This window comes from Pongo pygmaeus, chromosome 4 (genome assembly GCF_028885625.2).
Source record: "Pongo pygmaeus isolate AG05252 chromosome 4, NHGRI_mPonPyg2-v2.0_pri, whole genome shotgun sequence".
NCBI classification, from domain to species: Eukaryota; Metazoa; Chordata; class Mammalia; order Primates; family Hominidae; genus Pongo; species Pongo pygmaeus.
In genome coordinates this window covers 164910216-165032111 of record NC_072377.2, presented here as the reverse complement: position 1 = coordinate 165032111, position 121896 = coordinate 164910216, and the positions used below count along the sequence as shown (strand labels likewise).

The 121896-nt window shown below is 41.7% G+C and overlaps 2 protein-coding genes across 10 annotated transcripts; one reads left to right on the top strand and one right to left on the bottom strand.

Annotated features, from left to right (window-relative positions):
* The first annotated feature begins 387 nt into the window (after window positions 1–387).
* On the top strand, window positions 388–57557 carry PWWP2A (PWWP domain containing 2A). Of its 8 annotated transcripts, none has more exons than XM_054487856.2 (4): window positions 388–1056; window positions 25659–26623; window positions 38637–38756; window positions 41211–43492. In XM_054487856.2, the coding sequence occupies exons 1-4, from the start codon at window positions 473–475 to the stop codon at window positions 41222–41224; spliced, it is 1683 nt and encodes a 560-aa protein (XP_054343831.1). In that variant the 5' UTR covers window positions 388–472; the 3' UTR covers window positions 41225–43492. The 8 variants fall into 8 exon arrangements, 6 of the variants coding, with proteins under 6 accessions (XP_054343831.1, XP_054343830.1, XP_054343826.1 ...); XR_008502589.2 differs by lacking the exons at window positions 38637–38756; window positions 41211–43492 and adding exons at window positions 30063–30167; window positions 55660–57557 and having other exon boundaries at window positions 406–1056; XR_008502590.2 differs by lacking the exon at window positions 41211–43492 and adding an exon at window positions 30063–30167 and having other exon boundaries at window positions 406–1056; window positions 38637–38742.
* Window positions 53790–110119, bottom strand: TTC1 (tetratricopeptide repeat domain 1). 2 transcript variants are annotated; one of them, XM_054487857.2, is made up of 8 exons: window positions 110010–110119; window positions 108367–108725; window positions 84149–84209; window positions 82565–82677; window positions 76187–76223; window positions 69741–69889; window positions 68206–68260; window positions 53790–54402 (listed from the first exon to the last, which is right to left on the bottom strand). In XM_054487857.2, exons 2-8 carry the CDS (start codon window positions 108694–108696, stop codon window positions 54269–54271), a joined length of 879 nt encoding a protein of 292 aa, XP_054343832.1. In that variant the 5' UTR covers window positions 108697–108725; window positions 110010–110119; the 3' UTR covers window positions 53790–54268. The 2 variants fall into 2 exon arrangements, with proteins under 2 accessions (XP_054343832.1, XP_054343833.1); XM_054487858.2 differs by having other exon boundaries at window positions 110013–110107.
* Window positions 110120–121896: the final 11777 nt, after the last annotated feature.

Sequence of the window (121896 nt, the reverse complement as noted above, 5' to 3'; positions counted from 1 at the left end):
TGAAAGAAGTGGCACGCCACATGATTCCCTCCTTTCTCCCACCTCCGAAGACCTGACTGATAATGGGCAGGAGCGTAGGCCAATCATAAAACTTTATTTCCTCTTCCAGCCAATAGCAAGAGGCGATGAGTATATGGCTCCTCTTTTGTGACTTCCCCCGCCCCCTTTGATCCGCCCCCTATTCCTCCACTCAGATTCCACACTTGACAACACATCTGGCCAATGAGAAGTTCCTACTCTGCGTGGGAAGGATGGACTGACTAGATGATAGACGTCCATCCCTGGCCAATGGAATATCACAAGTGCGGGAGGGGTGTAGAATGGAACCAATGGCGAGGTGCCAAAAACGAGCATCAGGGAAAGGGCGGGACGAAAGTGTTCGCGGGAGGGAGGGGAAGGCCCAGGGAATCAAGCAGCGCTGCTGCCGCCGCCGCTGCAGCCGGAGTTGGAGGAGGGAGAAGCTAGGAAGAAAATGGCGGCCGTGGCTGCAGAGGCGGCAGCGACTGCAGCGTCCCCCGGGGAGGGGGGCGCCGGCGAGGCCGAGCCGGAGATGGAGCCCATCCCCGGCAGTGAGGCCGGCACTGACCCCCTCCCGGTCACGGCCACTGAAGCGTCTGTGCCGGATGGCGAGACCGACGGGCAGCAGTCCGTTCCTCAGGCCGACGAGCCGCCGCTCCCGCCGCCACCGCCGCCGCCGGGGGAGCTCGCCCGCAGCCCAGAGGCGGTGGGGCCGGAACTGGAGGCTGAGGAGAAACTGTCCGTTCGGGTGGCAGAGTCGGCGGCAGCCGCGCCTCAGGGAGGGCCCGAACTTCCACCTTCTCCTGCATCGCCGCCGGAGCAGCCCCCGGCTCCCGAGGAGCGCGAGGAGCCGCCGCTGCCTCAGCCCGTAGCCCCGGCGCTCGTGCCGCCGGCGGGCGGGGACTCCACGGTGTCGCAACTGATCCCGGGCTCGGAGGTGCGGGTCACGCTGGACCACATCATTGAGGACGCGCTCGTCGTGTCGTTCCGCCTCGGCGAGAAGCTTTTCTCCGGGGTCCTTATGGATCTGTCCAAAAGGTACCGCGCCTGCCCCCAGCACGCTCCGGTCCGCTGGGTCCCCAGGGAGGGAGTGAACTCGGGCGGCCCCCTCTCCCCGAGTCCTCGCTTCCCCGCTGCCCGGGGCCCCGCCCTCTGGTCCTGCGCGGCGCGTGGCGCGCGCTCCGAGTGGGGCAGGCGCGCGAGACCAGGAGAGGGCGGTCCCGGCCCCAGGTGGGCGCCTGCGGGGCAGGTGTGCCACCAGGTGGGAGGGCGCGGGTGCAGATGGGCTCACAGGTCTCACCCCTCATGCCTGGTCTTCTGCGACTTGGCCTGGACTCACCGTCACTGGGCGGGTGGGTTAATGCAAGATGCAGATGGATTTTTGCAGAGAACGGCGTTTTGGACGGGGGGACAGGGGGGCATTGCTTGCGAGGAGGCACTTGTCTGTCCTCAAATTAACGTTTAACTTTAGCAGGATTGGAGAAAGGGGTGTGTACATTGGGGTTCCCAAAAGGTTACCTGTCACTCCTTACAGGGGGAAGAGCATTTGTTAAAATGGACCTTTTAACTGTAATTCTTACGGCTAGAAGTCATTCCCTTTAGGTTAACCATTCAACAGAGAAGCGTATTTTGCTAATTTTAATGATAGTTTAAGAACAGTTTAAAGAAGAGATTGGAGATTTTTAAAAAATCTTTTAATGTCAAGGTGGTGTAGCATAAAAATGTTCAAGTAACTTCTAACACCTGGGATACAGTTTATGTATTAAGGACAAGAAGGTTGAGGTTCATCTACAAATTTGGCTTAACTACATTTTCGTTTTTTGATTTAAAATGTTTTTGGGCTCTGCTTTCAACAGGGGAAGAGAACCTGTTCTAAGTCTGGAGTTAACGTTTTTATTCTCTTCTTTTGCAGATATGAAGTGCAGAGACTCCCATTCACGGCTTTCCATTCTGTTTCCTGCAACAGCGCACACTCTGATGGTATCTCACCTGTTTGCAATGGCTTGTTAGTATGTTTTACTCTTAAACTTGCTTGCTGTCCCATCAAGACCCAGGAATCCTTCTTTCCCATTTGGGGAAAAAAGCCATTTAAAATTTCATATTGAAGTATGGTGTTTGGGGGGAAAGATGAGAGCAGTTATTCTGTATTATTTAATCTCAAATATCTTTTTTTTTTTTTTTGAGACGGAGTCTCACTCTCACCCAGGCTGGAGTGCAGTGGCGCCATATCGTCTCACTGCAACCTCCGCCTCCTGGGTTCAAGCGATTCTCCCACTTCAGCCTCCCAAGTAGCTGGGACTACAGGCGTGCACCAGCATGCTGGTCTAATTTTTGTATTTTTTAAGTAGAGCCGGGGTTTCACCATGTTGGCCAGGATGGTCTTGAAATCCTGACCTCAGGTTATCCACCCTTCTCAGCCTCCCAAAGGGCTGGGATTACAGGCATGAGCCATCGTGCCCGGCCTCAAGTATCTTTTTTAAAAATAATTTTGGATTAGGGCATTTGTACTTCTGTTTATGTTTGTTTGTTTACTTATTTAATAGAGACAGGGTCTTGCTGTGCTGCCTAGGCTGGTCTCAGACTCCTGGGCTCAAGCGATCCTGCTGCCTTGGCCTCCCAAAGTGCTGAAATTACAGGCGTGAGCCACTGCGCCTGGCCTGCACTTCTGTTTTCATAATTAGAAAGCAGAATAAGGTGAGTGTGCTTTCTATTGCTGTATTTTATTTATTTATTTATTTATTTTTGAGACGGAGTTTCGCTCTTGTTGCCCAGGCTGCAATGGTATGATCTCTGCTCACTGCAACCTCCACCTCACTGGTTCAAGCGATTCTCCTACCTCAGCCTCCTAAGTAGCTGGGATTACAGGCGTGTGCCACCACGCCTGGCTAATTTTGTATTTTTAGTAGAGATGGAGTTTCACCATGTTGGTCAGGTTGGTCTCAAATTCCTGACCTCAGGTGATCCATCCACCTTGGCCTCCCAAAGTGCTGGGATTACAGGCATGAGCCACCTCTCCCGGCCTCTGCTGATGTATATAATAGTGAGAGACACTCTGGTGTGTATGCTGTTGAATGAAACAGAAGAGATGGCCAGTGATTGTGTGAGAATCTGGATTTCAAATCTGCAAAAGGAAGGTGCGGAAGGTAAGTTGTTTTTGGAAATGGAATGGATAAGTGCTCATTGTGTTAGTGCTTTATTTGTAAAAAATTGTCTTTGGTAGAGAATTGCTATTGAGTTTTGGTCTCATGCTATCAGTGCTTAGAAACAGCAATTTCTTTTGTTGGAGGAGCTATTCCTAATATGAACCTTTTCCATTTGAATATTCTGAAGTGAAAGGATCCTATTACTATTATTTATTTATTTATTTATTTTTTCCAAGACGGAGTCTTGCTCTGTCACACAGGCTGGAGTGCAGTGGTGCGATCTCACTGCAACCTCCACCTCCCGGGCTGAAGCAATTCTCCTGCCTCAGCCTCCGGAGTAGCTGGGATTACAGGCGCCCAGCACTTTGGGAGGCCAAGGCAGGCAGCTCACTTGAGCGCAGGAGTTCCAGAGGAGCCTGGGCAACATGGTGAAACCCTGTCTCTACGAAAAAAATATAAAACTTAGCCGGGCGTGGAGGCTTGTGCCTGTGGTCCCAGCTACTTGGGAGGCTGAGGTGGGAGGATCTCTTGAGCCCTGGAGGTGGAGGTTACAGTAGCTAAGATCACACAGTCCAGCCTGGGTGACAGAATGAGACCCTGTCTTAAAAAAAAATTGTGGAAATGTTGAGGAAATAAAACACTAAAATTTAGCAATTCAAGGAATTATTATTGGACTAATGATTGACTAGTTGGATTTCCTTTTTTTTACAGTTTAATCTGGAAAAACGGACCTGCCAATGTATTTTGTAATTTGCACTTATGTTGATTGCACACTTTCATGTGCAGTTTTGGGGTTTACTGATGGATCCAGGAGACAGTGTTTGTGTTTGTTTTTGTTTTTGTTTTTAAGAGGCAGGGTCTCGCTATGTTGCTCAGGCTGGAGTGCAGTGCTGGGATCGTAGCTCACTGCGTTCTTCCACCTCAGCTTCCCAAATAGCTGGGACTACAAGTGCATACCACCACGCCTGGCTAATTTTTTTCCTTTTTTTGAGACGGAGTCTCACTCTGTCACCCAGGCTGGAGTGCAGTGGCATGACCTCAGCTTAGTGCAACCTCCACCTCCTGGGTTCAAGTGAATCTCCTGCCTCAGCCTCCTGAGTATCTGGGATTATAGGCGCCCACCACCACGCCCGGCTAATTTTTGTATTTTTAGTGGAGACGGGGGTTTCACCATGTTGGTCAGGCTGGTCTCTAACTCCTGACCTCAGGTGATCTACCTACTTCGGCGTCTCAAAGTGCTGGGATTACAGGCATGAGCCACCGCGCCCAGCCTGTTTTTTTATCTTTTGTAGAGATGAGGGTCTCACTATGTTGCTCAGGCTGGTCTCGTGCTCCTGGGCTCAAGCGATCCTCTGATTTTGGCCTCCCAAAATGCTGGGATTACAGGCATAAGCCATTGCAGCCAGCCAGCTATATTTTCATCCAAATGAAACCTTGAGATTGAGCATAGAGACGTGACTGCCAGACCGTTTCAGAGACTAGGCTGGAACCCAGGGCTACTGAGTTTGTGCTTTTTTTTTTTTTTTTTTTTTGGACAGAGTCTCCCCCTGTCACCCAGGCTGGAGTACAGTGACATGATCTCAGCTCACTGCATCCTCTGTCACCCTGGGTTCAAGTGATTCTCCTGCTTCAGCCTCCTGAGTAGCTGGGACTACAGGCGCATGCCAGCACGCCTGGATAATTTTTTGTATTTTTTAGTAGAGACAGGGTTTCATCATATTGGCCAGGCTGGTCGAACTCCTGACCTCGTGATCCGCCTCGGCCTCCCAAAGTGCTGGGATTATAGGCATGAGCCACTGCACTTGGCCACACCTGGCTAATTTTAAAATTTTTTGTAGAGATGGGGGTCTTACCATGTTGCTCAGGCTGGTTGAACTCTTTTTTTTTTTTTTTTTTCTTCCTTGAGACAGAGTCTTGCTCTGTTGCCCAGGCTGGAGTGCAATGGCACAATCTTGGCTCACTGCAACGTCGGCCTCCCGGGTTTAAGTGATTCTTCCGCCTCAGCCTCCCAAGTAGCTGGGATTACAGGCATGCTCCACCACGCTGGGCAAATTTTTGTATTTTTGTGGAGACGGGGTTTTACCGTGTTGGCCAGGCTGGTCTTTGAATTCCTGACCTCAGGTGATCTGCCTGTCTCAGCCTCTGAAAAGTGCTGGGATTACAGGCGTGAGCCACTGTGCCTGGCCTGAACTCTTTTTTTTTTTTTTTTTTTTTTTTGAGACAGAGTCTCGCTCTGTCACCCAGGCTGGAGTGCAGTAGTGCAGTCTTGGCTCACTGTAACCTCAGTCTCCAGGGTTCAAGGGATTGTAGTAGAGACGGAGTTTCGCCATGTTGGCCAGGCGCATCTCGAACACCTGACCTCAAGTGATCCTCCCGCTTCGGCCTCCCAAAGTGCTGGGGATTAGAGGCATGAGCCACTGCGCCAGGTCTGAACTCTTGGCCTCAAGCCATCCTCCCATTTCTACACTCCCAAAGTGTTGGGATTATAGGCGTGAGCCCCTGATACTTTAGACTCTACTAAGCAACTCTATTCATCAGTTGCTTTAAAGTAATTTGTATCTTACTTGGCCATTGAATTCAGCCTCTAGGTAAAAATTAGGAGCTTTCTGTGAGTGCCCATTATATGCTAGACATTGTACCTCATGCTTTAGTTTTTTTATAACCTTGGTAGTGTTTTTAATTTACACGGGAGGAAATGGAGGCTCATTTAATTTGGCCAGTTAACTTGTAAGTGGCAAAGCAAGGATCCAGATGTAGGTTGATCCCATTCTAAAACCTCTGCTTTTTCTGCTTGCATATTAGAAAGCTAGTTGGGCTAAGTTTTAGTTTAAGCAGAAAGTAAAGAATGGCATGTTTCTGAAAGTTGCATATTTCTGAAAGTGAGTGCTTCTCTTGATTTCATTGCCTGTGTGGAGATAATATAAAGGATATGGGTGTTGGAGCCAAGCATATTCTTTAGTTGGGTAACAGCTGTGAAACCTGGCTCTGGAGACTCCACTAGTTCCTTAGCTGAATACCGGGGAATACATAGTAAGCTCTGAAGTTTTGGTTCTTGCCTCTCCAATGAGATTAACATTTGGGAGACTAAATGTGTAATGTATTTGTGCTTTTCTTCAGTCTTCAAAAGGGCTAGTTATTGCTTTTATAAATTTCTTCCATATTTTATGCTTACATTATGCATGGTACAGAAATATCTTTGTAAAATTGGAAGAGCTATCTACTGTGTGGAAAAGGTGTTTGAGTCTAGAACACAGGATTTAATATATGTGTGGATGACTAAGAGTCTGCTTTTGTAATCATTTGAAATGCTTCCCCTCCCTGTTGTATTATTATTTTTTGCATTATTTTCAGATTTATTTGGTTGGAGAACACATTTTTGAGGAGAATCATTCTGTGAAAAAAAAGGAGCTGGACATACATAACTCAAGACAGAAAAGAAAGTGGTACTAAATAGTAAATTATTGACTGGACAGAGTGTTAGGTGCTTGGGCTTTTTTTCTTTTTTTTTGAGACAGAGTCTTGCTCCTGTCACCCAGGCTGGAGTGCAGTGGCGGGACTTCGGCTCACTGCAACCTCCATCTCCCTGGTTCAAGCAATTAATTCCCTGCCTCAGCCTCCTGAGTAGCTGGGATTACAGGCGCACGCCACCACGCCCGGCTAATTTTTTTGTGTTTTTAGTAGAGACAGCATTTCATCATGTTGGCCAGACTGGTCTCAAACTCCTGACTTCAGGCAGTCCTCTGCCTCGGCCTCCCAAAGTGTTGGGATTACAGGCGTGAGCCACCACTCCTGGCCTGGGCTTTAATTGCTAATATTGGTACTAGCCTCTCCTGTTAGCACTGTACCTTTGGGCGAATCATTGTGCCTTACTAAGCTCCATTTCCTAGTTCTTAGGCTAATTGATTTAGCTTTGGGCAGTTCACTTAGACACAAGCAAACAAACTATACCTCAGTTTATATGTAAAATGAACAGAATGACCAGGTGGCCTGGTTTTCCCTGTACTACCCTGGTTTGTTATATTCTCCTTTCTATCTTCTAGGTAGCTTTCTTTGGCCCATAAATGACACAGTAATTTTGAGGATATTTTTAGTATCTGGTTAAAATCAGATTTTGTTTAGCATTGTATTTACTTAACACTGGATGCCTGGCCGGGTGTGGTGGCTCATGTCTGTAATTGCAGCAAGTTGGGAGGCTGAGGTGGGTGGATCATGTAAGGTCAGGAGTTCAAGACCATCCGGGCCAACATGTCGAAACCCTGTCTCTACTAAAAATACAAAAAATTACCTGGGCGTGGTGGCATGCACCTATAATCCCAGCTACTCTGGAGGCTGAGGCAGGAGGATTGCTTGAACCTGGGAGGTGGAGGCTGTGGTGAGCCGAGATCGCACACTGCACTCTAGCTCGGGTGACAGAGCGAGACTCTTTCTAAAAAGAACTGGATGCCTTTAAGTGAAGCATGCATTCTCTAGCTTGCTTTGTGCTCTTTCTTTCTTTCTTTTTCTTTTTTTTTTTTTCGAGAAAGGGTCTTGCTCTGTCACCCAGGCCAGAATGCAGTGGCACACTCACAGTTCACTGCAGCCTCAACCTCCTGGGCTCAAGCAATCCTCCCACATCAGTTTCCCAAATAGCTGCAGCTACAGTTGCATGCCACCATGCCTGGCTAATTTGCATCATTTTGGTGGAGACAGGGTTTCGCTTTGTTGCCCAGGCTCATCCGCCTCGGCCTTTCAAAGTGTTGGGATTACAGGCGTAAGCCACAGCACCCGGCCACTGTTGTTTTATACCCAGCTCTCTTAGTTTAAATTACCTGCCTGCTTCTGAGCTCATTAGCAATGTCTAATTACAATAGTCTAAATGCTGGCAGATGAGAATAATCAGTTAACCCTACAAATTCAGTTTGGATTTTCCTGTTCTCAGTTTGTCCTTAATCTTAGCTTTTTAAATTTTGACATATAGTAAGCATTCCTTCAGGATTCTAAACTGTGTTAATGATTATTTTATTTATTTGTTTAGAGACAGGGTCTCACTTTATCACAGAGACTGGAGTGCAGTCGTGTGATCATAGCTTACTGCAGCCTTGAACTCCTGGGTCCAAGCGATCCTCCCACCCCAGCCTCCCGTGTACCTGGGACTAGAGGCTCATGCTGCTGTGCCTGGCGAGTTAAGAAAAAAAAAAGTGCCAGGCGCGGTGGCTCATGCCTGTAATACCAGCACTTTGGGAGGCTGAGGTGGGCGGATCACCTGATGTCAGGAGTTCAAGACCAGCCTGACCAATATGATGAAACCGTGTCACTACTAAAAAGACAAAAATTAGCCGGGCGTAGTGGCATGTGCCTGTAATCCCAGCTACTTGGGAGGCTGAGACAGGAGAATCGCTTGAACCTGGGAGGTAGAGGTTGCAGTGAGCCAAGATCACGCTATTGCACTCCATCCTGGGCAACAAGAGCAAAACTCTGTCTCAAAAAAATATATATATTTTTTGTAGAAACTGGGTCTCGCTATGTTGCCCAGGCTGATTGCAACCTTCTGGCCTCAAGTGACTAGTAATCCTCCCTCCTTGCCCTCCCACAGTGCTAGGATTACAGGCATGAGCCACTGCACCCAGCTTAAATGATTATTATAGACAAAATAATAAATCATTGGTGTGTCATATTTTTTTTTTTTTTTTTTTTTTTTTTTTGAGACAGAGTCTTGCTCAGGTTCAAGTGATTTTCTTGTCTCAGCCTCCTGAGTAGCTGGGAGTACAGGCTTGTACCACCAAGCCCGGGTAATTTTTGTATTTTTAGTAGAGACGAATTTCATCATGTTGGCCAGGCTGGTTTCAAACTCCTGACCTCAGGTGATCTGCTTGCCTTGGCCTCCCAAAATGATGGGATTACAGGCGTGAGCCACCGCACCCAGCCTTTTTTTGAACTTTATTTTTAAATTTTATTTTATTTCATTTTGAGACGGAGTTTCGCTCTTGTTGCCCAGGCTGGAGTGCAATGGCAGGATCTCAGCTCACCGCAACCTCTGCCTCCTGGGTTCAAGTGATTCTCCTGCCTCAGCCTCCTGAGTAGCTGTGATTACAGGCATGCACCACCACACCTGGATAATTTTGTATTTTTAGAAGAGACGGGGTTTCTCCATGTAGGTCAGGCTGGTCTTGAACTCCCGACCTTAGGTGATCCACCTGCGTCGGCCTCCCAAAGTGCTGGGATTACAGGCTTGAGCCAACACATCCGGCCAGTGCAGATATCTAAAAAGATAAGGACTTTAAAGACAACAATCTTACTACCATTATTACACCTGAAATAATAGCAGTAATCCTTTTATAACATCAAATATTCAGTCACTGTTAAAATGTCAGACTGTTGGCCGGGCACCTTAGGAGGCTGAGGCAGGTAGATCCCTTGAAGGCAGGAGTTCGAGACCAGCCTGGCCAACATGGTGATACCCTATCTCTATTATAAAAATAAAAAAAATTAGCTGGGTGTGGTGGCATGTGCCTGTAATCCCAGCCACTCGGGAGGCTGAGGCAAGAGAATAACTGGAATCCGGGAGGCGGAGGCTGCAGTGAGCTGAGATTGTGCCATTGCACTCCAGCCTGGGTGACAGCAAGACTCCGTCTCAAAGAAAAAAAAGAGGACTGTCAAAATTAATAGCTCAAGACTGTTCAGTTTTCAAATTAGGATCCAAATAAAGCTCATACATTGCAATTGGTTGATTTTCTTGTCCTTTTCATTTGTAGTTCTGCTGTTACTTTTATTCACTTGCAATTTACTGTTAATCCATGGACTTCGTAGAATTTTTTACATTCTGGATATAGATACATATATATATATATTTTTTTTTCTTTCCCCAGTTGCATCCTCTTGCATTTCCTTGTTTTAAAATAGTTATTGTCCCTCAGGAACAAACTGAAAGGGCAAGAACCACAGCCTTATCAAGGCCTCTCTTCAAAGCCTCTCCTTGTTTTGGGTCAGTAGAAATGATTATGGATATCTTACCTGCTGGCAAACTTTTAGGTCTATCCCTTAAACATAGTCCTAAGTTTAGTATTGCAGACATAAGAAAATTGAACCACTCAAGACTATTTGCAAAGAGCAAAAGCCTTCAGCCCAGGCTTCTGAAGAGGTAGTTCTTCACTCCTCATAGTTATAAAGCCACCTGGAAATCCTTAAAAAAATCTTCTTGCAGAAGCTTTTAAATGGGGGGAAAAAAGGGAAAAATCCTGAAAGCTCTTTCTGAATCATTTTTTTTTTCGGAGCAGGGGATGTGACAGGAAATAAGGAGTCATGAAGTAAAGGTTTATGCTTGAAAATGCTTGTGTAGCCGGGTGCAGTGGATCATGACTGTAATCCTAGCATTTTGGGAGGCTGAGGTGGGTGGATCACTTGAGGCCAGGAGTTTGAGACCAGCCTGGCCAACATGGCGAAACCCCATCTCTACTAAAAATACAAAAATTAGCCGGGTGTGGTGGTGTGCACCTGTAATCCCAACTGTTCAGGAGGCTGAGGCATGAGAATTGCTTGAACCTGGGAGGCAGAGGTCGCCAGTGAGCTGAGATTGTGCCACTGCACTCCAGCCTGGGTGACAGAGTGAGACTCTATCTGAAGAAAAAAAAAATAAAAACTTGTGTGGCTGGGCATGGTGTCTCTTGCCTGTAATCCCAGCACTTTGGGAGATTGAGGCAGGAAGATCACATGAACCCTGAGGTTTGAACCAGCCTTGGCAACATACTGAGACCCCATCTCTTAAAAAAAATGCTTGTGCATTTTAGTTTTGTGGTATATGCATATTAAAGGGTATAGCTAGCTGTATTTCAGAATTGGTGTTTTTACAAATACTGACTGTGTGTGTGTGTACATGGGGGTACTGTTGCATTAAAAATAATTGATGATTTCCTTAGGAAACTTCAGTTTTCACTAAGTTCTTAAAAGCAATTTGTAGAAAATTTACTTGTTTTTTGAGGAAATATAAACCAAGACAATGATTTCTTTTCTTTACAGAGACCATGAAACGTATGGTGCAATAGCCCTACTTTTGGTGGGAAAAATATACAGCCATTCTGGTGAAGCAGTGAGTAGTGGTATCAGTAGCTTATACTACAGTGTCCAGGTTGAGAACTTAGGCCCTCAAGTAGTATGCTTGAATGATTGTGTTGTGGTACATTATAAGTAATATTTTTTTGGTGATTATTCTGCTTATATGCCAAGATGTCAATAAAGGCTTTACACAGTGAAACAGAGAAGAGGCAAGTGCCAGTCACTCCCTGACCCACACAGCTTTAGGACGCCCACTACTGTGCAGTATGTGTTGAGAGTGAGCTCTTCAATTGCATGTTGCATTAATATGATCTTTTTCAGAAGTGATTATTAGTTGGGCATTAAACCTGGTTTCATTCTGGGTCTAAAGAATCCTCCGGGCCACTCTGCCTATGGGGTAGCCCTGCTCTGTCTATGGAGAAGCTACTCTAGAAAAAAAAAAATGAAAAAAAAATAACAATCCTGTAACAAATTATCAATTAAAAATAAAACTTAAAAATAGATTTTATACACTAACTAGATGTGTTATACACAAACTATGCTAGGCATGTTTTATTGGACTTGGGGTTTCCTTTTTTTTTTTATTTTTGAGGTGGGTCTCGCTTTTGTCGCCCAGGCCAGAGTGCAATGGTGCGATCTTGGCTCACTGGAACCTCCGCCTTCCGGGTTCAAGCAATTCTTGTGCCTCAGCCTTCCTAGTAGCTGGGATTTCAGGTGCCTGCCACCATATCCGGCTAATTTTTGTATTTTTAATAGAGACAGAGTTTCACCATATTGGCCACGCTGCTCTTGGACTCCTGGCCTTAGCCTCCCAAAATGCTGGGATTACAGGCATGAGCCACCGCACCCAGCCTGGACTTGGGGTTTCTGATGAAGTTTTCAACCTCTTACTGTAAATAAGACTGTACTTTACTGTGTACTGTTTTAAAGTAAAGCTCTTGTTGAAACAAGGTCTGATCTTCCTAAGATCAGGTTTTCTGTGGGACTACTAAAGAATTTATATATTATGTGCTTATCTTCACTGTAATGGCTGAGTTAATTTCATATTGATAAAAAATGAAAGATGTGTTAGTAGTTATTTTTGTCTATAAAGTGCATCATTATTTCCTGGTATTTATTTACCCTGTTTTCCCTAAATTCTTGAGTAAATTCAGACACACAGTACCAGAACAGAAGCTTGTTGTAGTGGCAGGTATTGCAAGAAAGTAATTGGAGATTAAGTTATATTCTAGGTAGATTTAATATAGAATGCCTTTACTAAACACTTTTGGGCAGTGGTTGTCAAAACGAATGTGCATAGATTTCTGAGCTTCATTCCATCATTTCGCATTTTAAACAAAGTGATTCTGATACAGAAGATTCTTGGACCATATTTGGAGATAACTGATTTTTAGGGGGTAGTTTGCCAAAGTATTTAATAGAACAATCAATTTGTTAAGCCTGTTTTAAAAGTTACCGGTTAAGGCTGGTCACGGTGGCTCATGCCTATAATCCCAGCACTTTGGGAGGCCAAGGTGGACAGCTGATTTGAGGCCAGGAGTTCGAGACCAGCCTGGCCAACATGGTGAAGTCCCGTATCTACTAAAAATACAAAAAAATTAGTTGGGCATGGTGGTGTGTGCCTGTAATCCCAGCTACTTGGGAGGCTGAGACATGAGAATCACTTGAGCCTGGGAGGTGAAGGTTGCAGTGAGCTGAGATCTTTCCAGTGCACTACAGCCTGGGTGAAAGAGTGAGACTCTGTCTCAAAAAAAAAAAAAACAAACAAAAACGGTTAATGGTTAGTTAACAATGAGACATAATTACAAACTAAGCAATGTATCATATGTGGGGATGGGCAACTTGGGTGGCTGATCTAAATCCTTATTGTAGAGCTGGTAATTAGTCTTGCAAATGATTTCCTGAATCTATAAGTTTAAGCAGTCCGTAATTTTCATTTCTTTACCCTTGAACCAATTTTATGTAGTTGGCTTACTATAGAATAGTGGATTTTAGCCTTTTAAAACTCATAATCCCTATAATACTTAATTTCACTTTTTTGCATATTTCTTGTTTTTTTTAAATGTGTGAGGTTTTAAGTTTTCATTTATTTTTTCCTGCATATTTCTACAATCTAAGAAGGTTGCCAAGTTTTACTTTCTGTGTTTTATAGTAGCTACTATGTATTTTCAATTTCTGTGCTAAGTCCTGTGCCAAATACTTTGTTTACATTGTTTCATTTAACTCTGGCAAATCTGCTGAAGTAAATTCTATTAATCCCCATTTCATAGATAGACACCAAGGCTCAGAGGTTACTTAAGCAAAATTGCCTAAAATTGTAAATGATAGATAATAGTAGATATATTCAAGATGCCTTTTTGAATGATACACAGTTCTCCGGGGTTTGAAAACCTTGTTCTAATTAAAATGTACTTAACTATATTTTGCCATACCACTTAGTTTATGGTTTTGCTGGGGAGTTAACCTGGCAGTTAGAAATAAGAGTTCTCTCTTCCTCACTCACCCAGGCAACAGCTATTTGCTGTAAACATAAATTGCTCTTCAGTTCAATATAGTGAACTTTGGACATTTTTGGAAATCATATTTCTTCTATATGGTCCTGGGTCTTCAATTAGATAACATGCTGTTTTGCCTTGATTGGCTTGGATTTGGCAGTAGTGAAACCTACTTGTTCATAAGAGGAAGTACAAATTGTCAGCTTTGAAGCCTGTTAAGCCCAGGTCAGCGTTTAGTAAGTGCTGGATGACTGAATTTGAAAAGGATTTCAGACTAAAATAAAATAAGTTGTTAGGTAACCTTTCTTTGAGGAATTTTTTTTTTTTTTTTTGAGATGGCGTCTTATTCTGTCACCCAGTCTGGAGTGCAGTGGTGCGATCTTGGCTCACTGTAACCTCTTTCTTAATCTTTTTCTGTTTCTCTCATTAGCACCTGGGGCTGATGGCTTATGAGGAAATAGTTATAGTCTTTTAGTAGGTAAGTTTTGTCCCTATAGTCCCCTTCTGGCATGCTTGCTTTCTTTTTTCCATTTTTGTTCTTTTTTTTTTTTTTGAGATGGAGTCTCGCTCTGTCACCAGGCTGGAGTGCAGTGGCGCAATCTCGGCTCACTACAACCTCTGCCTCCCGGGTTCAGGCGATTCTCCTGCCTCAGCCTCCCGAGTAGCTGGGACTACAGGCGCATGCCACCATGCCCGGCTAATATTTTATATTTTTAGTAGAGACAGGGTTTCACCATGTTAGCCAGGATGGTCTACATCTCCTGACCTTGTGATCTGCTCGCCTCAGCCTCCCAAAATGTTGGGATTACAGCTGTGAGCCACCGTGCCCAGCAATTTTTTTTTTTTTTTTTTTTTTTTTTTTTTTTGCCTTAGAGACAGGGTCTCTGTTGCCCAGGCTGGAGTGCAATGGCATGATCATAGCTTACTGCAGCCTTGAACTCCTGGTCTCAAGTGATCCTTCTGCCTCAGCCTTCTGAATAGCAGAGACTACAGGCCTATGCCTCCACACCTGGCTAATTGTTTTATTTTTAGTAAATTGTTTAATTTTTAGTAACAACAATGTCTTGAACACCTAGGCTCAAGCGATACTCCTGCTTTGGCCTCCAGAAGTGCTTGGATTACAGGCGTGAGCCACAAGGCCTGGCCACCAGTATGCTTTCTAAACATTATTGAAAAGGGCTCATATTTGAGAATGTAAGGGAAAGGGAATTATTTTTGTGTTCTTCTTTGTAATTTTAAGATGATGGGATCAGACTAGAATAGCTGTGCTTTAAGTTTTTTTGTTTGTTTTTGTTTTTTTTCTTTTTTGAGAGGGAATCTCACTCTGTTGCCCAGGCTGGAATGCAGTGGCACGATCTTGGCTCACTGCAAACTCTGCCTCCCGGGTTCAGGCAATTCTCCTGCGCCAGTCTCATGAGTAGCTGGGATTACAGGCATCCACCATCACGCCAGACTAAATTTTTGTATTTTTAGTAGAAACGGGGTTTTGCCGTGTTGGCCAGGCTGGTCTTGAACTCCTGACCTCAGGTGATCGACCCGCCTCAGCCTCCCAAAGTGCTAGGATTACAGGTGTGAGCCACCGTGCCTGGCCACGTTTTTAACAAAGTAATTTAGATACATTTAATCACATCACTAGACAGAAGACTTCACTGGCCTCTCTCTCTGTCTTTTTTTTTTCTTTTTTTTGAGGCAAGGTCTTGCTCTGTCATCCAGCCTGGAGTACAGTGGTGCCATCATGGCTCACTTCAGGCTTAACCTTCTGGGCTCAAGCGATCCTTTCACCTCAGCCTCCCAAGTAACTGGGACCAGTGTCACTACACTCAGCTAATTTTTTGTAGAGGCAGGGTCTCCCTGTGTGGCCTAGGCTGATCTCAAAATTCCTGGCCTCAACCTCCTAAAGTGCTAGGATTATAGGCGTGAGCCATTGCTATCACTCTCAGCCAGTCTCCTCTTTTTCTTTTTTCATTTCTTTTTTTTTTTTTTTTTGAGACAGAGTCTCACTCTGTTGCCCAGGCTGGAGTGCAGTGGTGCATCCTGGGTCACTGCAACCTCTGCCTCCCAGGTTCACACGATTACCCTGGCTCAGCCTCCTGAGTAGATGGGATTATGGACGCACACCGCCAGGCCCGGCTAATTTTTGTATTTGTAGTAGAGGTGGGGTTTCACCACGTTGGCCAGGCTGGTCTTGAACTCCTGGTCTCAAGTGATCCACCCACCTCGGCCTCCCAGAGTATTGAGATTACAGGCGTGAGCTACTGCTCCCAGCCAGCCTTCTTATTAAGAGACTGGTTATTCTCCGTCTATCACACTCTTAAACTGGCAGCCCTCTCCACTCAGGCACACTCACCAACATGCCCTCCTCTTTTTCTGCCAGATGGATCACCTTTATTTAATTGCTTATGTAAGCCTCTGAATCCTTAATAATATTCAGAATGGATAACTAGTCTTCACCATTTACCACTCCCTGTTTTGCTCTTCACTTAATCTGCTTGAGCCTTTCTAGGTCCCATTCTCTGCAAAGCCCATTTCCTGATCACTAATCCACGGTGATTTCTTTCCTTCCGAAGACTGTAACCTCATTTGGCATTGACTGGTACATTCTGGTCTCACCTACTGAAGCTGTGTCCTAGGGCTGAGACGGTTTTATACTATCAGACCAGTTAGCATACTTGTTTTTTAAACATTTTATTTATTTTTAAGAGATGGTCTCACTGTGTTTCTGTAGATTTATGCTTAGCGATAATTGAGGTGAATTTGCTGGCATTTACCACTTAAGTTGGATAGATCTTTTTTGTGTGCTTTCTTTGCATAGAAGTATTGGTGGAACTAAGTAAACTGAATTCATGCTTTTAAAAAAACACTTTTTTAGCTTCTTATTTTTAGATAATTTGAAGCATAGCAGAGAATTCTTGTAAACTCTTTCTAGAGTCACTCATTTGTAACATTTTGCCACATTTAATTTGTCATTCTCTATGTAAATAAATTTGTTTCCTGAACTGTTTGAGACTGAGTTGAAGACATCATTCTCCTTTACTTATGCTGGAGCATTTCTTTTCTAAGATCAAAGGAAAACTATAGCCACAGTATAGTTTTCAAATTAAAGAAACATTGATAGAGTACTTTACTTTGTATCTCATGTTTCATTATTTCTTCAATTTTTCCAATAAAAATTTCCTTCAATGTGTTTTTATCCTCTAGTAAATGATTATGTATTACATTTACTTGCAATATAATTATGTAGCAATTATGTAATAAGGACTGTCCCTCAGTTTGGATTTGCCTGATATTTACTCCTGAGAGGTTTAGGTTACGCAGGCAATGTTGTGTTCTCGGAACACCACATCTGCAGGCTCATGATAGCCATGTGCCCTCATTGGCAATGTGTACTTTGATTCTCCCTCAAGTTAGGGTGTTGTCCTGTTTCTCCGCTATATAATTACTGTTTCCCTTGCACTAATAATTCTTTACCAATGTACTGCTTCTCATAAAATTTTCCCCTCTATATTTAGCTAGATATACATTTATTTTTTTCATTGTTTCATATTTTAATTTTTTACTTAATTATGAGATCAGGTCTCACTATGTTGCCCAGGCTGGACTTAATTAAACTCCTGGCCTCAAGTGATCAGCCTCTTGAGTAGCTAGTATTATAGGCTTGAGCCACCATGCCTGGTTGCATTTTTTTTTTTTTTTTGAGATGTAGTCTCACCTGGTTGCCCAGGCTGGAGTGCAGTGGCATGATCTGTAAACTCGCCTCCTAGGTTCAGGTGATTCTCCTGCCTGAGCCTCCCAAGTAGCTGGGATTACAGGTGTCTGTCACCACCCCTGGGTAATTTTTTGTATTTTTAGTAGAGATGGGATTTCACCATGTTGGCCAGGCTGGTCTTAAACTCCTGACCTCAGGTAATCCACCTGCCTTGGCCTCCCAAAGTGCTGGGATTACAAGCTTGAGCCATTACACCTGGCTGCATTTTTTTTTTTTTTTTTTGACCCCAAGTTTCACTCTTACTGCCCAGGCTGGAGGGCAATGTTGTGATCTTGGCCCACTGCAACCTCTGCCTCCTGGGTTCAAGTGATTCTCCTGCTTCAGTCTCCCAAGTAGCTGGGATTACAGGCACATGCCACCACGCCCGGCTACTTTTTGTATGTTTAGTAGAGACTGGGTTTTGCCATGTTGGCCAGGCTGGTCTCGAACTCCTGACCTCAGGTGATCACCTGCCTTGGCCTCCCAAAGTGCTGGGATTACAGGCATGAGCCCCAATGGCCGGCCACACATTTTTTTTTTTTTTTTTTAATAGTTGGTTCTTTGTATGTTGCCCAGGATGGCCTCGAACTCGGGCTCAAGCGATGCTTCTGTTTTAGCCTCCTAAATACTTTGGACTACGGGCATGCCTGTCTTAGATGCACGTTTTTAAAAGTTTTTTGAAATTGTAAAAAAAAAAAAAAAAAAAAAAAAATGTATTTTAACCATTAAGGATACAGTTCAATAGTGTTAAGTATATTCACATTGTTGTGAAACAGATCTCCGGAAGTTTTTCATCTTGCAAAACTAAAATTCAATAGTTTTTAAACAACAGCTTCCCATTTCTCCTTCTCCACCTGCTGTCAACCATTCTACTTTCTGCTTCTGTGAATTTGACTACTTTAGATACTTTTCATGTAAGTGGATTCATACAATATCTTTTTTATGATTGGCTTACTTAATGTCCTCAAGACTCATTCATGTTGTAGCATGTGCCATGATTTCCTTTTTTTTTTTTTTTTTTGAGACACAGTCTCACTCTATCACCCTGGCTGGAGTACAGTGGCATGATCTCTTCTCACTGCAACCTCTGCCTCCTGGGTTCACACAATTTTTGTGCCTCAGCTTCCCAAGTAGCTGGGATTACAGGCATGTACCACCATGCCCCGCTAATTTTTGTATTTTTAGTAGAGACAGGGATTCACCATGTTGGCCAGGCTGGTCTTGAACTCCGGGCCTCAAGCAATCTGCCTGCTTCAGGCTCCCAGAGTGCTGGGATTACAGGTGTGAGCCACCACACCTGGCCTATGATTTCATCCTTTTTAAGACTTAAACTATTATTTTGTATAATATATTTGTTTATCTATATATCTCTGTCTAGCTCACACTTTGTCCTTTCATATGTCAGTAGACACTTGGGTTGGTTCCACCTTCCACCTTTTTGGCTAATATCTCTTTGAGATCCTGCTTTCAATTCTTTTGGATATGTACCCAGAAGTGGAATTGCTGGATTGTATTGTAATTCCATTTTTAACTTTTTGTGGTAAAATTTTCTTTTGCATTTAGCTATTTCATTTTTTCTCAGGTTAAACTTTGACTTCGTAACCAGTCTCACAAAGAGATGAAATATGAACCACAATGAGCTTGCTTCAGTTTTACCTCTTCTGTGATTTAGTCTGCTGCTGTTTGTAAGGCAGGGTAGTTTCTAAAATCATTGGCTCAAAATAAAATGAATCTGGGTATTATTTTTTTCTTTTTCCTTTTTCTGTAGAGACACCATCTGGCTATGTTGACCAGGCTGGTCATGAACTCCTGGCCTGAAGCTATCCTCCTGTCTTGGCCTCCCAAAGTGCAGGGATTATAGGCATGAGCCACCATTCCTGCTCCTGGCCTTTTTTTGTTTTGTTTTTGAGACAGGGTCTCTGTCACCCAGGCTGGAGTGCAGTGGTCCAATCATGGCTCAAGCGATCCTCCCACCTCAGCCTTCTAAGTAGCTGTGACTACAGGCATGTGCCACCACGCCTAGCTAATTTTTATTTATTTTTATTATTATTATTTTTTTGAGAATGAAGTCTCTGTCTCCCAGGCTGGAGTGTATGCAGTGGTGCGATATTTTGACTCACTGCAGCCACCGTCTCCCAGGCTTAAACCGTTCTCCTGCCTGAGCCTCCCCAGTAGCTGGGACTATAGGTGTGTGCCACCATGCCTTGCTCATTTTCGTATTTTTAGTAGAGATGGGGTTTCACCATGTTAGCCAGGCTGGTCTCGAACTCCTGACCTCAGGTTATCTGCCTGCCTTGGCTTCCCAAAGTGCTGGGATTACAGGCGTGAGCCACTGCGCCCGGCAACACAAAGTAACTGTTAAACCCTAGTGTTCTTCCCCCTTAAAATTTTGGCACTGGCCAGGTGCGGTGGCTCACGCCTGTAATCGTAATGCTTTGGGAGGCCAAGGAGGGCAGATCAATTGAGGCCAAGAGTTTGAGACCAGCCTGGCCAACATGGCGAAACTCCATCTCTACTAAAAATACAAAAATTAGCGGGGTGTGGTGGCACACACCCACTTGGGAGGCCAAGGCATGAGAATTGCTTGAACCTGGGAGGTGGAGGTTGCAGTGAGCTGAAATCAGGCCACTCTGCTCTAGCTTGGGCAGCAGAGTGAGACTCTGTCTCCAAAAAAAAAAAAAAAAAATTTTTTTTTTGGCACCTACTCCTAAATTATTAAGAAGATATTTATTTTAAAAGAATTTTGAGGCTGACTGTGGTGGCTCACACTTCTAATCCCAGCACTATGGAAGGCAGGCCGATTGCTTGAGCCCAGGAGTTCAAGACTACTCTGGGCAACATAGGGAGACCACATCTCTATTAAAAAGAAATTTTGTTTTTGAATAGAATTATAGATTCACAGAAAGTTTTATTTTCAAGGAATTGCAGATTTGCAGACAGTTGCAGTATTTTTAATTAAGCCATAATACCTGAATCGTTTTAGTTTAGAATCTTTGGGTAGTGGTTAAAGACTGAAAGTGGATAAGGGTTAGGAGTCACTAATATGTTAACACATGCCTTTATGCTGCACAAAGCGGGTAGGGTATCTTATTACTCAACTCTTGGGAGTATTTGTAGAAAGTTATTTTGGAAAACTTAAAGCAAGGGATACCAGTCAGCCTTTCACCTAAACACTTGTTCAATAAAATCTTGGTGAGCATTCACGTGAGACATAAATGTCTTCCCTTAGAAAAAGCTAAAGCAAAAGTGCTTGCTAAAATATCAGATTCCAGTTCCACTATAGGAAAGTTTTATGATTTATGTTTTGGGCAGCGCTTAGGAATTTCCACTGCAAACACTCCGAGGAGTTGTGATGTATTTTTTCACAGACTGTACTTGAAGAATTAGGGTTGTTTTTTTTTTTTTCTTTTTCTTTTTCTTTTTGAGATAGAGTCTTGCCCTGTCACCCAGGCTGGAGTGCTGGAGTGCAGTGGCGTGATCTCAGCTCACTGCAACCTCAGCCTCCCGAGTAACTGGGATTACAGGCGTGTGCCACCACACCTGGCTGATTTTTGTATTTTTAGTAGAGACGGGGTTTCACCATGTTGGTCAGGCTAGGAGAAATTAGGGTGTTTAAGGGACCATAGTTTTGTTTCTACTTTTATTCTTATTAAGTTTATAGTTTCATAGGTTAGTGGATCTCAAACATTTTAGCCTACTTAGAAATCTGTTTTACATCTGGATCCATATATCCTTATATACATGTATGAAACAGATTCATTGCAGTTACAGATATTTACTTCTACTGTTAACTCTGATTTTATTTTAATCATAGTGTGACCCCTGAAATTGGTTTCAAAATTAATGTCTCCATCCTTAGTTTGGTAACACTGCCCTAGGTGTTATCTGTGTAAGGGTGACAGCATGGTTACTGAAATGAAGCGAAGACATAGACATGTGATCCCCATTTCTTCTTAAAGTGATTTATCTTTTTGGTCCTTTGAGGATGTTTTATTATTATTTTGAAATATTTTTCCGCTTTGCCAGGCATTTACTACCCACACACAATTACCAGTTTTATTTCCCCTTTTTCCCCCGTTTGTAGTTTTCACTACAGTTTTCACTCATCATTACACAATTAGGTGCTTCTTCCCTATGTTATTAAAAGCATTTAACGCTTGGGTATCTTGTATGCTTATGTGGGAACAGCAAAGAATAAAAACAATCCAGTTGCGAAATATTAACATTCTTACTGAACTTCATAAAGATAAACATACCAGATTCCATTACTTGATATAAACAGCTATAAAGTAATTGGCGGGGCCATACTTGCATTGAGAGTATAAATTAAAGACATGGGAAGGAGCCTAAATTCTAGCAAAATTGGCTGGTTGCAGTGGCTCATGCCTGTAATCCCAGCACTTTGGGAGGCTGAGGCTGGTGGATCACTTCAGGCCAGAAGTTCAAAACCAGCTTGGCCAACATAGTGAAACCCCATCTACTAAAAATACAAAAATTAGCCGGGCGTGATGGCACGCGCCTGTAATCCTAGCTACTCAGGTGGCTGAGGCATGAGAATAGCTTGAACCCAGGAGGCAGCGGTTGTAGTGAGCCGAGATTGTGCCACTGCGCTCCAGCCTGGGCGACAGTGAGAGTCTGTCTCAAAAAAACAAAACAACCGACCCCCCTCACAAAAAAAAAACCTCTAGTAAATTATTAGGTGTTTTTTGTTTTTGTATTTGTTTTGTTTAATTTTATTTTATTTTATTTGAGACAGAGTCTCTCTCTGTTGCTAGGCTGGAGTGCAGTGGTGCGATCTCGGCTCACTGCGACCTCCACCTCCCAGGTTCAAGCAATTCTCCTGCCTTAGCCTCCCAAGTAGTTGGGACTACAGGTGCATGCCACCACAACCAGCTAATTTTTGTATTTTTAGTAGAGACGGGGTTTCACCATGTTGGCCAGGCTGGTCTCGAACTCCTGACCTCAGGCCTCCAAAAGTGTTGGGATTACAGGCATGAGCCACTGTGCCTGGCCTTTTTTTTTTTTTTTTTTGAGACAAAGGCTTACTCACTGGCTCAGGCTGGAGTGCGATAGCGCGAACATGGCTCACTGAAGCCTTGACCTCCCAGGGTCAAGCAATCCTCCCACCTCAGCCTCCTAAGTAGCTGAGATCACAGGTACATACCCCCACACCAGGCTAATTTTTCCTATTTGTAGAGACATGGAGTCTTCCTATGTTGCCCAGGCTGGTCTCAAACTCCTGGGCTCAAGCAATTTGCCCACCTCACCCTCCCAAAGTGTTAGGATTACAGACATGAGCCACTGCATCAGGCTCTAAGTTACTAGTTTGAAAATAAGATTAAATCACTTACATGAAGCAAATTAAATAAAATAATATTAGCCAAGGAAAATGGCTGCAGTGTATTGACCTATTGATCTTTATTTGAATCCTTTAAGGTCGGAAATAGTGTTTCATTTTACACATGCAAAAATGAGTTTAGAGGATACAAACAGTTGATAAAAGACAGCTGTGAGACTTCACCTCAAACATTAAGATAAGTATGATTTAGTTAGTCCTAATAAAAGGAAGGGAGCCAGGCATGGTGGCAGGTGCCTGTAGTCCCAGCTACTTGGGAGGCTGAGATGAGAGGATTGCTTGAGGAGTTCAGGAGGTTGATGCTGCAGCGATCTATGATCGCACCACTGCGTTCCAGCTGGAGTGAGAGTGAGGCACTGTCTCTATAAAAAAATTTTATTCATTCAGCTATTGAAACGTGAACATGTGATGGGGGCAAAATTATGCCTTCTTACGAGTTAGAAAATGTTATTGTTCATGCAAGTAGTGGTATCACATCAAATAAGTCACATTGTTTATGTTGGTTCTGCATTAAAACACAAGAAGCGCCTCTTTTGTCCTGTCATCTTTTGAAAAAGTGGTCAGTGAGCACCCATGTACTGTGTAAGAAAGGGTTAAATGCTTAAAGTTACTTTGAGTTAAGTAGTCTGGAAGCAAACACTTGGTTACCAGAAGTTAGAATGGAGAAAGCAACTTTCTGTGCAGTCTGATACAATAGGAGGGTACCTTTCCTTTTTGGGCTATCTGAGACCTAATCTTGTCTTACCGTAGGTTAAAAAAAAAGCCTTTCCTTTTTATGTTTTGTAAGTATTTGCTGTAAGTTGTTGGTTTGTGGTAGCCAGACTAACAAAGAATTTTGGAAAAAAAGTATTCAGGTGCTAGAATAATACTTGGTGTATGCTGGCTCTTTGTAAATCCTGCCCACGTTTAGGTTTGTCCACAGCTGTTAGTACCTAATATCAAGATTTCTTCCTAGCAAAGGTATTCTGAACCTTTTTGGGAGCATAAGAACATTTCCAGCTGGACACGGTGGCTCACGTCTGTAATCCCAGCACTTTGGGAGGCTGAGGTGGGCAGACTGCTTGAGCTCAGGCATTCACCTGGACAACATGGTGAAACCCCGTCTCTACAAAAAATACTAAAATTAGCCAGGCATGGTGACGTGTGTCTGTGGTGCCAGCTACTTGGGAGGCTGAGATGGGAGGATTGCTTGAGCCTAGGAGGTCGAGGCTGCAGTGAGCTGTGATGGTACCACTTGCACTGCAGCCTGGATGACAGAGTGAGATCTTGTCTTTAAAAAACAAAACAAAACAAAACAAAACATTTCGGAGAATCTGAGCACTGAAGATTTGTAGTGTAGAAAAGACAGACATATGTAAAACATTGGCATCTAGCTTTGAAGGTTCCACGTGACTGACTACCTGAAGCCAATTTTTGGGTTTAGATCTAAGCCCGTTTGCCTTACAGGATTGGCATTACAGTTGTATTGTGTTAGATACTGTTGGAATCAAGTAGTGCATGTAGTCAACATGCTAACCTATATGCTGAAATTATTTGGTAGTGTGATTTGATTTTATGTGAAGAAAACTTAGTATAGCGAGTTTATTTTAAGGATCAGGTTCTTGATATTCAGCCCAGGCACGTTAAACCACTGTTATTTCTAACCCTATTTATGAAATAAGGTTATTAGAAACTGAGAATTTTAAAGATTTGTATTAGGTACCGTGGTTTGCAAACAGAGTCTGGACCCGTAATGGAGTTTTCAAATCAGTTTAATGGGTCTGACTAGCCTTAAAACAAGTGAAGTAGACCAGAGTAGAAAAGAAATTATGTATCACAAAATACAAGGTTACGTACTTGGTGAAACTTTTGCTTAAGTGCGTGTATTTATGTATATATGGATGCATGTATACATTCATAAGTGGTCTTTTTTTTTTTTTTTTTTTTTTGAGACAGAGTCTTGCTCTGTTGCCCAGGCTGGAGTGCAATGGTGCGATCTCGGCTCACTGCAAGCTCTGCCTCTTGGGTTCACGCCATTCTCCTGCCTTAGCCTCCCGAGTAGCTGGGACTACAGGCGCCTGCCACCACGCCCGGCAAATCTTTTTGTATTTTTAGTAGAGACGGGTTTTCACTTTGTTCGCCAGGATGGTCTCGATCTCTTGACCTCGTGATCTGTCCACCTCGGCCTCCCAAAGTACTGGGATTACAGACATGAGCCACTGCGCCCGGCCCATTCATAAGTGTTTTTATTGGATTGCAATGCAAATATATTTCTTAATGTGAGATGATTTAAAAAGAAAGCCACAGCTCTGTAACTGTTTGCTTTGGAAGTAGTTTGAGTATCTGAGTTATTGGTATTTTTGTGTTTTGGGAGACAGAATAGGTAACTAGTTAGGATGCAAGAGTGAAAGAGCAACTTTCTTTGAATCTTCAGTGATTAACCAATAAAGTTGAGATGGGATTTTACTTATTAAGTAGTTTTGGATAGTTTGAAAGCTGTTATAACCAGAGGAAGAAATATATGTGTGTTTCACAAAGTTGTAGTTGCATTTACTGAAAATGTTGTATATGGTTCAGTGAATGTAATATATGTGATGCTTAACATAAAGCTATCTGAGAAAACATTCTTTCTGATTCAAGACTGGAAATATCTACTTTAAGTATAGTCAACTATTCTGGCATTGCTTAGGGCAGCTGTTTGTTTTTACCAAAAATGTAGAACCTAAAGAAATGAAGGTCTTTGGACTTTTGGGGGAAGAGATAGTCAGTAGATTTTTGTGGTCTAGTTTTCGGGAAAGGTTATATAAATAAGCATCAGGTGTTGTTTACGTTTAAGAAATTGAATTATAGATGTTAACTTAATGTCTTCTTTTTTTCTTCCATTTCCTTCAAAGGTTTGGGCCCCATGGTATCCCTGTGACAGTATTTCCCAAAAGGGAATATAAGGATAAACCAGAAGCCATGCCGCTCCAAAGTAATACATTCCAAGAAGGGACAGAAGTCAAGTGTGAAGCAAATGGTGCTGTTCCTGATGACCCTTCTCCTGTCCCGCATCCTGAGCTGAGCTTGGCTGAAAGCCTGTGGACTTCCAAACCACCACCTCTCTTCCATGAAGGAGCACCTTATCCTCCCCCTTTGTTTATCAGGGACACATATAACCAATCAATACCTCAGCCACCTCCTCGGAAAATTAAGCGACCCAAACGAAAAATGTACAGGGAAGAACCCACTTCAATAATGAATGCTATTAAACTACGACCCAGGCAAGTTCTGTGTGATAAATGTAAAAACAGTGTTGTTGCTGAAAAAAAGGAAATTAGAAAAGGTAGTAGTGCAAGTGACTCTTCTAAATATGAAGATAAAAAACGGAGAAATGAAAGTGTAACTACTGTGAACAAAAAACTGAAAACTGACCATAAAGTGGATGGGAAAAACCAAAACGAAAGCCAGAGAAGAAACGCTGTGGTTAAGGTTTCAAATATTGCTCACAGCAGAGGAAGAGTAGTAAAAGTTTCTGCTCAGGCAAATACATCAAAAGCTCAGTTAAGTACTAAAAAAGTTCTCCAGAGTAAGAACATGGATCATGCGAAAGCTCGGGAAGTGTTAAAAATTGCCAAAGAAAAGGCACAAAAGAAGCAAAATGAAACCTCTACTTCCAAAAATGCACATTCAAAAGTCCATTTCACACGTCGGTATCAGAATCCTAGCTCAGGTTCCCTTCCACCCCGGGTTCGTTTAAAACCACAGAGGTACAGGAATGAAGAAAATGACTCTTCTCTGAAGACAGGACTTGAGAAAATGAGGAGTAGCAAGATGGCACCCAAGCCCCAGTCTCGCTGCACCTCTACCCGCTCAGCAGGTGAGGCCCCTTCAGAAAATCAGAGTCCCTCAAAAGGCCCTGAAGAGGCCAGCAGTGAGGTTCAGGACACAAATGAAGTGCATGTGCCTGGTGATCAGGATGAACCACAGACATTGGGCAAAAAGGGCAGCAAAAACAATATCTCTGTTTACATGACCCTAAATCAAAAGAAATCTGACTCTTCCAGTGCTTCAGTGTGTAGCATTGATAGCACAGATGATTTGAAATCTTCCAACTCTGAGTGTAGTTCTTCTGAAAGCTTTGATTTTCCTCCAGGCAGTATGCATGCACCTTCCACCTCCTCCACTTCCTCCTCTTCAAAGGAAGAGAAAAAGCTCAGTAATTCCTTGAAAATGAAAGTCTTTTCCAAAAACGTCTCCAAATGCGTCACACCAGATGGCAGGACCATATGTATAGGGGACATTGTTTGGGCCAAGATATATGGCTTCCCTTGGTGGCCAGCCCGTATTCTTACTATAACTGTGAGCCGGAAAGATAACGGCCTTTTAGTCCGACAGGAGGCCCGTATTTCATGGTTTGGGTCTCCAACAACATCTTTCCTTGCTCTTTCACAACTCTCTCCCTTTTTAGAAAACTTCCAGTCACGCTTTAATAAGAAGAGAAAGGGCCTGTATCGCAAGGCTATCACAGAGGCAGCTAAGGCTGCCAAGCAGCTGACCCCCGAAGTGCGGGCTTTGTTGACACAGTTTGAAACGTGAACATGGGCAGTAAGGTAGGCAAGACCATTGGAAGTCACCACAGATTTTCTAGTCTAGTTAGGAATAATTTCTACAAAATAGCTTGGCCAGATTGGAGAGAGAAGTTGCACTCGGCTGGCTTTTTAATACTTACCTTATAGCCATTTTTAGACTGAGAGCTTAAACTGAACATATAATCAAATTTTGTGTTAAGGAAGTGAGATTTTAGCAGTATTTTTCAGTTTTGAAGTTCAAAACCATCCCAAGGCATAGGAGCCATAGCCTCAACTGAAATTGAATTTTTGTAGGGACTGTTAATTGCCATTTGTACCTAATACTGTATATATACATATATATACATATATATACACGTATATATATATATATGAAATATAGCCTGTCACTGTGTGACACAGGTTGCATATTTGGAATTGCAATAAGGGCTTGGTGAGCTGGGGGAATAGTGTGGCTATTTAATGACTACTTGTTTTTTAAATAATGAACACTTAGCCTTTCTATGCGCATAATGGTGTAAAAGTTAGATGGTTAGGTGTTTGACAAACAGATGCTTGCTGTTCAGTTACAGACTGGGGAAATAGCCCAGTGTTTGGGATTAAAACTGTCAAGACTGGATAGGTGTTAGTCATCACTGTCTTTCGTCCAGTGGGGATTTAATAAATACTTTCAAGCTTCTGGTTTGGGAGTTTAGATAGGTTTGATTTTGGATTTGTAAATAGTGATTGCTAAATTTGGTCAGATTTCTCCTGACTGGCTGTTCCTAAATTCTTAGGATATGTCCCAGTAAAATTATACTTTGTGAATTAATTGTCATATGTGTAATTGTTGCATTTTGGATGTACCTAATTTGATAATTAAAACAAAATAATTTCCGTTTAAGGTATCTGTTTGCAGGTCAGAAAATGAGAAAATGTAATTGTGTAATGCTCTGAAATGTAAAAAAAAAAAAAAAAAACCAAAAAAAAAACTGTAAATAAAATCAACTAAATCCAAATTATTTGTGTGTGTTTCTCAAAAAGCTTTGAAAAATTTCAAGATGGTAGAAAATTATTCTTTGTAAGAGTGTTTAGAAGAGATGAAAAATCAAACTTTTATTTTGCTATTTGCCCTATCAGGGAATATATTATCTGAGATAAGGAAACTTCAAATAATGAGAGATGAATCAGTATATTCTCAAAATAAGATTTTGTAGTATAGAGGTTTGATAATGCTTTTAGATTTGATACCCCCTTCCTGGCAATTTCTCATAAATGTGTGAATTTTAATTTTTAGCCTTAATATTTCATCACATGCTTCCTTTTTTTACATTTGGGTAATTACAACCGGTCTCTTCTGTTTGGTTTTCTGCCTCATGTATCACTGCTTTTGGGGCTAGTAACTTAGCTTACTATTTTTCTACATGGTCCATCTGTCCCTAAGATTTGATTTATTTTCCATTTTTAGCTTTGTATTAGTAGTGAGAAATATATCTGATTGGCTGTGGAGGCAAGTTTATCTCAAGATTTTTAAAGTTGCTTTCATACTTTTTGTGTCTTAACTTTTGGATATCTAATTTCAATAGTTTTAGAAATTTAAAATTTAGCAGTTTTTTGTGGATTTCTAAATCCAATTTGAAGTAGTTATTATGGAACTCATAATGAAAAGATTAATGGAGATTGAAAATCAATAGTCTTGTCAGCTTTCTTAAGGTTATTGACTGATTGCGAATTTCTGCAAAAGCAAGTAGAATTTCTTCTGGGGAACTCACTCAATGCTTTTTGATTATAATAAACACACATTTTAAAAACAGATGTTTCACTTGAGTAGAACATATTCTTTCCTGCAAACAGAAACAACTATACTTAAAAAAAATTCTTTGAAATTCACAGTGTGGTTGAGAAGTTAAAAGGAACTATCCTAAAAGATTTTCCAAGTATTTGTTTCAGATTAATGAACTTGTTCATTCAGGTGTTTTTAAAAGTTTGAAATCTAAAGTTCAGAAAGACTTAAAAGTCACCAAAATATGTAATTCCAAGGCTTTGTGTAATGATCCGGGTGAGTTTTATCTTAACAGTAGTTTGAAGTGGACATTACTAATATGGTCAAGTGCTTGGTAAATGTGCTCTTGTGGCATAAACCAAATTGGATTTGTTTCAGAAGCCATGGGGAAAGAGAAGAAAACAAATCATGATTGTTGAATATAAAAATAACAATCAGTTTTGTGGAACACACCTTTGAGGAAAAGGTTGAGCATATCACAAATGATATGCCAAATGACCCCTTCGTTTTAAACTGGCAGTCTGGCATATTTCATTTGTAGTTTCAGTAGGGAAGCAAGTTTTAAAGAATCTCTAATCTTAAATGTGTATTCTAAACTCTAATAGCGGAATATTAAAAACTTTTATTCCAATGGAAATGTCTTAGATAAATTTGTCCAGTATCTACTGCAGATGAAGATAGAGTTGAATTGGGTAGTTGTAGCCACTTTATATTTCTCTTTGAAGTGATAAAAGGCACTTATTCTTGATACGGAGATAACAGAAGTGGGTATTTTTTCCCCTTGGAGTGGGAGTAAACTGGCTTAGCCCAAATCTGCGGCTTAAGTAAGAGTCGTGGCTAAAACAAAGGATTGGCCAGGGGAGAAACCAAGTGAAGGAAGAGTTGTGAAAGCTAAGAATGTCTTTATTTCTGGAAATTCTCAGAAATGTAAAGCATTAGAGTATTTTTCCCTTTTTACTTTCTAGAATTTATAGACCAGGAAGCTGACTAATCATTTGGAAGGAACATCCATTCAACTCTCATTTACAGATGTGGAACCAAAGACCAAACAATTATCTGTGAGAGGCCAGGTGCGGTGGGTCATTCCCATATTCCTAGAAGTTTGGAAGGCCAAGGTGGGATGATTGCTTGAGGCCCGGAGTTCGAGATCAGTCTGGGCAACATAGACCCCCGTCCCCCCTGCCATCTCTGCAGAAAAATAAAAACTTAGCTGGGCATAGTGGCGCACGCCTGTAGTCCCAGCTATTCACCTGTATCCTAGCTACTTGGGAGGCTAAGATGGCTTGAGCTCAGGAGTTGGAGGCTGCCAGTGAGCTATGATCACACCACTGCACTCTGGTCTGGGCAAGAGTGAGACCCTGTCTCTGAAAAAAATCCTATATATCAGTGAGATAGAGAAACTAGGATTCACTAGTCTGGAGCCTTTTTGCATGAGGTGGTGGTGTGTCCCTAGATGGTTTTGATGGGGAAAAAATCTGTAAATAGTAATTGTAGATTAGTACTAAGTTGAATAGGCAGGAATTTTGATGTGAAAACAGACTGGAGGCAAAGAACAGGGAACTGATACTAAAATCAACGAAATGAATATATCTTCACTGGTGAGCCTGAGTATCTAAATTGCAACATATTAAATTGAGTTACACTCCTATTTAAGCAGGTTGTACTTTTCTAAAAATTGGTTATGTTTAAAAGGTCACAAGTCTAGAATAACTGAATTGGGAATTGGAAATACCTTAAGTCTATAATTTGTATCTAAAATTAGGTTTTCCCTTTTAAGTTGTGAATTTTCTATGGTCTGTGCTGCATGCTTTCACTTTTATTAGTACTTGCAGCCAAAGAGATGGGCAAATGTCTAGAAAAATTAATGTTTTGATTCAGGAATTTGTGCCTAGTGATGGCCTCCAATAGGGAATTTTCTAGAGAGAATGAAGGCTCAGTTTCTAAGTTGGGGCAAATTTAGTTTTCATTTTGGTATTCTTCTTATATTACAGCTATTAAAACAATCTCTTAAAAAATGCCGGATATGGCTGGGCACGGTGGCTCATGCCTGTAATCCCAGCACTTAGGGAGGCTGAGGCAGGTGGATCACCTGAGGTCAGGAGTTCGAGACCAGCCTGGCCAACATGGCGAAACCCCGTCTCTATTAAACCCCGTCTCTACTAAAAACACAAAAATTAGCTGCGCATGGTGGCATACGCCTGTAATCCCAGCTACTTGAGAGGCTGAGTCAGGAGAATTGCTTGAACCCGGGAGGCGGAGGTTGCACTCCAGCCTGGGTGAGAGAGTGAGACTCTGTCTCAAAAAACAAACCAAAACAAAAAACATGCCGGACATAAGGGAATTCAGAAATAGGATACCATGCCAATTTCGAGGAGAAAATAAAACAGCGAGTGTGCATTAGTTACTTTTACCTGGTTCTGATTTAGTTAATAGGCCCTTTATATTCCAAATTTACAGTTTGTGTAGATTTACCGTATTCCTTCGTTCAACAAATGAACAGGATTAAAAAATGAAAGCATTAGCTAATAGTAATATGTTCTGTTGTGCTATTTTTGAACGAAGGAATAAGAAGTTTAAAGTCACAGTGATATAGCTGATCTGTATATTTTTAGTTTTCCAGGGTATTTTGGTGTCTTTACCATGGATAATTGACACTAACATAAGATAAACAACTCTTTGTCTTATCTTTACTCAAGTAAGAGACCTAACGTTTATAGATCCAAACAGGATTTTTGTTTTCCTTTCCTTGTGGCATTGTATGGAAATCACTTTCTCCTTGTTATATTAATGGAGCACTGTGATTTTTTTGTGTGGTATTTAAAAAATTGTAGTTAAATAGATGTAAAATTTATCATCTTAATCATTTTTAATTATACAGTTCTGTGGCATTAAATACATTCACAGTGTTGTTCAACCATCACCACCTTCCATCTGTAATTTAGTTTTGATAGAATTTTTTTAAATTAGGATGGCACTTTCTAGAAGGTGTTGGAAATTAAGTTACAAGAGTGTTTTTCTTGGTCAGTGGTGTGATTGGAATATGCTGCTGGCATTGCCCCACTTCCAGGATTCCTTCCTGATCAACCTGTAGTCCTATACAAGGAAATAACTGTAGCTTACAATGCTAATCGGTGCCCCAGCCCCTCCTTATTTTTTTATTTTTTATTTTTTTTGAGATAGGGTCGCAATCTGTCACTCAGGCTGGAATGCAGTGGCGAGATCACAGCCTAGACTTCCTGGGGTCAAGCAGTTCTCCCACCTCAAGCCCCCTGCCCCTACCATAGCTGGGACTACTGGTGCATGTCACCATGCCTGGCTATTTCTTAAAAAATGTTTAGTAGAGACAAAGTCTCCCTTTGTTGCCCAGGCTGGTCTCAAACTCCTGGGCTCAAGTGATCCTCTCGTCTTGGCCCCCAACAAAGTGCTAGGATTATAGGCATGAGCTACCATGCTCGGCCAGTGTCTCCCATTTTTAAGAACTGTAATTGCCAAATTTTTAGGTGAATTAGTGTGACTGCACTTACCTAGAAGGTAGTTGGTTTTGGTTAAAACTGTTCCCTTCCAGTAACATAAACTTTTATATCAAGGCATATTTGTTTTCCATTAACTGTACTGACATAAAAAGTGGAAAAAGCAAGTAAATTTCAAAAAATGGTATACATATTATTAAAATATGACAAAAAGTGTGATGGTATGTAAAACTTGGAATGTAGTTTAATTCCATTACTAATTTAAATGACTTCCATATTCAAAATTGACAAATTATTTATGAGGCTGAACATGGTGGTTCACGCCTATAGTCCCAGCTACTCCAGAGGCTGAGGCAGGAAGATGGGCTTCCACCATGTTGGCCATGCTGGTCTCAACTTCTGACCTCAGGTGATCCACCTGCCTCGGCCTCCCAAAGTGCTGGGATTATAGGCGTGAGCCACTGCGCCTGGCCTGGCACATAAAGCCTTGATGTTAAAAACACACCAATTGCAAACTTGGTTTAAAGGTGAATTAAAACAAATATGTATATATATATATTTATTTATTTAGAGACAAGGTCTCACTCTCACCCAAGCTAGACTGTAGGGGTATAATCATGACTCACTGCAGCCTTGACCTCCTGGGCTCAGGCGATCCTCCTGCCTCAGCCTCATAGCTGGGGCCACAGACACATACCATCACACCTGATCAATTTTAAAAAATTATTTGTAGAGACAGGGTCACACTATGTTGCCCAGGCTGGTCTTGAACTCCTGGGCTCAAGCAATAACTTCCACCTCAGCCTCCCAAAGTGGTGGGGTTACAGGTATGAGCCACTGTGCCCAGCTAAATATTTTTTCTTCACATTTCTGATATTTTTGTAAAGTATCATTAAAAAGAAGTTGAAAACAGTCATTATTTAAATATGGAAGTTTCTTTGTGTCATAAGAATGTGACAGTTATAAAGGCTGGGTGCGGTGGCCCACTTCTGTAATCCCAGCACTTTGGGAGGCTGAGGCAGGCGGATCACCTGAGTTAAGGAGTTCGAGGCCAGCCTGGCCAACATGGTGAAACCCCATCCCTATTAAAAATACAAAAATGAGCCAGGCATGGTGGCGGGCACCTGTAGTCCCAGCTGCTCAGGAGGCTGAGGTAGTAGAGTGGTGTGAACCCAGTAGGCAGAGGTTGCAGTGAGCCAGGATTGTGCCACTGCATTCCAGCCTGGGTGACAGAGTGAGACTCCATCTCAAAAAAAAAAAAAAAAAAAAAAAGAATATGACATGTGACAGCCGGGCGTGGTGGCTCACACCTGTAATCCCAGCACTTTGGGAGGCCAAGGCGGGCGGATCATGAGGTGAGGAGTTCAAGACCAGCATGACCAACATGGTGAAACACTGTCTCTATTAAAAATACAAAAATTAGATGGGCGTGCTGGCACGCACCTGTAATCCCAGCTACTCAGGAGGCTGAGGCAAGAGAATCGCTTGAACCCGGGAGGCAGAGGTTGCAGTGAGCTATCACGCCATTACACTGCAGCCTGGGTGACAGAGCGAGACTCCATCTCAAAAAAAAAAAAAAGAATGTGATAGTTACTTCCTTATACTGACTTGGAAATCTGAGTCTTAACCAGAAACCATCATTAAAACTTCTCATAACTTTTTCTATCCTGGTTGTCAATACCTACAAGGAAAAGCCAAATACTTCATAGCTGAAGTGTTAGCTTGTTATGATCACACTTTTTCCTCTTCTCAAATAAAAACCTTGTAATTATAATGCATATCAGGGGCTGAGTGCAGTGGCTCATGCCTGTAATCCTAGTACTTTGGGAGGCCAAAGTGGCTGGATCACCTGAGGTCAGGAGTTCAAGACCAGCCCGGCCAACATGGTGAAACCCTGTCTCTACTAAAAATACAAAAATTAGTTGGGCATGGTGGTGGGTGCCTGTAGTCCCAGCTACTCGGGAGGCTGAGGCAGGAGAATCACTTGAACCCAGGAGGCAGAGGTTGCAGTGAGCCAAGATTGTGCCACCACACTCCAGCCTGGGTAACAGAGCGAAACTCCATCTCTAAATAAATAAATAAATAAATAAATAAATAAAATGCATATCAGGTGTTAGCAAGGGCTTCTTGTTTTTCTTTTTCTTTTTTTTTTTTTGTTTTTTACTATTTAAGGTAATTTTGTACCCTTCAGTGTCCCTCATTTAGAGTCACTTAAAAGCTATTGAAAAAGCCTAGGGATGTCAGGTAAAATATAGAATTTTTTTATTGCCTGTGGAAAAATTTTTTGTAATGTGAGAGTGTCATCAAGTTGAGTGTAAAAGAAAGAAATGGATACTTAGGAGTATATATATATAACTTGCCAGGATGCAGGTGAGTTTAAGCATTCATTAACATTTTTAGGACCAGGTGCCTTGGCTCATGCCTATAATCCTAGTACTTTGGGAGACCGAGGCAGGAGCATCATTTGAATCCAGGAGTTTGAGACCAGCTTGGGCAACATGGTGAAACTCTGTCTCTACAAAAAATACAAAAAAATAAGGTGGGCTCGGTGGTGCGCGCCTGTAGTCCCAGCTACTTGGGAGGCTGAGGTGGGAGGACCACTTTAACCTGGGCGGCTGAGGCTGCTGTTAGCCATCATTCTGCCACTGCACTCCAGCCTGGGCGACAGAGTGAGACCCTGTCTCAAAACACAAAAAAGATTTTTGCAACAGTAGTGCTTAATAGCAGGCTTTTATTGAGCAAAGAACCATTCCCTTTCACTTTTCAGGCACATGGCTCAAAGTACAAGCTCTTGAGCTAGATTTGCTGGATTCAAAGCCTGACTTGCATCAGCCACTTACACACTATGTGATCTTAGGCAGGTTACTCCCAATATCATCACCTGTGAAATAAGGAGAATAATAGTATCTCCTCATAAGGTAATTGTGAGAATTTAGAAGAATATTTAAAGCAATAAAAAATGTCTTGCATGAGGCTGTATAAATACTTGCCATCATTACTACCACTGCAATCACTTTGTGTTGCACAGTAAATTCTGGTAGCTTTTGATACTATCATTCTGCAACATATACTCAGTATAAATGGAAATATGTTATAACAATGTTATTTGTACCTGAAAATTTTGAGAAATCATAGTATGATTATTCACAAGTCTCTGGACGTAGCATGGACTCACTAGTTTTAATAGGCATTTGTAGAGGTTAACTGAATCGAAGGTCATGAGGATTATGGTTAAAGGAGACCTGTGTTAACATTTCAACTCTTGCCCCATTCATTTATTTAACACACAAATTCCAGTGATCTGGTACTCACTTTCCTATTCTACTCTCCCTTATGCCAAACACAGGGCCTGGCATGGGGGGAAGTGATTGTCTTCTTGGGAATGAATGATGAGCAATTCTGGTTCAGACGTGTCCTAATGACCGATGACCATCTCAGATGCCCCACACATCCTGAACCCTTTCCATGACACATAAGTATCTGAGCTGGTAGGACCCAATGCAGTGGAGGTCCTATTAGGAGAACTTTACAAAGATGTTAGAACTACAAAGCTACATTTGTCAGCTTTTGGGTAAATTAGCTGATTTGCATAGATGCCGTGTTTCCCTGGGACCGTAGCATTTTACTATTTTAATGTTTTGCTGTATGGAGGAAAAGTGGAGACTAATTTGAACATTTTCGTTTTTATTGCTGCTCATATGATTGAGTAGATTGTCTCCTCTTTCTAGGAGGGAAATGCCACACATTCCAACGCCTTGATCTGTGTGTGGTTTGGCCATATTTTCCAGAGGATAGTCATTTTTACCCATGGGTCATTTTGGGGATGCTCTTAATCACAAATCTGTCATCTCCCCCAATAGTTTAGTTTTAGCAAGGAATCTGGCTGAGAGTGGCACATCTTGGTGTGAGTCCTGGTATATTGGGAAGAATTACATGCAGTTTGTCTAAAAGAGCTGGTTAGAAAAATAGCACTAAGGTTAGAAAGCCAGAAGGGCTATTGTAAGATGAGATACTGTTGATGCTTTTCCTGCTTGTTCATGTTGCATCATGCTTTACTGTATTAAGAAAATTCATTTTGAGTGTTCATTGAGATAATAGGTATGTCTATGCTCTTAAGTTTTTAGTTTTTAATTGTGGGCTTTTTTAAGAGCATAAGCTCTACTTCTTTCGTGCACGCTAAGAGGGAGATTGAGGGTTACCCTGTTCTGGTTTGCCCATTACAGTTCTGCTGCTTCCCAAGAATAGTTGCCATTGTTGCACTTAAGCTTTCTCTCAAAGGACAAAATAAGTAATTTCCGATGAAATTGCCACCTTTTCATGGGTCTCTCCCGCCACTTACTGCATCACAGCTGGGTCTCCTTGGCTCTTCCTAATGGATATCCTGTACTAGTGGTATATTTCTAAAGAAAAGCCTCGAGATCCTAAAAGCATTGAGGGGAAGATTATCTTAAACATTAGCACAAAAGACTCACAAACCAGGCACTGTGGACCAGGGACTGGTTTGTTAATATTTTGGCATTTCAGGGGGTTGCAGGTGAGGAATTGCACAGGGAAACATGAGATCATTCTTTGATACATCTTGACTCTCCTTGCTTAAAATTGAAAAGGAGATTCTCTAGAATGATTGTTGAAACCTAACAAGTTTTACTTGTAGAGGGAGAGGTTCAAAAGATAATTTCTTTAGTCCACTCAGATTCCCTTATTCTTGTGTGATTGCTGTTGGGTTATAGTTGATAGTGTATTAAGTTTTTCCATGAACAAAAGGATAAATACCTCATTATTAAATCTCACCCTAAAAATTATTTTCCCCTGAGTTAAAATTCAGAAGTAATTATTTTTCTAGATCAGGTGTATACAAAATCTTTTCAGTGTCAGAAAAGCCTTTTATAAATAGGTTTTCATAATACACTGCTGCTTCTAATTTCACTTAGCATTAAAAAAACAATTATTATGAAGACTGAATGTTATCTAACTAGTGATCTCAGAGTTGACTACATTGATGTGATAGGTGAATTGTTTTTTATTTCTAGTTAGGAAAGTAAGCAAACAAGCAAATATGTTTAAAAATTAGGCTTAAGATAGCAGTCCTTCATTTAAATTACGCTTAGTATTTGAAGTCTGTTTTGAAAGCTTAAGTGTCATAAAAAATCTTATCTTGTTATAACTGTTATTTCAGTGAGGTATTACCTCACACAGTAAATTTAGGTCCTGAATAGTATGCAAGTGTGGTTATTGGGATTAAAGTGGAAAGGGGTTGAGGCAGTTTTTGGTCATTTTGCTAAAAAGGGTCAAAAGAGGCTCGGTATGGTGCCTCATGCCTATAATCCCAGCACTTTGGGAGGCCAAGGCAGGTGGATCACCTGAGGTCAGGAGTTTGAGACCAGGCTGGCCAAAATGGTGAAACTCCATCTCTACTAAAAATATAAAAAATTAGCCAGGTGTGGTGGCGGGTGCCTGTAATCCCAGCTACTCGGAAAGCTGAGGCAGGAGAATCGCTTGAACCTGGGAGGTGGAGGTTGCAGTGAGCCGAGATCACGCCCCTGCACTCCAGCCTGGGCCAACAAGAGTGAGACTCTGTCTCAAAAAAAAAAAAAAAAAAAGGGTTATTGAGCTCATTAATTATGTAGTGTGGACAGAGATGACAGGTTCAGCCTTATCTTTGAATACTGACTGAGAAGATCAGGACTTCTCCAACACTAGGCTAATGTGAGATTAGTAAAACATTTTTTGTTAGGAACACCCAGTGTAAGTTAGCATTTCCCCTTTCATTTGTTAGTTTGCTTGGAGGGCAGAATCTTGGTGTGCCCCATGGCATCTTGCTGCGGATTTGACTTGAGCCGGAGAGTGCCCTCTCCTGGCAAAGGCTGTTGTGTCTACACAGCTCTCAAGTCTGTTTTCATTTAGTACCAAAGCTTCTCTTTCTGTGAAGCGAGCAAGTTATCCAGAATAAATTTGTTATGAAAATTCACCTGAATTTTGGTCTTATTTTAAAACTATTTTTTTGGTAAAATGGATGGATTAAAAAACTCAAATGTTTTATTTTTGTTAACTTGGTTTTTTCTACCATAGGTCTCAACAAATGGCAGCTATTACATCAGACAGTGACGAGTCCTGCTGCTCCCTTACAGTGTCTGACAGACCACTGTGGATTCAGACTGGGAGCATTGAAGTTAACAGTGAAACGGGCAGGTCTGTCTGTTTTAAGCCCTGCCACAAAGTGAAGAGGGCATCATGTCATCACTTAATCATTCCTGAAGTAGATTAGGCTAGACTTAAAATAATTCATTAGTTATTTTTCTTTAGTTTTCATTGACTTTGGTAGCCGGGTGTGCCTCGTGTAGGTGATAGTTTTAATGAATGAAAATAACTTTCCATTGATACTACCTGCCATGCCAAAAAAGAGGAGTCTCCTATGGGCTTCTGTGAATTGAGGGCAGATTCTCTTAGGGTGGTAGAAGTTGGGTGTGACCTTGCAGAATTATGTCAAATAGCAACTGAGTCTCCATGGAAAGTCAAAAATACTGGATTTCTTTTATCTTTTCACTATCTCAGTCTTCTTAGTCATTACTTCTTACTGTATATATATAAGAATATATATGTGAACACATATGTGTATATATATTCTTAGTGAATTAGTCTCAAAACCATTGTCATTTACATAAAGCAAGTCAAAATTCCAGAGAGTGGTAAAAGATAGTGCTGAAATATAGTCTATTTCTTTAAGTACATTTATTAATAACTCCTTGGATAATGCCTAAAAGGCTTATTTTGGGCCCTTACAGGGTAGGAAAAGTTCAGGGATTTCTGTGTGTTTGCAGTGCTTTGAAACTTACTACTTTTATTGCTTCCTTGAAGTAAGGCTGTTTAACCCTCTGGTGTTTGTACAGCTAGCATAGAACTGTATAGTTGCATGGAAGCTGTAATTTGCAAGCTGGGTCAGAATGGCAAATTTTGGATTAGAGATTGCAGCTGGGATTTTGGACACTTATCTGCATAGGAGTGGTAGCTACCCTTAAGATGCGTATCTCTTGAGGGAATAGTGTTTTTTATTTTTCTGCATCTCTCATAGGAATAGTAAGATCTGTTTGATTCCTTGCCTTTCCTGCCATAGATTTTAACTGAACTTAAATAGGCCTCACTAAAATTGAAGCCAAATATTGAGAGTCATAAATAGAAGGAAATGGAATTGTACATGGGATTGGGTGTTTACCTTTTTTTTTTTCAGTTTATAAAATGGGAACATTTGCTTCCAAAGTTCTGTGTGAGCCTTAATCTATTAGTATTGTAGTCATATTAGTACAGTATCTTAGTTTTAGAAAGTAAAAACTGAGCTCAATGTCAAATTTTAAAACAGTGTAAATCATTTTTTTTTTTTCCAGAAGCAGGGACTACATTCATCTTTCATCTTGAAGTGTGTAGTATTTGTCCCTAGAGGTCACTTTTCATTGCTTGAGGAGAAACATGATAGAATACCCAGTGAAATGTATTTTGTAGGGCTTGATCTAGTAAGCGAAGGAAGCATGGGAACACCGGAAGGCAACACAAAATCAAGTCAGTTCTGTCAAATCATGGGGAAGATACCTCCTGTGAAATGTTTGGAAGTTAAATAATGGGAAGGATGGAGTGGTTTTTCTGTTTTCCTTGTTGCATTGTGTTTGATGTGTTTGTTATTATTCCACTGAAATACCATTTTTGGTGTGCATTTGACCAAAAATTCGTCTTTCTTTCCACGGATCATCGCTTTTGGAACTCAAAGTCGTCTTGGTACTTGGGTTTCCAGGTTTGAGAGGCATAACCAGGGATTGTAGAGGGTTTCAGTGGGCTTCTTTCTACTTCGTAGTATTAGAGGGAAGTTAGTAGTGTTGGTCATTCTGGTCATGCTATTTAGCAGTAATTTTTGTAAGCCTTGCCCTTTATAAACACTGCACTTGGAGTCCTGCTTCTTGTTGGAGGTATGGTGAAGAGGCCTCTGCTGATATCAGGTTTGCTGGTGTAACAAGGGATACTGGTCCGTCTAACCAGTGTACATGTGTTGTCTTCTAGTATCAAAATGGTGCTCTTCTTGCCTTCTGATGTGCTGTGTCTACTTCTGGGGAGGCACCCTCCATTGCCTTCTTTTTTTGCTCTTTGCAAGTGTGTGGACAGTGTGACCTGCTGCTGATTTGTACATAGCCTGGCTCTGTATATAAATTTGCTCCTTAAAACTGTAGGCTAGTCTGTGCTAGTAGAAGGCTGTTGGTGCTTCATAGCAGTCCCCAGCAACTAAGCTGACTCTCAGAGCAGTGTACTGTGAAATGGCGATATAAGGAACAAAGTTAAAATTCCCCTGTTACTAGGCATTTATAAGCAAGTATTTTAAAAAAACACTCAGTTGCACATTGATTATGTAAAGATGACAGCCATTTTACTTGTGTTGGAAACTGGCCTGATAATACTTCAGAAATAACATGAATATTTCTGCTGGTTTAGAGTGGCAGTAAGTTGTTTTCTCAAAACAACATCGGTCAGGTTTAACCGATTTAAAAGAAAAAATCAGGTGTGATCCCACAATCTATGTAGGGCTTAAACAACAAGGACATCATTTTCCTCATATAATTACTTGTGCTTAACTACATTTTCTTCCTTTTCTTTACTATATTTCAGCACAAAGACATTAGCAGGCTGCTGGTTTCATGGACCTGTACCACAATGACACAGAGAACACCAGAGCATCAGGACTGAATGAAATTGGAGTTTTTAAAGCTGCACTAAGAAGTAAATGTTAAGGCAGTGGTTAAAAACAACAGTATATAAAGGGGCACTTGCAAATTGTGCTATCTTAAACCGAAGAAAAGGTATTAGGGAATATTTTATAAAAAATAAACTATTGCAATAAATTATGCATGAGATGAGGAGAAAAATGATGTGAATTACACACACAAGAACTCACTTGAATTTTATGTATGAAGAAACACTGACAGTAACTTCTTTGGAATGTGAAGTTCTTATCAGTACAGTTTGGACAGGCCTAAAAGGCATGGGATGATGCAGAAATGCTGAATTACTTTTCATACTTAAACTTTGTGCTTTCTCCAAGGTTTAGGTTAATCAGTTCAGATACGAGCAAATATTTCTAAAATGGCTCTTCTATGAAAAGCAGTAGTCACATATGCCAAGGCCAATGTTTCCTTCAAGGTGCCAGTAGAAACAACAGAAAATCACATCCTGCTGAAAGGATGGCAAAGTGCCCCGCCCCACCCCACAAACACAATTTGGATCTTTTCCTTCTTTAATAAAGCAGGGCTGTATTATCTTGAATATATGTTTGCTTGTTAGAATATATTAAGATATATTTATTTGCCACTAGTATTTAACATTTTGTGCACATTTTCATAATTACATTCTTACCTTTCAAATTTTGACTCAAAGTGGATAGGCTAGTGTTGATCTTGGAGTGCAAATGTATATACTCCAAGAGCTAGTTCTTAATTCTGCTGAGTTGGAAAGCCTTTTATTATTGTCTGTATCCTTACTGGTTTTATCTAGTTCAAAAAAGGTGACAACGTCTAATTTTTGATGTGGACCTCTCTCCACAGAGAGCCCCTTCTAAGTGCAAGAAATTCTAACAGGTGTCAGTAGGACTTGGCCCTGGGGGACAAGTGGCAGGAACAGGATCCTTTAAAACGTGTCAAACTTTTCATGCATGGAGCATGAATTCTTACTAATAGAGACTGTAATTTTTTTCTTGTCCTTGGTAAATATATAAAAAACCTTAACTTTTCTTTTTTAATGAATGGAGAAAACATGAGAAAACCAGATGGACCTGTTAGTACTACATTTTTAAGGCATTTTATATTTGATGGTGCCGTACTTTTAATAATAATAAAACTGAAGTTTTTTAGTGGCAATACTGATTTATTTTTTAAACCAGAAAGATAATCCATATTGATTACTTATTACAAAAAAGGGAAAATATGCCAAAAAATAAAAAACCTTAAAATTCATATGAAGCAACGTAACAGATGACTGAGCACTTGGCTCAAGTAGTCAGACTTTCCATAATGTTACTGTGTAAGTTTGGAATTACCTAATAACCCCAGGCTCAGGATTAACAAAAGGTTCTGGGTGAGTTTTAAAACATTTAATATACCTATGATTTGTTTTACAACTTGAAGAAAAGGCAGGCAGTCTTGTGTCTAATGAGCTTAATGCAAATTCTAATTACACTGCAAATAATTTAAAGTTTTGATTGCATTCTACAGTTGTCTGTTTGGAAAATTACATATTATGAAGTCATTATATATTTTATCAAATCAGAAAAAGTCAGCTCAGGAACTGTAGCAGCAGGGAGTTCTAAAGATGACATGAACTATACTATAGGGGTGCCCTACTCTATATGGCCAGGGCTTTGGTTTGGGTCAGTCTTGTTCTTTCAGATACATAACACCAGCAGTACCTTTCAGGCTCACTTCAAGAACCAGATAACTCTCCCAAACCATGATATATGAATTGTATAATCAAGATTTTTAATTAAGCTTTAGAATTCTTTATTTGTGTAGAGTGATGGAAATGACCAAGAAGTAATAATATAAAGCAAAAGAATTGGGAGAGATCAGGTTTTAAGTATATAAATATTTTTTTTTCTCATGGCATATTCTCAAAGGTGTTTTGTTACAAACCAGATTTTCATTTTTTAAAAAATGAGACTTGGTGGTATTTAAAATCTACACCTACCATATTGCTGTTTCACTTTCATTGCTTTAGTTGCTTAATATTTAAGCTTTGCTTCATGCTACCTTTTGTCTGTATTTCAATCTTCATAAGCCTATTTTGTTTTGTAGACTGGAATGATAAAAATTGTTTCTCATCTTAAGTATGCTCAGAGTTTTAAATGTTAAAGAATGTTGTGTAACCTTTATCCAATAAAGTCTTTGATTTTTTAAAAATTTAGTTATTTAAAAATTATGTTTACTTTTTAGGAGTTAGTTTTTAAGGTTTTTTTTTTTTTTTTTTTTTTTTTTTTTTTTTTACTATTAAAGTTCAAGCACTAGTTGTACTTTAGGGAGGTGTTTTCAGTAGCAGTGCTTCCTAAGGAGAACAGCCTGTAGGTTTCTAATCACTAGGAGATTTTATGGGACCTCTTTATGATGAAGGATGGAGGAAGGGTGAACAGTTTAATTAGGACCCTGTGCACAAATATAACTGCTTTTTGATAGAAACAACCTACCCTTCAGAATTGGATGTAATTAAATATCTGCTGCTGGGTTTGTCTTGTTTTCTTTTGTTTTAATTTTAAGGAATCCTGCCCTTATGGATAAGTGGTTGCTTCTTTAAGAGCCCAGCACATTCAGTGAGAGGTCAAGGGTTTGACCTAAGAATCAGAAACACTTGGTTATCAGGAAAAAATTAGCCTTTTAAAACCTACAGACAGTTCACAGGACTGACCCAGAAACTTAGGTCAATGTACTTTTTTTTTCTGTTCAAGAAAAGCAATCCTTTGGCTGCCTGTTATTCCAGAGTACATGAAGGCTTTAATCTCAAACACTCTCCCATTTCAGTTTATCTAAATGAGTGTAAAAAAGAGACCACAGGAATCTGGCTCTGCTAGTATCTTTTTTCTCTCAGATTTCTCACTAATGAAAATGGAATAGGGAGAACCAGGGAAGATTAACAAGCCATGTGCTCATTATCTGAGAGGGCCTACAGGAGACTCATACTGATCCTGGTCATGTATACATGTATCAATATATTTATAGACACAACTCCTACAAGATGCAGGGAATGAGTGATGCAACCAATAGAAGCAACTGAAAATCTTACCAATGCTGGCCTTCACATAAGAAAGCGTCAGTTCATTTTTCCTTTTTCAAGTAAAGATTTTTTTTTTTTTTAATTTAAAAAATAGAGACGAGGTCTCGCTTTGTTGTCCAGGCTGGTCTCAAACTCCTGGGCTCAAGTGATCCTCCTGCCTCGGCCTCCCAAAGCGCTGGGATTATAGGCATGAGCCACTGCACCTGGCCATGATTCTTTTCTCAGAATAAGAAATTATTTGAATAAAGAGTTTTTTTTTTTTTTGAGACGGAGTCTTGCTCTTGTTGCCCAGGCTGGAGTGCAATGGCATGATCTTGGCTCACTGCAACCTCCACCTCCCAGGTTCAAGCAATTCTCCTGCCTCAGCCTCCTGAGTAGCTGGGATTATAGGCATGCACCACCACTCCTGGCTAATTCTGTATTTTTAGTACAGATGAGGTTTCTCCATGTTGGTCAGGCTGGTCTTAAACTCCCGATCTCAGGTGATCCGCCTGCCTCGGCCTCTCAAAGTGCTGGGATTACAGCGTGAGCAACTGTGCCTGGACTTTATTTATTTATTTATTTTTTTGAGACAGAATTTCGCTCTTGTTGCCCAGGCTGGAGTGCAGTGGTGCAATTTCGGCTCACTGCAACCTCCACCTCCTGGGATCAAGCGATTCTCCTGCCTCAGCCTCCCAAATAGCTGGGATTACAGGCATGTGCCACAACTCCCAGCTAATTTTGTATTTTTAGTAGAGACAGGGTTTCTCCATGTTGGTCAGGCTGGTCTTGAACTCCTGATCTCAGGTGATCCACCTGCCTCAGCCTCCCAAAGTGCTGAGATTACAGGTGTGAGCCACTGCGCCTGGCCAGAACATGTTATTTTTTAAGCATCCTTTTCTCTAGTGATTAGCATGCTGCCAAATCTTTGCTCAATTGGAATGATTTTTTTTTTTTTTTTTGAGACGGAGTCTCACTGTGTCGCCCAGGCTGGAGTGCAGTGGCACGATCTCGGCTTACTGCAGCCTCTGCCTCCTGGGTTCAAGCGATTCTGTCTCAGCCTCCTGAGTAGTTGGGATTACAGGTGCTTACCCCCATGCCCGGCTAATTTTTGTATTTTTAGTAGGGATGGGGTTTCGCCATGTTGGCCAGGCTGGTCTTGAACTCCCGACCTCAAGTGATCTGCCCACTTCGACCTCCCAAAGTGCTGGGATTACAGGTGTGAACCACCACACCCAGCTTGGAATGAAATTTCATGGCCTTAACAATTCCTTTGCTTTGGTACCAAGAAGGTAGTGAGCTTGGGGTAAAGGAGAGTATGATTCAGGAAAACTGTGCCAGAAGAAGAGAGTGCTGGCCAAACACAGTGGGAAGACATTGTTTTTAAGCGTTAAGAGTACTTTCAGGGTTAGCCCTTTCATTATTTCCTTGTGAGGCAAGTTTGTAGAAGCAGCTGTCTAAATGAGGGAAAGTGGGTTGGTGATGTTAAAAGAAAGATGTTTTTGGCCGGGCGTGGTGGCTCACGCCTGTAATCCCAGTACTTTTGGGAGGTCGAGGTGGGTGGGTCATGAGGTCAGGAGATCGAGACCATCCTGGCTAACACGGTGAAACTGCCTCTACTAAAAATACAAAAATTAGCCGGGCGTGGTGGTGGGTGCCTGTAGTCCCAGCTACTCGGGAGGCTGAGGCAGGATGGCGTGAACCCAAGAGGTGGAGCTTGCAGTGAGCCGAGATCGCGCCACTGCACTCCAGCCTGGGCAACAGAGCGAGACTACGTCTCAAGAAAAAAAAAAGAAATGTTTTTATACTAATAACCTGCCGTAGTCTAATGAGGTAGGAGACATGAATTCTGTTATCAGTTCTATCAATGACCTTTGACAGCAAAGTCACACAGTAGCCTCATTGGCAAAATGAGGTGTAGAAATCCATCTCACCAAGCTCTTCAGTTCCTACTCAGCCAAGGCCAAAACCCCTGGGGAGATGTTAGGATTTTTTTTTTTTTTTTTTTGAGACGGAGCCTCGCTTTGTTGCCCAGGCTGGAGTGTAATGGTGCAATCTTGGCACACTGCAACTTCCGCCTCCCGGGTTCAAGTGATTCTCCCACCTCAGCCTCCCGAGTAGCTGGGATTACAGGCACCTGCCATCATGCCTGGCTAATTTTTGATTTACTTATTCATTTATTTATTTTTGAGACGGAGTCTATGTTACCCAGACTGTAGTGCAGGCACCTGCCATCACGCTTGGCTAATTTTTGTTTTATTTATTATTTATTTATTTATTTATTTGAGACGGAGTCTCGCTCTGTTGCCCAGGCTGGAGTGCAGTGGTGCAGCCATGGCTTACTGCAGCCTCAACCTTGTGGTTCAAGTGGTCTTCCTGCCTCAGCCTCCTGAGTAGCTGGGACTACAGGTGTGCACTACCATCCCAAGCTAACAAAAAAAGAAAAATTTATTTTGTAGCGACGGGGTTTCCCTGTTATCCAGGTGGTTCTGAACTCCTGGGCTCAAGCGATCCTCCCACCTCGCCCTCCGAAGGTGCTGGGATTACAGGCCTGAGCCACTGTGCCCAGCTCATAAACTACCCCTTGAAGGGTTGTAAGCAGTTGTTCTCATGCGCTAACATTATTTTCACCCTACCTCTTGGACTGGCTGGTAGCAAGTAATCCATTTTTTTAATTGACTTTTTTTCAGAGTCCATGCTAATCTTCTATCATTCCAATTTTAGTATATGTGCTTCCGAAGCAAGCACAGTAATCAATTTTTCATTTTCAGAAGCATTAATGGGTCTGGTCTAGTGTGAGGTCAGGATAGCTCTGCACACAACAGGAGGAAGTGATTGCAAATTATAGCTTCCTTTCCCTGTACAGCTTTTAATTGTGCAGTTCACTGAAGGAACAGATTTTTCAGCCACTTCTGGTGGAATGCGCACATACTTTTTAAAAGGAAATCCAGGTGATGGAAGGATTAAGCTTGTTACTATCAAGTACCGAGGAAGCAGGCTGGAAAGAATCCTAACTGAAATCACTTCAAGGAGATCTGACTAGGATTGTGTGGGTATGTATCAAGTACACAGTATCCACAGATAAGATTAGAGGAAGAGTTTCTCTTCCCTATCCTCATCCCTCCTGTATTTTTTAAGGGGAGGGACGAGCATATGGAGGAAACCGGCACAGTAATGAAGGGAAGTGATCACAGAAAACAACAGGAAGGAACATACAATCCAGCTGGCAGCGACCATCAGCTGCAGGCTCATAAGGCTGCATCTGAATGGGGGCTACGCAGCTGAGAGCCAACAGCTCCAGCCTTTCCTCTTAAGCCAAGGGCAATCTGGAGAGAGCACAGATAACAAGCAGAGGAAACGGATAAGGGCTCGTCAAGATATTTCCCATCCTATGTGGTGTCTCAGATTTGCGCTTTGGTCTTGGGGGATTATTGGACTCTTCCTCTTAAAGATCTTTCCCAAGATTAAAGCAGCCATTAACTTGCACAGCTGTCTTAATCATAGCCTTTCCCTTTGACATCCCAAGTTCTGCAGAACTGGTGGTAAAAGGATTGGCAGGCCTGCTTAGTTCTTGGGATCAGACCACGCTTGCAAAGATGTATCTTCCATCAGGTTTACATCTGACACCTGCCGCCAGCTTCTCATCCCACTATCTATTCAGGCAGTAAAATGCCTCTAAAAAGCTCCTGCGCCAGGTTTTCCTGCACCAACTTAGATTCTAGCTTGAAAGTTGAGTGAAATGTTACTTACCAGTAGTCTCAGAGGCCAGCTCAGAGACTAAAGGAGCACCAGAAATAACTACTAAGCCCAGCAACATCTCTTTCTTTTTGAGACAGGGTCTCACTCCCAGGCTGGAATGCAGTGGTGCCATCTTGGCTCACTGCAGCCTTGACTTCCTGGGCTCTGGTGATCCTCCCACCTCAGCCTCCTAAGTAGCTGGGACTACAGGTGTGTACCACCATGCCTGGCTAATTTTTTGTATTTTTACTAAAGATAGGGTTTCACCATGTTGCCCAGGCTGGTCTTGAACTCCTGGGCTAAAGCTATTCACCCGCGTTGGCCTCCCAAAGTGCTGGGATTACAGGCGTGAGCCACTGCGCCTGGCCAGCAACATTTCTTAAAGCACTCCCCTACTTTCAGTTACATAAAACATTGTAGGAACTGCAACTCTCAACATTTATGGATTACACAAACATTCATGTCTTTGGCTATATCCAAGCAGCTCTGAAGGACAGTGTATGAGGTCTTGTCATTTTGCCGAAGCTCAGATGTATGCCCAGTGCCACGATGTCCCTAAAGTTATAGGGACATCTACAACATGTAGGCTTAGCGACTCCCCAGCCTCCACATTTAGACATGGTATAACACTCTCTCCTTAAGTACAGTTATTTGTAAAGTGAGAAGATGTGTGTTTTGCAGGGAATGGGACAAGGAGCAAAAGGCTAAAAAACAACCACAACAAACTGGCTGCAGTGCTTGTGATGGAAGGGAAGCACACATGGAAAAGCATAGTTTTGTTTTGTTTTTTCTTTCAGAGACAGGGTCTCTCACTGTTACCCAGGCTGGAGTGTGGTGGCTCGGTCATAGCTCACTGCAGCCTCGAACTCCTGGGCTCAAGTGATCCTCCTGCCTCAGCCTCCCAACTAGCTGGGGCTGAAAGCAAGTGCCACCATGCCTGGCTTGGTTTTAAAACATTTTTTGGTAGAGATGGGGTCTTAGTATGTTGACTAGGCTAAGGTCTTGAACTCCTGGTTTCAAGTGATCCGCCTGCCTCAGCCTCCCAAAGTGTTGGGATTACAGGTGTGAGCCACTGCACCCAGCTAGTTCTTAGAAAAATGGTTGAGATTTTTAAAATAGGTGAATTTAACAGCATGAATCCATGAGTAAAATGAAAGAATGAATCCACAGTGCACTCTACACAGAAAAACCACCATATGAGTATGAATTTGTTGTAGAAATCCCAATTTCCTGGGGAAGCCTCCTGCAGAGCTCTGCCCCAACCAATGGAAAAGCTGCTTTTGTGAAAACTGGAAAAGTAGTTACGATACAGTGTGGGAATATACAGAAAACACAAGACTTGATGGAAATGTGGCCTGGAGGTGAGGAGACTGAAACGAAAGGAAAAGTTGGGGATTTTTTAATTCTTGGAAATATCCAAGATGCAAAGAATGAAAACTTAAAAACCAGGAGACAAATGCTTACATGCCAGGTTGAATGTTCATTCTACATGGCGGTGCAAGACAGGCTAGACTGGCTTAGAGTGACCTTCTTTACAGAATGCTTTATTTTTATTACGTATTTATTTTTATAGAGATGGAGTCTTGCTATGTTGCCCAGGCTGGTCTCAAACTCCTGAGCTCAAGTGATCCTCCCGCCTTGGCCTCCCAAAGTGTTGGGATTACAGGCATGAGCCACTGCGCCCAGCCTACAGAATGTTGTTTTGAGCTTCATGGGTATGATTACTGGATTCACTGTTGAGAAACCCTAGCTGAGCCCTCCAAATTTGCCAGAACTACACACTTAACAAAATAACACTACTAAGAAAGTTTACTTGAGTAACTAGGTCCAGAAACTCCAGGGTGAGGTGGCCACTTTGGGCAATACCGGGTTAAGTCACAGATAAGTTACTGACCTTGATTCGGCGATACCAAGCTGTTGTCTCTGTCTCCCACTGCATTCTTTGGAATGTGAAAAATAGCAAGTAAGCCTTTTTTTTTGAGATAGGTTGGTTTCACTTTGTCACCCAGGCTAGAGTGCAGTGGCATGATCTCAGTTCACTGCAGCCTCGACCTCCTGGGCTCAAGCAATCCTCCTGCCTCAGCCCCTCACGTAGCTGGGACTACAGGCACACACCACCATACCCAAGTAGTTTTTTGTAGAGACGGGGTTTCACCATGTTGCTCAGGCTGGTCTTGAACTCCTGAGCTAAAGCAGTCTGCCAGCCTCAGCCTCCCAAAGTGCTAGAATTACAGGCCCTGAGCCACTGTGCGCCGCTGAGAAAAAATAGCAAGTAAGCCTCCTAAGCTGACATGTGAATTACTTGCTGGGTCTTAAAATTTATGGAGATGACTAGTTTCTATTTATCTTGAGGTAACAGATATTGGTTAGTAGTGAAGGAGACATTTGAAAAAACAGGCATTAAACGGCACAGAATTAGAAGACTTTTGAATAGTGATGGTTGTTCACACTAAAACCACCTCTTGTGGAATATCCTTTAATACCAGTTTACTAAGTCTCTAATACAGTGGTAGCTGCTGGTGCTATTAACAACATAAATGTGGCCCTTTCCATGAGCTCATGGTCTACTCAGGAGGCAGATGAGAAAGAGTAGATATTTTAAAGAATGTTTCTCAGAGTCTCCAGGGCAACTCTAAAAGATCAAAAATTATTATTATTTTTTTGAGACAGGGTCTCACTGTGTCACCCAAGCTGGAGTGCAGTGGCACGATCTCAGCTTACTGCAACCTCCGCCTGTCGGGTTCAAACGATTCTCCTGCCTCAGCCTTCTGGGTAGCTGGGATTACAGGCGCCCGCCACCACGCCCAGCTAATTTTGTATTTTTAGTAGAGACGAGGTTTTGCCACATTGGCCAGGCTGGTCTCAAACTCCTGACCTCAGGTGATCCACCTGCCTCAGCCCCCTAGAGTGCTGGGATTACTTGAGCCACCGCACCCAGCCTCCAAAAATTATTTTGACCCATTGCAATACTGTTGGAATAAGAATATGTACAACGTCACAGTGTGATTACCTTAAAAGTAAATTCTGGTATGCTTTTTTGGTGGGGGGTGGGAAGCATCACAGAACTTTTTATTTTTTGAGATGGAGGCTCGCTCTGTTACCTAGGCTGGAGTGCAGTGGCGTGATCTTGGCTCACTGCAATCTCTGCCTCCTGGGTTCAAGTGATTCTCCTGCCTTAGCCTCCCAAGTAGCTGGGATTACAGGCATGCGCCATTGTGCCTGGCTAATTTTGTATTTTTAGTAGATGGGGTTTCACCATGTTGGTCAGGCTGGTCTCGAACTCCTGACTTCAGGTGATCCACCCGCCTCGGCCTCCCGAAGTTCTGAGATTACAGGTGTCAGCCACGGTGCCTGGCCAGAGCTTTAAAATCATACATTCTAGCAGCAATAGGCAAATATAGGCCACCTTCCTTCCTTAACCCTTACTTTCTACTTTTGAAATCTGAAGATTTTCTATGGTCAAACATTTTCAAAAGGTTTGAATATATCTTTTCTTGCAAATGTTGGAAGCAGCAAAGTAACAGTGCCAGATAAAAACTCCTTGGCTTAAGCAAGCTCACACCTACTGGGATCCTTTCCTTTCCAGACAATGCACTGCTTGGCCCACCCACTGGGAGCATGTAATGTTGGCCTTGTGTAGCATCCTATAAGATTTCAGTGTGATTGAGAGGAAGAGGAGGAGGAAGAAGCCTAAGAAACAAAACCTCTACACTCAATGATGGTCTTGGGCATCTTCTCTTAACCAAAGCTGTTTCTAGACAAACAAGTATATTTCCTATTCCTTGCTGGCACAGACAGTCCTTCCGGAATCTCAGCCCTGATTTTGCTAAGTCTCAGCCATTGAGCTCAAGGCACAATCTGACAGTAGTTCTCAGTAGTCCAAGGATCCATAGGCGCTCTGGAGACCACTTCAAGGCGTCTTATCTGTATTTTGTATTATGAAAGCTATTTTCATAAAACAAAATTTTGTATTATGAAAACTGTTTTCATAATACAAAATTAAAGGGTCTGTTTTTTTCACTGTCATCCTGTCAGTGACTGCATTGTGATCTCAGGACAAAATGAATATAGGAGGTGTGAGACTCTTGCTGTTCTCTGTCAAGCCATGCATTAAAGAGATTTGCAAAAATGTCATTCTTCTCACTAAAACGTGTCTTTGAGTTGGAAGATTTTTCCATAAAAATTTTAAAAATTTCAGTAAAACTTTTTTTTTAGAGACAAGGTCTCGCTCTGTCACCCAGGATGAAGAGCAGCAGTGGGATCATAGCTCACTGCAGCCTTGAACCCCTGGGCTCAAGCAATCAATCCTCCTGCCTCAGCCTCCCAAGTAGCATGAAGCCACTACGCCTAGCTAATTTTTTTTTTTTAAACTTTTTTTTTGTAGAGATGGAACCTTGCTATGTTGCTCAGGCTGGTCTGGATCTCTGGCCTTAAGCAATACTCCTGCACTGGCCTCCCAAAGTACTGTGATTACAGGCATAAACCATCCATCATTCCTGGCCCGACATAAAATTATGTATAGTAACATGAAACGTTATTTTTCAAAGGGATTACTTTAACACTTTCTATCTTAATTTTTAATATGCTAAATATTGATAGAATGCACATAAATGGAAATACTCTTAAAATTTTTTTTTCCAGACTATGAAGGGCTGCTGAAATAAAAGTTTGGGCACGGTGGCTCACGCCTGTAATCCAAAGCCGAGGTGGGTGGATCATCTTGAGGCCGGGAGTTCAAGACCAGCCTGGCTAACATGGTGAAACTCTGTCTCTACTAAAAATACAAAAAATTAGCCAGGTGTGATCGTGCATGCCTGTAATCCCAGCTATTCTGGAGGCTGAGGCAGGAGAACTGCTTGAGCCTGGGAGGCAGAGGTTGTAGTGAGCCAAGATCGCGCCACTGCACTCCAGCCTGGGTGACAGAGCGAGACCCCGTCTCAAAAAAAAAAAGAAAAAAAATTGAGAACCACTTTCTAGCATAATGCTGGCTGCACAGGAAGCACCGAACACTGACTACCAGACCATCTAGCATTCCACATGGTTTCCATACAACTTGTGTGATTTTTCACACACACATTTTCGGGAAAACTGGATGCCAGATTTAACATAGCTTCTTCTGAGGTTCACTTTGACCAAAAGAAGAAAAAAGATAAAAAGCTTTTAGGAACAGATGAGAAGAACCACATAGTCCTTAACACTGGGAGTACGACTGACTACTACAGGCCACTTAGAGAATTACATGTGTAATTTACTTCCAAGATGAAACATGCATGTCAATGCTTTTGACACTCAAACCAGAGCAACTGCAAGCTCCTCACCAGCATCAACTGAGGAGCACAAAATAGTCTATCTTTCACACCTCTGGGTTCATGTAGTTTAAAAGAATATGGTTTTGTTCTGGGATTCATATACTACCATTCCTCAATGAAGCTCTTTTAAGTTAAAGATATTAACATTTGGTCAAACACAGATTTATAATTATCTACACAAACCTGGTGGGGCCCAAGATAGCTTGTAAGGTAGACTTTCTGAATTCTAGTACATGGTAGAATGGTCAACTCTTCAAGATAAATCTTCAAGGCAACAAAAACTTTGGGCAGATCTGTGGAATCTAGAATCAGTAACTCTGCTTGAAACCAACACTGCTCCCAAAGCCAGAGAAGGCTTCTGCCTTAGTTGTTGTTACGTGACAAAATTCACAACCTAACCCAGACCTAAGCACAGAAAGCTTTTATTACCACAGAGGAAATCAGGAAATGCTGGAGGCAGCCTTGTTAGCTGTGTGATCAGGGAGGGGACAGGCAGGCGGGAACCCGTCATCAATCATGTCTGGGCAGTCTCCCAACCAACAGGTTTGTTTGGTTCAGGAGAGGCTTTTGCTGGGCTGTCTGTGTGTATGATCAGGAATGTCAGCCTCGACAAATGGGCTTCTTCCTGGACATAGGACAGCCAGAACTGGGGACACCAGCTGCACAGACACCACCTTAAAATGGAAATCAAATTAGGTTCATTACATCAGGAAGTACATTTCACCCTGATCATAAAAGAGGGAAAAGGGAGCACTGGGCTCTAGTGGATAGCCTTTCTTTTAGATAAGATGCTTTTAAAAGTTAAACATTGGCAGGGCCTTTCCCCTAGCTAACAGCAAGCAGCACACAATTCCAAGTCAGCTTGTAAAGCTATTGTTATCTTTGTTATCTGTTATTATTTGGATTTTGAACGAAATTGATGGAGTACGAGCCGGTAGAGGAATCCTGTTTGATCTGGAAATTTTCCGTGGAGAGCCCAAAAGGTCGGAGAACCAAGTTCCCAAGATCTTTTAATTTACCTGTAATGTAAAAGCAAAAACTCAAATGAATACAGGAATGAACAGAAGCAGGAAGGCACCAATTAATCTTGCCTTACCACTGAGTACAAAATATAAAAGTATCTCTTTGCAGTTAAAGAAATGCCTACTTTTAATATGATGAAAGCTTCCAGGAGAGTTCCCAGCCCCTATTCCCCACTCAGCAGTGCAGTCACTTCAATGCCATCCACCCTAAGCCTGTGCTTGCATAGACGAGAGTGGAGTCCTGCTGGCTCTCTCTGGGAGATCAAAGCCTCCTGCCCTAACTGGCCAGTACTATCAGAGGACACAGGCTTCTGGGGTGAGTTCTGGGAAAACCAACTGCTGTTTCAGTGAGGCTCAAGGCACCCTGCCAAGCCAGGTCTGCCTGGTAGTGAGGGGAGAGGTCCCTCCAAGTCTCTTCTCTCTAGAACGGCTGCAGCCACCTGCTAAATTTAATTCAACTCAGCCCGTTTCCACTGAGCTTGGATTCATATTCAACAGCTTCCTGCTTTCCTAAGCAAATCCTTAGCTTCTATACCAGACTAGCCATTTCTTAGAAATGGGATCTTGTTCATTTGCACAGCAACCTCAATAAGACCTCAATAGTCCAGGCTCCTCTTCCCAAGTTTCAGGCTTTATTTACACGACTTGGGTGAGGTATATAGGATGGGCATGGTGGCTCACGCCTGTAATCCCAGCACTTTGGGAGGCCGAGGTGGGTGGATCACTTGAGGTCAGGAGTTCAAGACCAGCCTGACCAACATGGTGAAACCCTATCTCTACAAAAAATACAAAAATCAGCTGAGGGTGGTGGCATGCGCCTATAGTCCCAGCTACTAGGGAGGCTGAGGCAGGACAATCGTTTGCACCTGGGAGGCAGAGGTTGTAGTGAGCTGAGATTGCGCCACTACACTCCAGCCTGGGTGACAGAGACTCCGTCTCAAAAAAAAAAAAAAAAAAAAGGTCATGGTATATAGCCAACGATTCTTGCTAAGCATGGTGACTCATGCCTGTATTCCCAGCACTTTGGGAAGCTGAGGCAAGAGGATGGTTTGAGCCCAGGGGTTCAAGACCAGCCCGAGCAATGTAGTGAGACTCTATCTCTACAATTTTTTTTTTAAAAAAACAAAAAACAGTTCTTATGCTGTTTTAAGATATAAGGAACATTTGAAACTAGGAATGTTCCAGAAAATTTTGGCAGGGATGGGTGAATAAACAGTTTCAACCCTTTCTAAACTGCTTTAATTTTTCTTACAGGTCTGCTTCCAGTGGAGGTGAGAATGGGGGTGGATGAAAAGAGAAATCCCTAATCACCAGAGGTACAGGCTCCTTCCCACTTCGTAGCAGCTTTTCTCACTCTGAGGCCTCCCATCTTAGGGTAAAGAACTTAAAGGTGCATGGCCTTGGCTGGGTGCAGTGGCTCACACCTGTAATCCCAGCACTTTGGGAGGCTGAGGCAGGAGGATCACATGAGCCTAGGAGTTTGAGACCAGCCTAGGCAACATAGGGAGACCCTGTATCTATAAAAATTTAAAAATTAGCTAGGTGTGGTGGCACACACCTGTTGTCACAGCTATGCAGAGGCTGAATTAGGAGGACTGCTTGAGCCCAAGGAGTTCAGGGCTGCAGTGAGCCATGATCATGCCATTGCACTCCAGCCTGGGTAACAGAGCAAAAAAGACGCATGGCCTTTACATTTTACAGGCCTCCCTAATAACTCATGGTGAGAACTTTTAGTCTCACGCTTAAGAACTAGCCCAAGGAAGATCACTATGTCCAGAGAAAGGCCAACCCATCTTTGGATAAAACAGGAAATTGAGAAAGCTCCCAGAACCTGGGATGGCCATTCTCCAGGCAGGCCTCCCAAACCTAAACCTGGGACACACACGTTCCGTGCTGCTGCTTGTGTCAGGAAATCACTGGCATAAACCCTGGGTGCCTGCACACGGCAGCGGCACAGCCTCGGGCACATGGGCCTAAAGGGAGGGGCTCACAACAAGCAAGAGAAAGACAGGGCAGCCTCAGGGCGACCTGAGTTAGCAACACCAACCAGGAACGCTGGCAGTTTGTCCTGGGGTTGGAAAAAGAGGACAGGAAGGGGGGAAAAAAACCCATCAAAAGCAGCCCAAGAAAATGTTGGTACTGGGAAATCCTTGGCTCTTGTGATATGGAGTGAGTGAAGTGAGAATGAGTATTAAGACCCACTCACATCAGACTCCCAAGGAGGGGCAGCTCCATGGTGGAGAAGCCTCTGGTCCAGGCCTACTCTGGGTGGTCCACTGAGCCCAGGGCCACTACGTGGATGGAGGGATCACTGCAAGCCCATCTCCAGTGCCAGAAAAACAATTTAAAGTACAAACTGGAAATGTTACTTGGCATCTATCATGTGAGCCACTGGGATGTAAAGAATAAAAGTAGCTTCCACACACAATGCTCACAGTCTAGTGCGGAGGCAGACCCAAAAGATGGAGGTGTGCCCAGAGGTGCTTGCTGACCTTGCAGTGGCATGAGGAAGCTTTTTCAGAAGAGGCCACATGCCACATTGCTCTGGGGGATGGGAATAGGTCCAGGGTGGTAGCATGTCACCGTGCTCCAGAGATGGCAGCTTCCTCAGGCAGCAATGGCTTGGCTTTAGGCTGGTCTGCACTAAAGGAGGTTTCCCTCTAGTGCAGAAAGACCACTCCAAGCTAAGACTGCAAATATTCAAACTGCCGACGAGAGGAAGAATTCTCTTTCCCAGGCCCTCACTTGCCTAACTGGCTAAAGGGCCCGTCTGCCACAAGCCACCTTTGAACTTTTAGCTTGGATGATTCTATGGTGTGGCAGTCATGAAGATGTATTTCTCCAAACGCAAGGGACAGAGTGGCTGCACTCTAAAATCCATCAGCACATTCATGCAGAGGCCACCCTTCCCACCTGCTGCTTCCAGCCAATGCCTGAGCATGGGAGGAATAGGCCAGGGACTCGTCTGAGGGGCAGCACTGGCTCCCCAATGGCTTTGCTGAAACTTTCTCAGCACCACACTCCAGTGGAAAACTCCCCCCTTCCCCCAGCCCTTCCTCCTCCACAGGGGTCTGCCAGCTCTGCCAACAGCCTCCAGCTCCCAGCCCCATTTTCCCTTGCAGGTGTTTCCCCCAATAAATCTCTTGTACTTTTAATCCTATCTTGGCATCTGTTTTTTGGACGACCCAAACTAACACATAGATAATTATTCTTTCTCCTTCAATTCCAGTATCTCTGCCTTTGTAACATTTCACATTAGTTTCACCAACCATCACTTACAGGGGGGGAAAAAAAAAGAAAATGCAAAATTCTGCTTTCTAAATGAGACTACATATATATAATACCTGGCAGGTAGCAGACACGTAATAAAAGACACACAAATAAATAGTCTCTGCGTTAGAGAAGACCTAAGGTCATCTGACATAGACTAATTCAACCAACATGTACTAATTACATGTGTGTGGCACCTTGCTGTGTGTGGTAGAGATGCAAAGATACATGACATGGTCTATACCCCAAAACAAGCTTAGAATTTGACAAGGAAGAAAAGACACACACACAAAACCGAATTCATATGCAGCTGAGTTAGAAAATGCTGTGAGAGTCAGGAAGGGGAAGAGTCCTTCGGCTGGGGCAGGAAGACAGCAAAGGGGTGGAGGAAAGAAGAGATCTGGTCTATCTTTGTCTAAGAGTTTGCACTTCAACCAGGCACCAAAGGCCATAGGACTGCAACCATATGAGACAGAGGTGCTGTCTGTACAAGCCCAAATAGCGTGAGCCAATGCACAGAGGTAGGCAGGCGAGCTGTGTGTCCAAGGGTGCCGAAGCGGGGCAGGCAGGTGCCTCCTGCCAGGCTGTCCTGAGCCAGGCCCGTCAGTCTACAGTTCCCATGCCACAGGAGGCCACTGACAGCTTGAGAACTGAGTTTTCAGGGTTAGTAATCCTGTGAAAAAATGAAGAATGAACCAGAAGGGGAGACCCTGGGGGTGGTTCTGACAGAAAGTTAGTCCCACATTGTGGGAAAGAGGCCATTTATTCACTGAACAAACATTAAAATTTCTACAATGCTTGGGTAGATGGGCTCTGAAGCCAGAGTGTGGTCAGTGGAACACAAAGAACAGGGCAAAACAGTATGGTAGAATCAACAAGTTTTTAGTGACTGAAAAATTTACCTTTTGCCATTTGTGCCGATGACAGAGAAGCAACAGCCTTCAGTAGAGCTCAGTCTCCTAAATATATGCACACGCACACATTTTTCTGCCTGCTGTTTAGAGTCAGGTTGGGTGCTCAGAGGCTAAAGCAGCTTCCTTGTATCCAAATAGGATCATCTGCCAAACTAGCCTATCTGCCACACTTTCCACTGGCTGTCAAATTCTGTCTTCCCTATCTGGACAGTAATCAATGAGGTTTCCTTGTTTCCACCTATAGCACAGGCTGCACCATCAACTCAGCCTGAATATGTCCCCATGTCCTGAACTATTAGGATCTCGTCTATCAGACTAGATCCCATGGCAAAGAGAAGAGTATAGAACTACTCGTGCTTAGACCAGAATGTTTAGAAACAGGGATCAGAGTGCTTGCCACTGGGTTCAGTTGATAAATATTAATTTCTCTGCCAAGTAGCATATCACCATAACCCAAATGATTTGTTATACATAATTTCTGTTTGGAGATACTGACTGTGCATCAGGCAGTTTACCCTGAGCATAACCAGGAATGCTGTGTTTTCATCTCCTTAAGATCACTTGGGCATGGATTCGATGGAACGGCTCCTTTGGGACTTTCTTCTCCGTTCAGATGAAACAAATTGCATACAACTGAATCCTAATACCACATTTCCTCCTGTGAGGCAGGAAACTAAGGCATGCAGCTAACTCTAGCTTTTCTCTGAGCAAAAGGCAAATCAAGAGAGCCCAGCATAGAAAGGATAAAATTCATGCCCAATTGAAATTCTTATACAGGCAGACTTTATTTTGTTGTGCTGTGCTTTTTGTGCTTTACAGATATTGTGTTTTTTACAAATTGAAGATGTGTGGTAATCCTGCATTGAGAAAGTTTGTCAGCACAATTTTTCCAATAGCACGTGCTCATTTCATGTCTCTTTCATATTTTGGTAATTCTCATAATATTTCAAACCTTTTCATTATTCTTATACCTGTTATGGTGATCTGTAATCAGTGATCTGTGAGGTTACTATTTAATTGTTTTGGGGTGCCATGAACTGCACCCACATAAGACAGCTAACTGAAATGGTAAGTACGGTGCATGTTCTGACTGCTCCTCTGACCAGCCACTCCCTTGTATCTCTCCCTCTCCTCAGGCTTCCCTCTTCCCTAAGCCACAACAATACTGAAATTAGGTCAATTAATAATCCTGTAATGACCTTTAAGTGTTCAAGTAAAGGGAAGAGCCAGACTTTAACAAAATTAAAAGTGCTACTTCAATGAACACATGAATAAGAAAGCAAAACAGCCTTATTGCTTACATGGAGAAAGTTCTAGGTGTCTGGATAGAAGATCAAACCAGCCACAACATTCCCTTAAGCCAAAGCCTTGGATTACCACAGCAAGGCCCTAACTTTCTTCAATCCTACCAAGGTTGAGTGAAGAAGCTGCTTTAAGGAAAGAAGCCATCTCCACAACATAAAAGTGCAAGGTGAAGCAGCAAAGGCTGATATAGAAGCTGCAAAAAGTTATTCAGAAGATCTAGCTAAGATCACTGATGAAGGTGGCTACACTAAACATGTTTTTAGTGTAGATGAAACAGCACTATATTGAAAGAAGATGCCATATAGGACTTTCATAGCAACAGGAAAGAATAATTCAATGCCTGGCTTCAAAGGACAGGCTGACTCTCTTGTTAGGGGATAATACAGCTAGTGACTTTAAGTTGAGGCCAGTGCTCATTTACCATTCCAAAAATCTTAGGGCCCTTAAGAATGATGCTAATGTCTACTCTGCCTGTGCTCTAGAAATGGAACACCATAGCCTGGATGACAGCATATCTATTTATAGAATAATTTACTGAGCATTTTAAGCCCATTGTTGAGACCTACTGTTCAGAAAAGAAGATTCCTTTCAAAAAATTGCTGCTCATTGACAATGAGCCTGGTCACTGAGGAGCTCTGAGATGAACAAGGAGATTAAAGTTGTTTTCAAACCTCCTAACACGACATCCATTTTGCAGCCCATAGATCAAGGAGTAATTTTGACTTTATAGTCTTATTATTTAAGAAATACACTTCATTGGCCAGGCACAGTGGCTCACGCCTGTAATCCCAGCACTTTGGGAGGCTGAGGCGGGTGGATCACGAGGTCAGGAGATCAAGACCATCCTAGCTAACATGGTGAAACTCTGTCTCTACTAAAAAATACAAAAAATTAGCCGGGCTTGGTGGCGGGCACCTGTAGTCCCAGCTACTCAGGAGGCTGAGGCAGGAGAATGGCGTGAACCCGGGAGGCGGAGTTTGCACTGAGCCGAGATCGCACCACTGCACTCCAGCCTGGGTGACAGAGAGAGACTCCGTCTCAAAAAAAAAAAAAAAAACAAAAGAAATACACTTCATATGGCTATGGCTGCTGAGATGGTCAAAATACCAACATTAACAGGAGTTTAAAAGAAGTTGATCTCAACCCTCATGGATGACTTTGAGGGGGTGAAGACTTCAGTGGAGGAAGTTGCTGCAGATGTGGTAAGAATAACAAGGTAACTAGAATTTGAGTGGAACTTGAAGATGTGACTGAATTGCTACAATTTCATGATAAAACTCGAATGAGGAGCTGCTTGCTGTGGATGAGCAAAAAAAGTGGTTTCTTGAGATGGAATCTACTCCTGGTGAAGATGTTGTGAACACTGGTGAAGTGACAACAAAGGATTTAGAATATTACATAAACTGGCCAGGCACAGTGGCTCACGCCTATAATCCCAGCACTTTGGGAGGCTGAGGTAGGTGAATCACTTGAGTTCAGGAGTTCGAGACCAGCCTGGCCAACATGGTGAAAACCCATCTCTACAAAAATAGAAAAATTAGCTGGGTGTGGTGGCATGCACCTGTAATCCCAGCTACTTGGGAGGCTGAGGCAGAAGAATTGTTTGAACTCAGGAGGCGGGGTTGCAGTGAGCCAAGATTGTGCCACTGCACTCCAGCCTGGCGACAGAATGAGGCTCTGTGTTACACACACACACACTCAAATATTACATAGCCTTAGCTGATAAAGCAGCAGCAGGGTTTGAGAGGACTGAGTCCAATAGTGGAAGAACTATTGTGGGTAAAATGCTATCAAACAGCACTGCATGCTACTGAGAACTCTTTCATGAAAGGAAAAACCAACTGATGCGGCAAACTTCCTTGCTATCTTATTTAAAGATACTGCCACAGACACCCCAATGTTTAGCAACTACCAACCTGATCAGTCAGCAACCATCCACGTGGAGGCAAGGCCCTCCAGCAGCAAAACGATTACAACTCCCTAAAGGCTGGGCTCATCGTCAGCATTTTTTAATAACGTATTTTAAAATTAAGGTATGTACATTTTTTTTTTAGACACAGTGCTGTTGCATACTTAGTAGACTACAGTATTATATAAACATAACTTCTGTATGCACTGGGAAACCAAAAAATTCTTGTGACTCACTTTATTGTGCTGGTCTGGAACTGAACCTGCAACATCTCTGAGGTACGCCTGTATTTGACCTTGGGTAAATTCGAGGGCTGAAAGAAGCCTTACCAAGAACTTTCAAAGGAGTGGGAACCATTCTCCTAAGAAAAGCCTCAGGATAGCAACTAGGAAATGAAGACAAAAGCAAAGCACTGAAAAGCTACTGATATTCTCTACTGAGGGAACAACCAACCACAACAAGGAATTGGTTTCTTAAGCCATGTGGCCAGAATGCAAAATCCTGCCAGTGTACAGTCTGTAATGACAGATATCAGGCAGAATAGTATGAAGACAAATGTGGAAAAAAAAAAAAAAGACTGGTTTCTGTACCTACATGTATGGCTTCAGCAGCTTTAAAAGGGGTGGTAACAAGTCAGTCTTTCTTGTAAGCCTCAGTGAGGGAGCTGATTCTAGGACCTTCTACTACTTGCAAAGCAGAAAAGCACACAATGTCCAGGCGTAGCCAGAAGAATATGCTGAACTTGGCAATGACATGTTAATTCTATCTCTATATATAGCTCTTGAATATGGCACTCATACAAGATGAGATACATATTTTTTTCTTTTGAGACAGGGTTTCACTCTGTTGCCCAGACTGGCATGCAGTGGTGCCATCACAGCTCACTGCAGCTTTGATCTCCTGGGCTCAAGCAATCCTCCCACCTTAGCCTCCCAAGTGGCTGAGACTACAGGCACATGCCACATGCCGGGCTAATTTTTTATTTTTTTGTAGAGACAGGGTCTTGCTATGCTGCCTAGGCTGGTCTTGAACTCTTCAACTGCAGTCTTGACTTCCCAGGCTCAAGTGATCTTCTTACATAGGCCTCCCAATGTGCCAGGATTATAGGCATGAACCACCATGCCAAGCTCCAGATGGTATTCTTAATTCAGCTCACAATGTGACCTCATCAGATTGCTAGTGGCCAGGAGTGAACAACTGAGTGACTTTAAGAATCAGGACACCAGGAATATGTTCCTAGAAAGTGAAGGCATGAGTGGAAAACCTGGGTTGGATTATGAACAAGGCCCACATGTGTGCCAGAGTGGCCAGGGCAGGGAGCAGCAGCAGGTGCTGGTGAAAGGACGGTGGATTACTGGGGCAATGCCCTGTCTTTGTGTTATGGTTTCTTTGAGGGAAGTGGATAAGTTTCAAGTAGCTGCTCTAGGTCAAGGTCGGGATAGGCACCTGGCAGCTCTTGGTTAAGTTAGGAAGAGCAGCATCTCATGGAATGGTCAGAACACAAGCCATACTTGTGTTCTGGGACCTACTCCCTACCCAGCACCTGGGGCAAGGGAAGCTTGTTATCCCCTGCACACCCAGTAAGTGGTAATGTAACTGACTCTATTCCTCCAGTGGCAACTTGTCCAAATAGAGAGCTGAGATCTGAAGTCTAGTGAATTGGAAGACCACACATTCTGAAATGTTTGCTTTCTAGTTTTTCTCTGCTGCAGCTACAACACAAAGAAGAAAAGATAAAACTCAGTGCCATGGCTGCTTTTGCTCAGGAGGTGTCTCTCAGAGCAGAGCTGAACGCCCCTCTTAGCCATGCCCTCCTCTGTCCTCTAACCCCTCACCTGAGCTGCCTCTACACTCCGTCTCTCAACTCATCAGGGTCATTAAAGTTGAGTGTGCATCAGAAACACTTGAGAGGTTAAAACTTAGATTGCTGAGCTCCATCTTAAATCTCTGATTCAGTAGGTCTGGGGTAGGGCCTGATATCATGCATTTTTGGCAGGTTCTCAGGTGCTGATGTTCTGGGCACCATATCTGAGATGCAGCCCCAAAAGGTTAACTTGCTTTGCAACTGGTGATTAGAATCTTGATGAGAGAGCTTATATTAAAAAATGAATTGTAAACACCCATCTCTAGTGATTAGAGGGCTAAAGCTGCCTGGGTAGGGCTTCCCCATTAGACAATGTGAAAAGTAGCCCATGCAGCCTAGGTTACTTTTTGGAGAAAGTAGATGACTCTATCTGCTACCTTATAGTTCAATAAACTGAGATGACAGATCAAGGAAGAACCAAAAATATATACATACAGATTTTATTGACAATTTCACTTGCTTGAAAGACTTCTTGGCTGGGCCAGCATATGGGATAAAATAACTTGCAAATGATGACAGACGTCTTTACCCTATATTCTTTTCTATTTGGAATCAAAGCTTGTTTGGAGACCTGTATCATCATCCCAGTACAAACCTCTTGCCCTCCCAGCATGGCTGCCATAAATAATGACTCACGTGCAAAGAACCAACCCCCAGGAAAGCACTCCTCCCATAAGGTGACACAGCCACACTTCTCAAGGGACTCCTGAGGGCAGAGCAGTAACACTGGGAGTTTGTCCTAAGTATCTTACAGTTGAGCAGAGGAGCTTCAGGGTAGCTGAAAGTGTCTCGTCAGTTTTACTTTTAAATTTTTTTTTCCTATTTACCTATGTGAGCAAAAAATTTACTACTGTAAAATTGAAACAATGAAATATACCCATAAAGGCTTAGATATACTCATAAAGGCTGTGTCTGCCATATGAAACCTGACTTCAAATCTTTATGTTCCTCAAACTAACCTGATTATTCTGATTATAAAATGCTATACTGTACATTTGAATTTATATAAAACACTACTTTTTTTTTTTCTATATTGTGGTTTCACATGAGATTTTTCTTTTCTTTTTTCTTTCTTTTTTTGTTTTTGAGACAGGGTCTTGGCTCTGTTGCCCAGGCTGGTACCATCATAACACTGCAAACTTGACCTCCTGGACTAAGGCAATCCACCTCAGCCTCCCAAGTAGCTGGGACCACAGTCTTGTGCTACCACGCCTGGCTAATTTTTAAAGATTTTGCAGAGATGGGGGTCTTGCCATGTTGCCCAGGCTGGTCTCGAACTGCTGGGCTCAGGCAATCCTCCCACCTTGGCCTCCCAAAATGTTAGGATTACAGGCATGAGCTACTGTACCCAGCCAACTTTTTTTCCAGCTATTTAAGAAAACTGTGAAATCATTCCATTAGAGAGAAAGCAAACAAAGCATCAATGACTAGCTCCTCAAAAATGCTCTGAGCCTCCTGGGATGCCATGTCCAGGGTCTCTATTTCCATCTCATCACACTATCAACCACACATACCCTTAAGTCCTTAAGTCCTTTTAAACCTTACATTCCTTGATTATTATGGCTGGGAGGCTAATTATCCCAGAGAAAAGGACCAAAAAAAAAAAAAAACCAGAAACAAACAAACAAACAAACAAACAAAAAACCAACCCCCAACTCCAGCTGCTGACCACTTTCCTCAAGTGATCGTCTTGATGCTATCACGATCATCTTCTGTGATCAGCAAGGACTGTGCCACTAGGACTAATGGCCACCCTGGGTCTCTTGTTCTAAAGATTATAAATAATGGGCTAGAAAGGGCAAAGCAAATAATTGTTCTACCCACTAATAATTCCTATCAGGATTTTTTCCCTCAAGGAGTACATAGCTCTTCTTTCTAATGAAAAGGAAATTACAGAGATGGAAGAAAAAACAAGTTAAAGAATACTGAACACATCTAAATAAAAACCCATTTTGTACTACTCAAGGTGATCTACAGATTCAATGTAATCCCTGTCAAAACACCAATGACATTCTTCACAGAAATAGAAAAATCCTAAAATTTGTATGGAACCACAAAAGACTCTGAAAGCTAAAGTGATCCTGAATAAAAAGAACAAAAGCTATAGGCATAGGCATCACACTACCTGATTTTATAATTTTCTTTTTTTTAAAGACAAGGTCTCACTCTGTCACCCAGGCTTGAGTGCAGTGGCATCACTGTGGCTCACTGAAGTCTCGACCTCCTGGGCTCAAGTAATCCTCCCACATCAGCCTCCTAAGTAGCTGGGACTACAGGTGCATACCAGCACACCTGGCTAATATTTTTAGTGACAGGATTTTGCCATGTTGCCTAGGCTGGTCTTGAACTCGGGCTCAGCCTCCCAAATTGCTGGGATTACATGTGTGAGCCACCACACCCAGCCCACATTAGCCAATTAAAAAAATTTTTAACTGCTTATTCTCCATAGAAGCCATCATTTTAACAGGAACTAGCATAAAGATCACGCAGTCCACTGTGAAAAGCTTGCTCAGAACTTCTAAGTGATATTAATTTGCATTCAGAATGTCTGGCCTCTAGGGATCTCGCAGAACATGAACCAAAGTTACCTCATCTGTAACAAGGAGGGAAGAATACCAGAAAAGCTCTTGTGGGGGCTGAAATTCCATGTAAAGAGTGATTTCTCTCTTCTAGGTTATCTATTGTGGGGTAACACCTAGAGCAGTATCTTATTCATGATTTTTATACTCATTAAGGGAAAAAAGGAATCTAGCCATTCAAACTACACATGTGTAACAACACATATTATTTACAAAGCAACTTAAGTTGGTTAAGTCTAATGGCAGGTGAATTCATTTTAGAAGCAACTGAAGGAATGAATTCAATTTGAATTTTTTCAAATGAAGAGAATGACATAAGAAAAACCCAAAGCCTTGGAGACAGAAAATTCTGGTGCATTAGAATTTATAAAGACAAGGACAAATGGAAGTTTTAATTCCATCTGGAACTAACAATAGGCAGTAAGATTCAGTTTGCACCAGTCCCTTTACTAGACTGGCTTTAAAAAAATGGACTAAGAGACCAATGCCTTCCAGATCCACTATGGCCATTCACAAGGTCATCTTTTTTAGCAAGAAATTCAAATACTAAATGCAAACAGTTTTTTGTTGTTTTATTATTATTATTTTTTTCCTAAAATAGAGCATCATTGTTAGTAAAAATAGGTGAGAAAATGCACTTTTCCCTCTTCTTTGAGACAGGGTCGTGCTCTGTTGCCCAGTCTGGAGTGTGGTGGCACCATCATCGCTCACTGCAGCCTCTAACCCTTGGGCTCAAGTGATCCTCCCATGTAGCTGAGAATACGGGCAGGCACATGCCACCATGCCTGACTAATTTTTTGTGGAGATGGGGTTTCACCATGTTGCCTAGGCTGGCCTCGAACTCCTGGGCTCAAGCAATCCTCCTACCTTGGCCTCCTAAAGTGCTGGGATTACAGGAGCCACCGTGCCCGGCCAAGTTTAATTAAATATGTAAATTAGGGGAAAAGCTCCCCCATCCCCCTCCCTTTTTTGGAAAATCTGGGGAAGGCTCCAGAGCTATCCTGAATCTGAAACAGCAATCTTTACAGTCTGAGTCTACCCGGCAGCGGCCAGAAGTCTCTGGATAGTTTAGGTTAATGGCCTCCTCTCAATCAGCTTGGCTATCAGAATGATGCTTTGGGAAATTTGTTCCCATTGTCTGGATGCTCATGTCTGAAGGCCATAAATGCCAGACAGGCTCAATTTATTTTAAATGATTTTTCCTTTAGGGCCACATGATTGCAATTTATAAAATGTAATTCAAACAACAGATTTAGAAAATACTCAAAAAGGAAAATACATGGCAGATCTTGACCAGCGAAGTATCAGACAGGTTACAAGTAGTAAAGACTTAAGTCTGTGTTCAGGAACCCTCACTCCTCTTAAGCAGATTGCTCGTGGGAGGTTCTCTGATTCCAACTCTAAAATGCTTTGGCAAATACGAGAAATAACTAAACATGGATCAAATGAATCCATTTGCCTTACCCCTACCCTCAGTCTTCTTTCTCTTTACTCCTAATTCCTGCCCTCTCGTGTGTTCTCAAACACTAAAGGGACTTTGAGTGACATTTTCTAAATAAAAATTCTCATGATCTTGACTGCATCCTAATGAACCTCAAGGAGTGATTATTCAATGAAGAAACTAAACTGTTTTTATTAATTGTTATCTGAAATTGAGGTTGGTGTTATCCTAGGATTTTAAATCCCATTTAAGCATAATCCCAGGGAACTGAATTATGCTTAAATTCTTGCAGGCAAGAAAAATTTCCAAGAAAATCAAAAAGGAAATCTGGTTTCCAAAAAAGCCAATACCCTCTCTAAGCCACGCTGCCCCTTCTGGAGTCAAAATAACTCAGAAGTCAGTAGCCCTGTGGTAGAGTCCGAAACTTTCTAACTGATGTGTTCTCCTCTAGTATTCGCTATGTCCCCACCCTAGGTTCCTAGCTGTTTATGATCAAGCAAAGTAAGAAGTAAGCTTACCTAACATCTCTTCTTTTAGTCTTTCATTACGTTCTTCAATTTGCTTAGGTAATCTCTGAGAAAAAGAGGAGAAACAAGGGTTGGTAAAAAAAAAAAAAAACAAAAAAAAACCTTTCCCTTTATTTTGAATTTGAGAAACACGAGAATCCTAATGTGGAAATAAGATCAAGTTAAGTATATGTCTATGATCCTATTAAATAAGAAAAAAAAAAAAAACCCAAGTATTTATATTTGTGGTGCGCTACATAAAGACAAAAGTTCTGTTTGGGCCAGGTGCAGTGACTCCTGCCCATATTCCCAGCACTTCTGGAGGCCAAGTTGGGAGGATTGCTTGAGCTCAGGAGTTTGAGACCACCTTGGGCAACATGGCAAAATGCCATCTCTACAAGAAATACAAAAATTAGCTGGGTGTGCTGGCATGTGTCTGTAGTCGCAGCTACTCGGGAGGCTGAGGTGGGAGGGTTGCTTGAATCTGGGAGGTTGAGGCTGCAGTGAGCCATGACTGTGCCACTGCTCTCCAGCCTGGGTGACAGAGACCCTTTCTCAAAAAAAAAAAAAAAAAAAAAAAAAAAAAAGTTTTGTTCGGCTCTGTTTCCAGTTCTTAATAGAAAGTCTACACTAAAGGAAGGCATCAATACAAATTTAACAAATATATACAGAAAAAAGTCTGCAAGGATACATATCAGATGTTTACAGTGCTATATTTCTATTTTTAACTTTTTAAAAATTCATTTGTATTTTTTGTTTTTTTAAGATAGAGTCTTGCACTGTCGCCCAGACTGGAGTGCAGTGGCATAATCTCAGCTCACTGCAACCTCCACCTCCTGGGTTCAAGTGATTCTCCTGCCTCAGCCTCTCGAGTAGCTGGGATTACAGGCATGTGCCACCACACCCAGCTAATTTTGTATTTTTAGTAGAGACAGGGTTTCTCCATATTGGTCAGGCTGGTCTCGAACTCTCGACCTCAGGTGATCTGCCCTCCTCGGCCTCCCAAAGTGCTGGGATTACAGGCGTGAGCCACCGCACCCAGCCCATTTGTTTGTTTTTAAGATACAAGGTCTTACTCTGTTGCCCATGATGGAATGCAGCAATGTAGTCACAGATCACTGCAGCCTCCAACTCCTGGGTTCAGTGATCCTCTCTGTCACCCAGGCTGCAGTGCAGTGGCATGATCTCAGCTCACTGCAACCTCTGCCTTCGGGGTTCAAGCAATTCTCCTGCCTCCCGAGTAGCTAGGATTACAGGTGTGTATGACCACATCCGGCTAATTTTTTGTATTTTTAGAAGAGATGGGGTTTTGTTGTGTTGGCCAGGCTGGTCTCGAGCTCCTGGCCTCAAGTGATCTCTCCTCCTCGGCCTCCTAAAGTGCTGGGATCACAGGCAAGAGCCAGCACGCCTGGCCTCCCACCTATCTTGATAAGCTCCTCAAAAGCACAGAAATGGAATTTAATTGTGTCTGAAAGGATTATTTAGGACTCACTGGGTAGCAACACAAAAAATAGAAGGAAAAATATTTAAAAAATTTTAGGTTTTACCATACAAGCTTCTCTTGCTTGATGTATTGATGGATCTTTTTCTAATATAGATTTATAGTCTTCCAGGGCTTCATCTAGCTTGTCCGTCTTCTCATACAACTCTGCTCTCCTCAATATTGCCCTGATATAGCTGGGGTTTAATTGAATTGCTGTAAAAAGAGAAGAAATAATTTTTATCACAAAGAAAAACGGCCTACATATCTTTGGCTATATCAGATTCCTTCATCAATCATCCTCCAAGGATACGAAAGGAAGAGTCATTTGCCAAGTGTATACCTGATGCTGGAAAACTTTTTCTATAAAGAGGAAGATAGTAAAGATTGTAGGCTTTGTGGGCCAGACAGACCATCTGTGTCGCAGCTCCTCAATGATACTATTGTAGCACGAGAGCAGGCACAGATAATATGTAAACAAAAAAGGATAGGTGTGTTCCAATAAACTATTTATGGACACTAAAATTTAAGTTCACATAATTTTCACATTATCATGAAATATTTTTCTTTTGCTTTCCAATGATTTAAAACTGTAAAAACCATTCTTAGCTTTTAGGCTATCAAAAACAGGTGGCAGGCTGGATTTGGCTTGTGGCTGTAGTTTGCCATAACCTGGTCTATACTCCAAGTCCTGGTTTTTGCCTACTTGTCATTTACCCAGGCCAGGACAGGCCAGAACAGAGTTCAAGTGCGCAGTGAAAGAGTGAGAGAGAATTTTTTTTTTTAGACAGAGTCTCGCTCTGTCGCCCAGGCTGGAGTGCAGTGGTGTGATCTTGGCTCACTACAACCTCCTCCTCCCAGGTTCAAGCGATTCTCCTACCTCAGCCTCCCACGTAGCTGGGATTACAGGCATGCGCCACCATGCCCGGCTAATTTTTGTATTTTTAGTAGAGATGGGGTTTCACTATGTTGGCCAGGCTAGGTGAGAGAGAATTTGAAGATACAAATTAAAGAGTTAAGGGAAACCAATCTGGTGGCAGACTATCATTCTCTTTTTTCTAGGTCTTGAGTACTAAGATTATATTTCTAGTTAAATCCTCACTGTTCCTTCAACCCTCAAACTACTGCTCCAGCACTATGAGGTGGTTGATGCATAATATCTTTTCCTTTATCCAGCATCAGCTGCCCTTCCAATAATCCTTTGCTATGTTTTGGTTCAACATACTGCATTTCTTCTAATTTCTTCCAAGTTGTTTCTTTTTCTATTAGAAAGCAGTGCTGGCCGGGTGTGGTGGCTCAGGCCCATAATCCCAGCACTTTGGGAGGCCGAGGCAGGCAGGTCAATTGGGGTCAGGACTTTGAGACCGCCAGCCTAGCCAACATGGCGAAACCCCATCACTACTAAAAATACAAAAATTAGCTGGGCGTGGTAGTGGGGGTCTGTAATCCCAGCTATTTGGGTGGTTTAGGCATAAGAATCACTTGAACCCAGGAGGCGGTTGCGGTGAGTGGCGATTGCATCACTGTACTCCAGCCCGGGCAACAGAGAGATAATACTGTCTCAAAAAAAAAAACAAAAAAAAGCAATGTCTTGGCTCTAGAACTTTTTTCTTTTCTCATAATCTATCCTTAATTTTTAAATTCATGCTTTCTGTGAACATTTATTTAGTACTTAATATATATGTCCAATGTAGTATGTCTCTGGGCTACAGTGGTAAACAAGACAGACACAGTCCTTGTTCTCATGAAGCCTTATGCTATTCTAGTAGGCAAGAATAGACAGGTATATAATTTCAATAGTCATAGTACTATAATGAAAAATAAAACAAGGTCATGGAAATGCAAGTGAAGCGAGAAATTAGGTAACTTCAGAAAGTGGTCTCAGAATATGAAGAGGGACTATGTGAGAGAGGCCAGCCATGTGAAAGGCTAAGGAGGAGCGTGCCAAGAAGAGGGACCAACAAGAATAACTCTGGCATGTGAGTTACCAGGCTGGGGACCAGAGGCTGAAATGTAGGGCCATGGAGGACCTTCCAGGGAGAGCAGGGAAAGAAGTTTGGACTTTTTCCTGAGTGTGATGAGAAGCCACTGGAAAGTTTTCAAGCAAGCTTCAGACATACTCTGATTTACATTTTTGAAGGACTGCTTTGGCTGTAGTGTCGGGGGGTGGGGCAAGACTAAAAGCTGTGAGATCAGCTGGAAAGCTAATGCAGTGGTCCAGATGAGAGAAGATGTTGGCTTGGTCTAAGCTGGAAATAGTAGAGATGGAAAACAGCAGCCGGATTAGATTAAGTATGTCTTTAAATTTGAGCCCATGGAACTTGCTAATTAATTAATTAGCCATGTGGCATGAAAGAACAATCAGCGACGACTCCAAAGGTTTAACTTAAGCAAGGGAACGGATGGTAATGTCATTTATTAGAATGGAAAAAACTAACTGCAAGTTTTGTGTGTGTATGGGGGCTGGGCACGTTAAATCCGAGGTGCCTACCAGACATCCAAGAAGAAAGAACAACTTTGCAGTGGGATACAGGACACTAGACTACAGGGTAGAAGTCAGAGCTGAAGACAGAAACTCTGCCATACACATGGCATGTATTTATTAGTTTTATATTTTAAAATTCATTAATTTTGGCTTTTATCTTTATGAAAATACTCCTTTTGTTTCCCTTAATTGCATTTTTGTTGCTCCAATTTCTTTTTTTTAGACGGAATCTTGCTCTGTCACCCAGGCTGGAGTGTAATGGCGTGATCTCGGCTCACTGCAACCTCCACCTCCTAGGTTCAAGTGATTCTCCTGCCTCAGCCTCCTGAGTAGCTGAGATTATGGGCACGTGCCACCACGCCCGGCTAATTTTTGTATTTTTAGTAGAGACAGGGTTTCACCATAATGATCAGGCTGGTCTCAAACTCCTGACCTCATGATCCACCAGCCTCAGCCTCCCAAAGTGTTGGGATTACAGGCGTGAGCCACCGTGCCCGGCCTGTTGCTCTAATTTCTTAGGTTAAAAAATCCATGCATTTTCCTTCTGTCTTAATTTAACTTTTAAAATGACAAAAATTGTGTATATTTATGGTATATAACATAAACATAAATATAACATAACATGTTTTGAAATATACACACACGGTGGAATGGCTACATTGTGCTAATTTATAGATAGTATTTAAAGCTTCAGAACTGAATGAGATCACTTAGGGAGAAAATACAGAGGGAAAAAAAAAGAAGAGGGTCCCATGCTGGACTAAGATCTAGAGACTTCCAAAATGTTGAGGTTGACATAAAAGCTAACATAGGAGAATAAGAAGGAATAGCCAACGAAGCAGGGAAAAAATGAACAGACTTCATTAAATTTAAGAGAGAATTTTAAAGGAGAAAGGAATGATAAACTGTATTAAATGCAGGTAAGGTCACGTAAAGTTAGGCTAGAGAAGCAACGACTAAATTGAGCAAGATGAAACTGTTGATGACCTTTACAAGATGGGTTTCAATGGCATGGATAAAACAAATGCTCCATGGAAGTGAAGTAAGGAGAAAAATAGGAGAAGACAAAGTAGAGACAGCCAAGTATAGACAATTATTTCAATGAAAGGGATCAGATAAATGATACAGCAATTGAAGGGGAATATTGGGTCAGGAGAAGGTTTTCTGAAAGAACCCCAACCTTGAGCTGGGGGCAGTGGCTCACGCCTGTAATCCCAGCACTTTGGGAGGCCGAGGCAGGCAGATCACGAGGTCAGGAGTTCGAGACCAGCCTGGCCAATATGGTGAAACCTCGTCTCTACCAAAAATAGAAAAATCAGCCAGGCATGGTGGCATGCGCCCGTAGTCCCAGCTACTCAGGAGGCTGAGGCAGAAGAGTTGCTTGAACCTGGGAGGCGGAGGTTGCAGTGAGCCAAGATGGCACCACTGCACTCCAGCCTAGGCGACAGAGCGAGACTCTGTCTCAAAAAATAAAATAAAAAATAAAAAATAAAAAAAGTTAGCTGGGTATGGTGGCATGCACCTGTAGTCCCAGCTACTTAGGAGACTAAGGTGAGAATGAACTTAAACTTTATGTCAAGGATGAAAACCCTGGAGCTCCAATATGACCTCAGAAATAAGCTAAGTTCTTTGCCAAGGTTTATGAATTGAGAGAGGGGAGAGAGACAGAGAGAAAGAAAGAGCGCGCGCGCGCGAGAGAGAGAGAGAGAGAGAGAGAGTGTGTGTGTGTGTGTGTGTGTGTGTGTAGGGTGGGGGAGGTCGGGGGCTCTCGATACAAACAAACCATATTGATATAAATGTAATTGCCTATGAATACAATGCATGTATCCATAAAGACCATGTCTGACCACATAAATATTAGTTTAAGCAAATCCAAAAACAAATGCAGAAAACACTTTGGTTGGAAAACACTTTCTTCTTTGCCTCATTTTCTAGGCAAGGCTCCTACACTTCGGGCTGCAGCTGGAAGTAAACTGTTTCATATGGAAATGAACTATTTCTTACAATATACCATGCTAATCACGCTTACAAGGCATTTTTTCACCATTTGGTTACAGAGAAAGAAGCTCTGAAAACCAGCAGCTTGTTCCTAATTTAAACTTCCCAAACCCATACATCCTCACATAAAGGAAATAGGTTAAATAACTTCTTCCAAACAAAACAGTACATTCAGAATTAGTTCCAGTCCAACTTGGTAACAGATCAGAAGTGGTCTTCTATATTATAATATAGAAACAGTTTCATTCAGATACTATAAGGAAATACCAAATATAAAGAAAAGAAAGCCAGTAGAGAGGGCACCAAATTAATTAAATAAAAAATTGGAGTGTCAGAGGCATCTGAATCAGAGTGGCTCCATCTTGAATAGGGGCTGGGTAAAATAAGGCTGAGACCTACTGGGCTGCATTCCCAGGAGGTTAAGGCATTCTTAGTCATAGGATGAGACAGGAGGTTGGCACAAGATATAGGTCACAAAGACCCTGCTGACAGAACAGGATGCAGTAAAGAGGCTGGCCAAAACCCACCAAAGCCAAGATGGCGATGAAGTGACCTCTGGTCATCCTCACTGCTCCCTAAATGCAAATTATAATGCATTAACATGCTAAAAGACATCCCCACCAGCACCACAATAGTTTACAAATGCCATGGCAACATTCAGAAGTTACCCTATATATTCTAAAAAGGGGAGGGACCCTCAGTTCTGGGAAATCTCTGCCCCATTCTTGGAAATCTCATGAGTAATCCACCCCTTGCTTAGCATATAATCAAGAAATAACCGTAAGTATACTTTACTGAGCAGCCCACATTGCTGCTCTGCCTATGGAGTAGCCATTCTTTTGTTTCTTTATTTCTCTAATAAACTTGCTTTTCCACTTTATGGACTTGCCCTGAATTATTTCTTGTGAGAGGTCCAAGAATCCTCTCTTGGGGTCTGGATCAGGACCTCTTTTTGGTAACAGCAGGGGAATACATGCTTAGTGTGACAGGGGATCTAGATAACATATAAGGTTCTCTTCCACTCTATGATTCTCCCAGAAACTATTATCCAAAGAAGAAAAACTAAAAAAATAGAAAACACAAAAATAGTGATTTGCTAGAAAAACTTCTGAGACTAAGCCGCAAGAAAAAGTGATTATGTATATTCTCCACATGAAGTTGGTGAGAAAGGCAAGGCACCTGTCTGGCCTATCAGGCAATTTTCAAAAAACAAAACAAAACAAAAAACCCCAAAACACAAAAAAACTGTAGTGACCCTATGTCTGAGGTGTCCCTATAAAAGTTAGTGGGGTGATAAGACCTTAATAGAACTTAGATATCATATAGCAAAGGCTTCATTCATTGTGTAGAATCTGAAAGGGTTAAAAAAAAATGATGTAAAGTAGGTTTGGAAGAATTATGACACCTGAAAAGACTATCAATTAACTAACAGAAACTGTCCCTCATCACAGTTGTCCCCCTTCTCAAAATACACAGATCCAAATGCTCTAATAGCAGCTACGATCTTCACTTTGAATCTCAACAGAAAGTAATTCAGAGACTACAGGAGGGAAATTCTATTCCATGAGTTCTGTTGCCAAGAGAGCACTGAAGTTTTCTTTTTTCTTTTGGAGACAGGGTCACTCTGTTACCCAGGCGGGAGTAAGTGGCATAATCACGGCTCACCACAGCCCCAACCTCCTGGGCTCAGGTGATCCACTTCAGCCTCCCGAGTAGCTGGGACTACAGGGGCATGCCACCACATCTGCTTAACTTTTGTATTTTTGGTAGAGACAGGGTTTTGTCATGTTGCTCAGGCTACAGCACCAAAGTTTTCTTCATGTATTTACCAGTAGAGGAGAAACTGATTGAATTATCCATTCAAAAGGAGTTACTCTATTATATAGTATATTTGAAAATAATTATAAAGTCACCTCTTGCAAGGCCCCAGAGGAAGGGTACACATGTACAAGTGCACACCTGACCCAAAGCCCCTCTGTCTGACATAATGCTCCTGTATGTTAACATGTAATAAGATAATAAAGCTGTACCTTTGCTGCAGTCATTGATGGCCATTTCTTTCTTGTCCTAAAAAGAAAAACAGTATTAATATGTGTTGCCCTAGTTTTATCTTAACGGCCCAAAGGCTTAATGACATGATCTGATCACTAATAACTGCTTATGGAGAAACAGAATGGTTTTCAAAGAAATTACGTAAAATCTGAATGTTACTTCCAGACAAAACTCAAAATTAACACGGGCATGGCTCTGATCTGAAGCCCTCCTGGTAACACTTATTCAAGTCGCTTTTTTCTGAAAGTGTCTTTAAAGATTGTTCTAACTGACCTATTACATTTGCAAGACACTTTACATTAGAATGCTGACATTGAGAAACTTTGTGACCTAAAACAGGGCAAATGACTGACATGTGAATAACTGAATTACCCTCCTCTCTGGCTAGTGGTTATACTATCATACCCCAAAGTGGTATATTTCAGAAAGTATACAGATGCTCCATCTACAGACACACAGTGGCTTGTCATGTAGTCTCAGTTATAAACCTTAATTTATCCATGATCAAACAAAAATACACAACTCTTAAACAAAATATCTAACTAATTGAACTTTCTGAATCTAGAAGCATGACATAGCGGAAAGAACACTGGATGGCAAAGAACTGAATTCTGGTCCTGACTTTGACAATAACCTGCTCTTTAACACTGCCCATGCTATTTTCCTTCTCTAGGGCTCAGTTTGTCTCATCTAAAATAGGAGCAGGGTAGACTTGATGTTACATAAGATGTCTTGCAGCTCTAAAATGTCCATTTTCCTGAAATTAGGAATTTCTGTATTACAGAAATAAATTATTTCAAATAAGTGTTCAATATTCTCACAATGCCTACTGTAGCAAATACTAAATATTTTGCAGAATATTTCACAGCAGTGTCAGCCAAATTGTTTCAGGATTCAATCAAAAGCAGTTCCAGGGCTGGACGCAGCAGCTCATGCCTGTAATCCCAGCATTTTGGAGGACCAAGGTGGGCGGATGACTAGAGGTCAGGAGTTCGAGACCAGCCTGCCCAACATGGTGAAATCCTGTATCTACTAAGAATACAAAAATTAGCCGGGTGTGGAGGCGGGTGCCTGTAGTCCCAGCTACTTGGGAGGCTGAGGCAGGAGAATTGCTTGAAACCAGGAGGTGGAGATTGCAGTAAACTGAGTTCACGCCACTGCACTCAAGCCTGGGCAACAGAGCAAGACTCCATCTCAGAAAATAAAAAAAAAGTTTCAAGATGAAGAATGATGACTTAATGAGTGTGGAGTATCCTTTTAGGATGATGGAAAAGTTCTGGAACTAGATAGTGGTGTTGGCTGTATAACACTGTGAAGGTATTTTAATCCACTGAATTGTATATAGTCATGCACTATATAATGATATTTCAATCAATGATAGACTGTGTATAAAACAGTAGTCCCATAGGAGTATAAGGGAGCTGAAAAATTCCTATCACCTAATGACATAGTAGCCGTCATAACATCATGGCATAACCTACTACTCAGGTGTTGGTGTGATGCTGGGGTAAACAAACCTACTGCACTGCAAGTCATGTGAAAATATAACACAGGCCGGGCATGGTGGCTCATGCCTGTAATCTCAGCACTTTGGGAAGTCAAGGTGGGCGGATCACCTGAGGTCGGGAGTTCGAGACCAGCCTGGCTAACATGGTGAAACCCCATCTCTACAAAAAATACAAAAAAATTAGCTGGGTATGGTGGTGCACACCTGTAATCCCAGCTACTTGAGAGGCTGAGGCAGGAGAACTGCTTGAACCCAGGAGGCAGAGGTTGCAGTGAGCTGAGACAGTGCCATTGCACTATAGCCTAGGCAACAGAGTAACTCTGTCTCCAAAAAAAAAAGAAAGCAAGCATAACACATACATAATAATTGATAATAAATGGCTGTTATTAGTTTATGTATTTACTATACACTACTTTTTATTATGTTAAGAGTGTATTCCTTCTACTAAAAGAAAAGTGTACCATCAAACAGCCTCAGGCAGGTCCTATAGGAAATATGGAAGTATTCCAGAAGAAGGCATTGTTATCACAGGAGATGGAGATGACAGTTTCATGTATGTGTCGCTCTTGAGGACCTTCCAGTGGGACTAGATATGGAGGTGGAAGACAGTGATACTGATGCTCCTGATCCTGTGTAGGCCTAGGCTACTGTGTGTATTTGCATCTTAGCTTTCAACAGAAAAGTTTAAAAAGTAAAAAAAAAAAAAATTATTTAATAGAAAAAAGCATATAGAATAAGGATATAGCTGGGCACGGTCACTCACGCCTATAATCCTAGTGATTCGGGAGGCTAAAGCAGGAGGACCACTTGAGGCCAGGAGTTCAAGACTAATCTGTGAAACACAAGACCCCATTTCTAAAAAAGGTAAAAAAAATTAAAAGGAAACCAAACAAAATTAGCTGGGAGTGGTAGTGCAGGTCTGTAGTCCCAGCTACCCAGCTACTGGAGAGGCTGAGGTGGGAGGATCGCATGAGTCCAGGAGTTCAAGGCTGTAGTGAGCGATGACCGTGCCATTGCACTCCAGCCTGCGCAACAGAGCAAGGCCCTGCCCCAGCTCAGAAGAGAAAAGGACACAAAGAAAATATTTTTGTAGTTGTACAACATGTTTATGTTTTAGGCTGTTATTACAAAAGAGTTTAAAAAAATTTAAAAGTTTATAAAGAAAACAAGGCACAGTAAACCAAGGTGAATTTATTAAAGAAAACTTGAAAAAATAAATTTAGTGAAGCCTAAATTTAAGATGTTTATGAAGTCTACAGTAGTGTAATGTCCTAGGCCTTCACATTCACTCACCACTCACTCACTGACTCACCCAGAACAATTTCCAGTCTTGCAAGATCCATTCATGGCCTATACGGTATATGTATGTGTGTGTGTGTATATGTGTGTGTGTGTGTGTGTGTGTATCTATATATATAGATGCACCATTTAAAAAATACTGCATTTTTACTGCACCTTTTCTGTTTAGATACACAAATACTTACCATTGTGTTCCAACTGCCTATAGTATTCAGTGCAGAAACATGCTGTACAGGTTTGTAGCCTAGGAGCAATAGGCTATACCATATAGCTTAGGTGTGTAGTAGGCCATACCATCCGGATTTGTGTAAGTATACTCTATGATGTTCGCACAATGATGAAATCACCTAATAACACATTTCTCAGAATGTATACCCGTTGTTGAGTGACTCATGACTGTACTTTAAAATGGCCAACTTTATGTTATCTGTATTTTACCACAATAAACAAAACAAAAAAGGTTTCAGGGTCATCTGGGACCTTTTTTTATTTCTCTTTGAATGTTCAGCATACCAATTCAAATATTAAAAACTCTAAGAAGTCCTATAAGTAATCTGTATAACTTTATATAAGTCAGTATTTTTCCAACTTATCACATTTCTATAAGTCAAAGACACACAATTTCACAGTGTCTGAAATAGAAATAAATCTTTACAATTTATGTGTACAACTGTTGTGGTGGTGTTCTTTGTGTGCCTAGAAGTGATTATTAAGCTGTAGTGCATCTTATCCACTGTCCTCCTCAAATCAAGGAATTATGGAATTTTATTGCAGAAACTTTTGTTTGAGGTTCATAGTCTACTAATACCTCAGAGGACCTAGGTGTTGTTTGCTGCTTACAATGGTAGTCCCCAAAGTGGAGTGTGTGGAAAAAAAAAAAAAACACAACTTTACCATTCTTTCATAATTTTTGTATATAGGTAGCTATCTATCTATATAAAACAATATACATAAAATATAATGACAAAACAAATGTACACAATATATAAGGACAAACAAATCTAACTATACATATAAAACAATGTATATAATATATAAGGACAGTAGTTAAAAAAAAAAAAAAAAGAGAACCTATTCTTTTAGGGCTCTGCTCTTGTGTAGCTAGCAAGACCTAGAGCTGAAACTCTGCCCTAGCTCCAGGTTACCTTTTCTCTCTCCAGATATGAAATGTGAAGTGTGGCCAGGGGCACTGAGTCAGGGATGCTGAGCTTGCAAACCTGCCTTTCAGAAATTCTTCGTCTTTACCTCTTAAAGCAATTAAACCATCATTTCCTTGAAAAACTTAGAATATGCTCCCTAAATTGTGTCAGGGTACTAGTCCTAGAAGTTATCAAGTCTCTCATTTTAGAGTCTTCATAAAGTATTAAAAATGCAACTTAAGGCTGGGGACGGCGGCTCACGCCTGTAATCCCAGCACTTTGGGAAGCTGAGGTGGGTGGATCATGAGGTCAGGAGTTCGAGACCAGCTTGACCAACATGGTGAAACTCCATGTCTACTAAAAATACAAAAATTAGCCAGGCGTGGTGGCGGGCACTTGTAACCCCAGCTACTCAGGAGGCTGAGGCAGGAGAATCGCTTGAACGCGGGAGGCGGAGGTTGCAGTGAGCCGAGATCACGCCACTGCACTCCAGCCTGGGTGACAGAGTGAGACTCCGTCTCAAAAAAAAAAAAAAAAAAAAAAAGGAACGCAACTTAAAAGAACAGAAAACTTCACCAACAAAACTATTCTTTGAACAGCCAACAATCATAGAGCAACGCTCTTTTGAGTTCTCCTCAGATGTGACAGACAATACTAGCAAGACCATACATTTTCCTAACTCAAGAACCAGACTATTTATGTGAGCCCAAACCTAGAAATATCAATAACTTGGGCAACTGTGGAAACAAAGAATCCCAAATCCCAGGAGCCAACTGGGTATGGTGCATTTCCTCTGATACTGAAGGCGCATCCTTGATCCTATTTCACAATGACAATGTCCAGTCTAAGAATGTGGCAAAATGGAGAAGCAAATCCAAAAGATCAGAATTTTCCAGGTAAGTGTAAAAACTGTTAGATGTTAATTCTGATTGCTGGTGGGACACATTAATGAATATTGTTTTAAATAAAGTTAAACCAATTGTTTTGTTTTCTCTAATACAAAATGTTGGTTTGTATACTCCAAAATTATTTCTTCTCTCATGCCACATGAAATATTCCAAAAATACTCTGCTTTGAAGATTGAATCCTATACAAGTTCTGGTAAAAAAAAAAAACAAACCGTAACCTTTCTGCATGTCCAAGCATTCAAGCACCCACCCCCCCCAATCCCTGCCCTGGGGCCTTTAAAAAAAAAACAAAAAACAAAAAAAACCTTGTCACCTAAAGTGACTGTGGTAGTAGAGGCATTTGAGAATTTCAGACAGTATCAAAGAGATATCTGATCTAAACAAATGAAAACACTGCCACTTCCAATCTGGAGCCAGCATCATGGTTGCTTAAAGGTATGTTAAATAACCTATCCTTTGTACTTTGGATGTAAGTAGCCATAGTTTAAAAAGTGATATTGTTTAAAAAAAAACAAAAAGGCAAAAACCACTCTCATTTCAATCCAACGATTATGAAGACTAAATAGGAAAATCAGACAAATCAGAAACAAATCTAACTTTTTTTTTGAGACAGAGTTTTGCTCTTGTTGCCCGGGCTAGAGTGCAGTGCACTGCAACCTCCGCCTCCAGGGTTCAGCGACTCTCCTGCCTCAGTTTCTTGAGTAGATGGGATTACAGGCGCCCACCACCATGCCTGGCTAATTCTTGTATTTTTAGTAGAGATGGGGTTTGACCATGTTGGCAGGCTGGTCTCGAACTCCTGATCTCAGGTGATGCGCCTGCCTCGGCCTCCCATAGTGCTGGGTTTACGGGTGTGAGCCACTGCATCTGGTCCAAATCTAACTTTTAATACCGTCATGGTATAAAACAAATATATTTGTACTCTCACCTATTCCATACTCACCTTGTTATACTAGGTTCTCAGTCCTTTGGAAATACAAAATGTTTTTAAAGTTCCTTGACACTTATTTTGCATTTAAGGGTACCTTTTATCCCAGCTGTTGGAGATTTCTCCAAGTGTCCATACTTTGAACAGAAAAATCAGAATCCTGGGAATAACCGTCTTTAAAGATGCTTTAAAGCCCAGAGTTTTTACCAGTGTTTCCCTGTGCCTTTGCACGTTTATCTAGAATTCCAGAGGCCTAAAATAAGGATCTAGAGCTATTCTAGGACATGCACCGCTTGGCTCATTGCTTCATTAACCTGCCCTAGTTTAGCAAAAAATTTGCCAGCCCTCCTTCCATGAAAGTATTCACTCAGCTACTTTAACGGGGAATGTTAACAGTAATCTGACTCAAGTTTTTCAATAGATTTTCTATTCTCCCTGTGGCCTTTACATCAGGGAAATATATGGGCAGGAAAAGGGAGGCAGCAACCTCTATGCTAGTTTCTGGAGAGAAACTATGGTATGAAAAGACTGCAAGTCCATGTGCTTTTTAAAAAGAAAAGGTCAAAGATACATACCTGTTTCATCCTTGCTGCAGCTCTATTTGAAAATAGGATCGACCTCTCCTTTTGGAAGCAGGATGGGCACATTTCGAGGGCTCGACTATAAGAACTTTCAGCTTCTATATAATCTGAGGATAAGATAAAGGATGAGTGGTCATTATGATTTTATTCCTGATACTACTATATTCCACAGGATCTCAGAAGCACTGTTTTCCATCCATAGGATGAAGGTTTTGAGTTAAAAGATGGTCACAGTCTATTAAGTCTGGGGCAGTAAAAGTCATTTCCTCTTTTCTTCTCTGTTTAAAGGAACAGTGCTTGCTTGTGCCAATCTCACAGGCTGTGCTTGGTGAACTGACAGCTGAATATGCTGTCAGTAACAAGCCCTCAATACTCAGGAGTCCTGGCATTCCCTTAATGTTCAGTTTTCATTTGGCTGCGCAATTCAGAAAGGAGTTTTCAAAGGAGGTTAGAGAACTGCACAGAGGAGAGACTAAACTGGGATCCATGGCCTGAGATAAAGAAAAAAATTATACATATTTGTTTTCATTAAATCTGTTGTGCTTTCATACAGTCAACCTGGCTAAAACAGCATCCGTGAAATGTCTGAAGAGAGACATTTGATAGAGCTAAAAGGAACAATGTAAAAATCAATATTTAAATCAAGACCTTAAAAGAGAAAATGGTGAAAAAGAGAATTATGGTCAGGATACTAATAGAAAATTGCCTATGTACTCTTTCTCAGGTTTGAAATATTTAATATTAACATACAAAAAATATGCTTCCAAAATTAGAAGTGTTTATTCTATTAGAAAAAAATATTAATGATTACTAAACCAAGATATAGGAAAAAAAAAACCCTAAAATCTGAAATCAGGTAATAGGGTAACTTTTGGAAAACAATAAGAAAAAAATTAAAAACCTGAAAATAACTAGCAAAAAATGTTAACACTCCTAGATTTCTGAAGCATATACACTTTAAGATGTGACAGAAGACTTTTGCTCTAAGATCAAATAGTTAACCCAAATTATCAGAATGAACCCCACCAACTTATTTCTAAGCAAATGACATGAAGGACATGAAGAATCTCCCTACTTAAGGCATTCAAAGAAAATGGCACATGAAAGAGCAACCTTTCTGAAGCAGTTTGGAGAATTTAAAAAAAGAAAGAAAGAAAGAGCAATGAAAGGACAGGCAGCCCTAGGCCATACCAGAGCTGTCAGGCCGCTTTCACAGCCCCACAGCAAGTGAGGAGTGGCGACTCTGCTTTCACAGAAATGCAGCTCATAACCTTTAACATTCCAGGTTAGTGTTTTCCAAAGCAAGAGCTCAAGAGTTTTACCCCTGATTCTAAACTAACAGATAGTGGATTACAGAAAGACTATGCATGTGCCAAGAGACAAATGGTAACTTGTCACCATCAGATGAATAATTTGGCCTGGTTAAAAACTCAAAATGCCAAGGTACTGGGAAGCAACACTGTATTGTGAAGTCTGGTTTTGGGGTTTCTTCAAATGTACTTTGGGGTTTCTTCACAGACTCTACAACAGGATGAGGAGTCAAGATGACCAGATTATCAGTGCTGAAAGTTATCTTACCTCCTTTCTTAAACTGTTCATTTCCCTCCTCCTTTAGTCTAGTGCTCTCTTCTCTTCTTTTCTGAAAGACATCAGAGAATTACATAATTTCTCACGATATTATTATAAGTGAACAAAAAGGTGAGCTTTCCTTATGCACAAGTCTATTTAATAGGCAACAGTCTGACTTTTGAGAACTGGATCAGTTTCATCAAAACCTTGTACAGTGATAGAGGAAAAAAAAAGCATGACCATCGGGCTAATTATCAATTGCATTCTCGATGTTTAAAACAAAAAACGTACGTTTTCTTGGCATGTCCTTTGCTTTCTATGTTTCTATCTTTTGCATGGAATGATAATTACAGTATCACTTATTTCTACTTAGAAATGAAACTAAATAACATACCCACTGGTGTGCATACCAGTGTAAATTCAAATTCTAGCTTCTAGTACTTACTAGTTATGTGACCTTGGACAAGTTTCAGAATCTTTCTGAGCCTTAGTTTCTTCATTTCAAAAATGAAGCTTTAATAGTATTATGGACTACTGTTTAATGGATTAATGTCATAATATAGGTAAAGCTGCCCATACAGTGACTGAACCCTTCATCGTTTGTGTCATGAAGGAGACACAGTATGCTAGGAGAGCACATTCGTGGGTACAAGCCATGTCTGTAGGGTTAGGGCAGTATACTGTTAGCAGGTTAACATAGGAAAATGTGAAGAAACCTAAATAAGTCTGTCTGTCTTTTCTTAGCTTATTCAAACAACTCAGAAACTCACATAGATGGCCAAAAACTCATCAAACACAAAGGCTGAGAGGATGTTATTCTGCAAAGCAAAGTAGACACATGCTGAGTGTGTGCACTTTTTTGTGGAACATCTTAACAATATAACTGGCACAAGCCAAACCAGAAGAGTCTGTCTGCCTGCCACCTTTTGACAGTGCTTTAAAACAAAAACAACAAAAACCCCCAAAAACAGAAAATCCACCAAAGTCCCTTTAAAAAAAAAAAAAAGAGAGATAGGGTCTCACTATGTTGCCCAGGCTAGAGTGCAGTGGCTATTCACAGATGTGATCAACACACACTATAACCTTGAACTCTCGGGCTCAAGTGATCCTCCTGCCTCAGTCTCCTGAGTAGATGGGACTATAGGTGCACACCACTGTGCTGGGCTCTTTCCTCCTTCTTGAAGCTTCTGATTAAGTAATTTCAAAGGGAGGAGATACAGTTAGCAGGGTATTTCATGCACAAGAGAAGCCTGGAACCTAAATAATTGGTCCTTTTAACATGAGGAACTGATATGGTCTGTGTCCCTACCCAAATATCCCCACAGGTCAAGGGACGGACCCTGGATCATGGGGGTGGTTCCCCCACGTTGTTCTCATGATAGTGACTTCACTCTCATGAGAACTGATGGTTTTCAAGTGCCACACTTTAAAACCATCAGCTTTCCCTTCTCTTTCCGCCATGATTCTAAGTTTCCTGAGGCATCTGTAGCCATGTGGAACTGTAAGTCAATTCAACCTCTTTTGTTTATAAATCACCCACTCTCAGGCAATTCTTAATAGCAGTGTGAAAATGGACTAATACAGGAACCAAAATAAAAATATTCTTTCTCTGGAAAAGATTTGTCAATATGCTATTGATGAGACTGGGTATTTCCCAAATGTCTTATTATTACACTGCAGATTAAACAGAGCACTTGATGAATCTCAATGAAGAAACTAAAAGGTAAGTACAGAGTGAATCTAATTTTTATGGTATGTACTATGTGCCAGACACACAGCAGGTACAAATAACAATTCATTTTAAGATATAATGTATCTGAGGGAAGGGCTATTCTAAAGGAATTCAGAAAAAAAATATAAGAATATGGCCATATTTACCTAGTACTACCCATAAGAAAGATGCTTAGACTGTAATGATCTCTACTGTATTGATAAGGGTTATTGGATGCAAGCAAAAGACTATCTTAAGCAAAAAACTTCAGGGGGCAGGTTTATCGGAAAGACATCAGTGCTCACAGAATCAGTGAGAGGCTTAACGAATAGGCTTAGAAAGCAGGTAGAACTTGGCCGGGCGTGGTGGCTCACGCCTGTAATCCCAGCACTTTGGGAGGCTGAGGCAGGCAGATCATGAGGTCAAGAGATTGAGACCATCCTGGCCAACATGGTGAAACCCTGTTGGTACTAAAAATACCAAAAAAAAAAAAAAAAAAAATTAGCTGGGTGTAGTGGCAGGCGCCTATAGTCCCAGCTACTTGGGAGGCTGAGGCAGGAGAATCACTTGAACCTGGGAGGCGGAGGCTGGAGTGAGTCAAGGCCGCGCCACTGCACTCTAGCCTGGCGACAGAGTGAGACTCATCTCACAAAAAAAAAAAAGAAAGAAAGCAGGTAGAACTCAAGGAGGCTCTGTTAAGAAGCAGAATGCATAAGTGTCTTTTAGTGAAAGACTTGCCAGGACAGGGCTGCAATGACAGCAAATCAACTTTAACAATTCCATTGTCTTTGCTTTACTCAATCTAGATTCAAGGTCTTGGTCAGAAGCATCTAATATACCAAGCATCGATCACAAGCCTTGGTTATCAGAGGATGAAGTGAGAGACATGGAGTACTGCCACTTAACAAGATTACAACACAAGAGAATTCCTCCAAATAGGAAAGGGTGTTGGATGCTGGAGAGCCAAGACAACATAACAAATTCAGTTAACAGTTATTTAAGAAACAAATTCTTTAGAGAGGGGTTAAATCATCAAGTTACTAGAGCTTAATGCCCATCTTTTAAGAGTTTTCAATTTCTTTAGCATTGACTGTAAATCTTAAGCTACTTTCTGATCTATAATCTTCTCTTCAGAGCCAACTCACTAGGAATATTCTATGAACACAGATGAATCAATCAGACTGCCGGATCAGGCTCTTGTGAAGTAAGCGTGTGTGTGTGTGTGTTCCTGTTTTAGGAAACCAATCATTCTTTGGGAAATTTATAACATCAAGTTCCCAATGGGCAAAGCCACGTCTCAAGTATCCAGAAAGGAATTAGTGCTATGGGCCAGCCTGAGCAGCCAGCTTGAGAAATACTCACCATGTCTTTATTTTTATTTTCAGAGACAGGGTCTCCTTCTGTTGCCCAGGCTGGAGCGCAGTGGTACCATAAGAGTTTACTGTAACCTTGAACTCCTGGGCTCAAGTGATCCTTTTGAGTAGCGGGGACTATAAGCAAGCACCACTGCCTCTAGGTAATTTTTTTCTGTTTTTAGTAGAGATGGGGTCTCACTGTGTTGGCCAGGTTGGTCTTGAACTCCTGGGCTCAAGCAATCTTCTCATCTCGGGCTCCTAGTGTGTTGGGATTATAGGTGTGAGCCAGTGTGCCCAGCCCTCATCTTGCCTTTATAACTTGAAGGACTGAAAGTTGAGGTAGCAAAGTGAAAGGATCCAGAATGTAATTCTGAGGTTATTCTTTTTTTTTTTTTGAGACAGAGTCTCACTCCATCACCCAGTCTGGAGTGCAGTGGCATGATCTTAGCTCACTGCAACCTCCGCCTCCCAGGTTCAAGCAATTCTCGTGCCTCAGCCTCCCAAGTAGCTGAGTTTACAGGCATGCACCACTACACCTGGCTAATTTTTTGTATTTTTAGTAGAGATGGGGGTTTCGCCATGTTACCCAGGCTGGTCTTGAACTCCAGACCTCAAGTGATTCGCCTGCCTTGGCCTCCCAAAGTTCTGGGATTACAGGTGTGAGCTGAGGTCAATTATTCTAAGTAAGGCATCCTATTGTTTCAACGGATAAATCAAAACCCAGTGGCCCACTGAGTAGAAAACACTGAAAAAGAACTGCTGCTTCCCTCTCCACAGATTGTGCAAATTAAGAGTAATGCAATTATCAGTATCATGCTGAACATCTCCTTGGAAACAGCTAAAAATAGCACTTTGAGGAGAAAGTTGAACTATTTCCCAGCTGTGCCGAGACTGAATTGATGATCCCAGTACAAAGACTGGAGTTTTTTTCTGCTGAATACATTCTTTCTCCAAAGGATGACAGGCATATAGTACAATATTATTGGAATCCAAGGATAGATATGATAGATAGTGTATAGGTCTTCCTTAGCGTGCTAGATGCCAGGAGCATTCACACATATGTGAGCCGGCAGTGCTGATATTCTGCAGCAATAGCAGAGGAAAGTCTTTCCAGGTTCTGTTCTATGAACAGAAGCTTCTAATGTGGTTAAAGCCCTACATACCTCCACAATGCCTTTTAACACATTCCAGAGAGGGCTCACAGGGAAACATCTGATCTTGAATTATACTTCCATAGAAATGGAAACCAAAGAAATTTTATAGGGCTCTTTACTCAGTACTTTCTTCTCCATCACTGAAAACTTAGGGGGAAACAGTGACATTATCCTGCATTGTAAATCATCACAGGAACTGCCAAGGAGAGCCCCAAACAGCCAATGCTCTCGATGAATGGAGTTTATTTCAACAGTTACTACCACAACTGTAAACTTCTCAACTTGGTATTCAAAATTCATTACAACCTATACCAGTACAGCGCTTCACTGCTGAAAATCTGCTGTCACATACATTAGCTCATTTGTTTTTCAAGATAATTTTGAGAGGTGGGCATGGAGGTCTTGACTCATTTTACAGACGAGAAAAATCAAGATTCAGAAATCTCTTGTTCACACTACATCAAGCTTCTATTCCAACCTACTCAACCTATGCAACACAAGTCCTCTCTGCTAGACAGTCTGATCTCACTATTGCCTCTCAGAGCTTACCATGCTTATCCTTCATTCCATTTGTTTGCTTATGTGTCCCCCATGTCCTTCCATGGAATAACTCTTCCATAACCTCCTCCCAACTCTCTAACACCAAATTTTCTGTAGTTTTCAAAGTCTAGTACAAACCGTAGCTCCTCCCTGGGGCCACCTTTCAGTTCTTTTCCCACATTATCTTTCTTTGAATGCAGACTGTACATACTGCTTTTAATTTTGTAATTCAATTCTGCCTCACAGATTGTTTTAAATTATAAACACAATAAAAGCACTGCAAAAACTTTGGAGTGTTACTTAATGCTTAAATGGTTTCACATGTTGTAGAGCGCTTTTTGGCCCTCAGACCTGGGCAGAAGAGGCTCCCGTCAAGGCCCTCCTCTCTGGTGGGCCCCACCCATATCCCATATGGCCCTTTTAAACTATGCTCCAGGTACTGAGTTCTCTAGGATTTCCAGTTCAAGTCTCCCTAGCCCACTTCCAGGATCTGCATGGGCATTTTACCTGGGTTTATTCTCCCAAGGGTGAACTTTGTTGCAGGTTTACATAATATTCCAGGAGCAGTATTCTGTACTTTGCCTACCCTAGATGTTGCCATATCTCCAAGGAGTCCTAGATCAATTTTTACTTATTTATTTATTTATAGACAGGGTCTCGCTTTACTACCCAGGCTAAAGAGATCATATCTCACTGCAGCCTCAACCTCCTGGGCTCAAGCAATCCTCCCACCTCAGCTTCCCCAGTATCTGGGACCACAGGTGCACACCACCACACCTGGCTATTTTTTTTTTTTTGTAGAGATGGGGGGTCTCACTATGTTGCCTAGGCTGGCCTTAAACTCCTGGGCTCAAGTGATCCTCCCACCAGAGCCTTCTAAGGTGCTGAGATTACAGGTGTGAGCCACCCCATTCAGCCAAGTCCTGGATTCTTTTAGTGTGGAATAGTGTTTAGAAACAAAGATCTGGGTGTTAGTGTGTTCACTGTTACTAGGGCATTACTGCTTTTAGGCCCTCTCAGTGAAGAAACCCAGGAAATACATCTTAAACAAAATGAAACCCTTATGAGTCCAAAGAACACATACAAGTGAAATCCAACAACCCAGGATTCTTCCTCACATTCCTCCACAGTGAAAACTCTGGTTCTCAGAAAAGCCACTTTACTAATTTGCTCTATCCTACAAAAAACAAGAGTTCCAAAATTACTATACAAATATCATTACCAACAATGAACCTACTATGTAAAGTTCAAGGTTTTGTTGCAGTCAAGAGTCTGTGTCGAAAGTTAATGGAATTATCTTTTCTATATAATCAATTCATGATTGTTATGTTAATTTGTTTCTGTTTATGGTCAATTTTAAGGCTTAGTTTTTTTCTCATCCTTTCTGATTTATTTTTTGAAAATTAAAAAAATTATTTACACAGTTCAAAATAGGTGGAATTTCTGATGTGGTGAAGTAAGGAGGTTGTCAAATCCTTTTCCCTAAAGCCAACTACAAAACTGGGCAGGCTAGGGGCAGTAGCTCACACCTGTAATCCCAGTACTTTGGGAGGTTGAAGTGGGCGAACTGGCCGAGTCAGGAGTTTAGACCATTCTGGGCAATATGGCGAAACCCTGTTTCTAGCAAAAAGCCAAAAAAATTAGCCATGTGTGGTGGTGCGCACCTGTGGTTTCAGCTACTCTGCAGGCTGAGGTGGGAGGATCGCTTGAGCCCAGGAAGTTGAGGCCATGATTGTGCCACTGCACTATAGCCTAGGCAACAGAGTGCGACCTTGCTTCAAAATAAAAATAAAAAGAATAAGTAAACTTGAAGTTGTATCGAAAGAAATTATCCAAGAAATTTCTTGGATCCAAGAAATCCAAAGAAATATCCAAGCCGAAGAATGAAAACAAAAAGACTGAAGAAAAATGAACAGGGCCCTCTTGACGTGAATGGAAGACTCAGAAGAAGGGAAGAAAGAGAAGAACAGAACAAATATCTGAAGAAATAAAGGCTGATAACTTTTTTTTTTTTTTTTTTTTTGAGATGGAGTCTCGCTCTGTTGCCCAGGCTGGAGTGCAGTGGTGTGATCTCGGCTCACTGCAAGCTCCACCTCCTGGGTTCACGCCATTCTCCTGCCTCAGCCTCCCAAGTAGCTGGGACTACAGGCGACTGCCACCACGCCTGGCCAATTTTTTGTACTTGTAGTAGAGACGGGGTTTCACAATGTTAGCCAGGATGGTCTAGATCTCCTGACCTCGTGATCTACTCGCCTCGGCCTCCCAAAGTGCTGGGATTAAAGGCGTGAGCCACCGCGCCGGCCAAGGCTGATAACTTTAAAATTTTGATGAAAAATGTTAATCTAAAGATACAAGAAGCTCATCTCAGTGAATCGCAAGTAGAATAGAAGATCTACATCTGAAGACACCAGAGTGTCAGAGCTGTGAGAGAAAAAGACAAAGAGAAAATGTGAAAGCCACAGGAGAAAAATGATAGAAGAGAACAAGACTATTAATTTCTGACTTCTCACCAGAAACAGCGGAGGCCAGAAGGCAGTGTAATGATATACTTAAAGTGGTGAATGAGAAAAATTTTCAACAAAGATTATATGTTTAACAAAACTACCTCAAGATGAAGGCAAAATAAAGACTTTCACAATGAACAAACAGAATTTACTGCTGTGAAGCCTGCCTCACAAACATATTAAAGTCCTTCAGGCTGGAGGAAATGACAGTAGATGGTCACTCAAAACCACAGGAGGAAATGAAGAACATCAGAAATGGTAAGTAGATATAAGACTCTAATATTATTTTCTCTCTTCTTCAATTTCTTTAAAAGACAAAAGATTATAAAAAGCTGTAATTTTGACACTCAGTGGTTAGGTTTACAACATATATTGATAAAATGTACGTGACAACGATAGTTCAAAGTGGAGGAGAGGAAATGGAGCTATGCTAAAGCAAAGCTTCTATCAATATATTTCACTGAAATTAAGTAGTATTAAACTAAAGTAGGGCTGGGCGCGGTGGCTCCTGCCAGTAATCTCAGCACTTTGGGAGGCCAAGGAAGGCAGATCGCTTGAACTCAGGAGTTTGAGAACAGCTTAGGCAACACGGCAAAACCCCGTCTCTACAAAAAATACAAAAATTAGCTGGGCATGGTGGTGTGCACCTGTAGTCCAGCTACTCAGGTTGCTGAGGTGGGAGGATCACCTGAGCCCAGGGAGGTGGAAGCCGCAGTGATCCATGATTGTACCACTGTACTCCAGCCTGGGCAACAGAGTGAGACCCTGTCTCAAAAAAACAAAAACAAAAACAAAAGAATCCCGAAAAACTAAAGTAGACTATAAAAAAAGTGCATTACAATTCCTACGGCAACCACTAAGAAAATAGCTAAAAAGTAAACATAGTTAATAAAATCCAAAGTATTAAAATAGCATGCAGAAAATATTATCTAATACAAAAAGAGGCAGTAAAAAACAGGAATAAAAAACACATGAGACTTGTAAAAGACAAATGACTAATGTAAATCCAACCATACCAATAAGCAGATAAAATATGAATGGACTAAACAACTCAAAGAGCAGAGATTATCACACTGGATTTAAAAAGATTCAATTATATGCTGACTATAGGATGCACACTTTACATTCAAAGACATATACAGGTTGAAAATAAAGGTATAAAAAAAGATACTGTGTAAATAGCAACCTTAAGTAGCTGAAGTGCTATCAGACAAAACAGGCTTTAAGACAAGATATATTACTGGAGACCAAAAAAGGGGATATTTCATAATGGTAAAAAGGTCATCAGATTGGGAAAACATAACAACTATAAGTGTATACGTATCTAACAGCAGAACCATAAAATACATAAAGGAAAAACTGACTGAATTCAGAGGAGAAACAGACAATACAACATTAGTTAAAGATTTCAATACCCCAATATCAGAAATTCTTTAAACAACCAGAGGTACAATACATATGGAAAAACGTACAGAAATATACTGCTTAGTACACCGTTGCAAAATATACATTCACAAAACTACTATACAAATTAAGATAGAGAACACTGCCAGAACCTCAGAAGCTTCCAGTGTACTCCTTTCTAAATTCTCTCACCCCGACATTCCTAGCCAAACAACTTTTCTTCATAACTTGAAGGAGCTAAATAATTGAGGTTGTCATACTTCTATAACATTGTGGAATGTATGCTTGCAACCTTTAGAAAACCAAGTATCTAAAAATGATTTTTAAAGAGATCTTCTAAGTTCTATTCTAGACTGAAATATTTTATGGTCTATGCTCACCGAATTTGGACTTACTAGCTATAGTTAACAGTTCCGGATTGCTTTTATCTGCTAGTCATTTAATCCTTATGATCCCACTTTATGCCAAGTTAAATGATAGAGCTAGGACAGATCTAACATTTCCAAGTTCATATTTTTAGGTGAGGTTGTGCACATCTATAGTCCCAAGTACTTGAGGGACTGAGGTGGGAGCATCGCTTGAGCCCAGGAGTTGCACTGGCAACGAAGCTAGATCCTATCTTTTAAATAAAACAAAGCAAAACAAAACAAAACAAAACAAAACAAAGTTCATGCTCTTAACCACAAGACCATACTGTCTTCCACAGGTGTGGAAATAAAGAATTGTTTGCAGGAAGTAGAACTGAGTAACGCACAGAAACTGCTGCAAAAAGGTGAACTCACAGAACTTATATGCTTCACAGTTCTAAAGAAAAAGTCACTTCTAAGGAAAAGAGGATGACACTGCTCCAAAACATGTTATTCAGTTCCAGAGCTCTGACCTATAGTCATTTCGAGACCTATGTTAAAAATAAATCTCACTGGGTGTGGTAGCCCATACCTGTAATCCCAGTACTTCGGGAGGCCAAGGACGGTGGATTGCTTGAGCTCAAGAGTTTGAGACCAGCATGGGCAACATGGCAAAATTCTGTCTCTACTAAAAAACAAAAATTAGGCCAAGTGCGGTGGCTCACACTTGTAATCCCAGCACTTTGGGAGGCCGAAGCAGGTGGATTACCTGAGGTCAGGAGTTCGAGACCAGCCTGGCCAACATGGTCAAACCCCATCTCTATTAAAAATATAAAAATTAGCCAGGTGTGGTGGCAGGTGCCTGTAATCCCAGCTACTCAGGAGGCTGAGGCAGGAGAATCACCAGAACCTGGGAGGCAGAGGTTGCAGTGGGCTGAGATTGCACTACTGTACTTCAGCCTGGGTGACAGAGTGAGACTTCATCTCAAACACAAACAAAACAAAAAAATAAAAATAAAAATACAAAAATTAGCTGGGCATGGTGGCTCATGCCTGCAGTCCCAGCTACTCTGGAGGCTGAGTTGGGAGGATCACTGGAGCCCAGGAATTTGAGGCTACAGTGGAATTATGGAATCGTGCCACGGCACTCCAGCCTGGGGAACAGAGCAAGACCTGGTCTCAAAAAAACAAAGCAAAACAAAACAAAAACAAACCTCTTCCTCACTGAGTCAAGGGCTTGGACCATAGGATTTAGGTTGTTCTATTATTATTATTGTTACTCTTGAGGTGGTAGCATCACTTGAGCACGAGTTTGAGACCAACTGGGGCAACAAAGCAAAACCCCATATCCTGAAAAAAAAAAAAAAAATTAGCTGGGTGTGATGGCAAGCCCCTGTAGTCCCAGCTATGAGGGAGGCTCAGGCAGGAGGATCACTTGAGCCCAGGAGTTTAAGGCTGCAGTAAGCTATGATCATGCCACTGTGCTCCAACTTGGGCTACTCTCTCTTAACAAAAAAAAAAAAAAAAAAAAAAAAGACAAAGGAACTATCATCAACTAGAGAAAACTAAGGCAACATGAAAACTAAATGCAGTGGATCCTGGAACAGAAAAGATGATGTTCATGGAAAATGTGATGAAATCTGAATAAGGTCTGCAGTTTATAGCGTTGTAATAATGTTTATTTCCTGGTTTTGATAACTGCACTATGGATATGTAAGCTGTTAAAATCAAGGGAAGCTGGAATCTACTTTTTGCTACTTTCTAAAAAATGTTATTTCAAAAATAAAAAGTTAAAATAGAAGTCTCCACCTGGGAAATAATTTTTATCTTTCAAGAGCTAAATATAGTCTCCAGTAAGGACATTAAACCCCTACCTCAGTAGTGACAGTTTTTCAACATACTTATGGCACAGAATGTGTAGGCACTGTGCTCATGTTCACAGCACAGAGAAGGCTCTCCCCATTGCCCCCGGACACTTACATGCTAACCAGAGTATACTGATTGAACACTACCTGCAAGAAGTGTGGCTGTAAAGGCCACTTTGCAAAAGATTGTTTCATGCAACCAGGTGGGACCAAATACTCTCTGATACTTGATAAGGAAGAGGAAAAGGAAGAGGCAAAGTCAGCAGAGTTTGAGAAGCCTGACCCCACAAGGAATCCTTCTAGAAAAAGAAAGGAGAAGAGAAAGAATAAGGAAGTCACATCTGACTCTAACAGCTCAGACTCTGAGAGTGATACAGGCAAGAGGGCAAGGCACACATCTAAAGACAGCAAGGCAGCAAAGAAGAAGAAAAAGAAGCAGCACAAGAAGAAGCACATAGGAGTGGAAAGATTAGGCAACATGTGACATGCCTTGTACACACTGCTTTGTGCCCATTAAGCCTTGTATTTGGAAGCTTAGTCATCTGTGTCCATCTGGATCTGTTTCATGATAAAACACAAAACTACCTAAAATAAAAAGGTAAGCATAGTTACATGTCTCCCTAGTTGAATTATAAGTTTCTTGACAAAGAAAACCATATTCTTCAAGAAAACTTCAGCCTGGGCAACACAGCAAGACCATGTCTCCACTAAAAATCAAAAAAATTAGCTAGGCGTGGTGGCTCATGCCTGTAGTCCCAGCTACTTGGGAGGCTGAGGCAGAAGGATCACTTGAGCCCCAGAGGTAGAGGTTACAATGAGCCATGATTGCGTCACTGCACTCCAGTCTGGGCAACAGAGCAAAACCCTATTTCCAAAAAAAAAAGAAAAAAAAGAAAGAAAACCAATTTTGCCTTTTTTTTTTTTTTTTTGAGACAGAGTTTTGTTCTGTTGCCCAGACTGGAGTGCAATGATGCAATCTCAGTTCACTGCAACCTCCGCCTACCGGGTTCAAGTGATTCTCCTGCCTCAGCCTCCTGAGTAGCTGGGATTATAGGCGCACACCACCACGCGCTGCTAATTTTTTTGTATTTTTAGTAGAGATGGGGTTTCACCTTGTTGGTCAGGCTGGTCTTAAACTCGACCTCAGGTGATCCACCCGCCTCGGCCTCCCAAAGTGTTGGGATTACAGGCGTGAGCCACTGCACTTGGCCAATTTTGTCTATTAATTGCAGGTACTAACAAATGTCTGCTGGAATGAGTAACTCAATTTCTAGAATTACCCTGAATCTGTAGCATATGTGGGTTAATTTTCATTTAACTAACAAAGAAATAAAGGTGGAAACTATTACAAGTGTCCTTTCTGAATAAAATAAGCAAATCAAGGATTTAAATATTATAAACTACTTTGCATAAACAAGATATTCTATAAAGAAGACAAATTACTTTAAATACTAGTTAGGATGAAAAATGGTATACTAATATTGCTAAGTGAAGACTCTTCCTGTAAAGCAAATATCCATGACTTGGCTATAATCTTACCTTGTAATTTCCTATTTACTAACATAGTACTCCTATCTGCTTAGATTACCTATACTAGATTAGATGCCTGATTCCGTGGCTGTGTAACTCATTCAATGAGCTAAAACTCACAATACTTTTTACGTGCCAGACATTGTGCTAAGAGCTTCAAATGGATTGATTCACTTGCTTAAAATATTAGAAGTAGCTTGAATTTAATTTTTTGACAACAAAAAAACCACCCTCCAAAAACCCCAAAAATCCAAGCTAGAGAACTTCAACTGATATAATTTAAAATCCTGGGGTAGCATGGCAAAATGTTAGAAAGTGCTCCTCTAGTCCCTTATAAATAAACCACTCTTCAACACACTACAATGCAGTGGCTGAGTCGGGTATTTCTTTTACTTTAGGTCAGTGAATACAACATAAACACACTTGACTTCGAGCTTATAAGGTATACCCCATCTATCATTATTAAATAGTTAAAAACTTGCATGAAATACATTTAAACAATAATCTCATATTTAAATAATCCTATGGTAAGCATGTGCTCAACAGACAAACAGGGAGAAAACCAAGACTCTTACTCCGGCAAACTTATGTCCATATTATAAATCTATCAGCAGCTCTCTGCTGCCCTCTGCAGTTTTGTGGAGTAATTGCTACAAAATAAAACGGCATACACTTTATGCCAAGCACAGTACCCAGGGATCACAGTACCCAGAGATCAATTACTGGAGTAAAAGAGAGCGTAAAGAGAGCTACACACTTGCTCAGCTGCTGGAAAATGGAGGCACATGCAACAAAACTTTCTGCTTTAGTCTTATCTAGGTGGGACGAGAAAAGTACACTTGGAATGCAAATATTGGAAGGGCTAGGGACACCAGTTCTACAAATTATTCTGAAGGGAATTCCTTATCATTAAAAAAATAAGCTTTTGGTTTTGTCTTCTTTGAAATCAGATATCACTTGCTTTACACACATAAAGACATATCTGTTCTTTCCACAAGTCACCTTTACAGGTCCTCTAGGGAGGCATGAGGGAAGATCTTTAGATCTAAGCCACAGTTAGAACCTGCCTCTCAGTAGGTGTTATCCTTCCGAGGAAAAAAAAATGACTGATCTATGAGGAATTCATCTTGGAAATAGTCCCTTGTTTCTTAAATCAGAAAATTCTATTTCCCAAAACTCAATCTTTAATAGAAAGAAATTTTCCATGTCAGGACTGCTTAAATTCGGCCCAACAAGTTGTTTTTAGACCTTAATCAATGGATGTGGGTAAAAGAAAATCTCCTATTCAGTTCTTCCGATGTTGAATGCAGTCAATGTATGGGTTAGGCCAATACTTGTTTTGGAAGCTTAGTCATCTGTGTCCATCTAGATCTGTTTCCCACGGTGTGGCCACAGTTCTTTCTATACGGAAATTACCTGGGAGGCTTGCTAACAACGCAGATGCCTGGTTGTCGCCTCACAGGTGTGTGGTGTCAGACAGACACTTCTCAGGCTGTGCATGGTTAATACATTTCCTGTGATGCTTAGATACAATAAAGTCTAGAAGCCACTGATCTACACAAAGTGACCTTTCTTAATAAACACAGGAAATACTGAATGTCATTTTAACTTTTCTACCAGCAAATAATGTAAACACACCTCTCTAACTTCCAAATGTTTTAGAGCAGCAGTCCCTACCCTTTTTGGCACCAGGGAATGCTTTTGTGGGGGACTATTTTTCCACGGACCAGGGTCTTGGGGAAGGGGGTGTTCGTAATGATTCAAGCACATTACATTTATTGTGTACTTTATTTCTATAATTATTAAATTGTAATATATAATCAAATAGTTATACAATTCACCATAATGTAGAATCAGTGGGAGCCCTGAGCTTGTTTTCCTGCAACTAGACGGTCCCACCTGGGGGTGATGGGAGACAGTGACAGACTATCAGGCATTAGATTCTCGTAAGGAGCAGGCAACCCAGATCCCTTGCATGTGCAATTCACAACAGAGTTCACGAGCCTACGAGAATCTAATGCTACCACGGATATGACATGAGGTGGAGCTCAGACAGTAATGCAAGCGATGGGGACTGGCTGTAAATACCAATGAAGCTTCGCTCACTAGCCTGCTGCTCACTTCCTGCTGTGTGGCTGGGTTCCTAACAGGCCACAGACTGGTACCAGTAGATGGCCGGGGGTTGACCACCCCTGTTTTAGAGCAAGCAACCCTTATTTCCTCTGGTTTAAACTCAGGATCAGGCCAGGCAGGGTGGTTCATGCCTGTAATCCCAGCACTTTGCGAGGCCAAGTGAAAACACCTCTACAAAAATAAAAATAAACGAACTCGGGATCAGAACTCTAAGCTCCTTCTAGGATTTGATTTAATCGTTTGTAGACAGCATTAAGTTCAACAATGGTAACTCTAAGAAGCTGGTAAAAATGACCACCTTAGTTCCAAAGGATGCCCATTAGAAATGAAAGAAAAAGAGGCTGGGGCGGGCGGATCACTTGAGGTCAGGAGTTCGAGACCAGCCTGGCCAACATGGTGAAACCCCATCTCTACTAAAAATACAAAAATTAGCCGGGTGTGGTGGTGGGCACCTGTAATCCCAGCTACTTGGGAGGCTGAGGCAGGAGAATCACTTGAACGTGGGAGGCGGAGGTTGCAGTGAACCAAGATCATGCCACTGTACTCCAGCCTGAGTGACAGGGCGAGACTCTGTCTCAAAACAAACAAACAAACAAACAGAAAACAAAACAAAAAAAGAAAACAAGAAATGAAAGAAAAGGTAGGCAGGAGGCAGGGCGCGGTGGCTCATGCCTGTAATCCCAGCACTTTGGGAGGCCAAGGTGGATGGATCATGATGTCAGGAGTTCGAGACCAGCCTGGCCAATATGGTGAAACCTAGTCTCTACTAAAAATACAAAAATTAGCTGGGCGTGGTGGCAAACGCCTGTAGCCCCAGCTACTCAGGAGGCAGAGACAGAATCGCTTGAATTCGGGAGGTGGAGGTTGCAGTGAGTGGAGATCGCACCGCTGCACTCCAGCTTGGGCGACAGAGAGGGAATCCATCTCAAAAAAAAAACAAAAAAAAAAACAAGAAAGAAAGAAAACGGAAACAAAATCAGAAAGGTTGCTCATGAAGTTAACAGGACTATGCAGGCCACTATGGAAGAAGTTACTGAAAACTTTTTGGAAGCAATCAAGAGAGTATTCCCTGCAAATACACCCACAGCCACAACATTGATTAGATTATGAAAATGGTGCAATAAGGTGGCAGAAACATGGAAGTCCAAAAGATTAAGTAATGTGGAATTTAAGAAAAATGACAGAGGGAAGAGACTGAAATATAACTTCTGTTCTAAACTGAAAATTCTAAGCTTTGATAATGGTTCCTAAAGAGAAAATGACCTTAAAGAATAATCCTTAAAATTTTCAGAGCCTAATGTTTTAAAATCCCAGATACCAGGCATTCCGAATCCATGTTCACCAAGCAACAGACTTTTGGATCCCTTATGTGTACATGTAAATGAATACCATTTGCAAACCACTAGTGAAAGGGAGCAAACCCATTGAAATGACTAAATCTGCATTTTGGCTTACAAATAAAAAATGTTTGTTTGCAGGAAAGAATTAAATCACCAGAACCTGGATGAGTTCAAAGTTCCTTCATCTTCTTCATATTAATAAAGGCCACACCATCTATCCAGTAGCTGAAGACAAGGAATCATTCTAACGTCTCACTCCATCCCGCCAATCGAATCCACTGCAATGTGTGGTCAGCTTTACCTCTGAAATATATCCCGAGATCATTCACTTCTCTTCAGATCCACAGTTCAAGCTACTATCATCTTCACCGGGCTACTGCATTAGAGCCTAATTGGTCTCAAATGTTCTATTCATGTCCCTCCTCCATCCTCATACCCCTCCATTCTCTGTATAAGAACTGAATTCTCTTATTAAAATGTAAATAACTTCTGTCTCTCCCTGGCTTAAAATTATCCATCTGTTTCCTTCTGCACTTGGAATAAACTTCAAGTTCTTTACCACAGCTTAGGAACTATTCCATAATCAGACCCTTGCCTACTATCAGCCCACTCTCTTCCTTAATCATTATGCTTCAGCCATCGGCTCTTCCACTCCTTGAACATGCCAAAACACCAAGCTTGTTGTTACTTTAGGGCTTTATTCAACTGCTCTCTTTGTCTGCAATGCTTCCCTCTCAGACGGTCACACACTTGGCTGCTCCCAGCGCCACCCACCCCCAAGTCTCTGCTGAGAGGCCACCTCTCCAGAGAGGCTTTCCTGACCAGCCAATCTAAAGCAGTCCTCTCCACCTGTCTTAGTCAGGTTGCTATAACAAAATAACAGACTCGGTAATTTATAAATAAAAGAAATTTATTTTGCACAGCTCTAGGGGCTGGAAATTCCAAAATCAAGGCACCAGCAGATTTCGCGTCTGGTAAGGGGCTTGTTCTCTGCTTCAATATGGTGCCTTCTTTCTGCATCCTCACTTTGTGGAAGGGGAGTAGAAGGGCCCAACAGGTTCCCTCAAGTCTTTTATTGGTATACTTTATAAGGATACTAATTCTTCTAATCACCTTCTAAAGGCTCCACCTCTTAATACTACACATTGAGGATTAAGTTCAACATGAATTTTGGAGGGAAACATTCAAACCATAGCACCATCCTTCCAACCCAACCCATCCTTCATCTTAACATTTTGTCCTAATTCTCCAATGAGAGAAGAGAAACCCTGTCTTGTTCACTACTGTATCCCTCAGGGCCTCAAACAATGTCTAGTGGGTGGAAGAAATGCAAATATTACTTGAATAAATGTGAGAAAAAAATTTCTGTAACTTGTAAGGCCAATTATTGGCTCTCATGGGGGAGAAAAAGATGCTATTCATTCAACAGCTATTTAATGAAGGAAGACTGTGCAAAGCCCAGGACAGTGGTCCTCAAGCCTCAGCATGTGCATATGAATTACCTAGGAAATTTACACATGAGACCTAAGAAACTGCACTGTGACAAGCAGTCCATAAAAGGCGATTTTCTTATGGAATCAATACTAGCATTCTGCAGTATGTGCCATAGGTTCTAATACTATAAACACTCGCTATGGTCTGAATGTGTCCCTCCAAAATTCATGTTGAAACAATCCCCACTGTGTTGGTATTAAGAGGTGGGGCCTTCTGGGATGTGATTAAGTCATAAGGGCTCCAACCTCATGAACGGATTAGTGTCCTAATAAAAGAGGTTGAAGGGAGCTGCCCTGCCCCTGCTGCCATGTAAGGACACAAGTGGTGCCATCTGTAAGGAACAGGCCCTCACCAGACACTGAAATTGCTGGCACCTTGATCTTGGACTTCTCAGCCTCCAGAATTATGAGCAATAAATTTCTATTATTTATAAGTTATCCTGTCTAAGGTATTTTGTTATAGCAGCTCCAACACACTAAGATAGCATTTTTGTATCATAATGTTATTATTGCAATTCTCTTCTGCTGCTACATCTGTCCTTCACCTTAGCCAAGCCTCTCAGAACCAGTTATTTGCTTCATATACCTAGTACATCTCAAATGTTAGCTAAAATTCCATTCCTGTGGGTAGTTATATCTACATTTAAGCTTTCACAAATAGTTAAGATTTACTGCTGAAATAAACACACAAATACACTATACTCTCACTGAGAGCTTTTCCTGTTTTTACCAAATCTTAACTGTTTTCCTCCTCAATTACTCTTGATTTATGAGTCCTGCTGAGAAGTGACACTACACTTGAGCCTGAATTATCTTCCCAGCCACAGGACAAGTGAAGTTAGCTTGATTAACAGACTTTGGCTACTATTATTTGGTTGTGTCCAACAAGAAACCTTTAATAATACATAGACCCTATACGGAATAGCACTCCTTTCCCAAATCATCAGGGGTCAGCTTCATGTGCTTTTGTGGTAGGGCACACACTTTGGTTGTAAAGTAATCAATTTTTATTTATTTATATTCTTAAAATGGAATAATGTAATATAGGCTTACTGTAAAAAAAAGCAAATATTGCAAAATTGCATTACATATAAATTAAAATTCCCTAATAATCACACCTCTCAAAGTTACTTACTGCTTATACTTTGGTGTATACCCTTCAAATTTATATGTATAAACATATTTTCACATAGCCTTAACTTAAATCATCACTGTTGTATAACCTGATTAATTAATTTGATATTATATTACAGGCAGCTTCCCACGTCAATACCTACGATTCATCTTTTTAAAAAAATTTTTTAAATGATTGATTTATTTATTGAGACAGAGTCTCATTCTGTCACCCAGGCTGGAGTGCAGTGGCGCGATCTCGGCTCACTGCAACCTCTGCCTCCTGGGTTCAAGCAATTCTCGTGTCTCAGCCTTCTAAGTAGCTGGGACTATAGGTGCGCACCACCATACCTGGCTAATTTTTGTATTTTTAGTAGAGATGGGGTTTCACCATGTTGGCCAGGCTGGTCTTGAACTCCTGGTCTCGAGTGGTCTGCCCACCTCGGCCTCCCAAAGTGCTGGGATTATAGGCATGAGCCACTGCACCCGGCCAAGATTTACCTTTAACAACTGCATTTATACTACATTCATGTAACAACAAAATTTAAGTAATACTCTGGGAAGAACATATTTTTCTCTCCTACTATACCCTCCCAATAGGTCTGACACCAGATGAGAGTTTTTTCCACACTAAACAATTCTCCAATGGATACCAACGGGGTGTCCTATAATTCAATTCAGTTCTGTCACTATCTCCAGGTAGACAGTGTCTGATCCCACAGGTTAAGAGTTTAGTCTCACAAGCCTGGCCCCACTTCAGACACTAATCACAAGTCCCAGGTTGTGACCTATGATTCCGACTGAATGGTTAGCACAGGGTTCTTACCACCCCCTCTGTGGGTTCAATAATTTGCTAGAATGGCTCACAGAACTCTGGGAAACACTTTACTTACACTTAGTTTATTATAAAGGACATTATGAAGGATATAGAACAGCCAGGTGAAGAGACACACAGGGAAAGGTAGAGGGAGAAGGAGTGCAGAGCTGCCATGCCCTCTCTGGGTGCTACCCTCTTAACACTTCCATGTGCTCATCAACCTGGAAGCTCATCAGATTTCTTGTTCAAGAGTTTTTATAGGCCAGGTGCAGCAGCTCACACCTGTAATCCTAGCACTGTGGGAAGCTGAGATGGGAATATTGCTTGAGTCCAGGAGTTCGAGACCAGCCTGGGCAACATAGTGAGACTTCATTTCAAACACAAAAAAATTTAGCAAGGTGTGGAGGAGGGCGCCTGTGGTCCCAGCCATTTGGGACACTGATGTAGGAGGATTGCTTGAGCCCAGGAGGTTGAAGCCTGCAGTGAACTATGATCACACCTCTGCACTCCAGCCTGGGCAACAGAGCGAGACTTGGCTCAAAACACAAAAAGAAAAAAGTTTTAATGGAGCTTAATCTCCAGCACTTGCCCTCCTCCTTTCCTGGATTTCGGTAGGTGGTGTCAAAAGTTCCAACCCTCTAAACCTCTAATCACTTAAGTCTTTTTGGTGACTGGCCCCATCCTTCCTTAGGCTATAGATAGGCCACACCCTAAAAGTTATCTCATTAGGATGAACTCAGGTGTTATCAAAAGGGGTACATTAAGAATAACAAAAAATACACTACACTATCAGAAAATTCCAAGGGTTTTAGTGGCTCTGTAACAGGAACTAGGGACAAAGACCAAATATATTTACTATACTACAAATACCCTAACATTGTCTAGCTTTCCAAAATTATGAATGACGCTACAACACATCTATGTATATACATTTGTGTATATTTCTAATAATTTCCTTGAAATAAATGGCTACAAGAGAATCAGGGTTAATGCTGTCATGTCCAATATGGTTGTTACGAGCCACATGTGACTATTTTATTTTAAAATTATTTATTTATTCATTTTGAGACAAGGTCTCACTCTGTTGCACAGGCTGGGGTGCAGTGGTGTGATCATGGCTCACTGCAGCCTTGACTTCCCAGGCTCCAGGGATCCTCCCACCTCAGCCTCCTGAGTGGTGGGGCTATAGGCTTGTGCCACACGTGATTATTTTTATTTTTATTTTTAAAGGCTTTTAACAAAATTTTAATTAAAATTTTTTTTTTTTTTTTTTTTTGAAAGACAGGGTCTCACTATGTTGCCCAGGCTGGTCTCAAACTCCTGGGCTCAAGTGATCCTCCAGCCTCAGCCTCCCAAGTGCTGGGATTATAGGAATGTGCCACTATGCCTGGCCCATGTGACTATTTATTTATTTTCTGAGATGGAGTTTTGCTCTTGTCTCCCAGGCTGGAGTGTAATGGCCCAGTCTTGGCTCACTGCAACCTCCACCTCCTGGGTTCAAGCAATTCTCCTGCCTCATCCTCCTGAGTAGTTGGGATTACAGGAGCCCACCACCAGGCCTGGCTAATTTTTTTATTTTTGGTAGAGATGGGGTTTCACTATGTTGGCCAGGCTGGTCTCGGGTCGAACTCCTGACCTTAGGTGATCTGCCTGCCTCAGCCTCCCAGAGTGCTGGGATTATAGGTGTAAGCCACCCCGTGTGACTATTTAAATTAATTAAAATAAAATTCAGTTCCTCAGCCGTAATAGCCACATTTCAAGTGCTCAACAGCCTGATGTAGTCAGCAGCTACCATACTGCATGGTGCAGGATGTAGAACATTCCCATCACTGTAGAAGAATCTATTGATAGCCCTATCTAAAGAAATGTTCACATAAAAATTTGGTATCTGCATCCCATGAAGTGACATAACAATTTAAATTCCCAATATTAGTATATGAGTTCCAACATCCTCTCCTTGTCAACATCAGATCAATATTCTGATCTGATAGATGAGACATAATGCTTTAGTTTGTATTTTTTTTTTTTTTTTTTTTTGAGACAGAGTCTTGCTCTGTCACCCAGGCTGGAGTGCAGAGGCCTGATCTCAGCTCACTGTAACCTCCATCTCCCAGGTTCAAGCGATTCTCCTGCCTCAGCCTCCCAAGTAGCTGGGATTACAGGCACACACCACCACATCCAGCTAATTTTTGTATTTTTAGTAGGGACGGGTTTCATCATGTTGGTCAAGCTGGTCTCGAACTCCTGACCTCATGATCCGCCCGCCTCGGCCTCCCAAAGTGCTAGGATTACAGGCGTGAACCACTGGGCCCAGCCTATATTTTTCATTATTATTAATGAGGCTGAAAGTCTTTTCACATTTTTTGGCCATTTATGTTTTTTTAGTCATTGTTGAACTATCTGAACTTTATCTATTTTAAAAGATTCAAATATAATACTATCCTGTTCCTGATGAGCTATTAAAGCCAAACCATATATGCAGAAGACATTTCTTCAATTTGTTTCACTGGCTTCTTGAAAATTTCGGAAAGATATTTATCAAAATAGCATAAAAACACCTAATACAGTAGTACCACAGTTAGCTGAAGGCAATCTGCACTCTTATAGGTTGTTTCCTTAAAGTAGAGTCAGTGGCTTACATTTCTCTAAATAATAGGACTAGCACTGCAGTATGTTACTGTTATGAGATCTTCTTACAAATTTTCAAATTAGCTATGAAAACACTTAGACATATAAATTAATAGAAAATATTTATGTTTTAAACATGAATACTACTGTATGATTATGTTTATATGAATGTCTGAAACAGGAAAAAACCACCTATGGGACAGGAATCAGAAGAGTGGTTAACCAGAGTCTGGTGGGGTTGGGAAAGGAACGACTGATAAGGCACACAAATGGAGTTTCTGACATGATGGAAATGTTCTCTATCTTGATAGAAATGTGAGCTATGCAGGTGTATACAATTGTCAAACTCATTGCATTCTACACATGAGAACTGATATACAATTTCACTAAATTATATCTCAATTTTTAAAAGGAGGGAAAAAAATGAAAAAAAGCATTGTTCTACTTAGAATATTAAACTTACAGGCAATAAAAATAATTATCCTCACTGGGTGTGGTGGTTCACGCCTGTAATCCCAGCACTTTGGGAGGCCAAAGTGGGAGGACTGCTTGAGCCCAGGAGTTGGAGACCAGCCTCGGCAACATGGTGAGACACTGTCTCTACCAAAAAACCCACAAAAATTAGCCAGGCAGGGTGGTGCAAGCCTGTTGTCCCAGCTACTCAGGAGGCTGAGGTAGGAGGATCCACTTGAGCCCAGGAGGTTGAAACTGCCGTGAGCCGTGATCACATCACTGCACTCCAGCCTGGATGACAGAGTGAGATCCTGTCTTAAAAAAAAAAAAAATCCTAAAAGTATTTATAGAACTTAAAGTATGATTTTCTGGCCTAGGAGACACAGAAAAAGTTTTACTAAATTAGAGGTGGGGATCAGACTTTGTGACACCTTGAGCCAAACCATTCAACTGTCAAATCCAGAGGGCACTAGAAAATTAATATAATTTCAGGGCAAAATATATTAAGGTATCAGAAAAGCACTGCTAACTTTTTAACACAGATGCATAATCAGTGTTTCTAAAAAGCCTGAAACCTGTTATAATGTTATGGAACAGGACTTAATTTTTTTGAGCTGTATTTGCTGTGGTAGTTTATGAACTTGGCTCACTTTTGCCCTTTTTCCTCCTGTTCTGGTGGCGCACACTAGCACAAAAGCGAACATGTTCACATTAAAGCTAACTGATTTGATAATGAAAAGTGTCTACGGAGAGAGAAAGAGATGCTCCTTCCCACCCCAGGCTACCTTCCCACCTCCATTGTTAGGCTTAGGCTGAACATTTATTATCTCAACTCAATACCAATGTATCACAACCTGTTCAGTGAGTGAGCTCCTTAGTGGCATAAACTACAATCTAGTTCAAGTTCTTTGTAGACAAACTCAAGACATTACAGTAACTCTTCAGAGACTACCTTGCTTGTGCAATCAGAAGGAAGTAGGACAGCAGGACTTCAGTCTCCAAAAGTGAAGGCTTGCCCAGTTAAGGGTGTGGCCCCAGGGCAAAGAAACAGGAGAGTGTACATTTTATTATTAGTCTATCTGCTTTGTAGGAAGACAGATGTTTTTGTTATTACATTCTACATTATACTCTAGCTTTGGAATCCAACAGATTTGATTTGAGAATTAGTTTTGCAATTCATTAGGTGTTTGATCTTGGGCTAGTTACTTCATCCCTCTAAGCTGTTTCCTTATGGGAAATAACAGTATGTATCTCATAGGCATGTTGTGATGATTAATGAAAACACAAGTAACATTTTAAGTCAGTGGATGGCACATTGTAGGCATTCAACAAAGGATAGCTAGCTATAATCATACACAATTCTGTTCCTCAAGACCTCTGCAACCAAAACCCCACCAAGATATTCAGGCAGTCATATTTTGCTAACAAGGGATTAGCATAAACAGGAAATGTTCATAAACATAAATGTAGCATAAACATAAAAATGTTCATTACAGAAATCTCAGCAGCCAACCATAGAAAAGGTCATAACAGAAAACTAAAAAGTATATATACATTTTGAAAATAAACAAAAAGACTGTTACATTACAGACTCCTGAAGTACAAGATGAACATAACTCAAGATTCACGGAAAATAATGAAAATTTCTTTGCTAAGCAGACACACTCAAGTGCTTCCCTGTCACGCCACCGATTTATCTCAGATCCAACACTACTAAAGCCATAAGAAGACAAAGGGGCAAGTTATTCTTTACCACAGATGAGGTGGTCTGATACAGTATCGAGCACATTTTAAAATGCAGTGTAAGTGGCAGATCTTGCACAATAAATAAACTACTTACCTGTTTCTCTTCATCCGACATGTTTTTTTCCAGTTCTATTAGGTATTCTTCATCTAGTTCAGAGGAATTCACATCTTCATTAGATTTGTTCTCAACCTTGTCCGCTCCTGGCTCCTCCTCAAATGAGGCACTGCAGTCATGAAAACACTCCTCTTCTCCCTGGTCCTCCTGGAGATGGGCCTCATCATCCCTGAGCAGCTTACTCTGGGAATGCTGATTTTTGGGATCAGGAACTGGAGGACCAGCACACTCGGCTTCCTGAGTATCTGTAACCTTCAAACCATTTAACAGATCCTCTGGAACCCTACAGTTCTCTGACTTCTCCCCCATGCTGCCCAGTGAGGGAGGTGACGCTAAAGCTGGGGGAAAACAAAACAAAACTGCTATGTAATGGTGCTTATATTTTTAAAAGTTCTGTTTCAAACCTAAACAAACCTCTGCATTGCAGCCAAAAAACACACCGTAACTTCCTTTCACTGGAATTCATTATTTAAAAATATAGCTTATCATAAGTAATAATAATGTCAAACGTCATTTTAACTGAGACCCCTTTTCTGGTCAAATCTGGTACCAGATCTTTTTTTTTTTGAGACGTAATCTCAGTCTGTCGCCCAGGCTGGAGTGCAGTGGCGCGATCTCGGCTCACTGCAACCTCTGCCGTCCGGGTTCAAGCGATTCTCCTGCCTCAGCCTCCCTAGTAGCTGGGATTACAGGTGCCTGCCACCGCGCCTGGCCCAGAACTTCTTAAAAGCAACAAAAGAAGCCGTTTTTAATGCAATTCTTCCACGTTTCACCGTTCGTGTTCTGTTTGGATAGCAAAAATTAGGCAGAAAATAAAACAGTGACAAGTAAAAGGAAGCAGCCCTAATCTCCATTCAGAATGAATAACCAAGGCACGAGTAAGAAACTACGGTCCGTCTTTTTAGTACCACCACAGGAAGTCCAAGAATACGTTTCTAGTAGACTTCAAAATAAAATCCGTGCCACAATTGTGATCACTTTAACCCAAATGCGTGTGGTAGAGCCCACGCAGCTTACACTGGAAGGGGAACCCTGGCGCAGGTGACCCTAATCAGGATTACCGTGGGGGCCAGAGTCAGGCATTAGAAAGCGTGACTCTGAACCCTAGCTGCCCAAGAGAACACTAGAGATACTTTAGAAAATACCACGGCTCAGACCCTGACCAAATTGATTTACTAGTGTCGCGTCAAGCAAGGGCATCAGGTTTATTTATTTATTTATTTTTTCATCCCAGGTGATTCTGATGTGCAGCCAATTGCGAACCACTGCTGTAGAAGCTGAGTCAGAGCATCAGCAGCCCAGATATCTGCAAAAATTTGCGAGAGATCTGCAAAAATGTAAATTGCTCTAGTCGCAGCAAAATCACTCCAACGACCCTTGTATCACGACAAGAGTCTGAATTTGCCCTAGTATGTTCCAAGAAAACTTAAAAAACCAGCAAGATCTTAATACGGAGACTTCGCCTCCACAGCAATGTCTTGCTTCTCTTCGCTCCCAGGTCTACTGGAACACAGGAGTTTGAGCTCCTAGGGTTAGGGAAGTGACGCCTCGCGCTTCCCAGCAGATTATTCCCTAGCTTTGTTCCTCACAGCCAACACGTTTAGACCCATGGGGTTACTCACAACCTCACAGCTTCTCCGGTCTCCACCTTCTTAGCCTCTGAGAGCTCCTACTTCCGCTCAGTCAGGTGCACTTCCGTCGATGACGACTAATAGCGTCGCTATTGGCAAAGCATCCTGGGAAATGTAGCGAAACTCTCAGGGAGGAAAGGCGTGGTCGCTGTGTGACGTCATTGTACGTCGTGACATTTGAGAGATGGTTGCCATCTTGGGTTACGGCAAGACTGCGCGTTACTCTGCACGAAGAGAAAAAAGGACAAAAGGAAGTCTGTCCCTGTGGTGTTCGTTTCACTATTTATTTATTTATTTTTGAGACAGAGTCTCAGTCTGTCGCCCAGGATGGAGTGCAGTGGCGCAATCACAGCCTCTACTCACTGCAGCCTCAACTTCCTGGGCTCAAGCGATTCTCTTGCCTCAGCCTTACGAGTAGCTGGGACCACAGGTGCGCGCCACCACGCCCAGCTAATTTTTTTGTATTTTTAGTAGAGAAGTAGTTTCACTATGTTGCTCAGGCTGGTCTTAAACTCCTGGGTTCAAGCGATGCTCCCTCCTCGGCCTCCCAAAGTGCTGGGATTATAGGCATGAGCCACCGCGCCCGGTCCGTTTTTATTTTTTAAGGGCTAGCCAAGTCAAACAGTGGTAGTGGAGAAGAAACAAAAAGATCTGTAACTGGTTGTGATCAGTTAGTTGTAAACACCACTGCACTCAGACTAACCTCAATAATATTTAAGACTGTAAGGGAACCCTGAGACCAAAAGTGGTTGCCCTATGCATTCATTCGAGAAATGTTCACTGAATGTTTATTAGACCCTGGGCATTGTGCTGGGATCACAGAATTGAAATATAGTACCCATCTTCAAGGTAGCCAGACAGGTAACCAGCAATGACAGCAGAGAATTCGTTTTCTGTAATTCACAGAACCTATTGCAGAGATAGATAGCTGGAAGAGACTTTTTCAGGAAGAGTGTGGAAACTTGTTTTTTGAATTCCCATCTAAGTGAGATTATGCATACAGTTGTATTTTTTGTAAGTTGAAAGCTTTATATGCTAAAAGAAAACATCAAAAATATATCATATTTTTGGTTTTAATATTTCTGAATATTTTAAAATACCCCCAGAATTTAAAAAGTGTAAATGGAGGCTGAGTGTGGTGGCTCATGCCTGTAATCCCAGCACTTTGGAAGGTGGACATGGGAGGATCTCTTGGGGCCAGGAGTTCGAGAGCAGCCTGAGCAACATGGCAAAACCCATCTCTATCTATATATACGTGTGTGTGTGTGTGTGTGTGTGTGTGTGTATAAATTAGCTGGGCACAGTGGCGCATATCTGTAGTCTCAGCTGCTCAGGAGGCTGAGGTGGGAGGATGCTTGAACCTAGGAGTCAGAGGCTGCAATGAGCTGTGATCACGACACTGCACTTTGGCCTGAACAACAGAGGGAGACTCTGTCTATATTTGAAAAAAGAAAAAAAAAAAAAAAGCAAATGGTTAAGCCTCTTTAAGCGGCCCTGTTAATTCAATTCTGGTGTAATGGAAAGGCTGTAAACTTTGGAGCTAAATAAATAAGTAACTAAACCCATAAAACTTGAGTTACAGTCTCAGCTTCCTTTACTAGCTGTGCAACTCTGAACAATAATTCCCATTGCTAATATTCATAGACTATATGCTTATTAAGCACCACATGCTGTGAAAAATGCTTTAGGTGGCTTATTTGATTACTGAGTTCTAATTCAGGCTTTGCCACTGAGTAGCAGTGTGATTTTGGGGCCAGTTGCTTATGCTTCTAAAGTTTTTATTTTACTTTTTTTTTTTTAAGAGACAAGTTCTCACATTTCCCAGACTAGTTTCAAACTCCTGGGCTCAAACAATCCTCCCGTCTCAGCCTCCTAACATGCAGGGATTACGGATGTGAGCCACAGGGCCCAGCCAACTTTTTAATGTATACATTTACCTCATATGTAAAAATTGGGATCGATAACAATGGTACCTACCTCACAAGCTTGTTGGGAGAAAAAATATCTAGAAGACAAGGAGCACAGTGTTTAATGAATATTAGCAACAATAATATTATATGGCAGGTCTTGTGCCAGTAGCTGGGGACAGAAAGCCTAATGAGACAGAATCCTTGCCCTTCCCCATCATCAGGAGCTCACAGACTAGTGGGGGAGTGGAGAAGGGAAATAAAGAAGTTACTGAGCCCAAAAGAAGAGCAATCTGCCTTTCTTTTTATGCCAAAAGAAACCAAAGTACAACTGGCCCAATTTGGTAGGTCTTCACTAATAAGATACTTGAGTTAGGCTGTAGAAAGAGGAATAGTTCACTTAGTGGGGGAAAAAAAAACACCAAAACCAGGATAGGTAGAAGGACATGGAATCTGGAGCATAAAAATATCAGAAGCATTTTTAGGAACAATCAAGTCGTTGGATGCTGTTTAAGTGTATATAGAACACAAAGCAAAAAAACAAATTTTTAATGATGAAAGCCAACTCATCCATTCCTGGAAACATGAAGATTTTGTTTCTTAGTCCTTACAACTATCCTGTAAAAGGACAAGAAATGTTTTTGATTCAGAGGATGGTTCTGTTTGTATTTTCCCAGGGCAGAGACCATGTTTGCCCTGTTTACAGTTGTAAGGGATCAGTGAACATCCTATTTCAGAAATTGATGGCCAAAACACTGGCCACTCAGCTCTCTGAGTTGAGTAAGCAGATACTGACACTTTTGGAGTTATAAAGTTGTTGTAAGAATTAAATGGTGTCATGTCTTATCTAAAACACAGAAAATGAAGTGCTCAGGATAGAAAAAATACTTAAAATTTTTTTTGAGGCAGGTTCTCTCTCTGTCACCCAGGCTGGAGTGCAGTGGCGCAATCTCGGCTCACTGCAGCCTTGACTGCCTGGGCACAAGCAATCTTCCCCCCTCCAGCCTCCCGAGTAGCTGGGACTGATTACAGGCACTCACTACCACACCTGGGTAATTTTTGTATTTTTTGTGAAGACGGAGTTTTGCCATGTTGCCCAGGCTGGTCTCAAACTCCTCAGCTCAAGCGATCCGCCCGCCTTGGCCTCCCAAAGTGCTGGGATTACAGGAGTGAGCCACTGCATCCAGCCGCTTTAATATTAATAACATCTAGCACAGTAAGTACGCAATAAGTGTTTGTTGTTATTGTAATCATTATTACTATTAATGAAGATCTCACAGATATTACCATTATTATGATTAATTACTAATAGTGATTTTATTATTACTATTGTTAATGAATACTACTACTATTATTAATAGTGGCAATATTTGTGAAGCTTTCATTCACACCTCCCAGATAGGGAACTGAGCACCCAAGTTTGTTGAAAGAATCAGTGCTGAACATAAATTATTGAATAATGAATAAATGCTAGGCATCATACTAGGTCCAGTGGTGGGTATAGCAATAAATAAAGAAAGTAGCAAAAGAATCAATTTCCCTCAGTGTTTTTTTTGGGGGGGGAGCAGCTCAGTGGTTTCTTAATGACACATGTCCATCACCTAATCAGTTGTATTGAGCCCAGCTGGTTTTGGGGATAAAACCTTATATTCGGGGACCCTCTAAGTCCTGAGCTCCATTCTCTCTGTTTCCCCTGTGACTGAGCTTCTTGAGCTTGCCAAAGGAGGGTCTAAAATCCAGAAACAGTCAGGGATGCTAAAAGAACTCCTTGAGAATGAGATGTATATAAAAATAAATAAGACTGGGCATGGCGGCTTATGCCTGTAATCCAGAACTTTGGGAGGCAGAGGCAGGAAGATTGCTTGAGGCCAGGAGTTTGAGACCAGCCTGGCCAACGTGGTGAAACCCTGTCTCTACTAAAAGTACAAAAATTAGCTGGATGTGGTGACACAGGCCTATAATCCCAGCCACTCGGGAGGCTGAGGCACGAGAATCGCTTGAACCTGGGAGGCAGAAGTTTCAGTGACTTGAGATCGCACCACTGCCCTCCAGCCTGGGCAACAAAGTGAGACTCTTGTCTCAAACAAAATATATAACAAAATAAAAATAAATAAATAAATAATTATGATGTAGATTATGCATTCCTACAGTGTTTTCAAAAGATGCTTTTGTTTCTTATTTTTTCCCAGTTCCAATCTTTGAATTAAAATTTCTGATGAGACGTAATCAAGAATTAGCATTCTGTGCATTTATATGTCTACATTTTTGTTTTCCCTTAGATCAGCATGCCCAATAGAAATACAATGTGAGCCACATATGTAATTTATTTATTTATTAGAGACAGGATCTCACTCTGTCACCCAGGGTGAGTGCAATGGCATAATTCTAGCTCACTGCAGCCTCAAACTCCTGGCCTCAAGTGATCCTCTCATGTCAGCCTCCCAAAATGCTGTGATTACATGCATAAGCCACTGTACTGGGCCACACATATTTTATTACTTTATTTTGTGACAGGGTCTCACTCTTGTCACCCAGGCTGTAGTGCAGTGGCACAATCATAGCTCACTGCAGCCTTGACATCCTGGGTTTAATCCATCCTCTCACCTCAGCCTCCCAAGCAACTGGAACTACAGGTGAATGCCATCGTGCCCCTTTTTTTTCTTTTTTCTTTTTTTTTTTTGTAGAGAGAGGGTCTTGCTATTTTTACCAGGTTGGTCTTGATTTCCTGGCCTCAAGGTATCCTCCAGCCTTGGCCTCCCAAAGTGCTGGACTTATAGGTGTGAGCCACTATACCTGGTCAAATTTTAAATTTCTGGTATCGGCATTAAAAACAGTAAAATAAGTAAAATTAATATTTACTATTACTAAATGCAATTAATGTTTTATTTAATCAAATATGTCTAAAATATCCTCTGGGCATGTGATGAATATAAAAATGTTTATCAAGTTTTTTTTTTTTTTTTTTTGAGACGGAGTCTCACTCATTCTTTTGCCCAGACTGGAGGGCAGTGGCACGATCTCGGCTCACTGCAACCTCCAGCTCCTGGATTCAAGTGATTCTCCTGTCTCAGCCTCCCGAGTAGCTGGGACTATAGGCATGCACCACCATGCCCGGCTAATTTTTTGTATTCTGAGTAGAGATGGGGTTTCGCCATGTTGGCCAGGCTGCTCTTGAACTCCTGACCTCAGGTGACCTGCTTGCCTTGGCCTCTCAAAGTGCTAGGATTACCGGTGTGAGCCACCGTGCCCAGCTGTAACAAGTTATTTTACATTCTCTTTTTCTTACTAAGTCTTTGTGGTCATGTGTGTATTTTATAGTATATCTCAATTTGGACATCAAATTTTCATCAAAAATACTTGAGTCTGCATTCACATTTCATAAAATCTATATTTTAAAAAATTGATTCGTATGTGTAAGTTTTTTCAAACATACTTCCCAGTAACTGAATTGAATATCAGTTTTTAAATTTAAATTAATTAAAATTAAATAAAATCAGAAATTTAAGTCCTTGGTTGCACTAGCCACATTCCAGATGCTCAGTAATCACATGTGGCGAATGGCTGGTGTACTGGACAGGACAGGCTTAGACTTTCCAGAACAACTAACTATTATTCATAGAGAATTTACGTGCATCAGGGGCTGTGCCCATTACATTTGTAATTGCAGGTAATCTTTACAATAACGCTGGCCTCTCTTGTTTCTTATAATCTTTTCACAAAGCATCAAAACTGATCTTTTCAAAAAACAAATCATGGCTGGGCATGGTGGCTCATGCCTGTAATCTCAGCACCTTGGGAGGCTCAGGCAGGAGGAGTGTTTGAGGCCAGGAGTTCGAGAGCAGCCAGGGCAGCATAGTAAGACTTTATTTCTAAAAATAAAAAATAGCCAGGTGCCATTGCATGCGCCTGTCATCCCAGCTACTCGAAAGGCTGAGTGAGGAGGATTCCTTTACCCCAGGAGGTCAAGGCTGCAATGAGCCATGATCACACCACAGTACTCCAGCATGGGTGACAGAGCCAGACCCTGTCTCAGAGATTTAAAAAAAAAAAAAAAAGGAAAAGAAAATATGAACCTTGTACAATTCTTTTATTGACTACCCACCCTGATTAGAATAAAATCTAAAATCCTTACCATTATGCATAAAGCCCACGTGATCGGGCCTCTGCCTCCCTCTCTGACCTCATCTTGTACCACCTTCCCTCTTGACACTATGCTACTCTCTGTTCCTAAAACAACATTTTTTTTTTTTTTTTTTTGAGATGGAGTCTTGCTCTGTCGCCCAGGCTGGAGTGTAATGGTGCAGTCTTGGCTCACTGCAATCTCCCAGGTTCAAGCGATTCTCACACCTCAGCTTCCCAAGTAGCTGGGATTATAGACGCACACCACCATACCTGGCTAATTTTTGTACTTTTTTTTTTTTTTTTAAGTAGAGACGGGGTTTCACCATGTTGGCCAGGCTGGTCTTGAACTCCTGACCTCAAGTGATCTGCCCGCCTCGGCCTCCCAAAGTGTTGGTGTTACAGGCATGAGCCACCGCGCCCGGCCCTAAAACAACACCTCTTTTCCCATCCCCACACCTTTGTGCTCCATGTTCCTGTGGCTTGATACCATTAACAGCTCTTCCTATGGTTATTGCTCATTCTCACACTTCAGGTCTTCCTTCAATGTCACTTAAGTGGCTCACTCTATTACATCACCCTCTATATCCCCTTCGTATCGTTTATCACCATCTGTAATAATCTTATTTACTTGATTATTATAGTGCCTTCTATTAGATGGTAAGATCCACAAGGATAAGGATCTCGTCTGTATTATTTGCTGTGAAATGTATAGCTTTTCACAGTGCCTGGCACACAATAGGCACTCAAATATTTGTTATGCAGGTGGATGAAATTGGTAAGTACTGTTATTGCAAATGATAAGACTGAGGCTCAGAGAGGTTAAAAGTTTCTCCCAAGGTCACACAGTTAGTAGAATGGATCAGGGACTTAAAACCCAGTCTAACCACAAAGTCTATATTCTTCTAAAGAACAAAAGTGCTGGGCAGATTTAGTAACCTTAACTGCAAAGAGGAGAAGTGACTCGAAGGTGATTTATATCTATAAAAAAAATATATTTGGCAGGAAAACTCAGCCGTTTTTCAGCGTCAGGCAAATGGCTCAGAGCCTGGTTAAAGATTAGGCTTTTAACGCTGGTGTTGGATGGGTGGAGGGACCAAGACTGACACAGTCTTGGAAAGAGTCATCCAGAGGCTGCCCAGGCAAGCATTCTGCTCCCACTCACTTGAGTGCTCATTCCCCTTTTGCCCTCCACCTTGATCTTCTGGACAAAGAAAGATAATTCACTACCTCAACCATAATGGAATGGCTGACCTGGCTGACCTAGCATGTTCCCCTCACTGCACACCCCACCCTCGCACTCATCAGCTGGACCCAAACAGTTTATTCTGAGTTGTGAAACTTACTTCCAACCCTCACTTTATTATATGAAATGTCAATGTTGGTTTTAAAGCATAAAGCATTGTGTCCCATGATATACAAACCATTGCAAGTTTAGGCAGGTGGCCAATTTTGGTCTAGCTGGTGGCAAGGGCAGGTGTCGGAAGGAAGGGGACATTTGCTGAGTGCTGAGTGGGTGCCAAGCACCGCACAGAACACCTTCAGCTGTCATTTAGACTCATTTTGAAGGGGAAGGAAATATTTTCACTCCAGAAAGGAGACAGGTTTCTTTGTCATCTTCTGTTCAGGTCAAAGCAGAGATAGTGGGTATTTGGGGAGCTAACTAAACTACAAATTCCTCAGCAACAAGCTCACTCTGGGGATTGAGATCTCAGCTTGGAAGTTCCCAATCTGGGGGCTCACATTTTAAAGAGGATGACTCTACCCTCCACCACTCCAGTTATCCACAACTGCTCAAACGCTGTTGTCACACTAAAGCAGCCATGCACACCACATAAATGAACAAGAATGCCTGTGTTCCAATAAAACTTTATTTATAAAAGCAGGCATCTGACGGGACTTGGCCTGTGGTCTGTAGTGTGCTGACTCCTGTTTTAGAGATGAACTGTGATATCAGACTGGCCAAGACTGAATCCCAGCTCTTCTCCAACAAGTCCTATCACCATGGACGAGCTCCTTAACTTAAGTAAGCTTCAGATTCCCTATTCGTAACATGGAGACAATGACAGTATTTTCATCCCAGGGCTACTGGGATGCATAAATGAATTAACATATGTAGAATACTCAGAACCTGTCTTTTAAAAAGTAACAGCTGGGTGTGGTAGCACAAGCCTGTAGTCCCAGCTACTCAGGAGGCTGAGGCGGGAGGATCACTTGAACCCAGGAGTTGAAGGCTGCAGTGAGCCATGATTGAGCCACTGCATTCCAGCCTGGACAACAGAGTAAGACCCTGTGTAAGGAAAATAAAAATAACTGATCCGCATGCCTCAGCCTCCCAAGGTGCTGGGATTACAGGTGTGAGCCACTGCCCCCAGCATAATCAGTTGATTTTTTAGAAAATATATATAAAAGTGGGCTTTTCAGGCCAGGATGGTGGCTCGTGCCTGTAATCCCAGCACTTTGGGAGGCCGATGCGGGCAAATCACTTGAGGCCAGGAGTTTGAGACCAGCCTGGCCAACATGGTAAAATCCCATCTCCACTAAAAATATGAAAATTAGCTGGGTGTGTTGGTAGGCATATGTAATCTCAGCTACTCGGGAGGCTGAGGCAAGAGACTTGCTTCAACCTGGGAGGTGGAGGTTGCAGTGAGCCAAGATTGCACCATTGCACTCCAGTCTGGGTGACAGAGAGACGCTCTGTCTCGAAAAAAAAAAAAACAAAAGGGCTTTTCTTTTTTCTTTTTTAGTAGCATAGAAATTTCCTCAAGCCGGACTTTTAGCTGCATTATTTATATGACTCAAACCCCAACATCATCCTGAAATTCTCTTGAAGCGAGAAAAAAAGAATAGCTTCCAGTGTGCAAATCAAACATCCTTCCCAACATAAATATCTCAGAGTATTTCCATAAATATTTGGAGAAACTGATCAAAATAGTAGCTTGTTTAGGAACTATCTTGCTTGTCTATGTAGACTACCTCACTCACAGCACCCTGTGTCTTTTAGTTAAAGACTATGAAAGCATTCAGCAGTACTTCAAACATAATTTGAAGTACTTTGTTAAACATAATTTAACAAATGAGATATTCACAGCCTGGGCATGGTGGCTTGTCCCTCTAATCCCAGCAGTCTTGGAGGCTGAGGTGGGAGGATCACTTGAGGCCAGGAGTTCAAGACAAGCCTGGACAACATAGACCCCATCTTTACAAAAAATGAAAAATTAGCCAAGTATGGAGGCATGTGCCTGTAGTCCCAGTTACTTGGGTGGCTGAGGTGGTTGGATCACTTGAGCCCAGGAGATTGAAGCTGCAGTGAGCTTTTGATGTGGTTTGGATCTGTGTCCCCACCTAAATCTCGTGTTGAAGTGTAATCTCCAGTGCTGGTGGTGGGTCCTGATAGGAGGTGATTGGATCATGGGGTCAGTTTCTTATGGTTTAACACCATCCCCCCTTGGTGGTGTGGTCACAATAGTAAGTTCTCGTGAGATTTGGTTGTTTAAAAGTGTGTGGCATACCCACTTTTTTTCTTTTTAATGGCAAATCCACACGGTCAGATAAGGCCCATGGCCTTTCTAGTGTTTTCCTGCACTGTCCTTAAAATGTGACCATAATGTCCCTCTTCCAGGCAGGAAGAAATGTGACAAAGATAAAAGGCATATACAGGGCCAGGTGTGGTGACTCACACCTGTAATCCCAGCCAGTCAGGAGACCAGGGTGGGAGGATTGCTTGAGCCCAGGAGTTTGAGACCAGCCTGGGCAACATAGCAAGATCCCCTGCTACAAAGGTAGAGGGTGTAAGGTATTTCTTTATAGCAGTACAAGAACAGATTAATACAGCTGTGTTCACACCACTACACCCCATCCTGGGCGACAGAGCAAGACTCTGTCCTAAAAACAAACAAACAAAAGATATTTGTAGATCTTTACTTGGCTATTTGAAACATTAATTATGGTCACCTAAGCCGACTTTTAGATGAATGTTTAATAAGTATTCACAGATATCCAAAGACACAGATTATGAACAAGACAAACCAACTTTCCTTATTTTTCTGTCCTTTGTCCAATTATCCCTGTTTAGAAGTTGTAGACAAAATGAACTGTGTTTGATCTATAACTTAAAATCACGATACATTGACTCAAGCTTTTCAAAGAGCCTAAGATAATTGGAGCTACAAGACCCAATGGCGAAATCTCATTTTATCTTCTATTTTCATAAGTAGTTCCATCCAAGTGCACTTAAGATGCATTTTCCCCTTTATTATTGAATTTTATATGAATTCAGTCCTAAACTGGCACTAAAAAAATAATATATGCTTGTAGCAGGACACTTACATGGAAGTGGCAGAAAAACATCAGCGTCTCTGGGAAATAGGTCTCAAGTTGAAGAATATAGTAAGTCTCAACATTCACTCAGCACTACAGAAGCCGATCCAGTGTAATTGAATATGCATAAGCTTTGCATTCGTGTGTGCTTACATGATGATTACTTTGGTTCCCCTAACAGCTCTGAGCTAGACAAAGCAAGTATTACTTCCATTTTACAGAAGAGAAACTGAGGAAATCAAGAGCTGAAAGGACTTGTTCAGGAGGACCATGATAGCTTATGACAGAATTATATTTATAGCCAGAGGGACAAAGAGATCTCTGTCCAGTTCTTCATCTCATTTGTTCTATGAACTCCTTTGGTGGGCTACTGAAGCCTCTGGATCCCTTCTCAGAGAATTTTTTTTAAATGCATAAAACAAAATATACTGGAATATGAAGGAAATAAATTATATTGAAATACAGTTCCTATAATACTAACAATAAAATTAGCAAGATATATATATCTACATATCTATATATTCTGTCTACACACACACACACTCCTTTTTATGAACACATTAAATATAGCAGGTGTAATAACTACCACAATTTTGAAGTAGTGATGAGTATATTCAATATTTCAAGTCATCTGAAACAACTGTAATATGCTATGAAATATCTGATATTCTTTTGGTGACAAAGTCAAAAGCTCTGCTAATATTACTATGGTCTATTGGCTAAGTTCATAAAAGAAGGAAAAACTAAATTTCAGTTAAAAGTTAGAGGCCAGGCGCGGTGGCTTACGCCTGTAATCCTAGCACTTTGGGAGGCCGAGGCAGGAGGATCACCTGAGGTCGGGAGTTTGAGACCAGCTCGGCCAACATGGTGAAACCCCATCTCTACTGAAAATACAAAAATTAGCCAGGCGTGGTGGTGGTCATCTGTAATCCTGGCTACTTGGGAGGCTGAGGCAGGAGAATTGCTTAAAACCAGGAGGTGGAGGTTGCAGTGAGCCGAGATTGGGCCACTGCACTCCAGCCTGGGTGACAGTGCAAGACTCTGTCTCAAAAAAAAAAAAAAAAAAAAAAAAAAAGTTAGTGAAGATAAGAATGTAATTTTCCCCCCATCTAAAGTCATGACCCTTCCCTCTGAATTTTATCCATTGTCCCTTTAGGGGTTTGTAGATCTCAAGTTAAGAACTCCTTATCTAGTCCAATCTCTCATAAAACAGATGAACAAATGAGGTCCAGAGAGGGAATGTGATTTATCTAAGACATTTTAGCCACATAGCAGGGAATAAACTAGAACCCAGAGGTTGGTAATTCCTTCTCTATAAGGCTGTTATGAGGAATAAATGTAACAATATATGTAAAATCTTAGCACAGTACCAGTGACACAATAGGCATTTGTAGAAAACTGGCCACACAACACAGTAGAAGCAGAGAGATGAGACTTTCTGGAAATCTCTGTAACAGAGGGCAGACTCAGCTGTATGTGTCTTTTTGTTTGCTTTTATTTGATTTCAAAAATTCTTTTTGCCACACTGGAGG

Coding starts and splice junctions, on each gene's coding strand:
- PWWP2A (XM_054487851.1), top strand. CDS start 473: ATGGCGGCCGTGGCTGCAGAGGCGGCAGCGACTGCAGCGTCCCCCGGG. Junction 1,057..25,658: donor CTTATGGATCTGTCCAAAAG/GTACCGCGCCTG, acceptor TTTCCTTCAAAG/GTTTGGGCCCCATGGTATCC.
- TTC1 (XM_054487857.2), bottom strand. CDS start 108,696: ATGGGGGAGAAGTCAGAGAACTGTAGGGTTCCAGAGGATCTGTTAAAT. Junction 82,678..84,148: donor TGAACAGTTTAAGAAAGGAG/GTAAGATAACTT, acceptor TCTTATCCTCAG/ATTATATAGAAGCTGAAAGT. Junction 68,261..69,740: donor AAGCAAGAGAAGCTTGTATG/GTAAAACCTAAA, acceptor TCTTTTTCTCAG/AGATTACCTAAGCAAATTGA.